A 142801-nucleotide genomic window follows, 5' to 3' on the forward strand; every position below is an offset into this window, starting at 1 on the left:
TCACCATCACGTTAGATCAGATATGACATATACCTTTAAGAAAAAAAAGACCAATAACATTAAATATATACGTATAGACTTCATATTTTATATGTATATGTCATCGATTCTTAACCTCTTTTGCGCATCAATATTACCAGAGATTATTCTTTGATTCCATTCTGATTTACCGTCTCCAAAAAATAAAAGACCAAAAAAATCCTTCACACAAAGCTCAAACTATCTGTTCTGTCAGTCAATTATTTATTCTTTTTGTCACTCCTTTCTTTTCTTTCCTTTATTCTTCTAAAGACCGCAATCAATGCTTCCTTTCTCAGTCACCTAGTCACTGAGAAACTCAATTTTTCCAATTTCATTACCTGAAAGAAACAAATCATCACTTTCCTCAACAACCATGATCTGACGGGGTACCTTGATGGGTCGATTTCAGTACCCTTGGAGTTCATTCCCAAAACAATCTTAGAGCAATATAAAAGCACAAGAAAAGCCTCGAAAGACGGTCAGAAATCCAAATTTTATTTCGTAACATAGGAATGATCAGTTAGCGGTAGCTTTCATCACGACCACTCTTTCATGTGAAGTTCTTCACAGTCCATCTGAAGTTTCAGCAAAAGAGTTATGGAATACTTTGCATAAATGGTATAAAGAAATTTCTACTACCAGGATTTATCAGTTGAAGGCAGAATTCAGAGATCTAAAAAAGAGAGATTCACATATTGTTGAATATCTCAACAAGAGCAAGGTTTTGGTAGATCAGCTTTCAGTTATAGGCTTTCTGTTGTCAGATGAGGATATATGCTCAAAAACTGCCTTGGGCAGGAATATAATATGTTTATCACGGTTTATGTTAGTACAGTTCCTCGCCTACTTTTTTGATCGACTGCACACTATGTTGTTGGAACATGAAACGAAGTTTAACATATCATATGGGTCCCAGAAGGATTAAGTGAGCCATGATGTAATGGTTGCAACACATACTTTCAACAACCCTCGATGAAGGGGACGCGGTCGTAGACGCAATTCTAGTGGTCGTGGGACAGGTATACTGCCAATACCCTCTTCTTCTACTAATCATGCGAATTTGGTATGTCAAATGTGTGAAATGAAGGATCATACGTGTTCAGCTTGTGGGCCGACACCCATTACATGTTTAAAAAGATTGAAATACCCTTGATGGGTTTTTCAGTTTACATAAAAATAAGAACAATGTATGTATGTATATATATATATATATATATATATATATATATATATATATATACATAGTACATTAACACTACACTATGATTTAACAATTTGTAGATCAATATAAAGAATATATGAAGATTTCTCTTCTCTCCAACTTTTCCAGCAATTGGTCTAAAGTTAAACCATGTGTACACACACAACCAACCCTTTGATGTTCGCATTATGTGTGCTTATGTGTATACTACACCCTTTTGGAATAACACTTGTACCAGCAGTAACCATGTACCTATACCCACATCCTTGTAAACTAGTTGGTGAAAAAGATGATAAATAAATGTTGTAGCTTCAATAGACCATGAGTTTTTCAAATTTACACAGCAAGGAGTGAAAAGCCAGCTTAGTCACAGCAATATGAATCAAACGAAAACACAGAATGAATAACATGTTTAGTGACAATAAGAATTAGGCACAAGAACCTTATCAATGCTATATTTCAAGAGAGATCAGTCAGATTGCAGTTTCCATCTATTCTCTTGCTTTTAATCACCACGGCTTGAGCTATGTATCCTTATCACGGTGCCTTGTGTATTCACATATCAGATTAGAAAGTGTGTGGATTAGAGATGCTGGATCAAAAACGATTCCTACTTTAGCATCGAACATAGAATCGACTGTTACCTGCAAAAAATTAGAATGCAGCACTTTCAAACTTGACTTATTTGTTGAATACAAATGTGTCATAAACAATCATAATTACTAAATGCGATATACAATATATTAGCACCAGATTATAATTTTATATTCATGTAATTACAACACTGAAACAGTTTCAATGAGAAGACCACAACTAGAAAACAAGCTTCAAATTTTTTTGCAGCAATGCAGCTCAAGCCAAAAAAATAACACAAGCACTTCTTTGGTTTTAAAGCACCTACAACTATAAAAATAAGGCGGTCAGATTTTTGACAAGCTATAAATTGATATATGGGTTGCTATTTCTTGAACATAAAAAAGAAAAATAGGATATATAATGCTCCATTTATTCAAAAGATCCTGAAGTTCTAAAGCAAAAACTGACATTATTGATGTTTGGCAGACGTGATAAAAATTTTGAAGGAAACTATAGGACCTATTTTTTGTTGCCTTTTTGGTTGAAGATGTAAAGAAAATATGCCCCTGCATAGGTAACATTAAGCCACAAGTCAAAATTACATAAGCTCTTGATCTCAAAACTTTGATCACAAATGATTCAGCAATAAGATGATAGTAGATTTTTTACAGAACTATTTAAAAAAAAAGAATAAAAATTAATAACAGTTCAACATTAAATTGATCACACAGAAGAAAAGGAGAAGCATGCAAAATTAAAAACAAATTACCATAGCACATGATGTCAATCACAAATAAGACTTGCATGACAAAACAGTAGGGTGTTACATTCACTCCATGACATACATGTAGAAGACTTCTACTAGATGTCATAACTTTAAAACATATATATATATATATATATATAATAATAAACATCATGTCATACAAAAACTAAAAAGACAACAATAGTTTTCAGAATTCATATATCCTAAAATTATTGCACTTCCAATTCTTCCCATTAATATCTCTAGCATATCATTCTTGAGTTTCTTTATCTCTTCACCATCAGATCAGGAAATTTCTCGTACATACATAATGTTCAAGAACCTTCTCCAACTTCCGGTGGTGATGGAGGATGACTTCCTCGGAGGTCGTGGTTGATCTCTCTCGACTTTTGTAGTTAGTCTTTATCCTTCTCAACAACTTTTAGTACCAGCAGCCCCCTTTGAGCATGAAAGATGTGGTTCTAAATTTTGCATTCCAACATTAAATATGGATGAAAAAAAAAATCTACTATGTTGCTGAAATCTACTATGTTGCTGAAATCAACTATTTGGATCATCCCTTCCTCTTCTTGTCATCAGTAATTCTGGTAATGGAACTTAAAACAAGAACACATACCCTTGCTTCCCCAAAATCCATGTCTATTTTATGTGAGCATGAATATCAAAAAGAAAAGGGACTATGTTGTATAAATCTGGCTCCCCACTCTATTCGAAAGCTTTTATAATGAGATCAGGACAAAAAGTGCAAGACCCAATTTCGAGACATCAAAACCCTTGGAAAAAATGGGCATATCTTTTTTTGAGAGTTTGAGTATGAAAAAAAAGTCAACAATACCCTATTTAAAGCTCCAACTAACATAGCGAAAAATATATGTTGAAATAAGACAGAAATTGGCAACACTCAAAAAAGTGTGCATTTGTGTGACATAGGACGTAGTATACACTGGCATAACTTACATCCTTTTTCCTGGAAAATTTAATACGATTCTATTGCATATAGCTAAATCATATTAATGCAAATTGAAGAAATTACTCTGGAAACACTTTAAAGGACAAGGGAAAAGAAAATATATGATACGTGGATAATTAAATCATGAAGGTACCATTTGGATGTATCTATAGATAACATTTACATTTGCATTTATTTTAATAGTTAACTTTTTGTTTGGATATTTTGTTCTACTTAATTTAAAAAAAAAAACTGAAATAGAAATGGAAACAGTTACTTTTTCAAAAATATGCTGGGAGTTGTTTTTGTTTCCTATTTATATTAAAAAATTTTAATAGAACTCACCTTTCCCCTTTGTCTCCTGGTCCTCCCCTTCCTTTTCCCTCACCCTCCCATCCCAAATCACAACGCCCATTCCCTCTTAGAATCACTAGTCACTATACAGCCACCTCACCCACCAAAAAACATTTCAAATTTTTATTTTTTTTATGACAAGGAACCCTTGCCGAAGCAAGGGAAAAAAACATTTCAAAAACTACTCACCACCCCTGGCATAAAATATTCTGGTGGACCCAAAAGTCAATGTTTTTTTATCCTCTTCCTCCATTACCGCCCCAATTTCAGCAACCCTCCTCTTCCTCTGCCTCCACAACAGGAAACCAACAGCAAATCCACTGGTTTTCTCAATGGGATCTCCTCCTACTTAAGAACCACCACCATACTAGAGTCTTACAATGTCTTGTTCTTCTCTCCTTTTGTTCTTCCACTTATTAAAAACTATATTAAATAACTTGACAACCAAACAATAACTTCATTTTTTGTTTATAAGTATGTAAAACACTATTTATATTGTTATTTATAAATAACAGGGCCAAGAGTGAACTATACTAGCCAAAGAGACCCAGGTCTGGAGACCACTACAGCCTAGTTTGCCTATCAGAAAATTAAATAAATTAGAGTATTTCGAAACTGAAAAAATGAATTGAATAGCTGACATGATAAAAGAAAATGCATGTCCTGACCTCTGAGCTAATTAAAAAATTATTTGTCATTTGGTGTGGCTATGAGGGCTGAATTATTTTGGAAACTCAATTGAAGTTCCTAGCACAAATTGATGATTTTTTATTATCCAAGTTCAGGAAGGTAGTTCAGGGAATGACATCCAATTTGAATTAAACTATTACAATGCGGAGAACATGAATAAAAACAAGAGCATTTCTTTCATTCCATTACAGCATAAACTGTCATTTCTATCCAAATGTAACAGAACTCACTAGGTAAACACACAAAGGCCAAATATCATTAAGAAAAATGCATTTCCTTCAGAAAAACTGTTTATGGTCATATATGAACTACAATTTTCTTTTTTTATTTGATGAATTTAAATGGTTTTAAACCGAAGAGTTTTTATCCCCTGATCAAATGCATGCTAAAAGGAGTGCCTCTACAATTTTAAATTTTCTGTTGCCATATTAAGATGGAGAAATAGTCACGTAGTGCATCAGTAGTGTCAAGGTATAGTCCAACAGGTTTGCCAATGAATTTACAAAACCAATTAACTAGTTAGGGTAGTGAAGATGGAATTATTTACCACATGGAATATTCCTTGACTGTCCAGGCAGTCAACATCAACAGGAATCTGACCATCCTTTGGCACCAAAAGAGCATTGATATATGTGTCAGGCTGCGATGCAGAAAAATCTCACAATCAGGAAATTTCTTGCAAGTGTAGAATGCTGATGAAAATTCTTCCCAGATTTATTCTTATATCAAATATGGCAAAGAAACAACAGAACCTTAAAAGTTTTTATCCACTTGAAAACAAAATGAACCACCAAATATTACAAATGGAAACATAACCAAACAAAATAAACACAGTGCACCTGACCATTACAGATAATATGCTAGTGTATCATTTAACACACACACACACACACACACACACATATATATATATATATATCATACGTAGATATTAAGCATAATCTCGCATACAAGATTACTTAGCCGGTTAAGAGGATTCCCGTGTTTGTGATTTAAAGCATCAGTGATGGCTGTCACAAATCCAGAAGCAGACAACCCAATGGTTTCTCTATCATGAGAGCCATTCAGCATAAGAACCTGCACGTGATTGGGGTGATGAAATAAACATTTTAAGCACATTGCAACCCTTTGTCTTAAAAAGAATATGAAAGACTATCCTGAAGAATATTTTAATGGTGGCCAAAAAAATCAAGAAAACCAAGATGAAATGAGTGGCAATAGATTAGGAAACACATGAATCTTAAAATTCAGCCCTTAACAAATAGAAAAGAAAAAACAAAAACCACTTAGCTAGTTCAGCTCTTTATGAGAAAGTATCAGTTTTAGGAAGCAGATTTATATTTCCTGAATTGATTGGGAAACACCTTCAGACAGGATCTCGAAGAAATTATCTCGCCAATGCCATGCAACACCTACAAAAAGATTATCTAAAACCCATCAACAAAACGCTGCATGAGTGCATATCTGATTATAATTGAGCATGGCTTCCTCAAGAGATTCAACACAAGAATGAAGTGACACGTCCATAAGTCAAAGTGTATTCAACAAAAGAAGGCTAGTAGAGATGAATTTGTTCTCGTAAACCATGTAAAATATAATCACATAATTAGAAGAGTGCCACACAAGTACACAAAGTAATAAATCTATGTAAAAGACAAATATCCTCCACGTACATAAATTGCACACACAGCCTTGCACAAACCTCACACAGCTTAAGAAGAGAATCATAAATTAATCATGGCAACATACTATGCCGTGGTTGGGAGAAGATGGTTAAGAGGGAATCACTGGGACTTGGAAATCTTTTCTTTTTTGGGTGCACCTGGTATTTCCACCAGGGATTCTGGTCACCAATTATTCAGGATTTTCCATCTTTTTTGAGAGATTAATCAGAAAAATGAGAAATGGAATTGCAGAGAAAAAAATCTAAAAATAACTGGCTTGAGGCTTTCAAGAGAATTAAAATCTTTGGTAGGAGATGGAAATAGCAAATATCTCCCCTTCGTGAAGGAATCTAAAACAAATGAAATAAAGGACTTGGATGTAGCAGATCTCATGTCTATTTTCCATTTCCTCCAATTGCCTTATGCCAAACAATAAATAATGCCTTAAAAATTTCTTGATTTCCAAAAACCACTCAACCTCCCTCTGATTTTTTCATCACATCCACTTCCCAAGCAGGCCCTTAAAAAAATATTGAAGCAATCAAACTGCAAAGAGGAAGAAATACGTGGAAGCAATATGGTATGCTTGAGGTATATTTGTCCAGAATAATAAATTATCACCTTAGTATGCTTATCCACATTAAATCTGGATCCTTGAGAAGATTGTAACAGTTGCAAATCACAACACGCATATTGCATGGTAGCACCTAATGAAACAATAATTTCAGTAGTATTTTGAACCGCAATTTGATATTCTGCTTCTATGGCCAATTGTACAGAAGCATGTACCCTTCACTGAGGTTTGAATCACATCAGGAGATAACCAGTATTAAGAGATAATATCAGTTGGATCTGGATATTGGATCCAGATCTGACATGAAGAGAAGACAATGAGATGTTATGTGTTACTTTCCTGTCTATGTTACTTTCCTATATTCTTTTCTTATTGATTCCTTTTTATTTAATTTCCTTATTGTATATGGAAAGAGACAGTTGTGTACAGAAAGAACTGTATACTATGTTTTATAAATAGATCAACACCTCACACAATCTCCCTATTGGGAATCAGTTCAGCAGCAACCCCGCTTATTCTTTTCTCTTCCCATTTCTCCTTGCGACACTTTTGGTCATCCAGAGATTTTTTGTAATAAGAAAAGAATATAGGAAAGAATATAAAACAGGAAAGTGACACATAACATCTGATTGCCTTCGATTCAACGTCAGATCTGAATACTGGATCTGGGTATGGATCCAACTGACGTTATCTCTTAATAACCAGCTTGCTAATAAAAAATACAAATTAGAATGTAAAAAAATTGATATTGGAATTATAGAACTAAGAAACATAATTGAAGCTCCTAAGAGGATAGAATGAGAAATGGTTAAACTGGAAAATGGATGGGGTTTTAATCATCATGTGGATCAAAAATACAGACGCTAAGCACCATTCCATTCACTCACCACAATTATAGTCTCCACCATTGCCAAAATATAGAGACATGATCACCATATAACAAAAATAATTAGAAAGGGAAAATATCATCATATTTTCAAAATTTTGGCAATTTAATAATAACAACATTATCACGACAATATTATGATATTATCTCTGTATTTTCACAACTTTCTATATTTTTTTGTTTTTACTTCAAATATGACTTTTTATTCTTTACATTTTTATTATTTAAAAAGACCACTACTTGCTTTTACACTATGTCACATGGGTGCGGGTGCGGGTGCGACACGGGTGTGGCGTAATTCCAAAAAATTTGGACACGGGGACTCGGCTATATATATATATATATATATATATATAACAATAAATTAACACATAAAGATTGTAAATTTTAAAGCAAAAATAAAAAAGCAATTCTTAACAACACAAACTTACCAAAATATAACACATAAAGAAGCTTGTGAGTGTGATAAACAACAAAACTTATCATAAATTTGCCTCATCGTTTGAATTAGAGGGAAGAACAGGATCGAGGTAGTCCATGTTGAGAGTATGTAAATTATGTTCTCCCTCCAAGTCAAAATCTTCTGGATTTACATCCCAATTCTTGGATGGTCCACAACTGCATCAAAAAATGACTATATTAGTATCTAACTTAAAACTTTGAATGCAAATATTTAAATATAAACTTTGAATACAAAAAAAAAGTACATATACTCTTCTTTGGTGCGGCGAGAAATTAATCGTAGATTTGAGTGAACAAAAAACAAATCCTCTGCTCTTTTACTAGTGAGTTTGTTTGTTTTAATGTTGTGAATTTGAGCATATGTACTCTAATTTCTTTCACAACAAGATGATGTAGCAGGTTGGGATAACAACTCCATTGCAAGACGTTGCAGATTTGGTGTCAACGAGTCCAGGCCGAATCCTAAAAGGGGTTTATCGACAGGGGGAGGGGCTTACCCTCTTGATTTTGCTTCTCCCCTTCAGCCCCTGCAGCTTTCTCCTACACCCACGCCGACGATCCAGACTCCGGCGACGGTACGCACAGACAACCACCGTCTCCCCCTCCGTCAACAGGTATGTCGATCAACCCTCCCTCTGCTCGCAACCTACCTTGCACCCTCTGCTCGCAGAAGAGGGGCTGAGCCCCTCCCTTTGCCTTCGATTCACAGAAGAGGGGCTCGGCCCCTCGTTTCCCTTCTGTCCGGCGTGGCAAGGCTCGGTTTGTCAGCTGAGCCCCCTCCTTCCCCCACTCCTTACCTCTGCCGAACAAAATGAGTTATTGCAACGTCTTGCAATGAAGTTATTATCCCAACCTCCTACATCATCGTGTTCTGAAAGAAATTGGAGTACATATGCTCAAATTCACAACATTAAAACAAACAAAATTACTAGTAAAAGAGCAGAAGATTTGGTTTATGTTCACTCTAATCTACGATTAATTTCTCGCTGCACCAAAGATGAGTAATAGGTACTTTTTTTCTTTATATTCAAAGTTCCTATTTAAATATTTGTATTCAAAGTTTGAAGTTAGATACTAAGTTAGTCATATTTTGATGCAGTTGTGGACCATCCAAGTATTGGGATGTAAATCCAAAAGATTTTGACTTGGAGGGAGAACATGATTTGCATACTCTCAAGATGGACTACCTCGATCATGTTCTTCCCTCTAATTCAAACGATGAGGCAGATTTATGATAACGTTTGTTGTTATCACACTCACAAGCTTCTTTATGTGTTATATTTTGGTAAGTTTGTATTGTTACTTCAATAGAATTACTTTTTTATTTCTGCTTTAAAATTTACAATCTTATTATTGTTATATATATATATATATATATATTTTAAATATATATATATAGTTGTGTCCCCGTGTCCAATTTTTTTTAATTGCTCTGCACCTATACCCGTACCCGCACCCATGTGACATAGCTCTAGATAGAGGGAACATATGGTCGATAACGATGAGTATCATAGTGTTTAAGATAGAGGGTCATTTTGTCTTATATTGTATAACCAACTATGAAGGATTCATTGGATGCACCATGGTCTTGTAAAGGGTTTTAGTATCATTATACAAGTTTTATACTATGCCTCACTAATAATTGTTGAGAGTAAGAGGTTTCAAGTTTAAGTTTTCTTAGATTAGAGGTTATTTGAAATTTTAAGTTAATGAGGGACTTATATGTAATTTCTCCTTTTTGGCATCTCTCTATTTAACATAGAGATTAGCCCTAATATTAGATTAACGAGTTCTCCTTTTCTAAACAGTCGTCTCTCTCTCTCTCTCTCTCTCTCTCTCTCTCTCTCTCTCTCTCTCTCTCTCTCTCTCTCTCTCTCTCTCTCTCTAGGGTTTGGTGCATCTTATATATTCTTCAACATGGAATCAGAGCACTGATCTCGGGAGCGTGATCGATCGTGATCAATCTGCAATCGATCTACACCAACGAGAAAAATATTGGAACCAGGTGTGTATTATATTTTTTTTTCGTAAGATCTGATAACAGATCTGGTGTCTGACTATGGTCGACATCGTGGGTGTGTGTCTTCAGGTCTGGCAGCCGTAACCCTTGAGTTCCACCATTCTTCCTTGAAACAGCTGCCATGATTTTTGGGTTTAGGAGCAGCGAAAATCTCTTTTCATATGTTGCTATTTGTGATCGAGATTGAGATGTGCTGCTGCCGTGAGTTTTTTATCGTGTCCCCTGAAGAAATGAGATTCCTCTTTTTGGTTGTCGTGCTTTATTTGTCTGGGAGCAGCAGCTGTCGTGATTTACAACACCTGTCAATATGATTTCAGCAGTCGTGATTCCTTGTTGTGTCATGATTTTTTTTATGTTGTGAAAGAAGCATGTTAGTATCAGTTGTGTTCATGTCGTGGAAGCAGCAGGCGTGAGTCTCTGCTGTGTTGAAAAATATCCTGTTTATGTGAAAGTTATTCAGCTGTCGTGGGATTATGTGTTGGGCAGCAGGTGTGATTCCCTGTTGTGTTAGAAAATATCCCTGTTTATGTGAAAGTTTTTCTGTTGTCGTGGGATTCTGTGTTGGGCAGCAGGCGTGATTCCCTGTTGTGTTGGAAAATATCCCTGTTTATGGGTTGTTGTTTATTACTGTCGTGGCATTCTGTGTTGAGTACAGTTGCTGGTTGTCATATTGGCTAACGCGTGATTCTAAAATTTGTTGTTCGAGTGAATTTTTTTTTGCAGCTGAAATAGTATTAAATCTTCAGTATGGCTGAAACTTCGAAATGTGATTCCAAAATTGAACATATTGGGGAGTATAAGGTTTTTGTCAATCCCTTCTCGTACGGCTCTTCTGTAAGGTTGAATGAGACTAACCATGCCAGGTGGTCCAGAACTTTTATGATGTCGATATCTGGACATCGTAGAAAACAAATTTTGTTGGAAGACGAACCACGAAAAAAGTGGGAAAATATGTTACTTAGGATGAAGATAATGACATAGTTATGTCATGGATCATGAACAGTGTCGAACCCCATATTGCAGATGGTTTAATTTACTATAATACAGCCAAACAAATGTGGGACAATCTTCGAGATACGTACTCACAAGAGACTAATGTGAGTCGTATCCTGCAAGTTGAACAGGAGATATATAATTTACAGCAGGGAGATCAGACCTTGGCCCAGTATTATGCCTCCGTCAAGGCTGCGTTTGAAAGACTCAATGCTCACAGGCCTCTTTGTTGCTCGAAGCAAAAGGATCATCAAGAACAGACTATGGCTGCTTGGTTTCTTACAGGTCTATCATCAGAATTCTCTGTTTCAAAAGTCCAAATGTTGGCTGGATCAGATGTACCTACTTTTGCTGATGGATACAATTGTCTGAGTAGACTTGCGATCTCTCTTCCACAATCTCAGCCTGTGACTCAGTCATCTGCTCTAGTTGTCTCCTCTGGTTATGGGCGTGAAAATCTTCAAAATATCAGAGGACGAGGTCGTGGACGAGGTATGGGAGGCAGAGGAAAGCTTCAATATACATTCTGTGGAAAATTTGGACATCTAGAAGATTATTGTTGGGATAAGCATGGTCGGCCAACCACTTCTTCATCAAAACCATATGCTCCTAAAGCAAATGTTACTACACTAGAGGCAACAAATGTACATGATAATATCTCTGCAAGAGACAGTATCACCCTCAGTCGAGTTGAATATGATGAGCTAATAGCTCTTCGCCCCTTGAGCTTCGCCCATCCTGCAGTCGGTGTTGCCTACTCAATAGGGAATCATCTTCCTCCAAATGACAGTAAGTGGATTATTGACTCTGGTGCATCCAGACACTTGTGTGGAAATTCGCTTGTTTTTTCAGATCTAAAGGATATTACTGTTCATTGAGGAGTCTCATTAGCCGATGGGAGTTCTTCACCGGTTGTTGGTCAGGGAAACATTTCTATATCCTCCTCCTTACAGTTGAAAAATGTTCTTCATGCTCCCAACTTTCCTCAAAGTTTACTCTCTGTTAGTTGTCTTACAAAAGAATTAAACTGTAGAGTGATATTTGATCCGATGGGTTGTCATTTTCAGGATTTGCTGACGGGGAAGAAGATTGGTGGAGGCTATGAAGAAAATGGAGTCTACTACCTACATCATCCAGTGGGGACTGTTCATGCGGCAGTGGAACACTCATCCAGTCATGTTCAGTGGCATCGGCGTCTTGGTCATCCTTCATTGTCAAAGCTTCGTTCTGTCTTTCCTCAAATTCCTTCCACTCTATCATTTCAGTGTGAAGCATGTCAGTTGGGCAAGCATCATCGAAGTTCGTTCCCTTCAAGTCAGAGTCAGTCTAGTCATAAAGTCTTTGAACTTTTTCATGCAGATGTATGGGGTCCTAGTAAGATTCCTACTAGGACTCAGTGTCGATATTATCTTCTTATTGTTGATGACTTCTCTAAGTTGTCATGGGTGTTTTTAATAAAAAAACGATCTGAAGTTCCAAGTATTATCAAATCCTTAATTCTTGAAATAAAAACTCAATTTGAATCTATTGTCAAGATTGTTCGCACTAATAATGCTCTTGAGTTTAAATCAAAACTTATGTTACAATTTTACCAAGATCATGGCATTCAACCCCAAACTTCCTGTGCCTATTCATCGCAACAAAATGGGGTGGCTGAGCGAAAACATCGGCACCTGCTTGATGTTGCCAGGACCATTATGATTTAATCCAATGTTCCTGCGTTATATTGGGGTGATGCGATTACCACTGCTTGTTATATGATCAACCGCATGCCTTCATCTTCTGTGGGTGATCAAATTCAATTACATATCCTAAAACCTAATGCCCCACTCTTCTCTTTCTCACCAAAAATATTTGGATGTGTTTGTTTTGATGATGATAACAGACCTATTGTTCTACGCAAGGGGACACGACAATGTACCTTATATCCCATATCTCATTTTGTCTCCGATGTCAGAATTAGAAATCAGATGAAAAAGTTTATTTCAGCCCTATCTGCTGAAACGATTCCTCTAAACTATCACCAGGCAGAGCTAGATAACCGTTGGAAGCTGGCTATGCAAGAAGAAATGGATGCTTTAGTGTCTCAACATACATGGGATTTAGTTGATCCCCCAGTAGATGCTGACATTGTTGGATGCAAATGGGTATATACAATAAAGTACAAATCAGATGGATATATTGAAAGGTACAAGGCCAGATTAGTAGCAAAAGGATATACTCAGACATATGGTATTGATTTCTTTGAAACTTTTTCTCCTGTTGCACGAATGGGCACCATTCGTCTTGTTCTCTCAGTAGTTGTTCATCATGGTTGGAGCTTATGTCAATTAGATGTGAAGAATGTGTTTCTATATGAGGATCTATCTGAGACTGTTTTCATGCAACAACCTCCAGGTTTCGAGGTTGAGGGGGAGTGTCAGAAGGTGTGTAGATTGAAAAAGGCAATTTATGGCTTGAAACAAAGCCCTCATGCATGGTTTCAAAAGTTGTTTGAAGTGATGTCACGCTTTGGCTTCAACAGGTCAGCGGCAGATCATACACTATTTATCAAGAAAACTAACTCAGGCATAGTTGTTATGGTGGTATATGTGGATGACATCATTCTTACAGGAGACGATGTGAAAAATATTGAAGCCACAAAGGCTCATCTTCAAAAACACTTTGTTACAAAAGACCTTAGTTCACTTAGATATTTTCTGGGTATAGAAGTTGTCAGGAACCGTGAAGGGATGATTCTGTCTCAACGGAAGTATGTTCTTGACTTATTAAAGGAAACGGGAATGTTGGGAGCTAAACCAACAAATATTCCCATGGACCATAAAGTTCAGTTGTTTGAAGAAGGGTCAAAACCGGTTGATAGCAAAAGCTATCGCTCACTAGTAGGGAAGCTACTGTATGTAACTGTTACCAGGCCGGATATTGCTTTAGCAGTAAGTAAAGTTAGCCAGTTTATGGACAAACCAACTAAGGTACACTGAAATGCAGCTATAATGATTCTCAGGTATTTAAAATCTTCTCCTGGAAAAGGGTTATTGTTCAAGAAAGGTGAAAATCTGGAGATAGTGGTCTATTTTGATGCTGACTATGCAGGATCTATAGTGGATAGAAAATCTACCACAGGATTCTGTGTGTTTCTGGGAGACAACCTGATTTCATGGATAAGTAAGAAGCAAAAATGTGGTTTCTAGATCGAGTGCAGAATCAGAATATAGGGCTATGGCCCAAACAGCTGCTGAATTGATGTGGGTTTGTACTGTTCTTCATGACCTTCAGGTGAAGGTTTCCTCTCCTATGACCATGATGTGTGATAACAAGGCTGCCACATATATAGCGAACAATCCTGGCTTTCATGAGAGAACAAAGCACATTGAGGTTGATTGTCACTATGTAAGAGATATGGTTCAAGCTGGTTATATCTCTACCAAACATCTAAAGTCGGAGGACCAAGTTGCAGATATGTTTACAAAGCCTCTTGCTAGACCAAATTTCTCAAAATGTTGTGACAAGCTGAGCATGATTGATATCTATGCTCCAGCTTGAGGGGGAGTGTTGAGAGTAAGAGGTTTAAGTTTAAGTTTTCTTAGATTAGAGGTTATTTAAAATTTTAAGTTAATGAGGGACTTATATGTAATTTCTCATTTTTTGCATCTCTCTATTTAACATAGAGATTAGCCCAAATATTAGATTAACGAGTTCTCCTTTTCTAAACAGTCGTTTCTCTCTCTCTCTCTCTCTCTCTCTCTCTCTCTCTCTCTCTCTCTCTCTCTCTCTCTCTCTCTCTCTCTATAGGGTTCAGTGCATCTCATATATTCTTCAACAATAATGATATTAGAGAGGTTATGAATAGCTTCATTTTAAATTGTCAAACCTCTATCCTAAGTCTATTGTTCTTTCTGCCTTCTCTCTAATCTTACCCCCTCAAATCCCTTCTATCCTCTCTAACAACAGTAATCAAGGTAACAAACATAGTATCAAAGACATAACGGCTATATAACATGGTTTACTTTGTTGAACAGTGTGGGCTTCGTAATATGGAAGTGTACCATATGTATGTTTAGTAGTGTGCTTCCCTCTTTCTAATTGTACATAAGATTATTTATGAGGGCATTGTTGTATCTTTATCTGTTGGCTAGAGTCAACAGTTTTTGTCCTTTTGTGCAACCATAAGGGGTCGACCCTTATAAGAGTGTATACTTTTTCTTTTCTTGGCAATAAAATTCTTTGCTTCCCAACTTCTCCTCCTTTGTGTTTTCTTGTGAAACCCTGATATGGCTCAAATTTGAAGATGGTATCAGAGCCATCTTGGATTGAGAAGAAGATTGGAGGAGGCGTGTGAGAGCAAGAGAGGCTTCATTCTGGTCCACGTTGAAACTGTGCAAGGAGGTGTTGACGTCAGCATCACAGCTCGGAATTTCAGCTTTGGGTCATCTGATGCTTTGGGTTGAAAGATCTTGATTTTAGACGACTATAATCGTCACAATCGGGTTTTATTTGGATTTTTGACACTTTTTTTAGCATTTTTTCTGTTTCGCGATTTTCTGGTGGCTGAATCGCTTTTCTACGCATATCGTCTATCTGTAAGGGATTTAATCCATGCTTTTGGTTGTGTTTGGGTCATTTTTAGTGTGAGAATCTATTGGGAGTGGTCTGATGATGATATTTTCAGTTTTGAATGATATTTGAGGTTGTTCATGGAGAGTACTCATGGGCAGTAACTAGTTCTTGTGCTATTAGCCTCATCAACCTTGAGTATTGTGTTTTGATTTTGGCTGTTACCTCTAAGTGTCGATAAATATCATCTCTCTTGCATGCATATTTCAGCTATTTTGGGTGTGTTTTGGTTTTTTTAGCCCACGTAGTAGATGATTTGGGGATTGTTGCTGTTGTGTGATTGATTGACTTGAGTTGACGTGATTCTTGGACTGTGTACCCTCTTTCCTTCTGTATCTTGGGTGTTGTTTGGTGTATTTGTGGGTGTGTGCAGCAAGTTATTTGTAGTTGGGGGCTGAGTGTGTTCAAATGGATAAGGAAAACATACAGACCATTCTCCTGAAGTTCGATGAGACTAACTTTACATATTGGGCCGAATTTATGCGAACAGTCTGCATACATTGGTTTCTTGGATGGAACCAAGTTGAAGCCTAATGCAAAATATGTCAACTATGAGGCAAGTCTTGCCGATTGGGGAAAGGACAATGCCAAGGTGAAATCATGGTTGTTGGGGTCAGTGGAGCATAATATCTCAGTGAATATCATGAAATAATAAAATGCAAAGATGCTTGGGCTTATTTGATGCAAGTGTATGAGCAATTTAATTGGGCAAAGAGGTGCCAATTAGAACAAGAGTTGAAGTCTCTAAGGCAAGGGAGCAAGTCTATTCAGGAATTCTATGCTCGCTTTCAACAAACATATGATACCTTGACGGCTATGTTGGAAATTTTAAAGTGTGACAAATGCAGTGGGTGTGTTGAATGCAAGAATCGAGATATTAAGGCCAGAGACCAAAAGCAAGTGATTGATTTCCTTATTGTGCTTCATCCTGAATTTCATGGTGTTCGCAACAACATACTTCATCGGTCCTTTTTCCCCACAATGGTGCAGACATTGGGTGAGTTACTTGCAAAAGAGACTAAACTCAAGTCTCTTAGTATTCAGGCATCATCGAAAAGTGTGCTTGTTGTGACTCGTCATTTTGGAGATAGAGGTGGAGGTTGTAGAAATATGAGTTTTATCCAGTGTCATTATTGCAAGAGCTATGGGCATATGGATCTCATGCTCAGTGCTTAAGAAAAAAAAGGTGGAGTGGTAGTTGTCTCATCTGAAGACGATGCTTCTAAGGTCAAGGCCGACCTATCTGAGACTAGTAGTGTTGGCTCTCATACCAGTGTGCCTCCTTTATCTAGCCCAGTTGATAGTGTGAGCAACACTCAACAACAATTGTTGGAGTAGGTGAAACAAATGCAACGACAGATTCAGCTTTGCGCACACTTTGCCATTGCCTTCTCTACCTCTGGTCCTTCTCCTTCTTCTGGTACTGCCTATGCAGGTATCCTTGATAGTCCCTGTAATGAAATGGTAGGCTCCACGAATGCACTTGAAGCTACTCAAAAGGAAGTATCTAAAAGATACTTTAGACAAGACCCATAAAAGGGTATAAATGGAAAAGCATAAAAATAAATAACACTTTATTTATGAGCGCAAAATGCTTAAAAAGCATTTAGAGGAATAATTTACACAAGGGGATGCACCCCTATTTATACAAGAGTATTAAGGAGAGCTCATAAGGAGCTCTCCCTTTCTAGCTGTTGGAACTTCCAACAGCTAGAATTCTAGCCGTTGGACTAGTTCCAACAGCTAGAAAGTTGGTCAAGTTCCAACTGAAACTTGACCAAACTAGATGTATCTAGTACTAATAGAACTAGATACCAAAAACAAAAAGAAAAATTACAAAAAAAATTAAAAGTATAAATACAAAAATATATAATAATAATATTATAATATTATTATTATTATATATGTGTTGTTTACATTTTAACAGTCCCCATGGGTGGTTAATAGATTTAAGGGCATCCTGTCATATGACAGCTCATGAGTCTATTAAAACCTATTGTCATCCCTGTAGTGGCATTTTTTGCAAAGCAAATTGATCCTTTATGTCAATTTCTAAAGTTAGTATGATGTCTTCTACCTCTTTTCCTATGAATAAGCTTAATATCTCACAAGTTTATCATGTTCCTTCTTTAACCATGAACTTTATTTCTGTTGATCAAATAACTAAGCTCAATTATAATGTATTAGTGTTACATTTTCTCCTATTGATTGTGGTGTGCAGGATCAGCTATCAGGGAGGAGGATTGTATTTGAGCACTATAAGGAGCTTAGGAAGGTATAAGAAAACCTAAGCCCCTATGAACTCACCATGGTGAGCATTTCTTGGGTCATAGGCTCCAGAGTTGCTAATGACCATAGGGTATGAAGTCCTTACTAAGTAATTACAGTTTTCAACATCACCAGTAAATAGTAATATAAATTGGCTGATATCAACCATCTTTTATTCTTAGAACGAACTCCATCAACACATCACCCTTTCCATCGCTTTCAGATCTTTATGCACCTAACTTTCTTGTATAATTTTCTATATGGGAGTTCTCTCATAATACTTCAATTGCTTTGGTACCTTCTGCCCATCTCATTCTGTGATTCAAGACTTCAAGACAGGAAAAAATTTTGAGTGCATAGTGTGGAAATAAGGAAAGAGCTTGCAAACCTCAAGTATTCATGTTCAAGAGCGCATGATTTTTATTGAGCTTAAATTTTGAAAATAGGTATCTACTTCCACCAAAAAGTGAGTATTTTGCATCCAAACCAAGAATACCAAACGATACAATGTGACACGTGAAAAAGATAAACAATGTACAATCTCTTTTCTAGTGAGCAATTCTAAAAGTTCTATATATACCTCTTAAAACTTATTTTTTTAAGCATGGGATCTAGAATGGATTGTATCCATTGTTTGTTTTAAACACTTTGGATCATTTATCAATGACTTCCTAAGAATGACAATTGTTTGCTTATTAAAACTACAGATGAAGTGGGTCTTTTGTTTCTTATTTATCACAAGATTATTAAAAATCAAATATCATGCCTCCTTGAAAGTTTTCAGAGTTGATAATGGGGGAGAATGTGTAGCAGGAGTCTCTTCAAGAACATGTAGTGAATCTTAAACCTTGTGTCAATATATTTCAGCAAAATGGGTTGTGGAAAGGAAGAATTAACACCTTTTCAGGGTAACTAGAAAAGGAGCCTGAAGTGATATTTGCTCAGAATGTTCTTGGAGGAAAACCTCCTCTTCATATATTGAAGCCAAAGGCAACCCCGTCTTTCATATTACTCCTAGTGTTTTTTGGTGTATCGTCACATAACAAGTATGTACAAGACAAGATAGATCCTGAAGTAAGAGATCTTTAAAACAGATATAGATTATGATCTTGTGTAGAAAAGGAGGTATAGTTTCTATTGATATAGCTACTTTTTGAGGAGGCTATTTGTTACCATTAGTAAGATTGAGGGATAAAATTTGTGGAGATCATTCCTACCCCTGGTCTCCCAAAGTTTCCCTTGGATATTTGTGGAAGACCCATTACACAAGGCAATGATCCCAAGCAGGCTAGGCTGGTAGTTACTAAGACATTCCAAGGGGAACGAAATATTTTCATTCTACCCATTCTCACCTAAAGAACTATTGAATTCAAGGGGACTAAATCATATACCAAAGGACAAACCTCTGAGCATATCAAATAAATCCAATGATCTTAACTTCTCAATGGACAATCAAAATGGTAAAAGATTTTGCATTGCTCATGCTTTGTGTAGCTTTTTCTACGTTTGAATTATTATTCAATGTTTTTAGTAACCAACTGTGACTATCGCTGTTTCCGAGAATATGGAAGAGGCCACGAAAGTTCATGAAGGAGAGATGCTACTCTCAATAAAATACAAGCATTAAGACCACATTTGAATGTGGCCAAAAAATTTCATAGCAAACTTAGCTTTCCCACTAATATTTTCCATATGAAAAGCATGGGATATATAGTTGGAAAGACCACACAAGTGTAAACTAATATCATAGGAAAATATCTCCACATCCTTTCATGAAGAAATATTTCCTATATATGGCTGGGAAAATCATATAAAGTTGTGAAATCATTTGGAATAGCATGATAACATATCTTCTTTTCACATAACATTAAAAAAATTCTCATTTTTTTCCTACTTCTAAGCCTGCCATTATAAAAATATGGGATTAATCTTGCTGTTGCGCAAAAAGGTGGTGGAATGTAAGCGGGTTTATGACTAACAGATTGATTAAAAGATATAAAATCAAATCGGTTGCAAAAGGATACAAACAAACTTATGGAACAGGTTATCAAGAAACACTTGCACTAATTGTCAATTTGATATCTACTTGGGTTTTTTTGCAATTGCTGCAACCAAAGGTTGGCCACTATACCAATTTGATATGCAGAACCTTCCTTCATGGAGATGTTCAAGGGAAAATAGATACGGAACTCTATCTTGGACTTGAGCAAACAAGAAAAAGAAAGTAATATGCGAACTAAAAAGTCTAAATAATGTGATATGCAAACTAAAAAGGCCATTTATGGGTTAAAACAGCCACTTTGAGAGATTCAGTAGAACCATCATAGAATTTAGCTTACAAAGGACTACATTTCATGTGCACTTCTTCTGCAAAAAGGAAAAGGCATTTCCATTCTTGTTGTCTACATTGATGACAGTAATGATGGGGGATAACATGGAAGGAATTGCAAGGCTACTTGACATAAAAGATGCAGTGTTGCTAAAAGTGCTTCTTGGGATTGAGATGTCCAGATCTCTATTATGATATCACAGGAAAAATATGTAATACACCTCTTATAACAGAGAATACAAATGTTAGGATAAACACCAATGATACACCTACCAAGCAAAATTACAACTGTCAAAGAGGTGAACCTCTCAAAGATAAGGGAAGGTAGCAAAGACTAGCTGTGAATCTCATTGATCTCATCATCATGAGACCGAAAATGACCTATGACTTAAGTGTATTGAGCCAATATGCACGCTCCAAACAATCTCTACACATGAGTTGTGTTTACAGTTTTAAATACCTAAAGGCAAATCTGAAAAAGAGTCCTTTTCTTGAATTACAAACCTTGTAATATAAGAGTGTTTATGGGCACAGATTGAGTTATTGGGCACTGGTTGGTAGAAATTAGTATCTTGAAAAGTAAAAAGCATGACATGATCTCTAGGTCTAGCATTGAAGAAGAGTATAAAGCAATGTCACCAGAGACATGTAGGAATGTTCATAAGTCAATAATGAATTATTTGGATGTTGCAGTATCACTGCCAATTATTGTTTATTGTGGCAAAAGGCAGTCATACACATTGCTTTGAATCCAATGTTTCACAAGCACACCAAGCACATCGATAGTGTCATTTAATTTAAAAGAAGTTAAAAAAGGGGATAACTATGATGACTTCTTATTTCTAATCTCAAGGCCCAAACGTCTTTCCTAAAGCTTCTTCTTCTTTGCTTTATGTCCCCTCTTCTCTTCTCATCCTTAGCCCCTCAAACCCCTTCTGTCCCACTCAGACCAAATGACTATGAAATTGCGTCCCTCTAGAAGCACTAACCAAGCTAATAAACATTAAGAATGTCAACTAATCACAGTGATTGGATACAATGATTATGGGATTTTATGTATTCGCCATGTAGATCAATAAATAGAGACATTAGCAACCTTCCATGTGATCCTCAGATTAGTCGGTACACAATTATGATACGCAAGAGTTATTTTTATTGGTCTAAATTATCGGGCTTGGATGTATGTAACTGCTACATTTTTTGCTGACCTGCACTGAATCAACAAGTGATCTAAATCATGATAGACTGATAGAGTTTGACGCACAAAGTGATTGACAACCATAATCAATTTTAGAATTGATAACCAAAACAATTATGAAACTTAAAGAATCTGAGAAAGAGTTGCAGAAACTAGAATTTGTTCATCCATGTAATAAAAATCTGTAATATAATAGAGCTTCAAGAATTACCAATGATGGGCAGATTGAAGTAAAAAGAGAGCCCATAGCATAGATTATACAGTTCGCTTTCCTTAACTGCTCCAGAACTGTAGGATTGGCATGAGGAAAGACCTTTACAACAATGAAAACATGCTTAAGATTAAGTCCACACTGCAACTTGTGGTTATAAGATATGAACTGATAAGAGAAAGAAATTAGAACAGCCAAACTGCATGAGCAGATCTCAAGGATACATCTTGGAAAGAATAAATTTGGTGAAGCAAACATATTTTCTTAAAAACTACAGATATTTATAATCATAATTGAATTGTATAAAAAGTAAGATTATCATCATCCATATGATGGTACAGAAAATGACAGTTCATTTGTCATATGTGACTGCAATGTAAATGGCATTGTGTAGTAATTTGAAAAGCAAGTCACTACTTCCAAATCGAGTATTTTGCAGAGATCATGATAGAATAAAAAATCAAGTCTCCAACATCAGGCATTGTCAATTGTACAAAATCTCAGGGTAAGTCAGGGTTACTTTTGGTATTAACATAAACAAGGGTAAGCAACAGGCTGGGCAGTTGGATAGTCTGAGGCCTGGACTGATCAAAAAGTCAGGATGGATCAGTGGCCAATAAACAGACCAGACAAGCCAGGCTGTCCGTGGCATGCAAGCTATCAGAGACAATTGAATGGTTGCCTGGGTCTTTGGGTGGGCATGACCAGGCTATAGATGGACCACAGACCAGTCAAGCTTTGACCAGCCCGGCGGGCCAAGCCAGCTCAAATCATTGGACCAAGCACGGTCCTATAAAGGAGGAAATTTGGGGGAGAGAACCTCCATAAATTTAGATGCAGCAACAGCCCCTGCCAAGAACTGCATTTTCAAACATAAGCTGCATCAAGAAATCATTATTTTCTTCCAAAATTTTGCTGGCACCAAGTTCGTGGTATTTTAGCCACATACTATATGTGCAAGTTGATGTTTAGTTTCTTCAAAAGAAAAAGGTTTTCCTTGGCTTTTTTTGTCCCAACAATTAGAACAAACCACAGTCCATGGTTCATGCAATTCCCTGTAGTTTCAATGACTAATCCAAGGATGATTCCCAGCAAGCACTTCTAGATCATATGGAATTTAAGTTCAAGAAATGCAAAGGCACAATTTTGATGGGCCATTGTTTAGTGAACCAAAAATAAGGGAATAGTTTTCATGATTTGACTAGCAACTCTGATCTAAAATTTTAAGTCAATTGACGACCAAAAAAGAAAAAATAATAAAGAAAATGAAAAAAAAAATTCTTTGATGTTATGCACAGATAATCTTTTGTTGTCCCATAATAAAGGCAGCCATTGCTGTTACTTTTACAAAACCATCCTGATCTTTTAATTTCTGCATGCCAAAAACAAAGCCTAAATTTCTTTGAACACAAGATGTGGAAGGCTATATGAGTGGCTATGAACCAGTAACTCGAAACTTATCATCAAAGAGTACTTTACCTGCTTAGCCTAAACTTCAAAACATTGTTAAAAGGGTGAATATACTTCCACTTATGAACGTGTCAGGAAAAAAGACAGTTTCCTGGATAGTTGATGGCCTGATCGAGTATAATTAATTGTTTGGTCCTTTTATCAAAGCCACCATTTCTGTTCCTCTTACAAGCAGATACAATATCGGCATTAGTTTCAAAATCAGATGTGGTAGTTATTCTACTAAACATTACGTGAGAATATGTTGGAAAACATCTTATAACATTATTCTGCAACATTTGAACTGGATATCGTATCTATTGGTTTGTGCATGATAAAGTGGTGAAACACATCTCAAACAAAATCATAAGTCTAGAATATAACATTTTTGTCTAAAGTCGAATTGGGGAAGTCTGGATAAAGTAGAGAAGAGATTATAAGTCTTCTTTCTGCCTGTCAGCACAGGTTATAGGCTACAGGCCACAGTGTATGGAGGAGAAGATTGTTCTTTAGTTCGAGAATTGTCATGCCCCAAAATTTCAACTTGCGAACCTTTTCGAAAACAGGCAAGAGACTAGAAGAAAATCTCTTTCTTTTTAGAGTTTACTTATAAAATCAGCGGAAGACTATTCTTTTGTTGAATTTAGAAAGGCAAGCTGACAACTTTGGGCAAGTTAGCTAAAAGAACCAAAAAGTATAAATTCGGATATCCAAAGGAAAATCTATTACAAACCCCCAAAAAAGTCCAGGACGCGAGCTAAGAGCAGAAAGAGGAAATCTTGAAGCCATCTTGCCATCGCGTCATCGCCCGTGGTGTACCTAATCATCACCTGTACCCATAGAATTGTACCCATAGAATGGGTTCGTTTCGCGAAAAACTAGTAAGTGTATAAGAGAGACTACAGAAAACTGAATTAAGTACATTTAATTCAGCATGCTAAGCCGTTTATAGTAGATCAGCAGTTAAACCAGTAAGCAGTACAAAGCAGGTAAGCAGTTCAAAATAAGTAGTGTAACTGTTAAACGCAGCATGACGATTCATTTGATCGTAAGTTGTGAACTACCACGCAACAAGCTTGTTCTCGTTCCTTGAACGGGTCTCTACACCATTATCAGGGCGTCGGTTGTCGCTCTCACAATTTCTAACAAACTCTTTGTCCTGAACAACTTTAACTTATTCTCATCTCTCAAGGCCTTATGCGGCCAACTGTCACCTGTTATGACTCACTTAAGGCGTCATACGTTCTCAGAAAAACCCACCCTTCTATAAAAGGCACAAAACATTATCTAAAATCAATAAAGATTTGATTCTCACATCAGGGTTCAGCATGTAATCATGCTAAAACAGAAGCTCACCATAACTTTTTATGGTAATTAAAATTACAAGTTCCACGTCGGATCGCTAGGTCTGGGAAAATGTACGACCTCATAAGGAATTACCTCCCTAGATGGTATACCTGGTCTTGGACAATATACTTTCTCACAGGAGTTCACCGTCTTTGCGGCTACCCGCTTTTGGACAGTGTACCTCCTCACAGAGATTCTACCACTCTAGCCGGATTGCCAGATCTTGGACATACATACCCTCACAAAGAATCCTTTGAGAACTCAGTCCTCAATAAATGTCATATGCAATGAAAATTATTGTGATACACGGATCAACACAAATGACCGCTCTCGGGGTCGATAGCCACTATTATAATTAACAAGATCCACGTCGGATCACCTGGTCTGGGAAATGTACAATCTCACAAGGAATTACCGCCCTAGATGGTATACCTTGTCTTGGACCATACACTTCCTCAAAGGAGTTCACCGTCTTTGCGACTACCCATTCATGGACAGTTTACATCCTCACAGAGAATCTACCACTCTAGTCGGTTACCTGGTCTTGATCATACACGCCCTCGCAGATAATCCTTTAGAGATCAGGTCCTCAACAGATATCATACTCAGTGATACATGCATCAATACAATTGACCACTCTTGGGGTCAGTAGCCATCAATCTGGGCACAAGCATGTATACCAGCAATATGCATCGAATCACTTCACATGGTAAAACAAAATCACAAGATCATACATTCCTCCAATAAGGTTCTATGAACCATGAACATTTATCGCATACTTTCAACATTTCTTATCACGTGGCATATCAATCACATCACACAGAAGCATATAATACTACGCATCGTATCATTGCCACCAGGAACATTGCATTCCTCAAATAGGATCTCAAAGCATGCATAAACAAAGCATGAGTTTTATACACATAAGAACACGCAGATTACATAATATGAATCGACTAAACATCAACATATGTAACTCCTACGTAGTTCACTAAATTCACAGGATTCAAGTTATATATGCATGTAAGACAATTCAGATCATTGCATCATCATATGCATTCACAATTCTTATCTCAAAGCACATCGCATTCGACCTTTCTAACATGTAACTCACGCCCATCTCTTCAAGACATTTTAATCAAATATTCACGATACTTATCAATCATGCTATACAGGTATGCTATATTCACTTAGGCAATCATAACGCAATTCTCTGCAATATAACTATGTAGGTGTGATGTGTTATTCACCTAAATAGTCTAAACTAATCATTTGTCGGTGTAACATGTCATCCACCTATATGCTAACATAAGCATAATAATCATAAGAATCTCGGGGACACACAAAGTCATACGTAATTTCATCGATAAGCTTTTATTTGACAAAAATACGTATCCAAAACACACGAAAGTCTTATGACTCATCAACCAGTGTAAACAGACTTATGTTTCGATATAACTGGTGTACGGGTACGCACAGGCAAAACGTAGAAACAACTGAGACTAGTTCGGGCGTCAGTTATTCTATGTATTTTCAATAACCCGAATAGCTAGTTGAGTCTGCTCCTAAGAGGACGGCTTTAGCCGAGAGAGGATTCCCCAAAGGCAGGTAAGCAGTGTCATGGATGCATCCAACTTCTGCAGAAGTGTTGAGCTAACTTTTGTAGCCCCTTTCCCCTAGCTCCAATGACTGGGGAGGCCAGATCTTTGCCCGTGGGGTAGTTGTTAAACAACCTGTCCATTGGAGTTTTGTACCGCTATGTCCTCTCCCCTGACAGACAACAAGAAGCGAATGGGTGCGTTAGGTGTTGCTTAACTAACGACCCATTCTATATTGTGGTCTTTCAACCACTCGAGCATCTAGCCTGTGAAGGCGATCAGACACCATTGATGTGATTACAGCATTGTGCATTTAGCACTATTCGAGGTCGCACAATCGTCTGATCCGATCATCGTACTAGCGTGTAGTGCACGACTACAAGTACTCTAGGATGAAAGGGGGTGTAGTTCTTCAATAGAAACCTCAACATAAATGTTTCACAAAGATGTAATGTTTCTCAAACTTACTTTTGACATTCTTTATCTTTTGAAACAACCAACTGCTTGTGCCAACATCTGGCATGTGATTTTCTCGAATCTCATCTGCTATCGGGGTATCTACATGTCTCGCATGACTCGATACCGGCCTCGATAGACGGGATACGGGTTTCTCAACAGAAGCCCCGCTAAGAAGTTCGCTCAAGCCCCAATTCAGGGTTACCTGAGATATGCCGAATAGACGAACAGAACCAGCCAAACACGTTCTTCCAAATACTTCGATTTGAGCAGTCTTTGATGCTTTTGCGCAACTCCCTAAAATCTCAAGTCTACTTTATAGGACTGCGTACTCAAAGAGCCAGGATCCTTGCGAGGTATCCCTCTCCTTAGACGAGGATGTATCGCCAAGCTCTCAACTCAACTCTTCTCGTAAGAGAGAGAGAGTGGTAAATGCTTTTGCATCCTCCACGAGGATGCCTTTATAGCACGTGCAATGAGCGAAAACCTGAGCGTCACCTGCAATAGCAAGGCAGTAACAAAACATTTACAAAAGCAAGAGCATGGGCGCAAAGCGCGACGGCAAGGTAAAGACTTGACAGAAAGTAAAGGACAAGGATCGCAAAACCGCGTCCATGAGTTAAATGTGCACTCGTATAAATATATATTTGTATATATATATATTTAATTGTCTTTTTTAGTTAATTGAACTTAATTCAATTGTCCAAATCCTTCGTGCAATCTTCCCCTACCGTGGGGAGTTGCAAGTTTGTTGGCGTCTGCGAGTGTAAACGATTGACGGCTCGGGCCGCGGAGCGCGAGCGGGATCCGTCGTACGAGCTGCAAAAGTGACGATCTTAGCAAGCTAACACCAAAAATAAAAGGTCAGAGGCGCTTCCGTCGTCCTGACGTGAAGGAAGCATAGGCAAGGGCATTGTTCTAAAAATTACAAAATTTCATAATCAAACAGAGGACATTTATAACATGAAGTTCTCTTTTTACAGATTTGGATTTGGAGCTATATTCAGAGAGAACCAGTTGACTCAAATCGATCCTGAGTCTTAGAGGCTCAAATTGGGCTCTGACATATGTCCCGAGCTCTCGGATTTTTGTCAGGTAGCAAAAAATTTAGAAAAATCGGATAAAATCAGATTAAATACTAAACTCAATTTTGAGTTCAGGGCAATTTTTGGATCAGGAATCAGATCTCCCATGAGGGAGATCTCGATTTTACAAGTTGAGATCCAACATCATCAATGTTTTCCAGGTTTTAAAACTCGACTTGGCATTTTGAATTTTGAACAAAGCAAATGAACTCAAACGATTCCAATTTTTTTGCAGATTATCAGGGACAGCTATTCACACATAATATAATTTTTTTGTCATTTTTAAAAAATATATATATAAAATAACGTGTGGACTCACTGCTAAAAACAAAGAACAACTGAAATGAAACAAAATTGAAATAAACACTAAATGCAACCTAATTAATTTCTAAAATATGCTAAATTAACGAAATAAAATATGAATTAAATCTAATTAATGCATGAATGCTGAAAAATCATCAAGGAAGCTACTTAATATATGTCATTTTACGGGAATGGTTTGATCCATCATCCGGACGAACCCCTTCTTTAAAAGGAAAAATCCATGGGATTCAGTATGTAAATTGAAACAAGAGCATTATTACAATAGAATCAACTCAAATGGGAGCTCACCTTGTGCTCTTTTGCTGTTTTGAAACTTCAGAAATGGGCGGCTATGGATGGCTTCTCTCGTTTTTCGAACCGAGCTTTAAAATGTACGTGAAAATTGACCTTTGCTCCTAGGTCAAGCTTGGAGTGGCGTGATCCTTGATTTTTTTTCATAGGAGGCTAGAGCCTTGATTTTCTCCTCTTCTAATAATGGGACCTCTTTATCTCCCTCTTTCTTAGTAAGGGATAGTTTAGGTTTCGAATCGGAACCATCCACAATCCCCTATAAGCCTTTACCCCCATGTATGGTGCTTCATGATTGAAGCTCATGTTACATAATTTCTGTCGCTTAATTTCATAGGGATGATGTGTCCCGTCAAGCAGGGGCCAAGGCCCCTGTCGTGCGATTATTCCGATAGGCAGGAGCCTCGATCCCTGCCATTTGAGGGTTTTTTATCAGGCATGGGCCTCGGCCCATGCCGTGCGTCTTATTTCGGCAGGCAGGGGCCTCGGCCCCTGTCGTTTGATGTTTCTAGCGAGCAGGGGCCTCGACTCCTGCCATGCACCCCCTTTCGGCACTGGGCTTTGCCCCTGGCACGCGCTCTCTGGCGGATCGACAGGGGCTGAGTCCCTGCCGACTGAGTCCTTTCGGTGGGTCGATAGGGGTTGAACCCTTACTACCTCCTATGACTTCCAACTATTCGCAGGATCTAAGCTCTGCAGTTTTCTGCCTTCTGGCAGGCAACAACCTAGCCCTTGGCCCCTGTCTGCGATGTCAGAAGATGGGTGGAGGGTAGGGCCCCTACCACCTTCTGTCACCGCCAAGTGCCCTAGCGGACCGACATCCCTTGTTTAATGTCGGGTTGGATCAGGATCACAACTGAGTCCACCAAGCCCCTTCTTTTTCTTATTCGAGTTGCTATTTATTTGTTCTTCACAGATTTGCACAATGGAGCACCCTCGCATCCCGCAGCCCGAGATGTACATTACTATGTTCAATGATGCGTGCAACCCTGAAAACCTCAAGGTAGGGGAAAGTTGCGCAAAAGGGCAGTATATGAACTGAATTAAGTTGAAATAATTAAAACAGTCATGCTATATATGCCTAGTCATACTTTATTTCCTTCATGTACTTATTTGTCTTGCGTATTTACTTGTTTGCACGCTTATTGGTTGAGATATGGATTCGTACTGTGTTCCTTATTTGCACATTTACTTGCTTGCTTAGATATGTGACTGATGTATGGTTTCGTACCTCATGCCTTGTTTGCATAATTACTTGCTTGTTTAGATATTCAATCGATGTACAAATTTGTACCTCGTGCGTTTTGCTTATACTTCTTTCGCTCAATGTGCGATTTTGCATGTCGAGTATTGCTTAGTACTTTGCTATCACGCTATAATGTTCTCATGCTCGCAGTTATGGTATACAAGTCGATGCAGCCTTCTATATATCATGTTCTTGCTAATTTTTGAAGGATGCGAGTTGCGCTTGTGCACAACAGTTCCTTTTAAAAGGATTCCTTATGCGAATCCAGTTTTTAGATGCACCGTTTTGCAAAAGCGAAAATTGGAAGTGTTGCAGGTTGCGAAAGTGCAACTAAGTTTTGTTCAAGACAATACTTTCGAATAAAATGTTTTACAACTATAATGTGATATTTTAATATGATTCAGAAACTCTAAAAAGGGTCACAACTTATCAAGGGTGCAACCTTGCAAAGCAAGCTCGAAGGTTTTGGGAGTTTCAATATATATCAAGCAAGTCCCTCAAATTGCCGTGTCTTTGGAGAACGGAAGCTAGACCCGCAACAATCTCCTGCATGCAATGTGTATCGTCACTTCAAAAGAGTGATTCGAGGCAAATCTCATATCGTACAACATGTCATTGTGTTAATATAAATTAAAAGACTTGATCTTATGAAACAGAGTAATTATTGTATCACTTCTCTTATAAAGGATAAATGTTGGGGTTTCTTTTGAGAAACGATTTCCCCCGTTTATCGTAGTTGTACCTTTTAATAGGTATGGCCGTACCTTTGGACAGGTACGTCACGTTGATGTTACGATGATCGGTTGAGAGGTATATGGTAACCTTGAAACGTGTTTTGGCACCTTATTGCAATCATGTAATGTTGATGATCGCCTAACAGGCAAGAGGCTCGTGAGGGTCTAAAGCAAGGTTTTAAAACCCGTGACTCGGAACTCGACTCGTTCTTTATTGACTCGTGACTCGGCGGGTCAACTCGGTGACTCGGACCGGGTTTTGTTAACTTTTGATTTTAAAAGAAAAACAATATATAATTTGTCTGAAACCATGTTTTTGAGTAAACATAGTCACCAAATGTTTGTAAGAATATAAAAACAACTGTAAAGAGCTATAGAGGTTTGCTTGAATAATTGAATTTGATATCTATACAAGCACTTTTACTAATTCATGACTTGAATTAGAGGATTTGGTCACCATGAGTTTAGTCTGCTACTACCTAAGGTTCCTAAAATGGCCAATCATATATGCTAGCTTGTTTTAAAAGTTTTAATTCCCCCTCTAACAAATCCATAAATGTAAAATAGGGATATATGTGCATATTGAAAGTTTACAGAATGCCCAATATCAACATAAATAAGCAATTTTCTCATGTATAAAACTATGCAGGAAATATATTAATGGCACAACTATAAAAAGACTACTAATATTTGAATATGTACAATGCTTGTTCACATAACAAATGGATGATGAAACCTAAATGTGACTTCCCATAGGCACAGTTGACCCTCCATATATAGTGAGAATCATTTCTTTAAAATATTTTGCTAGAATAAGTTGATAACAGAGGGTGAACAGTAGTTTGAACAACATGGCGATTTTATTCTATGGATTTAAATGTTTTTTTATCTTTAAATGATTTTTATTTTCTTTTTTATACAAAATCTGGGGGTAACCCTTGTTAAAATATATGTACTTATATATTTCGAAACTGTAATTTGAAACTCAAAAAACAAATTTCAAACATCCCAAAACTCGCCCGAGTCAGGCAGAGTCAAGCCGAGTCAAGCCGAGTCAGGCCGAGTCAAGCCCGAGTTTTGGCAAACCGAGTTTGCCTTGCCGGGTTGACTCGCTGGAGGGCCGAGCCGAGCCGAGTCAACGAGTTGACTCGGCGAGTTTTAAAACAATGGTCTAAAGGACTAGAGCATGACAAATATGAAATTTAATGATTATACTGTGTACTTTTACAAAGCAGATGTGTTGGGGATTTCATATGAGAAATCCATCCCCCTCTCATCGTGATTGTACTTTTGAACATGTACGTTGTGTATTACGATGAGTAAGATGAGGGGTCTATGTTTACCTCGAACGTGCAATGGCGCGTATAACACACATAATGGTGATGGTTTCGCCTTCACAGGCAAGATGCTCGAGTGGGTCGAAAGACCAAAGCATGTAGAACGGGGCGGCGGTTAAGAAACCCCCGTCGTGCTCGTTCGACATGGTTCGTCAAGAGAGAGGACGGATGGTACAAAACTTTGATGAACAGGTCCTTTAATGGCAGTTACGGGCAAAAGACTCGGATTCCCCAGTCATCGGAGTTAGGGGAAATGGGCTACAAATGGTAGCTTACTGTTGGATGCATCCACAAACCACCTATGCCTTTGGGGATTTACTCTCTTGGTCACTGGCCATCCCCTTAGGAGCGGACTCAGTCAGTCATCCGGGTTATCTAAAACACATAGCATAATAAACCCCTGGACTAGTCTCGACTGTTTCTATGTTTCGTGCCTTGCGCGTACCCGCCTGGCCAGCTAATATCGAAACATAAGATAAACTATTCACATTACTGAAATATGCACGCTGGTTGTAGCGTTACATTAGTTCCTTGTTTGTAATAACCGATTGCTCGTGCTAGTTAAATACTTATGATAATAGCATTATGCTAGTTGCAATATGACACTTGTGACATGCTTTACTACTTGGTCAAACTATTCTGGCTTGTCAATGTGATTGCTTACAACTCGAAATCTACAAACTGGTTGAAATCTTAAGAATAATGCGGCTGCTTGCAACTCATGACCTACGAATTGTTTATAACTAAGACTAATGGAGTTGCCTGTCTTATTAGTTGCTTACAGCTTCTGGTTAGTATAACTATTGTTGTATGACTGCTTACCGAGTGCAACTTATAGACTGTTTGTCGTGTAATTTCTTGCACCTTATGAGTGAGGTAGTTACTTGCCGTAAAATTTTGTAAACCTTTATTTGTTTGCATATTCAAATATTCATGTTAGAAATGCTTACTCATTTGCATAGTCTATTGCACCTGCCAAATATAACTCATAATTTGTTTTAATTGCTTATTTCAGTTCTATATTGATTCTCTTGTGCACCTACCAGTTTTTCGTGAAACTGACCCATTGATGGGCAGGTGGTGTACAGGTGATACAGCTTGCGATGACACGATGGCGTGATGAGATCAAGATGCTCTTTCCCTGACGTCTCGCTCCTGAGGACATGTTGGTAAATTTGGTATAAAGTGTATTTCAAAATTTCTCTTCTTATTAAACCTTGAGTTACTAAAACTGTTTTAGTAAACTTCTTCTTGGTTTCAACAAACAAATTCTCCATCATTGAAATTGCATTTTAAAACCATTCGATTTCAATAGTTGTGCGGAATTCGGTAAAGGAAAGTTTATGCTATAATGCGCTCAAGGTCCATCGACTTATTTAAAAAATATCATTTTCCGCTGAAGTACTATTTAGATTGATAATTGTATGATTTCAAAGCTTTCTAAACTATTCTAAAAGTTACAAGTCTTGGATTTTTGGGGCGTTACATCGATGGCAGTGCTCGGCAATGCAGAGGAAGTGGGTGGGGAGAGAGTGCAGAGAGGGACGAGAGAGAGTCGGTGAGGGAGAGAGAGTCGAGAAAGTAAGAGAGGGTGAGAGAGACGGTGAAAGGGCAGAGGGGAAGGAGGTTTCGAGAAACCTCCCCCCTTTGCCTCGCTCTCTCATAAAGGCACGAGAGGCGGTGCCTCAGGTTGGGTCCGGGTCGGGTCCAGGTCCGGATCCAAAAAAAATCCAGGTTATTACAAGAACTATACTAAACACAGCAGAAATGTTGAATGAACTTATTTATCAAGATGATTTGCTGAATACTGTAAGAGTGGAAGTTGCATTTATCTAGAATGGAATGCGGATGATTTGTAGAGGATGATATTGGAGACTCCAAAACAATAAATAAGGGAACTTCTTGTTCTGGGTCCAATGACAAGTTGCAGAAAACCTAGTTATTTCTCACATTAGATCCTGTTCATGTATCTTGAAAATCTCTGACATAAGTCTGAATAAAATACCTAATTAGTCTTAGAATCCATTACTGGTTTTACAAGATGCAAAAAGATCAGGGAGGAAACAGAATCAACTAAATCCAGGTCATTACTGACAATCTAGGTTCTCATATTGATAAGGCAAAAAAAAATTGAAGCCCTCCAGTTCAAGAAGGTACAGCACATGAAGAAACACTAATGTCTCAAAAATCAAGATAATGTGACAACAGCAAACATAGGAATTGCCACCATATTGTCTTGCACCGAAACTTCAGAAAAAAGGACCAAAGTCAAGCAACTATGTCTATCATATAGAAGGATTCACTTTTTCATGTTCAATGAGGTGAATGATGAAAACCTAACTTTTCCAGTTCCAGACAACTGTTCTCTAAACATAACCACATACGGATAGCCAACACTTTATTTCATTACTTTGTCAGACATGACTCAGTAACCTGGGAAATAACACCTTTAAAGCTTTTATGATACAGAGTGTCATATAAGAGTGGATCTTAAAGTAGAAGCCTTGGTCAAAAATAGCATGTGAATATGATGACATATGTATCCAGGATGAACATATATAAACATAATTTACAATGACATTATGTGAATAACCTTAAGACAGCAAACCAAGATTTTGCATTACATTTTTCAGGTATAGTTTTCTTTGTTTCAATTCCATGAAAAAAGACCATGTCAAAAAAACTAAAGATCTAACCAGTCATAACAATAAGGTTTAAAAATGCTTCATTTTACCTCATGCAATAGATTATTGCCCTCACTTGATAAGTAGAACACACGTTTTATTCTTGATGGAAGTGATGGGATTGATGAGCTACACTGAACAAATCCATCTTAATAATCTTGTCAGTTTCAACTTTAGAAGATAATTCTTGAAAGAACCTAAGAAAGGAACTCAGAACACATTTACCAGCAGTCGCCCAAAATAATAATGTATAACGCATAAGAAAAAGTAAAATTTCATCCTTGGTGATTATAGAAATTTAATAAATTTTTCACGTGAAATAACAATCATCTATGTATAAACATGGAAAACCCATATAACTAGATAATGCACCTCAGATCTATCAAATATTTATTCTGTAAAGGCAAAGGCAAAGAGGAATATCATGCTTAGAACCCTTAACACATCTATGTCCTACTCATAAGATGTTTTCTTTGCTTTCAGGAATGTTCATAAAATCTTATTAACAATTTCTTTAAGAAGCATAAGCAACTCATTATACTTTCTGGTAGAATATCATCAATTAGGCTCAGAAACATTATCAACACAAATTAATCATTCAAGCATACAATCTTCTGTTTATGTGTTTGCATCTTCATTAATCAACAAAAATGCCAGTAGAACTATCTTCTAAACATTAATCTCTCACAATGGAGTTCCGCTAATCCTTAATAAACTTTACATTTACAATTCGCCATTTCACCATGTAGCTGTGTCCAAGCATGGTTCTCCACTTCTCCTTGCTTCTAAAGTTTGTGGTTTTTAGTAGAAAGAGTGAAATCATTGAACTAGTTAGAAAATAAAACTACTAGTTGTAAGTGCTATTTATGTTGTTCTCTATGACATATTAACTGCATTGATACAGTTGTAACGAAGCAAATTCCCGCAACCATGATGTGGAGGATGCGACAGGTTTAGTGTACAGATACAGATAACTCACAACCAATCCATATCAATGGTTAAAGGCATGATGATGGTATAATAATGGCACTAAAACATAGTTGGCTTCCTTTTCACTTTTAAGTATTTGCTTGGTTCTCAAAAGTACACGTGATTTATTGAGTACGACATACTTCATGTCACTCCTGTAATTCTTTAGGGCATGTTTGACTGCACGTCCCGTGTGATGCATGGGACGCCGCAGACAACAGTTTTGTGCATCCACGTGTCCCAAAAGACAAAAATAAAAATGCAGCCCCCCCCAGAACGATGTGGGCAAGGACAGGGGACACACCTTTTAAAAAAAATACCCCGCCCCCCCAACATCTGCCTCCCTCTCCTCTCCAGCACCACCACCACAACACTCTCACCGTTGCCACGCTCGTGACCACCAAACGGCAGTGATGAGAAGAAGCAGCAGCAACTGCAACGATTGCCTCAGAGACACCCCTATGCCTCTCTCTCTTCCGAAAACTCTCACCCAAGAGTAGAAGCCCTCAATTAGATGTGATTAGAGCTTTGGAAGCCCTCAATCAAAGGACCAAATTAAGGTTTAAAAACCTTAATCTAGCAAAAGACGAGGGCTCCAAAAGACCTAACACGATTGATTTCTAATTTTCGATTTCTGATTTCTATTCAAATGCATATTTCTTTTCATGAATCGTGACTTCATGCGCAAGATTCAAAAGAAAGAAATTGCAGAGGCTTTGAAGAAAATGAAATCAAGAAGGGCAGTTGGCCCAGATGGTATACCTATCGAGGCTTGGAAATGCTTGGGAGAGAAAGGTTTAGAATGGTTGACAAATCTTTTTAACAAGATTTGGCGGACAAATAAAATGCCTAATGAGTGGAGGAAGAGTACCTTGGTGCCTCTATATAAGAATAAGGGTGATATACAAGATTGCACAAACTATCGTGGTATAAAACTCATGAGTCATACTATGAAACTTTGGGAGAGGGTGATTGAGTCTAGGTTGAGGAAGGTTGTCATGATATCGGAGAATCAATTTGGTTTTATGCCTGGAAGATCAACTATGGAAGCTATACATCTTCTTAGACAACTTATTGAGAGAAATAGAGAGAGGAACAAAGATTTGCATATGGTTTTTATTGATTTGGAGAAGGCTTACGATAGAGTACCTAGGGACGTTCTCTGGTGGACAAGGATGAAGAAAGGTGTTTCTCTCAAGTACATTAGTATAATTAAAGATATGTATGAAGGAGTAGTAACCAATGTCCGCACTTGTGGAGGGGTGACAACCAATTTTCCTATAACGGTCGGGTTACATCAAGGATCTGCTTTAAGCCCTTTCCTATTTGCTATAGTGATGGATGAGCTTACGAGATCAATTCAAGAAAATGTGCCGTGGTGTATGTTGTTTGCTGATGATATTGTTTTGATTGATGAGTCTAGAGCTGGGATTAATGCTAAGTTAGAATTATGGAGACAAATATTGGAAGCAAGAGGTTTTAAGTTGAGTAAGAGTAAGACAGAATACATGGAATGTCGATTTAGTAAGCAACGAAGTAGTGATGGGAGTGTAGTGAAACTTGGTGAGCATGAAATACCGGTGGATGATTCTTTCAAATATTTGGGATCTATCATTCAAAAGTATGGAGAAATTGATGGAGATGTAAATCATAGGATAAAGGTTGGGTGGATGAAATGGAAGAGTGCAACTGGAGTGTTGTGCGATCGTAGAATGCCATTGCGGTTGAAGGGAAAGTTTTATAGGACGACTATTAGGCCCGCTTTACTATATAGTACGAAATGTTGGGCTGCCAAGAGACATCATATTCAAAAAATGAGTGTAGCTGAGATGCGTATGCTGAGATGGATGTGTGGAAATACAATAAAAGATAAGATTCGGAACGAGGAGATATGTAAGAAGGTAGGCGTTGCACCCATTGAAAATAAGATGAGAGAGAATCGTTTACGGTGGTTTGGACATATTCGACGAAGGCCTAATGATGCTCCAGTTAGAAGGATGGAGAAATGAGAAAATATATTAGTTAAAAGAGGTCGGGGTAGGCCTAGGAAGACATGGATGGAGGTGATAAGAAAGGATATGAATGCTTTGAACCTCACCGAGGACATGGCATTGGATAGAAATGAATGGAGGAGAAGGATTCATGTGGAAGACCCATAATGATTTTCTTTGTTGGTTCATATCGCCGACCCCAATTGTTTTGGGATGAAGGCGTAGTTGTTGTTGTTGTTGTATTCAAATGCATATTTCATCCTACAATAGATGATGAAGACCAATTTCTCATTTGATTGGAAATTTTTTTTGTTTTTAACTTTTTTCTTAATTATTTTGATTTTTTTTTTATTTATATTATAATTTTTAAATTTAACATATTTCATTTATGAATGAATAGATAAATTTAGTTTATTATAAAAAAAATTCTCAATGTATGAATAGATAAATTTATGAATGAATTTCCTATTTTTTTATGTGGTTTTTGCATTTGTATATTCATAAAGTATGAATTTCTTTTTTTTTTGCCAAAACACACAAATTTTGAAAATTGTTTGGTATTTGGATCCAATACCCAAATCTGAGACTAAAATCCATAATTTTTTGACATTTTTTCATAATTGGATCCAATATGACACCTAGGGGTGTCAATGGGTCAGGCTTTACCCGAACCGAACTCCTACCAAAACCTAATAGGGTCAGGGTTTGGTGATTAACAAAGAGGTTCGATTAGAATTTGGGTTAAGCTCAAAGGGTCCGATTAATATATGGAGTCGGGTATGGTTTGTGAAATTTCATACCAGACCCGGGTCCGACCTGAGTTCTGACTAAGATCTGTAATTTTTCAATTTAAAAAAGTAAAAAATATTATTGTACCGAGTATGGTCCGGGTTTGGTTCATGTAATGCTTGTAGGATCTAGGTATGGTTTCTCATATGGTAGACATGATTAGACCTGGGTTTGGACCCGGTACCATCATTTCAAATCAAATCTGGGTTTGGTCCTTCCTGGGTCCGAACCAAACCCGACCCATTGACACACCTAATGATACCCATTAAATCAGTTGTATATGCAAAAAAATATGAATTTCCTTTTTTTATCAAATTACTCAAATTTTAAACATTTTTTAGTATTTGGATCCATTTCGAGATTTATATTCGGGTCTAAAATCCATATTTTTTTTACCTAGTTTCATAGTTGGAACCAATATGATACCCATTAAAATAGTTGTATATCCAAAAATATGAATTCCTATTTTTTCTCAAATTATCCAAAATTTAAACATCTTTTGGTAGTTGGATCCAATTTGAGATCCATATCTAGGGATAAAATTCAATCAAAAGTACAAACTTATTCAAATATATGGGGCAGTTTGGGTCGTACGATCTGAAACGAAGCTATCCAACCCATTTTACATATGTATCCAAATTGTTCGCATTGTTTAAATCAAACACGGGACACAAGGAACACATGTCCTTGTCTAGTCGAAGAAAATGTTGGACAAGTTGTGAAATCCTATATGATTCCAAAAAAAAAAACGGTTTTTGGATCCAGGTGGACATCCCCCCCCCCCACACACCCCGTGGTCCATTTAAACCCCCAATGGGAGGGGGGGTCTTTCTTTAACAAAACTTGACTCCCGACCCGTCTCTCTCCCTTGTCGGAAAACACACCTGAGCCCTCCCGTCTCTCTCTCTCTCACCAGACCCCCCCCCCTCCTGTCACTCTCTCCCGTCTCCCTGCACCTCGTCGGACCCCCGACTCTCTTCCTCCCATCTCCCTACACCTCGCCGGACGCTCGCAAGTAAGTCCCTCTTCTCCTTCTTCCTTTATTTTCTTAGAGGACAGCAGCAGATGTTGGATGTTGTTGTGGCCATTGAGTGGCCGACCAAGTGGGGCGGTTGAAGCCGCCACTCATCTTCCTCTCTTTTCTTCCTTGTTGACTCGCTAGGAGAGAGGGTGTCGCGCACTCTTTCCTTTCTCTCTCTCTTTGGTGATGGCGACACCAACCCGATGTCGCCATCCTTCCTGAGCAATGGCACCACTAGGATGTCGCCCCTCTTTTTCCCCTGTTTTTGCCAACCAACCAGAGACACTAGTGGTGGTGGCTCTGGCTTGCCACCCTCTTTGTTTTATTTCTGGAGGAAAAAGGGTCGGCAGCAGCCAGAGGCTACTGATGCCTTTCTTTTTCTGGCGACTGAAGGGAACCCACTCCCTCCCCTCTGACATCACTTGTGCGGTCAGGAGTCCAGTGCCACCTGGGCGGAGTGATTCTGTTTCACCTTCCCAAGCAGCAACAGCGACAATAGGGATGTTGTTGTGCTCGGTTTTCGCTTGGCTCCTCGAACCCTGTTAGGGACGGGGAGGGCTCGACCCTATCGAGCCCACCCACTCCACTGGCCCAAGGTATCGAGTGGGTTGGGTTGGGCTCGACTGAGTCGAGCCCACCATCCCAACCACGCTTGGGTGCCCCAAGTTAGGTGCACCCTGGGGCTCGGGTTGGGTTCGCTCCGGCTTAGACGAGCAACCTAGCCCCCCAGCTCCCCCCGCCTATTTTCTTTTCTCTTCAGGTTGTCGCCCTCACGCGCAGTAGCAACGATTGTTGCCTTAGGCCCAACTGAGTTTAGCTCGGTCCCTAATCGGTTAGGAATCAAGCCCTCAGTAATCAACCAAGTCCAAACCCGTCTTGGACTCGAACTGGGTTCGGGTTCAACCCCTGCGACACAATCATCGCATATTCTATTAATATAAGATATTAACATTTTTACATCATTTCATGATAAAAATATCTTTTAACGCACCACGTCGGCGCAATGGACGAGACACGCTTACCGAGGCATGAGCCTTTAAGAACCTGCGCTCGGAATCGTCAGAGTAGGGAAAAGTTGCATACGAAAACAACGTTGGAATACTTCTAATTTAAACGTATTATATTTACGTTATATATATATATATATATATATATATATATATATATATATATATATATATATATATATATATATATATATATAACTCAAGAATGCAGTTTTGCATATTCTTGTCTATTATAAATTACATCATTTACTTTGTCATCACGCTTTAATGTGCATAGGCTTCAGCTTGCTGTAATTTATCTAGCTCGATGTGTGGTTTCACACATTGAGCCTTGCTTTATGTCATTTACTTTGTCGTTGTGCTATAATGTGCACAGGCTCTTACGCAATTTATTTAGCCTGATATACGATTTCGTACACCGGACATCGCTTACACAATTTATTTATCTCGATGTGTGATTTCACATATCGGGCCTTGCTTTATGTCATTTACTTTGTCATCGCGTTGTAATGTGCACACGCTTATACTTTACTATATATGTATTCTATATACATATATAATTTTATAAAGTACATAGTTTTGCATACTTCTGCCTACTTTAGATTATGCTTGTATGTATTTAAAGAAGCAGATTTGTGCAGCCTCGCCGAATCTCGATTTTTAAAACATTTCACATGCGAGATTTCAAGCTCGCATTGTCCGTTGTCTCAAAAAGCAAAACAAGTGTTTTGTGTTTGCATATTCGCAACTGAGCTTTCTCCTCGAACCAACATAATAAAAAGGCCTCAACTACGTAGCCTTTGGTGGTACGTATGTCAGGTCCTTTTCTGTATCCAAAATGACTCGGATATTTTCTGGCCTAAAGCACGAGATATTAAAATTTTCAAATGATGTCTGGTTTTTTTTTTTAGAAACCAATATCTTCTCATTGTAGAGGTACTATCAGACATGCACGGCATGTTAGTATTACGATGATTGGACTGGAGGTGTATGGTAACATCGTACTGCGACAATGCACCATGATTAAAAAAAATCACATAAATAGAGATGATCGCTTTCACAGGCAAGATGCTCGATTTGGTTTAAAAGACCAGAGCATGTAAAATGGGTCGTCAATTAAAATAAAACTTGACATACTCATTCGTCTTTTTGGTTCCGTCAAGAGAGAGGATAAGATGATACAAAAACTTCGATGGACAAGTTATTAACAACTACGCTCTTCGAGTAGCAATGACTCAGTATCCCCGATCATCGGAGTTAGGGGACTGGGCTACCAAATATTATCCTAGGTGGTAGATCCCAATGACTTCTGCAGAAGTTCGGATGCATCTTCCTGTAACAAGTAGCCTTTGAAAAATTCTCTCTCGATCATAGGTCGTGCCCTTAAGAGCAGACTCAGCCAGTTGTCTGGGGTATCAAAATACATAGAATAACAAACCCTCGGACAGTCTCAGTTGTTTCTACATTTATCATGTGTGTACCCTTAGGCCAGTTAATTATCGAAAAGAGATTACCATGATCATTTTACTTATTTTGAAACTGCACATCGCGAAATTAACAACGCATATGTTAGTCTTATTCTGATTTTTTATGTTTATGCACTTATCAGGCTTTCATAAGTCTGGCCCATTTTATGGGGTATAGGTAATGATTAAGTTGATGCAGCAAGTGATGGCGCGATGACGTGTGATATCAAGATCCTACTCTTTCTATGTTGTTTCGCTCCTGAGCACATCTTGTAATTTTGTATAATATTTCTTTTGAATTTCTTTTTTTTGTGTAAACTTTAATTATCAAAAAACTTGTTTTGAATCTATGTGATTTCAATGATTGTATAGAGATACAAATCTATCGTATAAAGGAAAGTCCACCTGTAATGCGACCAAGGTCCATTGACTTGTTCTTTCAAACACTATTTTCCGTTGAACTATCATTTTAAACTCTGAAAAAGGATTAATTGCAAAGCTACAAATTTTTCCTAAAAAGTTTACAAGTTCAGGATTTTGGGGCGTTACACAAGTACAGTATATTCTGTCCTAGATAGGATGTGTTTTGTCTATGCTGGACATGTGTTCTGTCCAAACTTGGACAAGCAATCAAACACATCCTTAGTGCTGAAAATAGTTCTTGTGTTTCCAGGATAGACTGAAGTCTGACCAATCTCTCTAATGCTACATTGAAGTTCACCAACTATACATGGTATGCTGTGTATTGATCTACTCCCCTCAAAGTACCCTTTTAATACTTATATCAAGTTGTTTTAGAAGCTGCAGCTATGGCGATTTCTGTAAATCAAACTCCAGTCTGGTGCTATGACCAAATTCATATACAAAAAATGATGAGAGGAAAGTAAAGATTGGGTAATCACGAACTACACTGCCATGTTGTGTGGACCTCGATATCTGTAATTTAGAGGGAATTGTAGGCTTATGTCGAGCTTATGTTGTCCATCCGTTTCAGATATACTTGGTTATACTTTCTTGAAGCATAAATCTGATTTGTCCTCTAATTTTTAACAATTTTCAAGCTTAAGTTAAAAGCCAGTTCGAAAACAATATCTCTGTTTGTTCTAATTCAAAGGGAGAACACATGTTGGCTGACATTCAAACTTATGTCATTACTAGTAAACTGTGCATTGAAGATAGCATCCCAATTTATTTAACGGACTGGAGTAGCGGGAAAAAAAACAGCTATTACTTCACACTCGGGGTCTTCAGTTGTACTCATTAAGTGATGATTCCCAAATCAAACAGCAGCAAATATCCAACCAAAGCTATTCAATATGTGTTTGATGGAAATGCTGATAATCAAAAACATACTTAGTGGTTGATCTATCTCAAGAATGTCTTTTCATGTATAGAATGTCAGTTGACCAATCTATTAATGCATACTCATTCTTTATTGGATTTACCATGAAATGACTTAGACGATGCTTCAAACATCTACAATTGAAATAGAAGAGTCAAACTCTGCCACAATTAATTTAATGTTTTATGGGCTTGGACATATTTCACACAATCCATAATTGAATTAGACTCCTACAGTTTACTGCTCAGGGATGGTAATCCCACTTTACACAGATCCTTAGCATAAGCTACACTGTTTACATGTATAACCCTCATCTACATGTGCCTACATAAACAGATATTGATGAAGACCTCCCAGCCATCCGTTACAGCTCACATTCAAGTTGTCAATTTTTCTTCAATCCTCTTGGATGATCTCTCTAAAACCAGCTAGATGGATGCATGTAACTTTCCATAATCTCTATGAGGCCTCCTTATGTTCTCTAATACTTTTCCCTAACTCGATATCTAAATCTGGATCAATAAGTGGCAGATCCTCTATTATGTGGTTGTACAAATCCTTGTTGAATCCTAAGGCTTGGGCTTCCTTGGTTGACTTCCAAAGATGGTGACGGTTCACACAGCTTTTCAAGAGGGTTCCTGTGAGCTGCCCTGAAGGGAATATTGCTGGTGGCACCATGGATCGGATCAGCCAGTCGGTAGAGCAGCTGCAAATATGTGGTGGTCGTCACAGTCTGGGATGCTGTAGGTTCATGTGACCACGTTGGATTGCTACTTGACAGCCAATGAGGTTGCCGATCTGATGATATATCCAGGTAGATGCACAACGTGTGATCACTGGACAACGCTCCTTGGGTTATGAAGTTTATGATCTCAATGCAACAGGATTGTTCCTCATATCGTCCAATCGAATGAATCAAGGGATAGATCTTGCTCTGATACCAATAGATGTAAATCCAAAACTGAATTTACAGAAAAATCTAACCAGCCATGAATTTATCTAGGGAAAACAGGAAATTACTGGAAATTAATTAAAAAAGCAGAAAATGACTGAAATAACTGAAAATTAAATTCCACCTCGACTTTGCCTAAACTCCTAAATCCCCCATCTACTTATAGACATAAGTTTTTTAATCCTAAAGAAACAAACTTCTAATCCTGATAACTTTCTAAAAAGATCAGACCTATCCTAAAGATACGGATCACGCATAATGATCCAATATCTGAAAAAAACATCCAAATGTCCAAATACAAAAGACCCAAATAACAAAGAATCAAAATCTAAAATGGATCTGAATGGACCCTACTAACCCAGTTCTTCTGCTCCGCTCCTGCATCAAAAGAAAAGTCTACCAAGTTTTTGCTAAAATGTAACATATACATAATATAATAATAATATGATATATTATTATTATTATATTGTATATATATTTTTCTATTTTTATTTTTATTTCCTTTTATTTTTTTGTGTTATTTACATTATCTAGTTCACTTAGAACTAGATAATGGGCTTTGGTCAAGTTCCAATTGGAACTTGACCAAGCAATCTAGTCGTTGGAACTAGTCCAACAGCTAGATTTCTAGCCGTTGGACCAGTCCAACGACTAGAAGGGAGAGCTCCTTATGAGCTCTCCCCATTGCTCTTGTATAAATAGGGGCTCAGCCCCCTCTTGTAAAACCACTTCTTGTAATGCTTTTTAAGCATTTTCTTACATAAATAAAAGTGTGTTATTTATGTGTGTTTTCATTTTTACCCTTTTGTGGGTTTTGCTTAAAGTGTCTTTTAGATACTTCCTTTTGAGTGATCCAAGTGCATTCGTGGAAGATCACCATTTCATTACATGGTATCAGAGCCACGGAATTATTAGAACTTGGAGAAAGGCCGACTCGGTTTTTGTGCCCCTTGTGCAAAAGGTGTGTTATCACCTTATTCTTGCAAAGTGTTTCGTCACTTGGAGAGAAGTGTTTTATCACTTCATTATTGGCTGCAAAACGCATCATTTGAAGGGCTTCAACATCTTTTGTATTGTATCTCTTTCCCTTCTCACATTTTTTTTCATTTCTTTTCTTCTATCTTTTCCTAAATGACAATGATAAAGTCACCATCATCCCTATGAAATTAATTGACACAAATTATGTAACATGGGCTTCAATCATGAAGCATCATATATGGGGGTAAAGGCTTATAGGGGATTGTGGATGGTTCCGATTCGAAACCTAAACTATCCCTTACTAAGAAAGAGGGAGATAAAGAGGTCCCATTATTAGAAGAGGAGAAAATCAAGGCTCTAGCCTCCTATGAAAAAAAGTGAAAAGAGTAGAGAATGGAACATGCGAAAATAATGTCATGACTTATCAATAGTGTTGACATTAAAAAATGTTTCAGTCTTGCCAAGTTTGAACATGCCGATAAGGCATGGGAATATTTGAAAAATATGTATTCCCTTAAAGATATTGCACATGTGTGCAATCTTCAAGAGAAGGTTCCAATGAAGACCCAAAGAGATAAATCACAAACAACAACAACAACAACAACAACAACAACGCCTTCATCCACCCAAAGAGATAAATCAATTCACAAATATTACAATGGGTTGTCCGAACTCTGGGAAGAATTATCTCTTTTGGAACCAAAATGGCACTATGCCGAAGACATCGAGCTTCGCCAAAAAGCAACTCGACACTAAACATTTTTATCAATTTATAACTGGGTTAAGGCCGGAATTTGAGTCCACCAAATCGGCCCTCTTTCATCGGGGGAAAGTTCCTTCTATTGTATAAACTATTGAAGAATTAACAATGGAGAAAAATCGTCTCCGAAAAAGTTCCTCTAAAGCTGATGATAATACTGTCCTAGTTGTATCTAGGCCTGGGAATCATATTCACACTTACAGGCCACCTCATTTTGGGAGGCAGAATGGCGAGTTTGACAAAAGAAAAGTTATTTGTCACCACTGTCATGAACCGGGGCACTATAGGCCTCAATGTCCAAAGTTAAAGAAAAGAGATGAAAAGAAGGTTGCATCAGTTGAAGCCAAGCCAAAAGATCAAGATGCGCTCGTTTCTATGGCTCAACTTATGAAGATTCTTCAGCCTCTTCTCCAAGGGGTATTCTCTTCCGTTGAAGTCTCAACTGGAGCAGCGGACGCATATGTTTTCGGTCCAGGTAACTTTCCTTGGCTTTTAGATTCTGGTGCCTCATTTCATATGACCCCAAATTATAAATGTTTATCTGAATGTCTTCAAAATAACTCAAATATTTCAATAGTCTTTACAACAGATGGAACATCTCTCGAAATCAAAGGAATTGGATGTTTTGAAATAAACAAAACCTTTTATATTCTAGAAGTTAGATATATCCCAAAACTAAATTTAAATTTATTATCTGTTTCTCAAATTTCTGATTATGGATGTAATATATCCTTCTCTTCTGATGGTTGTTGGATACAGGATCGCCAGTCAGGGAAGCTGATTGGGGAAGGTCATAGAGAATGAGGGCTATATTACATGGACTTTTTGGAACTAGCAAAGAATGTTTTTTATTTAAATGTTCAAAAATTGGAAACAGACTTATGACACAAAAGACTTGGTCATCCTCATATGTCTAAAATCCAATTCTTTCCAAGTTTGGAAAATTTTGTAAATCTAAACATTTTGCTTGTAAAGACTGCATTCTTGGTAAAATGAAAAGATTATTGTTTTCTAGTAGAACATTTGTCTCTATAAAACCCCTTGAGTTAATACATTCGGATGTTTGGGGACCTGCACCAGTTATTTGTAAAGGCGGTTTTGCATATTATGTCAGCTTTGTTGATCATTTTTCTAGACATACTTAGATTTATTTTCTTAAACATAAATTGAAATTTTTTCCCACTTTCAAATATTTCATAAAATGGTCACAAACAAATTTCAAAACAATATCTCCATTTTGCGCACAGATTCAGGGGGAGAATTTATGTCTGGAGAATTTATCTTAATTCATACGGCATTATTCATCAACGATCTTGCCCAAATACCCCTCAACATAATGGTCTGGCAGAACGCAAACATCGTCACATTATGGAGACCACTTGGACTTTGCTAATCGCAAGTCAAGTGCCTAAAGGGTTTTGGGTTGAAGCAGCTCTAACTGTCACTTATCTCATAAACAGAATGCCATCTTCTTCTTTAGAAAACATATCCCCGATTGAAAAACTTTATGTTATAGCTCCAGATTACTCCAGAATAAGAGTGTTTGGTTGCAAATGTTTTGTATTTACAGACAAGAACGATAAATTCTCTCCTCGTGCAATCCCATGTGTTTTTTTAAGATATGCTAAAAATCAAAAAGGGTACAGATGCTATGATCTTCAAAATGGTAAATTATGTGTCAAGAAATGTGACTTTTCTTGAAAAAGAAAAAAATTTGAAAGTGAAAAATCCAAGGATATTACTGAATATTCTTTTTAATTAATCTAACTTCAAAATCTAGTGAAGAGGATGTTGAATGTAACTCTGGCAATAATCAAAGTCCTACTATCTATGAAAATAATAGTGAAAACCAAACCAGTAGGGATGTTAGCTTACAGTATTCAGGACGAAGAATCGGAGAGCAACGACCTCCATGTGCGTTAGAAAGATTTTTTGAAGCTCCTTCTCGCAGGACTTCTAGAATCTCTAGACCTCCTGAAAAAATTGTCTCTTATGAATCTTTTTCACCCTCGTATAGGGCATCCCTTGCATTAATTCAATCCTATGTTGAACCTTCCTCATACTTTGAAGCCAAAAATCATGAATAATGGATTGAAGCTATAAAAATAGAGTTAGATGCATTAGAGAAGGCCAAGACCTAGTTTATCCAAGACTTGCCTCTTAGAAAGAAACCTATAGGTTATAGATGGGTCTATAAAGTCAAAACCAAAAGTGATGGGACCCTCGAAAGGTATAAGGCATGACTCGTGGCCAAAGGCTATGCTCAAGAGTATGGCATTGACTACGAAGAAACCTTTGCTCCTGTGGCCCGAATGACCATAGTTCGAACTTTAATTGTTTTAGCCTCTATCAAAAAATGGCATATATTTCAAATGGACGTCAAAAATGCCTTTTTAAATGGGAGTCTTGCTGAAGAAGTGTACATGGAAGCTCCGCCGGGTATCAGTTTTCCTAAGGGTGAAATTCTTCGTCTTAAGAAAGCTCTTTATGGTGTCAAACAGGCACCAAAAGCCTGGTATGACAGATTTAGTCATATTATGACTGATATTGGTTTTCGTTCTTGTTTGACTGACACTGACTTGTTTATTAAGCAATCTAATGCAGGTATCATCATTCTTCTTCTTTATGTAGATGATATGATCATCACTGAAGATGACAAATAGGGAGTTGCCAATATCAAAACTCTTCTTAAAACTCATTTTGAGATGTCTGACCTAAGACTATTACAATATTTCCTGGGAATAGAAGTTGCTTATTCCCCTAGAGGGTATTTGATATCTCAATCTAAATTTGCCTTTAATATTGTTTGCAGGTCTAGCATTACAGATGATAAGAAAGTAGATACACGAGAAGTAGTTAATGTTAAAATGAAAATTGATGATGGAGAACGACTTGAGAATCTTAATCCGTTTAGACAACTTGTTGAAGCACTTTCCTACATTTTCATCACTCGACCGGACATCGCACATGTTGTACACACAGCTAGCCAATTTCAGCATACTCTCACCTCTATTCACATGGGAGCAGTTTTACGTATTATAAGATATTTAAAGAATTTCCTCTCACGATGACTCTTCTTGTCTGCATCGTCATCTTTAGATTTAATTGCTTATATTGATGCTGACTGGGGAGGTGATCCTAATAATAGGCACTCAACCACTGGTTTCTGTGTGTTTTTAGATGAATCTCTCATATCGTGGAGGTGCAAGAAACAGCAGAAGGTTTCTCTTTCCTCCACTGAAATTGAATATAGAGCCATGGCAACCACCACAATGGAAGTTGTTTGGCTCAGACGACTGCTAGCTGATATGGGAACTGAAGCAACACAAGTCTCACGCATGTGTTGTGACAACAAAAGTGCAATCTACATCGCAAGCAACCGAACTTTTCATGAACGCACCAAACACATAGAGATGAATTGTCACTATGTCAGAGAGGAGTACCTGCATGGCACCATTGATCTGCCATATGTGACGTCAGAATACCAATTAGCAGATTTCTTCATCAAACCTCTTGCAGCTCCCAGATTCCACTTCCTTTTAGATAAACTTTCGCTCATTGTACCGTAAGTTTGAGGGGGTGTTAAAATATAACATATACATAATATAATAATAATATGATATATTATTATTATATTGTATATATATTTTTCTATTTTTATTTTTATTTCCTTTTATTTTTTTGTGTTATTTACATTATCTAGTTCACTTAGAACTAGATAATGGGCTTTGGTCAAGTTCCAATTGGAACTTGACCAAGCAATCTAGTCGTTGGAACTAGTCCAACAGCTAGATTTCTAGCCGTTGGACCAGTCCAACGACTAGAAGGGAGAGCTCCTTATGAGCTCTCCCCATTGCTCTTGTATAAATAGGGGCTCAGCCCCCTCTTGTAAAACCACTTCTTGTAATGCTTTTTAAGCATTTTCTTACATAAATAAAAGTGTGTTATTTATGTGTGTTTTCATTTTTACCCTTTTGTGGGTTTTGCTTAAAGTGTCTTTTAGATACTTCCTTTTGAGTGATCCAAGTGCATTCGTGGAAGATCACCATTTCATTATAGTTTTGCCCTTGACCAAATTGGATGATCTCAAGCTTTTGCATCTCTTTCTAAAAGTATAGGCATTTCAAACTGCATGTAGCTGGCTTGTGCTTAAGTTAGGAAAGTATTACAAAGTTTTGTGAAGCAAGCATGGGTGATTTAAAGTGTTAATCAAATTTTTGAAAAATAAGGCTGAAATTTTTCAAATTTGTTGTTTCCCTTTTATACCAAATTGATAAAAAGCAGTAAATATACAGAGATAAAGTAGTTCTCTATCATTTAAGACGTTAAACACATCCTAATTGGAGGAATATTGAGGAACACCTTGTTAAATTATGTAATCAATCTCATGTAACCCAATATATATTTTATATATATAAAGTAATACATATACATATATTATATATATGTATATGTATCTACTTATTATATATATAAAATAAATATTTTTCTATTGTTATCTATAGGGGTAGTTTAGTCTTTTTACACATTCATTTTTCGAATATGTTTGTAATTACTTTTCTTTTATTTCTTTTCTTTTTCTTTTATTTTTCTCTTTTTTCTTTTTTGTAAAAGGTGGTGTACACCTTGGAGGGGCCCACCATGTAGTGGTTGGGCCCCTTCCAACGATCACATTTGTGACCATTGGAGGGGCTCCAACGACTAGAAGTGGAGCCCCTCCAAGGCATCCACTCCTCTATAAAAAGGGGTATTCCCCTCTTTGTTTTTTTATGGCTTTGGTTCAAATCTCAAGTTCCTAATAAAGTTTGATTATTTATTTTTATGCTTTTTGTGCATTTGTGAGAGTTTGTGGATTTTTGCTTTTATGCACAAGTGTTCTAAGTGTTCTTATTATGCATGTGTGTCATTCTTTATCAAGAATATTGAGGTCTTAATCATAGTATCTTGTTGAAGATACTTTCACACACCCTGCATTTAAATTTCATTTATTTTATATCACTTCACTAGGAGTTCTTCTCTCGAGAAGATAATCAATGGGAATAACTCCCTTGGAATGTGCTAGGTCTAATACAATAGTCACAAAAGCTATGAAGAAGATTGAGTGTGGTACTAGAAGCATCTTCATACCTGTTTCTATGCATGTAGTACTACCATCAGAGTTTATAAAAGGGTACCACTGGATACCTTGCATCTTTTTTATTGCATATGCATACATTTATATTTTCTTCTTATCTCATTCTTCAAGCTTAACCAACACTCCTTCATGCATACATTCCATAAACTCTTTTAGTTTAACGTTAAGAAAGTTAAAGTTGGTGGCAATTTTTTAAATGACTTGTATTACATCTACCACATGGGTGCAGGTGCAGATCTGATGGGTGCATATAGCAATTCCAAAAACATGTGTGGGAGGGTATTGCTAAGCCATAAATAAATATATATAGATATATTATGCATGTATAATTGTAAATGCATCATATATATAGATTACATGTATATATATTGCTTGTATATATATAATGTAGACAAAACTAGACTCAGCTAAGATTGATCGCGTCCAATTTTGGACAAAAATGGACCCATGTGCCCTTTTAGGAGTGTCAATGTTACATAGTATTGAATTAGGGGTAGACTAGGTCATTCTTATTTGGTGGAAAAAATAAAAGTTATTAATGGTAAAATGAGACATAACAGTTTTTAAAATTATCAAGGGTATGCAAAATGCTAGTGCTACTCCATTTGGCAAAAAATAACAAATCTTACAGAAATGATATATAATGCACACAAAAATGTCACAGGATGCACTAAATGAATTGAGTCTTTGATAAACATTCCAGTAAAAAAATTTACATCTTCAAGGATCATGGAAAAATCATTAAAAGAGACCTTAATTACAGTATCTGTTTGCCCATTTGTCGGGTGAGAGATCTTGTTCTGGCCTCTTATCATAGTTCCATCCTAAGAAAGAAACCAACATTAAATCAGCTAGTTATTGCTTATTATTTAATTTAAAGCATGAGATAAATTCCATCATGGAAAAAGTGTGTAGCATGTAAATCATGTAATAAAGTAATAGCAAGATAAGGTTCAACCATGGACACATAACTCACGTAATAATAAGATAAGGTTGAATATTGGACACACACATACACACAAAGGGAAGAGAAAGAGTCAATAAACCTAACAATGACTAGATAAGAAAGAAACTTTTTGGGATGGTCCTAAACATAGGAATGCACTATTTCAAAAGGAAAAGAAATGCGGACTACCTGCATCTGAACAAAAAGACCAATGGCAGCTTTACAAAAACCTGGGATTGGCTTTGGGCCTTTCCTGCACAGTGTCAGTGGAAGTCAAAGAAGGCCTCCTTCCAAAGGAGCCCAAGCCATCAGTGAGATACCACTCTAGAAGAGCTAGAATTCTCATCTTGTGCCAGGACCTACAGGCCAAGGGACAGTCTCAAGCAAACAGTTTCTATGGGACATAGGTTTGTTAAAATATGTTGTGTGTGTGTGTGTGTGTGTGTGTGTGTGTATATATATATATATATATATATATATATATATGTGTGTGTGTGTGTGTGTATATATATATATATATGTGTGTGTGTGTGTGTTTTTCTTCTTTGTAATAGGTAATACCCTCTAGGGGTATTTTGATAATTATGTACATGCAATAGGCTCTTCCCATTAAGGGCAGAATGGTAATTCTGTACATGTAATAGGCTCTGCCTTTTAGGGGCAGAACTGATCTTTTTTATTTTATTTTATTCAATTTTTTACACTTTTATAAAGGGCAGTTTTGTCTTTTAGTCAATATAGTTGGGAATCTCCAACAGCTATATTCAGTTTTTTCTTTTAGTCAATATAACTGTTGGGAATCTCCAACAACTGTATTTCTAGCCGTTGGGGCCTTTCACAACAGCTATATAGGCCCTCTTGTTTGTATATAAATAGAGATCTTTTGTCCCATTATATGTCATGCATTTTCCTAAAGCATATTTGATAAATAAAGATTATAATTTTGAAGACTGTGTTCTTGTGTTGGCTTTGTGAGTGCCCCTTTGCGGGTTGTTCTTGTGCTCTTGCCCAAAGTAGGTATTCTATATTTGAATCCTTGAGGATTCATTACATGGTATAAGAGTCATTGGCTCTTGGGACTTTGCTATTAGATTTGTGGTGCTCGTGTGATCATAGATGTCACTCTTGCTCGGGTATCACTCTCTCTTTCAAGTGTTCGTGGTGCTCATGATCAAATGTTCATGGTGCTCGTGTGTTCATGGTACCACCGTTGCTCATGCATTCATCTTCTTTCTTCTTCTCCCTCGTCTCTTTTCTTCTCATCTCTATGGCCAACAAAGAGGTTGTTATCATCTTCCCCATCAAATTTGATGGGAACAACTACAATATATAGGCCACGGCGATGAAGAGGTTCCTTGTTGGAAAAGATCTATGGGAGTTTGTGGATGGTTCAACCCCGGAACCCCAACTTGTACTTCCTAAAATTGTAAATGGAGTGGAGGAAGTATTAAAAGATAGTGAAAAATAAAAGGCTATGTCTGATTATCGAAAAGCCTTGAGAGATTGGGAAATGAGTCATGCTAAAGTCCTTTCATGGTTCATGAATAACATGGACCAAGATCTATGTGACAACATCTTGAACTACAAAAGGGCCGATGAGGCATGGACATTTCTAAAAGAAATGCATTCTTAAAAGGATGCCACCTACTTGTGGGAACATAGGGATAAAATCCTCGAGCAAGCAAGGTGACCAATCCGTGAGAGAATACTAATGGCAAGTTGAAAAGACTATGGGATGAGATAGCTAGACATGATTCCATATGGGATACACCCAATGATGCCAAACCTAGTGCTTTAGAAAGGTATACTCAAATAGAACAAGATGAATTGTTAAACCTTGGGATATTTTAAAGATGTAGACAATTATCAAAATACCCCTAGAGAGTATTACCTATTACAAAGAAGAAAAACATATATACATATGGGTAAATATTGGCTACTAATGAAAGTAAGGAACTAATGAGTAGAAATCACTTTTTTCTTCAAAAAATTTCAATTTTTTGTAGATCAAATGTTATGGATGTGATCTACATGGTTTGTTTAGTAGGAAACTTGTTTGAATCATGTGACTATGACAAGTAATTAGATTTTTAAAAGGGACCAAAAATCAACGGCCTACAATGTCCCAAAATTTCATAACTCAAAAGATCACAATTTTATATCAGAAAAGAACGATCCAAGGCTTGATCCTTAGCGAACAAACAACGTTGAACACATCTACGTGGTTAGATTGAGTCTATAAAACTTGCACCTATGATTTTTAGCTCATTAGTTTCTTACCTTCATTAGTAGCAAATAGTTTTCCTATAATATATGTAGAAGGTAGATGAGATGCGCAGACACCTAGGTAGAGAGAGAAAGAGAGAGAGACGGCTGCAAAAATAAGAGAACATGTTAACTGTTATTAGGGCTAATCTCTATGTTAAATAGAGAGAGGCCAAAAGGAAAAATTACATATAAGTCCCTCATTAAATTAAAATATCAAATAACCTTTAATCTAAGAAAACTTAAACTTAAAACCTCTTAATCTCAACACTCCTCCTCAAGCTGGAGCATAGATATCAATCATGCTCAGCTTGTCACAACATTTTGAGAAATTTGGTCTAGGAAGAGGCTTTGTAAACATATCTGCAACTTGGTCCTCCGACTTTAGATATTTGGTAGAGATATAACCAGCTTGAACCATATCTCTTACATAGTGACAATCAACCTCAATGTGCTTTGTTCTCTCATGAAAGACAGGATTGTTCGCTATATATGTGGCCGCCTTGTTATCACACATCATGGTCATAGGAGAGGAAACCTTCACCTGAAGGTCATGAAGAACAGTACGAACCCACATCAATTCAGCAGTTGTTTGGGCCATAGCCCTATATTCTGATTCTGCACTCGATCTAGAAATCACATTTTGCTTCTTACTTCTCCATGAAATCAGGTTGTCTCCCAGAAACACACAGAATCCTGTGGTAGATTATCTATCCACTATAGATCCTGCATAGTCAGCATCAGAATAGGCCACTATCTCCAGATTTCCACCTTTCTTAAACAATAACCCTTTTTCCAGGAGAAGATTTTAAATACCTGAGAATCATTATAGCTGCATTTCAGTGTACCTTAGTTGGTTTGTCCATAAACTGGCTAACTTTGCTTACTGCTAAAGCAATATCCGGCCTGGTAACAGTTACATACAGTAGCTTCCCTACTAGTGAGCGATAGCTTTTGCTATCAACCGGTTTTGACCCTTCTTCAAACAACTGAACTTTATGGTCCATGGGAATATTTGTTGGTTTAGCTCCCAACATTCCCGTTTCCTTTAATAAGTCAAGAACATACTTCCGTTGAGACAGAATCATCCCTTCACGGTTCCTGGCAACTTCTATACCCAGAAAATATCTAAGTGAACTAAGGTCTTTTGTAACAAAGTGTTTTTGAAGATGAGCCTTTGTGGCTTCAATATTTTTCACATTGTCTCCTGTAAGAATGATGTCATCCACATATACCACCATAACAACTATGCCTGAGTTAGTTTTCTGGATAAATAGTGTATGATCTGCAGCTGACCTGTTGAAGCCAAAGCGTGACATCACTTCAAACAGCTTTTGAAACCATGCACGAGGACTTTGTTTCAAGCCATAAATCGCCTTTTTCAATCTACAAACCTTCGGACACTGCCCCTCAACCTCAAAACCTGGAGGTTGTTGCATGTAAGTTGTCTCAGATAGATCCCATATAGAAATGCATTCTTCACATCTAATTGACATAAGCTCCAACCATGATGAACAACTACTGAGAGAACAAGACGAATGGTGCACATCCGTGCAACAGGAGAAAAGGTTTCAAAGAAATCAATACCATATGTCTGAGTATATCCTTTTGCTACTAATCTTGCCATGTACCTTTCAATAGATATATCTGATTTGTACTTTATTGTATATACCCATTTGCATCCAACAATGTCAGCATTTACTGGGAATCAACTAAATCCCATGTATGCTGAGACACTAAAGCATCCATTTCTTCTTCCATAGCCAGCTTCCAGCGGTTATCTAGCTCTGCCTGGTGATAGTTTAGAGGAATCGTTTCAGCAGATAAACCTGAAATAAAAAATTTCATCTGATTTCCAATTCTGACATCGGAGACAAAATGATATATGGGATATAAGGTACATTGTCGTGTCCCCTTACGTAGAGCAATAGGCTTGTTATCATCATCATGAAGATCACTATTATCAGTAGTACTTACCTCAGGAGAAGAAGAGGATGGAGGCACGGGCAGAGGTGGAGCTCTACGTACATATACCAATGGAGGATTATTAAATCGTGAAGAGGATGAAGTTTGGTTCGGTACCAAGGGCACAGATTCCAAAGGAAAAGGAGGTATAGGTAAGGGAAAAGGGTCAGCTGGACCAACCTGCAGCGGGGAACCGGTACTAGAGAAATATGGAGTGGATTCCAAGAAAGATACATCCGCACTGACATACTCTCGGCGAGAAATAGGATCATAACACCGATATCCCTTTTGATTTTTTGGATAACCTATAAATATGCACTTTGTAGCTTGAGCAGATAATTTATCACGGTCAGGACCAAGTTTGTGTACAAAACAAACACATCCAAATATTTTTGGTGAGAAAGAGAAGAGTGGGGCATTAGGTTTTAGGATATGTAATGAAATTTGATCACCCACAGAAGATGAAGGCATGCGGTTGATCATATAACAAGCAGTGGTAATCGCATCACCCCAATATAACGCACGAACATTGGATTGAATCATAATGGTCCTGGCAACATCAAGCAGGTGCCGATGTTTTCGCTCAGCCACCCCATTTTGTTGAGATGAATAGGCACAGGAAGTTTGGGGTTGAATGTCATGATCTTGGTAAAATTGTAACAGAAGTTTTGATTTAAACCCAAGAGCATTATCAGTGCGAACAATCTTGACAATAGATTCAAACTGAGTTTTTATTTCAAAAATTAAGGATTTGATAATACTTGGAACTTCAGATCGTTCTTTTATTTAAAACACTCATGACAACTTAGAGCAATAACAAGATAATATCGACATTGAGTCCTAATAGGAATCTTACTAGGACCCCATACATCTGCATGAAGAAGTTTAAAGACTTTATGACTAGACTGACTCTGACTTGAAGGGAACGAACTTCGATGATGCTTGCCCAACTGACATGCTTCACACTGAAATGATATAGTGAAAGGAATTTGAGGAAAGACAGAACGAAGCTTTGACAATGAAGGATGACCAAGACGGCGATGCCACTGAACATGACTGGATGAGTGTTCCATTGCCGCATGAACAGTCCCCATTTGATGATGTAGGTAGTAGTCATTTTCTTCATAGCCTCCACCAATCATCTTCCCCGTCAGCAAATCCTGAAAATGACAACCCATCAGATCAAATATCACTCTACAGTTTAATTCTTTTGTAAGACAACTAACAGAGAGTAAACTTTGAGGAAAGTTGGGAGCATGAAGAACATTTTTCAACTGTAAGGAGGAGGATATAGAAATGTTTCCCTGACCAACAACCGGTGAAGAACTCCCATCGGCTAATGAGACTCCTCGATGAACAGTAATATCCTTTAGATCTGAAAAAACAAGCGAATTTCCACACAAGTGTCTGGATGCACCAGAGTCAATAATCCACTTACTGTCATTTGGAGGAAGATGATTCCCTATTGAGTAGGCAACACCGGCTGCAGGAGGGGCGGAACTCAAGGAGCGAAGAGCTATCAGCTCATCATATTCAGCTCGACTGAGGGTGATACTATCACTTGCAGAGCTATTATCATGTACATTTGTTGTCTCTAGTGTAGTAACATTTGCTTTAGGAGCATATGGCTTTGATGAAGAAGCGGTTGGCCGACCATGCTTATCCCAGCAACGATCTTCTAAATGTCCAGATTTTCCACAGAATGTACATTGAAGCTTTCATCTGCCTCTCACACCTCGTCCACGACCTCGTCCTCTGATATTCTGAATATTCCCACGCCCATAACCAGATGAGACAACTAGAGCAGATGACTGAGTCACAGGCTGAGATTGTGGAAGAGAGATCGCAAGTCTACTTAGACGATTGTATCCATCAGCAAGAGTAGGTACATCTGATCCAGTCAACATTTGGACTTTTGAAACAGAGAATTTTGATGATAGACCTGTAAGAAACCAAGCAACCATAGTTTGTTCTTGATGATCCTTTTGCTTCGAGCAACAAAGAGGCATGTGAGCATTGAGTCTTTCAAACGCAGCCTTGACGGAGGCATAATACTGGGCCAAGGTCTGATCTCCCTGCTGTAAATTATATATCTCCTGTTCAACTTGCAGGATACGACTCACATTAGTCTCTTGTGAGTACGTATCTCGAAGATTGTCCCACATCTGTTTGGCTGTATTATAGTAAATTAAACCATCTGCAATATGGGGTTCGACATTGTTCATGATCCATGACATAACTATGTCATTATCTTCATCCTAAGTAATATATTTTCCCACTTTTTCCGTGAGTTCGTCTTCCAACAAAATATGTTTTCTACGATGTCCAGATATCGACATCATAAAAGTTCTGGACCACCTGGCATAGTTAGTTTCATTCAACCTTACAGAAGAGTCGTACGAGAAGGGATTGGCAAAAGCCTTATACTACCCAATATGTTCAATTTTGGAATCACATTTCGAAGTTTCAGCCATACTGAAGATTTAATTCTATTTCAGCTGCAACAAAAAAATCAGATTCACTCAACAACAAGTTTTATAATCACGCATCAGGAAAGTCCATGACTACACAGTTTTCCACACCAGAGATAGAATCTGGACAGACTTCAAGCGACATAGGGAATAGCGTGTATTACCATCACGCATCAGCCAATATGACAACCAGCAACTGTACCCAACACGGAATCCCGCGACAGTAAAGAACAGCAGCCCACAAACAGGGATATTTTCCAACACAGCAGGGAATCACGTCTGTTGTTTCCACGACAGAAAGACAACTGATACTAACATGCTTCTTTCACAGCACGCATGTAAAAAAACCACGACACAGCAAGGAATCACGACTGATGAAATCCATATTCTGAAATAAAAAAACCAACTAAAATCCAGGGAATCACGACCAACGATAATATGCAGACGCAGAAAAGGAATCACGACAGTTGCTACTCCCAGACATATAAAGCTCGATAGCCAACAAGAATATCAGTTCTTCAGGGCACGGTTAAACAAATCAGTCATATCTCGATCACAAGCAACAGCACAGGAAATGAGATGGTCGTTGCTCCCAAACAACAGGAAATCACGACAGAAAAAAAAAATCCAAAACTGAGGAGCTCAAGGGTTACGGCTACCAGACCAAAGACACGCATCCACATCTGCTCCCTTAGATCTGATGACAGATCTGGGTCATGACCTTGGTCAAATCCCAGATCTGTTATCAGATCTTACACAGAAAAAAAAACAGCAAACCTGATTTCAATATTTTTTTTTGTTGGTGTAGATCAATCACTATTGATCACGCTCCCGAGATCAATGGCTCTGATACCATGTAGAAGGTAGATGAGATGCGCAGACACCTAGGTAGAGAGAGAAAGAGAGAGAGACGGCTGCAAAAATAAGAGAACATGTTAACTGTTATTAGGGCTAATCTCTATGTTAAATAGAGAGAGGCCAAAAGGAGAAATTACATATAAGTCCCTCATTAAATTAAAATATCAAATAACCTCTAATCTAAGAAAACTTAAACTTAAAACCTCTTAATCTCAACAATATATATATAACGTGTGTGTACATATATATAGAGAGAGAGAGAGACACAACATACTTTAACACTCCCCCTCAAACTTACGATCAGATCACTGAAAGTTTGTCAAAAAAAAAGTGGAACCTAGAGGAGGGAAGTGTCTTGATGAAGAATTTTGTCAGTTTTTACTCAGATGTAACATAAGGCAATGATATAGACCTCTTCAAATATTCTTAACAAATATAGTGGCAATCCATCTCAATGTGCTTAGTTCTTTCATAGAACGTGTGGTTGTCAGCAATGTAAATTGTGTTCTTGTTGTCGCATCAATGTTTTGAGAGTGTTATAAGATGCACCCCTATATCTTCAAGGGGCCGCCTCAACCAAACAACTCCATATGTAGTAGTGGTCATGACTCGGTACTATGCTTCGGTTGATGAAAGATAAATCTTTTGTTGCTTTTTGCATTTCCAAGATACGAGGGAGTTACCTAAAAATACACAAAAACCAGTAATTGAGCAACGATCATTAGGATCTCCTCTCCAATCAAAGTCAGGGTAAGCTACTAAATCAAGTAAGGAAGACAAAAAAAGGTTTTTTGAAACAATTTTTTGAATTTATCTAACTATTCTCACAACAACACTCATATACACAGTAGTTGGTGAATGTTGAAATTGGCTCGCAATATGAACTACATGAGCAATATCAGGTCTAGTGCTGGATAGGTATGTAACAGCCTCAATCATATAATATAGAGTAGAATCATCTAGAGGTGTTTCATCATCGATCTTCATTTTTGCATTGATTATTTCTGAAGTGTTCACTCTTTTCTCATCAGTAATACCAGACTTGTCAATAAACTTAGTGGCAAGTTTATATTTAGTAGATACCCACAATGCGAATATGCTACCTCAATATCAAAAAAATATATAAGAAATCCAAGATCAATCATTTCAAAATTAGTTTCAAGAACTTTTTTAATACGGTTAACTCCTTGTTTATCTCCGTCAATAATGATCATGTCATCTACATACAACAGTAAAATGACTATACCTGCATCAGATGTCTTAACAAATAAAGCAATATCAGTATAACACGATTTATATTCAGTCTTAATCAAGACATTACTGAACTTATCATACCAAGCTTTGGGAGTCTGTTTTAAGCTATACAAAGCTTTCTTTAAGTAGAGAACGTGTCCACGTGAAACCTCAAGGCCAAGGGATGGATCCATATAGACTTCTTTTAATTTTTCATTCAAAAACGCATTTTTAACATTCATTTGATATACAAGTCAACTTCTAACGGAAGCTAGTGTAAGAAAGTGAGTCCATTCAAAGATGTTCACTAAATCACCAACAATGGGCACTCAAAGAGTTTCACTAAAAATATCTAAATGAACACTAAAAAGAACCACAAAAAGGGTTCACACACAAATACCCACTAAATGGGTTCAAGAACAAAAGAAAAATAATAAATTTATTGATTGTAATCCACACTAAAAGTGATACATTGAGTGGGGGTTATGCCCATATTTATACACAAAAGAAGGGAACATATAGAGAGTTGTTGGGCTCCCAACGACTCTTTGTATTGACTGGTCAATATTTTGATTAGTTCAATACAAACTAAAAAATAAAAAAAGGTAAACCTAGTTACTAAGTTAGTTATTCATAAATATACATATGTTATATATTTATATTTTTAGTACTCCCCCTCAAACTTACGGTTGAATAACCAAAAGTTTGTCTAAGAGAAAGTGAAATCTAGGAGCCGCGAGTGGTTTGGTGAAGAAATCTGCCAATTGATATTCTGACGTAACATAGGGAAAATGAATAGTGCCGTGTAGGAATTCCTCTCGTGCATAGTGACAATTCATCTCAATGTATTTGTGTAATACCTGACAATTTTTCAGAGATTTTTGTTTGAATATAAAATATCTAAGGTAATGAATATTTTTTGCAACCTATTTTATGATTATTGAATACACGGTTGTGACCGCACTGAGATTCTGAAAAGAACGCAAGTGATTTTGTCGAAAATGGCGCTCATAAGCTCGCAAAACATGCCCGACAACCTTAAGGGCAAAATCATAATTTTGAAGGTCGATTTTATGAGTTTTGAACACTGGGTTGCATTCGTATCAAAAATTCAAGAACGGTTTTGATTTCATCAAAATCGAAGTTAAAACGCATTTGAAACATGCTCGGCAAGTTTCAAGGGAAAAATAGTCATTTTATAAATGTCGCTGGAAGGTTATACCCATCCACCCAGCCGTTGACTAAGTCTAGTCAACCCTTATTTAATGTGTATATAAGCAATATATATATGTATATACACATATATGTATATAATATAATTAGGTCTAGTTATATTAACTCAATAAACTTAGTTAATGTAACTAATAGACAACCAGTCAAGTTCAGTTGGCTGGACTGGCAGGGCCTTGGAACCAGGGTTCGATCACAATTGATCCAACCCAAGGCTCATTTAAGCTAGAACATGGGGCACCCACTTTTTTCTCCCATGGTTTTGGCCAACTTTAACAAGTGTTAAATAGATTCAACACTTGTTAAAGAAGGGCCATCCACGTGGATGACTTGGTGTTGCCAAGGCATCCCTTCTCCCTTATAAATAGGGCTCTAGTGCCCCCCCTCCCCTTGAACACATCTTCTATTCCTCCCTACCTCACTCCCTCTCCTCCTCCACCATCCTCACCACCCTCTATTTTTTTCTTCATTTTGGTGGTTGCACCCCTTAGCCCTGCAACTTTCAGCCCTTGCACCAACCCGCTTTTCTCTTCCTATACCCAGTTCAATCCTTAACCTGGTCTTTTGCATTTTCTGGTTCTCTTACTGGTTCCTTCGAGAAAATCAACCCGATTTGGTTGCTATCATTGCCGCCTCAACTTAACTAAGTTCCGCCAAAGTGGTTCACCCCTTTCTCACACATCGAAAGTTCAACTTGGAGGAAAAATTCCCCCGGGACTTTTGGCAATTTTTCCGTCTCTTACCAATTTTATTTACGAGGTAAGCTCTATCCAAATGCGTGTGGATTCTAAATATTTAAATATATTTTGAAAGCATACATGTTCGCTTATATTCAAATTGTTACGCATGACGTATTCTTATGAATATAATATATATATATATATATGTGCATTGGATTTCGAATAAAGTAGTTTTGATATGTCATATTTTGAATAAAACAAATATATTTCAAATAAAATAATAAGTTTTGGTGTGTATCCTACTTGAAATAAAATAATCATACTTCAAATAAAACAATAGTTTTTTTACGTACCATACTTAAAGGAAAATGAGTATATCTCAAATAAAATAATAAAATAGTAGTTTTTAGTACGCATCATACTCTGAATAAAATATTATAAAGATGCATGCATATATTTTGAATAAAATAATACTTTTCGCTTATATTCCGCTATGCGAAGATAAAATATTGAAAGCATGCATAGAACGACATGCATCCCTGCTTAGTTCAAGAATAGAGCTCTGGGTTGAGAGGACCCTACTGACAATAGAATAATCCACTACCAATAAAAAAGAAAAAGTAAATGGTTGCAGCCCAAAAGACAAGGTTCTAGAGACCTTTTCGGTACACAGTAGTGTGTAGGGCATACTTTCGTTTTGAGATTGGCTCGTGTACGAGCTTGAAATAAATTAACTCACAAAGTGCGAAACAAAGCACAATCTGATAAATAAAACATGCCTACACACAAAACTTAAGATATTGATCTGCCATGTTGGCAAAATGCTTGTATATACAGAGCAAGTACTGATTGGGTCGGGTACACATACAAGACTCTAGTTATTACTCAAAAAATGAGTATGTGGATTACTGAACCCCCCATTCTCGCCTACACAGTATAAGGCACTTAAATTAATCTCTATAATAAAGATAACCCTTCTGACCCATTCTGTTCTAATCTCTACCTTTGAGAAGGTAGATGGCACAACCTCGAGTTATTCTGTTCTAATTTTAGAAAGTGAGGCGTCCCAGTGGTCTCTACTCACTCGTAGGTCTACGGAGGTCAGAGCTATCCATGTGTCCCAAATGATAAATCCCCAACTACTGCAGTAGTACAGGATGCATCCTACTTTCTATTATGCCTTACCAGTAATTCTCCCGTTCATGGACCGCCCGCTTTGGGTATACTACAGTCAAGTACTCGAGATTAAAACATCTGAGAATAATACACCCTGAAATGCCTCGACTGTTCGCAATGGTATTCCCCCATGTACCAGGATAGATGGTTAATTATCGAAACAAAGACCCTTTTTAATCAGGGTTTGAAATGAAACTATGCCATAATCACGTAAACAGTTTTGTTCTATATTTTGTCTTACTTTTTAGTAAAAATGATTTATCTGAATTGACTGAATATGTTTAATATTCTGAATTACCGAAATTAGTATAGACTTACCAGACTGTCAGAAGTGTGACCCTTTAATGAGTTTTTGTTCAAGTACATGTCAGTGAATGCAGCAGGGCAGGAGCAGCATCAAGAAACCAGTACTCTCTAGATGATTCAGAGACCAGCTTGGGACTTTTGTTCATAATATTTTGTATTCTTAAGTTTTGAACTATATGTACGTTTTGTCAAAAAATGATGTAAATAATATTTTGGTTTTCACTCTAATAATAGCTTTGTTTTATTTCACCCCTGTGGCTCGCTTGAAATTTTCAAAACCGGACTCAATATTAAATCATTTTCTGCTACCAATATTTAAAAATAAAAAATTTCAAAACTTTTTATAAAATTTCGAGTTTTAAATTTTGAGGCATCACAGTTTGGTTTGTTAGTAGAAGGTCCGGTTGCTGGCAATATAAATGGAACATTTGTTGTCACAGCATAGCCGTGATGCTCTTTTACTCTGAACACCCATGTTACCCAGCAATCTCCTTAACCAGACCACTTCCATAGTGGTTGTAGTCATTGCTCTGTATTCTGCTTCAGTTGATGAGAGAGACTTTTTGTTGCTTCTTGCACCTTTAAGAAATCAAAAATTCACCTCAAAATATAAAAAAACCAGTAGTTGTGTGTTAGTTATTTGGGTCGCCTCCCCAGTCAGCATCAGTATAAGCAATTAAATCTAAGTATGAAGAAGCAGACAAGAAAAGTCCTCAAAAAATAAAAGTTTTAATATATCTAATAATGTGCAAAACAGCTCTCATATGAACAGCGGTAGGAGCATGCTGAAATTGGCTTGTTGTGTGAACTGCATGCGCAATGTCAAGTCTCGTAATTGAGAGATGTGACAGTGCCCCGACAAGTTGTCTGTAAGGTGATGGATTTTCAAGTGGTTCTCCATCATCAATCTTTATTTTGACATTCTTATCATCTGATATATCAGACTTGTCAAACTTAAATTGAGTCAGCAGATAACTTCTAGAAGAATAAGCAACTTTTATACCTAGAAAAAAAATTTAAAAACCCAAATAAATCATTTCAAAATGTGTTTTGAGAAGCCTTTTAATGTTTTCAATTCTCTGTTTATCACTTCGAGTGATAATCATATCGTCCACGTAGAGGAGAAGAATAATAATATCTGCATCAGAAATCTTAATAAACAAAGTTGTGTTGGTCAGACAAGATTGAAATCTAAATTCAAGCATAACTTGACTAAACTTGTCATACCAAGTCTTTGGTGCTTGTTTAAGATCATACAGGATCTTATCTAAACGAAGATCTTTTCCTTTAGGGATAATTATGCCAAGTGGTGGTTCCATATAAACTTTTTCAGCCAAACTTTCATTGATAAATGCATTTTTAACATTCATTTGATATATAGGCAATTTCTTTATGGATGCAAGAGCTACTAAAGTCCTAATTGTGGTCATTCTAGCAACTGGAGCAAAGGTTTCTTTATAGTCTATTTCATATTCTAGAAAATATCTCTTAGCAACTAATCTCGTTTTGTACCTTTCAAGAGTTTCGTCACTCTTAGTTTTAACTTTATACACCCATCGAGAGCCTATAAGCTTCTTTCTTGAGGAAATATCTTGAATAGTCCAAGTATTCGCCTTTTTTAAGGCATCTAATTTCACTCCCATAGCTTCTACCCACTCAGGATGTTCCTTTGCTTCAGCATAGTTGGAAGGTTCTATGTAGGAATGTATTAATGCAATGTAGGCTTGATACTTAGGTGAAAAAGACTCATAGGACACAAATTTTTCAGTGATTTTTGACACTCTAGATTACCTTGTTTGTATTTCTTCATGTTTTTTATTACTGGTATATTTGTTTAGAGCACATGGATTCAGTTTTGAGATTAATAGATCAACTTTAATGTTATCTAGTTATGTTTTATTTTGTCAATGATAATATAAATCTTATATTTTGATAAATTAGAAAAATATACAGTTTTGCTTATCTTTAGATTCCTATTCGCTTCTCTTTCGATTCCTATTGCTTCCCTCTTCGTACCATTGAATCCTTGTTCCCTTCCAGTTCGCTTCCTAAGTCGCTTTCGAGATGAGTTCAGGTTCTCTTCTAAGTCGTTTTCCACTTTCTGCTTCTCGATTCCTTCTCCTTGAAATTTTAAAGTGCCTCGCTTCCCACTTCTGCTTCTCGAATCGCTTCCCACTCCCGCTTCCCCTACTAACAACTCCGGTCAAGCCTAAGTAATGTTGAAGACTAATACTTTGTTCTTGGAAACTCCTTAACGCAAGATGCTTGATCATGCCACATGCTATTTTCATGACTAAACATATTCTTTGCAGTTCTTTTTCAGGCCATAGATAAAATTTCGGCATGAAAGCAGAAGATATCGTTCTTTTACTCATCTTAAATGTTTCCCTTGTTTGATATTAGTTGAAATGCAAATACAGATGTACATTGTGCAATACTGACCCATGCAAACTCAGGTTATGTATACGTTCATATAGGCCACTGATAGTACAAGAGTATTGACAAATCAAGTAACCTATTCGACAGAGATCCTATAATAGTTCAGTCGTATGAACTTGACTCGATCATCTAGCAAGAAGGGGAATGCTGAAGATAGGACACAGCATCCCTCTTTCCATAGAATATAAACTAAAATGTAAAATAAAAATTAGGCATACCCATAATTCACAGCCCAAGGTAAGTCGATCATTGGTAGTTATCACAGGAAGAACAAGGCTTTCCGTGGGAATATGTGAGACGCGTGAAAATAAAAATATTGCAGCATCTAAGGATTGAAAGAATATCCGTGCTCCAGCAAAGAAAAAATTCCCAATGCTACAAAGAAAATTGTTAGGTTAGCAAGCAGCAGATATAGAAGAAAAAACATATGCTATTATAAATAAAGCTAACGAAGGCTCTCTAAAAGCATATAACAACAACCACAACAATTAAGAACGAACAAAATACAGCATTTTCATATGTACTTTAATCAAAATCCAAGGTAAACAAATTTAACTAGCATATCTTGTGCCACTAAATCCAAAATAAGTACAGAACATAACGGTAATGCAAAAATCCAATAGAATGTGAAGTCTCCTCCAAGGAAAAATTAAGCAGCCTCCACATTCCATGATATTATCCGTTGAAGGAGTCCGGTTCAAACCATAGTTACTTGAAGCACTACAATAAGATGGGAATCGCCAATTCCCATGGTTGAGTTTTCATTTTCATTGGAATTCCAATTCCCAAGTTGAGGAATTCAATTCCTCATATATAGGAATTCTAGTTCTTCACCTTTTTTCATGAATTTATACAATGCAGCCACAGGCCTCTCTTTTATCTTGTTCATCTCAAAAGATGCACAGATTTACATAGGACATAGAATAAAAAATGCACATGACTGTTGACTTTAGTCTTATTGTTTCGATTGCAAAAACAGTTCCTTTTTAATTTTTTTGAATTACCATATCTAATTTGATATGTTTTTCTATATGCATGTTGGACTGTTGTAATCTCTTAATTGCAATTGTTTGTTCTCTGTTTCTTAATATATCTAAATCTGTTTAAGACTTCAAAATGCTGAATTCTTGAACAGATGAGAAATAGCTTATCAGCCTAATTTGTATTACTTTTTGCACAGGACCTGAGTAGCTTTTATGTATCTTATACACAACTTTATTATATTACAATTACTATATTCATACCTACATTAATATGAAATCGTTAGAAATATAGAATTAGCTATATGTTAGATGTTTTGTTAATATATATATATATATAATACATTGAGCACTCGTGTAAATTTCTTATTGTTTAAAGGTATCATATGATAGTTTATTATATTATTAGGCTTAGTTGAAGCTTTTTAGAATTGTAATATGGGTGACGAGTTGCACATCAATTGCTGCACAAATTTTTTAGTATTTCAAAGCTTTGTATCCAAACACCCAAATAAACTTGTGAACTTGTAGTTTTAAAGGTTTTGCATTTTTATTGATTGTACGTGCCATTTAATTATTCTATTAAATGATCTTAGGTAGTTTTCTAGTAAGATGATATAATTGTCAATTGTGGATATTATTTCTTATGCATTTTGACATACTTCTTTTTTCTTCAAAGAACTTCATTTTTTAAAAGTTGTCTTCTTACATCCATTAGTTTATCATTATTTCTCATAATTTCTTATACCACTTCCTGAACTATTCTCCCAACTACTGCTTCCTATTTGCTTCCCGCCTCCCCAATCCTCCAAAAAATTGGATTGACTGATCCCCTGATTCTTGTCCCGCTTCGTATTTTCGATTCCCATTCTGGCAACAATGGTTCAAAGTTTTGTAAGTATTGAATCGTTACCTGTATCAGTCGGACCCAAAGTAACACCGTATTGTATCGTAAATTTTTAATAAAAATTTTCAAAATATCTAAAACATCAAAAAAAATTGCAAAAATCCTAAAAAAAAAATCATCACATGAAACAATGATGAATTGCACAAAATACAACCATAAAATCACACATGAAGCATTTGTCTCTATGAGATGCATAAGACATCATCAAACATCAACTAATATAGAATCATAGATAATATTGCATGCATATCTCACAAGAACAATGTAAAATATTAAATATCTTGCAATTAAGAACATGCCACAAGACTCGTACTTTCATATTACATAAACAAAAATATTATGGCAATAGTTGCACTTGATTTTCAATCGGTTTCTACTCATTACTTGAGTGTGTCATTGCTATGTCAGATCATCTTATGCCATCTTTATTGGAAGAGTGTAGAGCCTGATTTCTACCTTGATATAAATCTTTAATTTTCACAGATCCAACTTCTCGGTAAGCTGGCCAACTCCCCGAGGCAAAAAAAAATTGGAGAGTAGCTTTGTAATTTTACTCATAATAAAGATTTTTTACCTTAACCCATTTTATTGAGTGAAAATTTTATGAAAATGCATTTTTTTACCTTAACCCACTTCCTTGGGTGAAAATGCATGGAGAAGTCGACCCTCAAAAGGTATTTAAACTCCAAAATGAAAAAAAAGAAACTTTCTACCTTTTTAAAGTGCACTGAAGGTGTATCGTACGATACACTCTTTATCGTACGATACGGCACGATACAGGGGTGTATTTTATGATACACCCGATATGGGTTCGATACAAACTCGTATCACGATACAAGTGTGTATCATATTGCAAAACCCAAAAGTAACGATACGTACAATACTTATAAAAGTAACAATGTGATACGAATGGAAGTGTCTACGCAGGGCCAAAAGTGCCCTTGGTTGGGGCCAGGAAGGTGCCCCGAGGTTTGAAGTACCCCTTTGATAGGTTGTGAGTGCCTTTGGTTGGACTGGAAGTGCCTATGATAAGCATGAAGACGGTGAATGTGTCGTGCAGGTCAAGATGACCTGCATGAGTTTGGGACTACACTGAGGTTCCACGAGCGAAGAATGCTCGGTTGCTTGAGGAAGCGAAGTACCATTGTCAAAGTGACTTGAGGTGGTATCGAGGTATAGGTTCACAGTTGTGACGATGGCGAGTTGAGACTAGGAAAGGATGTGCCATGAGTTGGAAGTCGAGGTACCTGGGAAAGGCACTGGATTGATCTTTGTGGGGGCGCGAAGCACGCCTTAGGTTCGGCATTACTAAAATGTTGAGGGCAGCGCGAGGTGAAGCTCGATTGTCGCTTGTAGTGTTGAGGGCAGCGCGAGGTGAAGCTTGATTATCGCTCGTGGATGTGGAAGGCAGTGCGAGTGAGGCTCGGTTGTCGCACGTTGAGTTGAGGACAGCGCAAGGTGAAGCGTGGTTGTCGCTCTTGATGAAGAGTGCTTAGGCATAAGGTTCGATTTTCCGGATTGAGATACGAGTTGAGAAGGATAAAGTAAAGAAAAACCAAAGATAAAGTGTGAAGGGAAACTGGCAATTTAAAAGAAAGATTGTTCTTACCTACACCAACATTGACGAGGACGATAATGGCTTGAGTGGGGGAGAATGTCTCAGACCAAGCTTGTTGGAATGCGACAAGCGCGGTGTTGAGCTCTACCGAGTAAAAAATGCATCAAATGTGGTAACCTGCGGTATGCATTGGGCTATCGGTGACGTGCGGTTGTAGCATGGCATGTGATAGACAACGGTATCGTCGTTGATGTGATGGTGTGTGGCAGCACAAACGTGGAGCATTGTTCGATTAAGCAGCAGTGAGTTAAAGGATATTGCCCTTGAAAATTTGGTTAAGGACCTATCTACTTGGATTAGATGTCCCACGTGTAGCATTTGGTCGCTAAGGAGTGTGTGTATGTAAGGGCTAATTCTCTTAGGGATCACATTAGGTGTTCTAAACTGAGTATGGTGACTCGAGGCTAGGCGAGTGAATACCTATGCATCAGTGAGCAATCTGGGTAGTGTTGTTTGCTATGACGTATAAGTTATCAATTGGTCGCAAGACTGAGCGGTCATGGGAATAACCTTCCCCCGTCCCTTGACATATCTGCAAGGCATTTTTGGGTGACGCTTTCAGGAGGATGCGTCGCAACCTTAGAGGTGCAACGTCGATGTTGGATTTTGGTTGTTGTCCAGAAGGGCACAAGCATCTCCCCCTCCTAGAACTTGGACAATGACCCCTTCGTGCATTCATTGATCCATGGTGGTGTTGCGCTTAAAGAAGATGTGCGGAGCGAGTGGCTTGGTCCAGGAAGTTTGCATGGGGAAATGCATGAGTCCATACTTTCACTTAAGCAGTTATGCATGGGGTGATGCATAGTGCCAATGAACAATTTGGCACACGAAAAAGAGTTTGTGTGAGGCCTTTGGCCGTTAGGCTGGCCAGACTGCTGCGGCACGAGCTCGCAAAAAATTTTAGCCCGTGACACTACCTTAGTACTCAAACAAGTGACTGCCCTTTGTTTCTTACTGCAAAATACCAGATTTCTTCCAAATTACACAAAACGCTTAGAAATTGATCATCTTTAATCTATGTCTCCCACTCAATTAACATTTAAGAATGTCATTATAGCTGTCACGGGCCTATTTCCTTCAATGGGCCAGCGTGACGCGACGGTCCTTCCTTATTGCTGCAAGCCTACTTTGTTAGCTCGCTTGTCAGTCGCAAAAGCTAGTAATCAGAGTGCAAGAGAGCAAGAGAGAATAGAGGGAGAAGAATTGCAATCACAAGAAGCAATCACAATGAGGGTGAACAAAAGAAAGTTCAACGCATTTAATTCATTCACAATTTTGCTCGAAGGCAATTACAGTTCAAGCATACGGGTTGCCCCTTCGGGGTATTGATTCACCTAAACCGGGCAGCTTACATCAGACTCAACAAAAGCAAGTCAGACTCTAAGCACAACTTTACAATGTAAGTCGTAAGGGAACATGCTCCCCCTTCAAATCATGCATCGTCCTCGGCGCCATCTGTTTCATGGTAAGCCCTGATTTCAACCAGGTAGCGACTGTTCATTCAGAATGCAGGCTCCCACGTTGGTTCTGTTGTTTCCTCCCACTACACTAGATATTTCTTCGCTTCACCCAGGTAGTTGACCTTGTGACGAAGGATCTTACTGAGGCGCATCTCGGCCCGTTGTGTTGTCGGGGCCCTCTGCATGATCAGATCGCGTTGTGGCACGCCGCATTCTGGATCTCCATCGTCTGGATGGAACTGCTTGAGGTTGCACACGTTGAACATTGGGTGCACCTTGAAGTCTAGGGAAAACTCCACCTTATACGCCAGCTTGCCCCCCTTCTTTGTGATGGTGAAGGGTCTTTCATACTTTCTGAGCAATCTGCGATGCCGTCCGCCGAAGATGCATGTGCGCCCTGGATATAACTTCACCAACACTTAGTCCCCAACTTAGAACCCAGCGGGCCGACGATGCTTGTCCGCCAACTTCTTCATTCTCTTTGCCGCCTTGTGTAAGAATGCATTCGCCAACTCATTATGCTCATGTCAGTCGCGAACAAACTGATAAGCGAAGCATGGCCTTCCTTTTTCTTATGCGGCAAGAGTATGTGGGGTCAGTGGTTGTTGTCCCGTGGCTATCTCAAACGGGTTGTAGCCTGAAGACTCGCTCTTCTGCAGGTTGTAACAAAACTGTGTCACGTCAAGGAGCTTCACCCAAATTTTCTGATTGGCACTAACAAAATGTCTAAGGTATTGTTCAAGTATCTCGTAGATGCGTTGTCTGCCCATTTGTCTGCGGATGGAAGCTTGTTGAAAACAGCAAATCAGAGCCAAGTAGCCGAAATACTTCACGCCAAAACTTGCCCGTGAAGCGAGCATCGCGGTCACTCACAATGTTCTTTGGTATGCCCCAGTGTTTCACTACATGCTTTATGAACAATTTTGCAGTCTTCTCTCCAAGGCACTCCTTAGAAGTTGGGATGAAGGTGGCATACCATGATAAACGATCCACCACAACCAAAATAGAACTGAGGTCATCTACCTTTGGCAGACTAACAATGAAGTCCATGAAGATGTTATCCCAAGGGCGTTCTGGAATTGGTAGAGGCTCAAAGAGACCGGCAGCCTTCTAGTTTGCCCCCTTTATCTTGCTGGCAGATCATGTCTGCACATACCCCTCAACATCGTCCCTCATCTGCGGCCAATAGTAGCTGCGCTCAAGGAGTGAGTCGACCAGAAGATTGAGTTGTCATGCGGTATGGAATCATTGCAGGAGACTTCGCTCCCGGGGTCAACTCAATCTTGTGGTCGACTCACGTCTTGGTGGAAGACGTTTTGGCAATTCCGGACGCATTACCCCCTGAAACTCCTCCAACAGTGGGGCTAGGGTTGGCAGCACTGCTGCTTTTACCTCCTTTTCTTCTGCATATAGCAACTAAGAATGTTTGTTCCCGATGCTTGACACCGTTCTTCAGTTGCATCGCCGATAACACTGAAGACTTGCCTTTCTACGTAAGGCATTGTACCGTGTGGGACAGGTTTGGCCTCATAATCGTCAACGTGTTAAACTTTGGCAGCATCATAATATTTTGGCTCCGCAGAAACTCCATACCCAGAATCATCTTGAAATCGTCAAGAAGCACCACAAAAAAGTTGGTTTTGTCGGCCCAACTCCCCACTTGGATAGTCACATCTCTTGCTTCACCAAGGATGGCCTTGGCCTCAGAGTTTACCGTTTTGATGGTCCTCTACTTTGGCCCGGGCTTCAAGCCAAACCGCTCTGCCTCTTTCCGCGAGACAAAGTTGTGTGTGGCCCCAAAGTCTACCATAGTTGAAGTAGATTTTCTATTCGTAATGATTTCGAGATACATCAGTTCTTTGCTAACATGTATGTTCTCAATTGCGCAACTTCTAGTTACGTTGATCGACCGCATGGCTCCCATCCGCGGTTGCATAGCCTCAGTGTCACTGCATTCAGTATCACTGCATTCTTCCTGTGTTGCGTTGGTTTGCCCGTCGTCCTTCAAGAGGTGCTTGGGGCATTGTCTGGCGATGTGCCTATCGCCACAGAACCAACATGTCACAACTGCACCCTTGTTGTTGTTGTTATACTTTGGGTAGTTTTGTTTCTTGTCGGATTGATGACGTGTCAACGCCTCACCTTTATCATTGTGTCGCTCATCCTTCTTGCCTTCGTGGTCAGGCTTCTTCTCGACTTTGGTTGATGGGGTGAAAGGCTTGCGCTGAGTGTCAACTAAGCGCTCGGCTGGCACATATGCATCTTCCAAAATACGGAGGTTGCCCATGGTTGAAGTCCCACAATGAACCAGTTGAGTTTGTCATCTTTTGGCATGTTAGACACCTTCAGCATGAGCATCTGAAACGTTCTAACATAGTCTTGCAATGAACCAGTATGTTTAAGCTCACGAACTCTCTGATATGCCTGCCTCTGCGCATTCCTTAGCATGAAGTAGTTGCGCAGCTCCATTTTAAAGTCATCAAAGGTGTCTATCACGCATTGACCCCTCTCCATGTCATTGCGCTTCCGCCTCAACCAAGTGATAGCATCCTCATCCAGTAACGTTGTTGCAGTATTGATCCTAAGATCTTCAAGTGTCACATTTTGAATATTCAAGTAGTCTTCTACTTTGAACAAAAAGTTCTCAATGGCCTTGCTGTCTCGAGAACCATTGAACTTTGCAGGTCTTGGCACATCAATCTTTGATGGCCTCTCACCATTTCTGTCATTTAGGGTCACTGACCGCTGCAATGTGTGGTTTTTCAACTGAAGTTCCCCTACTTCAGTCTGCAAGTCGATCGTTGTTGTCGTCAACGAAGTGATCTGCCCCATCTGTAAGTTCACCTGCTCTTGCAGGCTCACCACCATATCATTCAGTCCACCGAATGAATCAGCTGCGCATGAAATCGCTTCCTCGTGCGAAGTCACATCTTCCACCAGCTTGTTGACACTTGCAGCCATCTCTTCTTGGCCCCGAGGTGAACCCATCTCCTTAGCTTCGGCAACTGTCTTGCCTTTGGTGTTGCATAGATTTTGATAAGGCGCCACGATGTCTTGCTCACAAATCGCAGTTTGTCGGCATGTTTGTCGACACTGACTCCGGAGTCCCTTCCCCAGCACGAGAACGCGCTCTGGTACCACTTGTCAAGGGCCTATTTCCTTCAATGGGTCAGCATGGCGCGACGGTCCTTCCTTACCGCCGCAAGCCTACTTTGTTAGCTCGCTTGTCAGTCGCAAAAGCTTGTAATCAGAGTGCAAGAGAGCAAGAGAGAATAAAGGGAGAAGAATTGTAATCACAAGAAGCAATCACAACAAGGGTGAACAAAAGAAAGTTCAACGCATTTAATTCATTCACAATTTTGCCCGAGGGCGATTACAGTTCAAGCATACGGGTTGCCCCTTCGGGGTATTGATTCACCTGAACCGGGCAGCTTACATCAGACTCAACAAAAGCAAAACAGACTCTAAGCACAACTTTACAATGTAAGTCGTAAGGGAACAATAGCAATCATATTGTCAATTGAGGACAATACAACAAATTGTTTTCAAGTAATACCATTTACATGCCTACATATCAGCCTGCAATTGCTTCACTATTGAATCATCTGACGTAGCAATTAACACCACCTAAGTTAATCTAGAGGTGATGTATGCAACTAGTTTTTTATACCTTCACGGCACATAAACTGGAATTTTAACCAATATGAATGAAATCGCAACCACTTTTTAATTGTTCTCTTCATGTAAGATATATTCTACAGGCACTGGAATAAACCATCCACGTGCCTTGTGACATCGTGACACATAATAAGAGTGATATGACAAGAAAATCAGAATCATTCAGCTTTTATGAAACAAGCTGGCGAAGAAATGATGAATCAACTGGCAATTGAGAGGTATGCATTAAGAATAAAGAAACAACAAATCTACTAGCAATTGAGAGACAGCAAACAACAAATATCAAAGAAATTGTAGAAGGAACTTGCCTCCTTTTGTTTCTTTTTACAAACTGAGGCCACTGTTGATTTTACATCAGATCTGCTATATTTGAATATGTCGCTCTAAGAATGGGGTGCATGTGCGCATGCATGTGTGTGTATGTATAATGTATTGGCATCAGATGAAAAGAAATAATGTGTTCCTCCTTGAATGAAAAGAAGGAAAAATATAAAAAGGCATCAGGTATAATATGCAGTCAGATTTGTGAAATAACAATAGCTGGGCTGTCACACTGACACTTTACTTAGCCTAAATTTTACCACGAAGCCTATCAGAATCGGCGTTGGGTAGAAGCCATGAATGAGGAGATTTCAGCATTGCATGAGTGCAATACTTAGAAGGTTGTTCCAAGAACGTCTGGCAAAAAATGTAGTGGGTTGCCCGCCCCACTGGGTACATAAAATTAAGTATAAGGTAAACGGAATCATAGAGCACTATAAAGCAAGTCTGGCAGCAAAAGGCTATACTGAAGAGCATAGCCTTGATTTTGATGAGACTTTCAACATTGTAGTTTGAATGGAAACTATTCGTGTAGTTTTTTCTCTTGCAGCAACATTGAATTGGGAGCTAAGTCAGATGGATGTGAAGAATGTGTTTCTTCATGGGGTGTTTTACGAAGAAGTCTACATGGAGCATCCACCGGGATATTCAAAAGGGAATCATTAAGCTATTGTCCTTCGCCTGAAGAAGGCTCTGTATGGGTTAAAATAGGTGTATTGAGCCTGGTTCTAGACATTTAGCAATACACTTTGCAGCCTTGGATTTATTCGGAGTCAATGTGATTATTCCTTATTTCTCCATCATGATCAGGATCATATTACTTTGGTTCTAGTTTATATTGATGATATTATCACCATGGGCAGCAATTTGGCTTGTATCGTGAGGTTGAAGAGAGTGCTCAGCACCAAATTTCACATGAAAGATTTAGTCAATTTGAGGTACTTTCTTGGGATAGAAGTGGATTGTACATCAAAACATATGACCCTCACACAGAGTAAGTATGCTCTTGAATTATTCAATAGATTTAGTATGGTGGATTGCAAACAAGTTGCAACACTTGTTGCAGTGAACATGAAGGTTTTATATGGTGATCCTCAAGATGAAGTTCTTAAAGAGCCACAGCTGTTCCGAAGATTAGTTGGTGCCTTACAGTATTTGACATTTACCAGCCCAGATTTAGTTTTTGCTATAAATCAGATTTCCCAGCACATGCATGCTCCAATAAAAAGGCGGCCAAAAGAGTTCTCAGATACATCAAGGGAACTATCACGGATGGGTTGGTTTATAAAATAGATACTCATAAACCTTCAGCTGTTTCATTGACCTTATGAGCATATTCAGATGCAGATTGGGCAGGAGATTCTCTAACTCAACGTTCAGATGCAGGATATGGAGAAGCCAAGTACCGTGCTATGGCAGCAGTGACAGCAGAGGTACTATGGATTTGTCATCTGCTTACTATGTTGTCTTCATTTTTCCATGTAGGTCGTTACCATTTTATGACAACAAAAGTGACATTGCAATTGTGACAAAATGAAGCATGTGAAACTAGATCAGCACTTTGTGAGAGAGAAGGTGGAGAGCCAAGAGATTCAATTTCAGCCTCTCTCCATCAAAGGAGATAAGCAAGTTGTCATCTTTTTACCAAACCTCTTTCTCATATAAGACATGGAGATCTTAAAGGCAAATTGTCCATGGTTGTGACCAACCCATGCACTGTTTGAGGGGGCATGTTTGAAGAGTCGATATAGAGAGGCTGAAGTGTATTTGTGTCATTTATCCTATATGGGTATGTAAAGTATTGCTGTATTGTTTCAAGGGCATTTTTGTACATCAGAAAGTATTCTTTATAATTATATTGGGTGTGATCTAAGAGGCATTTGTGACCCAACGTTTCTTCCCCATTCTATTCTCTTGCTTCTATTCTCTCCTCACGTGTGAACAACAGGGCACCAATCCTGAGGCAAGTTCTGACAGTCCCCATATCCTAATTATTGAAACTTGTCAAATCGTACCCAAGTGAATCTGCATCGTGTCCTGTTCCCGCATCTGTATCCATGTGACACAGTAGCTGGGTAGTTAAATGATAACTCTTAGTTAAACAAGGGGAAGATTAAGAGGTAATATAAGAATGAGCGAAGAACATGGAATGGAGAAAGAATGATTAGAAAAAATCAAGGACGAAATGAAGAATATCAAAGATTGGAGAAGATGACATTAGAGAGAAACAAAAACAGGAAACAACAATCTCTTGCATACCTGGTAAACATTTGCATATTCACTATTAAAAGGAATATGGTGTTTCTTGAGAAAGAATAGGAAAGAACCCCTGTTTGGTGCTGGAAGACTGCAGAATATCCAACATGGGGTTTTGCCTTTACTTGTAACTTCATGTTAACAATAATATTCCAGTGATTGCACCAATTAAGTAATACCAAAAATTATAACAATACCACCAATTTCCAATGCACAGAATAAACATTAAAATTATGAAAAATTAGAGCTAGTCCATCCTAAAACCATGGCACCCAAGACCGCTCATGACTCATGATATTAAGATTCAAAGAACACTTATGGATGATAAAAAAAAAGTGTGTAGCATATGTTACAAATTTTTAAGCAAGCATCTATTTTCTTGTATGATAAAGCACCTTCCATTTCTGAAACAAAATGCCTCACTTGACCTTTGGAGAATCTGCACGATAAAACAGAACCATATTATAAGCTTCATATTCTTCCAATATTCCCAAAGTTTGTGGATTTGAATGAAGTTTTACCTTGACATTAAACAGAATTGCAAATTTGCAAGTAAAAATTTTGCATGTGCATTTGCATGTAAAAGATAGGATAATACCCAAATAGCCTGCTTCCTTAAGAGTTTATTATGAATGGGATTTTACTTATATATTATGTCAATATCTCCAAAAATCAAAAGGCTCCAATAGATTCAACACCAAGTTTCTTTTCAATTAACATGATGTCTTAATCACAGTTCTCCATTTTTATACAGTAATTTCTTCGTGTACATATATATTTATGTAAAGTGCGACAACAAGTACACACACACAAAGAAAGACATAGATCAGAAGTCCAGGACACACACAAAAGGATGCAGGCTTACGCACACACATAGGGGTGGACATCAGGTCAGGTACCCGTTGGGTTCTCGGGTGTCCCGCCCACCACGGGTTGGGCTCGGGCAAGTACTTCAAAGCCCAGCCCGATAAAAATCGGGCCAAGCCCGACCTGATATGTTATGGGATCAGGCTCGTGCAGAAGTGTCGGCCCCAGTAGGGCCCTCCTACCCCATTTAATAAAAGTTTAAAAATTATTATATTTACCAGCCCATGCAGCCGAACTGGGCAACTAGTTTGCAGAAGTGAATGATGGGCTGTAAATCCAGCTGGCTGTCCAGCATTGTCATGATGTGACAGCCTGGCATGAAAGAGGTGAGTCTCTATCTCTCTCTCTCTCTCTCTCTCTCTCTCTCTCTCTCTCTCTCTCTCTCTCTCTCTCTCTCTCTCTCTCTCTCTCTCTCTCTCAGCCTGACCCATGTCAGCCAAACCCCCTCCCTCCCCGTCTCTTTCTATCTATCTATCTCTAATCCACCAATTCGAGCTGGCCCACCTGACCAGCCCAATGGGCCTGTATCGGGCGGGTCAGGCTGTTATCAGTAAGATCTCATAACCCGAGACTAACAAAAATCAGGTCGGGCTCTCAGCGGCAACGAGTCTCGTCCAGCTTGTCGAGTCCTAATCGGGTCGGTCCACCCTTACACTGTGACACAGACACACACATACACGTGTATGTATGTGTGCACAGACGTCCTCATGCACGTATGTATGCACCCACAAATACATGCACACACACGCCACATGCACAGACGTGCACACACATACATATGGAAAAACACATGCATGCATGCACACACATATTTATATAATCTCTCTCTCTCTCTCTCTCTCTCTCTCTCTCTCTATATATATATATATATATATATATATATATATATATATATATATATATATATATATAAGAAAAAGTCACAAACAAGCGTAACATAACCACAATATTATCAAAATTTTCATAAGAAATAGTATTTTAAAAAAGTATCATTTATTACACAAAATACAGTATTTTTATTTATAAATTGTTTAAAAATTATTATAATCATTATTTGTATGCTCTAGCAATTTTTTTGTTAAGAATTGATAATGAAATTTTATTTATCTTTTCTAGTTTTCAACTATATTATGCCAAGACTTCTGAAATTTTCCTACAAAATAATATAAAAATGATTCATTTTTGTTCTCTTAAGAAATTGCCAACCGACATACATGAATACATGTATGTAAAATATATTTACATTTATAGTAATATATATGCCCTTTTTCCTTAATACAAAATAAAGTTGTTTCTCCAAATTCATGCAATCATCCAACATCGAGTGCATTGAAGTACAAAGAATTACTTCTGTTTATCAAGCTTTTGCATCTATTTGCATTTTATACTTAACCTCATAATTAATACTGAGCAGCATTAGAATATAAAATTCGCCAAGTTTGTTCTGAGAAAGTATAGAAGAAGGTTATCTGACCTGGTTTTGAAAATAAACAAGAAATGCACGTATTGTTTCTCTGTAAGGTTTTGATACACCTGTCCATAATAAATGGTCACCTTCAACAACTTCATACCTGGCATAATAATTAGAATAAGTGGAAATTCAACATAAACCCATAAAATGTGATTTGTTATCACAAAGATATATAAAGTGTAACACATGGTCCACCTTTTAGCATGATCAAGAGTAACTCCAAGGTGTTCCTTATTGTCAAGGGGAGAAAAGGACAAGCATAAAGGTGTGTCTTCTTAGCAAAAACTAAGACCCATTTCTTAGCAAAAATTAACTCCAAAGTGTTCCTTATTGTAAGAGATACAAGCATTGGTAGCTTCTTTCTGAAAAAAGGAAAAAGTTTGTTGCAATGAACAAAGAATGTGTTCATCTAACACAGCCCTCTTAAGAATTTAAAAAAACATCGAAATGTCACGAATCTGAGCAAAAGAACTGTTCTTGTAAAATCTAAACAGAACCACTTATTAAGGCACACCACCTTATTGTTCTTGCACATATGCGGTCAACTCAAGCAATCATCGGTCCTTTTATAACTTGCAGAGGAATGTTAAGATGTGCCTTAACTCTTCAGATGATAGATCCCCGGAAGTTTAAGAAGCAGTAACAACCATCATCCCCACAGCTGATGATTAACTAAAACGGGCACGGCCATCATAAGAGAAATGAGGGTCACAGATCAACAAAAGAGAGAGTAGGAATAAGGCTGCAAAACTGCCACAGACGAAGGGAATAGGAGAGGAGAAATGGCCAGGTAGCTGCAATGGCATATAGCTGATGACAGCGAGTGCATAAGCAACAGGAAATCAGGGATCCTTTAGAAGGCAGTTAAAGACAAGTTCCTAACAGACTAAACTGGAATTTGAACATAAGACATTATAACCCAACAGAGTGAACTGGATGTCACACTTAAGACATCCCATAAAAACACCAAAAATCTAATAAATGAAAGCTGAATACTTACAAAAAAAGTAATGTTCCAGCAGCAAATCCAACCATAGTAACTGGCTAAATGGATGATAGGCATAAAACAGTCAAGAGAGGTAAAAAGGGCCTCAGATAAAATATTTTCCAAAGATCTGATTACAAACATTAGAAGGGAAAGAAGGAAGACATACTGATGCAAAACAAGGAAAGCTGGTGTAAGCAGTAAAAGGAAACGAAGCAAAATATGAATAAGAACAATATTGCATAAACAGTTTGCAACCCAAACATTCACCTGAATTTGGTTTTCCTTTACTTTAATTTCATGGACCTAAAGCTCAGAAACCTTATATTTTCACTAAAGACAGATCATGCTCTTGTGTCTTGTCAAAGCTACTAAATGGGGATGAGCTGGTACATATCTCCATCAAGAAACCGGATCCAGTCCACCTTCTGCATAGAACACTATTTTCTTCCGAAGAACCAATCACATGGTATGTGCAAAACTTCCACAAAGAAAAAAGCTGCAGTTTGTTGACCACACCATTCACTTTTTCCTACGCAGTCCAACTTGAAACTATGTTAAATGGAACTATAAGATTCATTATCACCTTTATTATAAGAAGAGGGCTTATCTTTTGATCCCAACTCCACCTCTTAAAATAGGCAGGCGCTAATTAATACATCTGATGAAGCTTATAAGATAAATAAAATGTGGCATTATGTAGATTTTTTGATACAGAGGAAGGAAGTGTGAAAATCTCTATAAAAAGAGATTTTGTGTATAAATACAATACTAGAAACACAAAGTGTGCACAAAGGCATAAAAGGAGAACTCTCACAAGTGCACAAAGGCACGGATACAAATGCACAAACGTAAAAAAATATCAACTTCAATATCTTGGGTTCCAAAAGGGGGCTTTACAAAAGTGTAAGTTACAAGGGGGTAACACCCCATATTTATAATACAAGGGGGAGAGGGAATGAGGGAGTGTTGTGCTCCCAACGGCTCTAAATAGAGTTGTTGGGAGTCCAACAGCTCTCTCTAGTTTATGCTTTTTGACTTTGGTCAAAAAAGCATAAAGCCAAATAAGTCCAAAAATAAACTAAAAAAGAAAAAGAAACCTAACCTAGTTAAATAAACTAACCTAATCCTAACTAAACTTAAAAGTAAACTAAAACTATGAGATTACATATTAAATTATGTTACATTATTTAACACCTCCCCCCCTCCCAAAATTAGGGTGTCATAACCGAAAGTTTGCCAAGAAGGAAGTTAAATCTTGGAGAGCACAGTGTTTTGGTGAAGAAGTCTGCTAGTTGGTATTCTGATGTAACATATGGAAGGTCTATGGTTCTTCTTAAGTATTCTTCACGAACATAGTGGCAGTCCATCTCAATGTGATTTGTGCGCTCATGAAATGTGTAATTTTTTGCAATGTAAATTGCACTTTTATTATCACAACATAGTTTTGTGGGCCCTTGAACTTGAATATTCATATCTTCCAGCAAGTTGCGAATCCAAACAATCTCCATGGTAGTAGATGTTATGGCTCTATATTCGGCTTCTGTGGATGAAAGTGAGACCTTATGTTGTTTCTTGCATCTCCAAGAAATTAAAGATTCTCCTAAAAAATACAAAAACCGGTGGTGGAGTGACGGTTATTTGGATCACCTCCCCAATCAGAGTCAGTATAAGCAATTAAATTAAATTCAGAAAAAGAAGATAGAAATAACTCATTGTTTATTGTACCCTTTGTGTATCTGATGATGCGGAGAATGGTGCTCATATGAACTGTAGTAGTTGCATGTTGAAACTGACTAGCAACATCTACTGCATGAGAAATATCAGACCTCATAATGTTGAGATACGTTAAAGATCCAACCAGTTGTCGGTAAGGTGTGGGATCTTTTAGGAGAATCCCATCATCAATCTTCATCTTTGAACCTACTATTTCAGGAGTTTCACAAACCTTGTCATCTGTGATTCCTGATCTGTCAAGAATCTCACAAGCAAGTTTAGTTTGAGACAAAAAATAGCCTTTGTGAGAATAGGCAACCTCAATTCCCAAAAAATATGTCAGAAATCCTAAGTCTGGCATTTCAAATCTTGAAGTCAGGATAGATTTAATGCTCTTGATTCCTTTGACATCATCACATATCATCAACATATAACAGTAATATAACAATTTCTGCATCAGATTTCTTAACAAACAATGTAGTGTCAGTATAGCATGAAGTAAAACTATTTTCAGTCATTACATTGTTAAACCTATCGTGCCAAGCCTTGGGAGCTTGTTTCAAGCCATAAAGAACTTTACGAAGATGAAGAACTTTATTTTTAGGAATTTTTATACCAAGTAGAGCATCCATGTAGACTTCTTCATTAAGATCACCATTTAGAAAGGCATTTTTGACATTCATTTGGTAAATATTTCATTTTCTAATGGAAGCAATGGTGATCAGACATCTGACAGTAACCATACGAGCTACTGGAGCAAATGTCTCTTCATAGTCAATCTTGTATTCTTGACTATATCATTTAGCTACAAGACGAGTTTTATAACTCTCAAGAGATTCATTACTCTTGGTTTTGACTTTGAACACCCATCGGCATCCTATAGTTTTCTTTCCACTAGGAAGCGTTTGAAATTCCCAAGTGTTGGCTTTCCTAGGCGCTTTGAGTTCATTCTCCATGGCTTTTCTCCATTTAATACATCGTTTGGCATCTTCAAAAAAATTTGGTTCAAAATATTAGTGAATGGCACTTAAGGAAGCCCGATATTTAAGAGAGAAAGAATCAAAAGATATGAATCTAGAGGGAGTTCTTCTAGTTATGTCAGTTCTTCTAGGGTTTGAATCATGTGGGAGGATAGATTCGCTAGGTTCACTATATTGCTCAATAGCACTTCTAAAAGTGCGTCTATCTCTATGAGTATAGGTGATAGGGTCTCTAGTTATATTTTCTTCTTGAGAGGTAGTAGGGTTAGAGTTATTGTTTATTTCAACCACTTCATTGTCACTGTTATATGTTGATTCGTCATCAATAGAGATATCATCATATTTAGATAAAAGATCAAAGAGAAAGGAATAGCCGGCATTTTCTAAATGAGATTCATTCTTTTCAAAAGCACTATCATTTTCCAAAAATGTTACATTCCTGGAGACATATAACTTATCATTTTTAGTATCATAACATCAAAACCCTTTTTAGGTTTCGAAGTAGCCAAGAAAAGCACAAGGAATGGCTTTAGGCGAGAGTTTATCATTCTTATCTGCAAGGACAAAGCACTTACAACCAAAAACTCTCAATCTATTATAATCGGGTTCTTTTTCATATAGAGTTTCGAAATGAGAGATTTTATCTAAATTTTTGGATGGAAGACGATTAATAAGATAAACTGAAGCAAGAGCCGCTTCGGCCCAAAAAAAAATTGAAATACTTTGAAAAATAAGAAGGGTTTTAGTGGTTTCAATGATATGCCTATGCTTCTTTTTGGCTAACTCATTTTGTTGTGGGGTCTTAGGACACGATCTTTGATGGACAATACCATAGTCTTCAAGATATGTCTTAAATTCATTGAAAAGATATTCGCCTTCGGAATCGACCCTAAAAATCTTTAAATTACTATTAAATTGATTCTTAATTATCATATGATATGATTTAAAACATGAAAACACTTTGTGCTTATGTTTAAGAAAATATATCCACCAATATCGAGAAAAATCGTCCACAAAAATTACATAATAGGCAAAGTCACTCTTGGATACGACGGGTGTCGGTCCCCAAACATCCGAATGAACAATTTCAAAAGGTTTTGTTGTAAACATAGATCTTTGTTCAAAAGGCATACTTCTCATTTTTCCAAAAATACAATCATTACAAGAGAAAGTACTTTTACAAAGATTTTTAATAAAATGCAAATAGGATAACTTGGTGATGTTGGGATGACCAAGTCTTTTGTGCCAAACATTTATGCCTTTATGTTGGGCCACATTACAAAAAGGGGTTTTAGGGATTTGGAGAGAATCCACATAGTACAAGTCGCTCTTCCTAGAGCCTTTCCCAATCAACTTCCCGGACCGGTGATCCTGTATTAAACACTTATTAGATGAAAATTGAATGTCGCATCCAAGGTCCGAGAGTTGAGAGACGGAAAGTAAGTTCAAATTGAATTTAGGTATAAATCTAATTTGGGGAATAAAGAAATTTTGAGTTTCAAAGTTTTCAATCCCCTTAATTTCAAGAGAAGTGTCATCTGCGGTTAAAACAAAAGATTGTGACAAACTTTTAGAATATTCGGAAAGAGAAGAGATGTTTGGAGACATATGAAAAGATGCACCTAAATCTAAAAGCCAAGAAGTTTTACCTGGAGGAGAAGGAGTGGATACGGCGGCACCAGAAATAGCTCCCTTAAGAAGAGGTTGAAGAGCTTCTATAATTTGATTTAGAGAGAGAGCTTCACTTGTAGATTCATCTTTTTGTGGTTGAGATGTGGTTGCCATTGCAAGTAGTTTCTTCCATTTAGGACAAACCGGTTTGATGTGATCGGGTTCCTTGCAAAAGTGATACACAATTTTGCTATTGTCCCTTCTTCCGCATTGACCACCATTGTATCCTTGATTTTTGGTTTTTAAAGTGAGGAGGTTTATATGTCCTCAAGTTATTGTCGGGGCTAGACACGTTATTAGATCTATCACATTCATCTTGATTTGTGGGCATTGCAAAAACACTTGGATTTTGCTTGCTAATGCTCATACGAGTTTTCTCTCCACTTAACTTGGTAATAACATCTTCAATGGAAGGAGATGTGAAAGAAGATAGAAGAGAGGACAGAATTTGTTCAAATTCGGGTCGAAGACCATTTAGGAAGTTAAAGAAGTGATCTTCCTCTAATTGCTTGTATCTAAGTTCAATAGCCAAGCTCATCCCAAATAAAGGATAATTCGGCAAAGTACTCACGAATAGACATCTCATTTTATTGTAAGGTCAAGGCCCTCTTTTGAAGATAGTACTTGTGAGATAAGTCTCATGAAGTATAGATCTTCTCAAGATAATGCCAAGCTTCGGAGGCTTTCTTGAATTTGATGATGTTGGCATTGATCTTGGTTTCAACGGATGAGAAGATCCAAAATAGGATCTTGAAGTTTCTCATTTCTCATTCCTCATGTTTCTTTGAATATTCTTCAAGAGCCTTTTGTCTTTCTTCTCCTTCAAGAATTTTGATTTCTCCTCTTTCAACCATCGTAATTTTTGGTTCGGGTTCCGTTATGGAACCTTGAACATATCCCCAAAGCATTTTTCCTTTAATATGAGCTTCCATATTTTCGGCTCATACATGATAATTAGAACCATTAAGCTTAAAGCCAAAAGAGAAATGAGAGTCTTTTTCACCCATTAGAGAGATAAGATAAGGAGAAAATATGTACCACAAAGAGATTTTAACTCTTGTTGTAGTAATCTTCTAAAATATTTAATGAAGAGAAGTCTTCACGCCAATCTCGAAAAAATTGAAGGCATGCTTTTCGAGGCACTCGATATTGTGAAGAATCACAAGATTTTTCTTCCCAAGCAACCTTGCTATGATACCATGTGAAAATCTCTATAAAAAGAGATTTTGTGTATAAACACAATACTAGAAACACAAAGTGTGCACAAAGGCATAAAAGGAGAACTCTCACAAGTGCACAAAGGCACGGATACAAATGCACAAACGTAAAAAAATATCAATTTCAATATCTTGGGTCCCAAAAGGCGGCTTTACAAAAGTGTAAGTTACAAGGGAGTAACACCCCATATTTATAATACAAGGGAGAGAGGGAACGAGGGAGTGTTGGGCTCCCAACTGGGAGTCCAACAGCTCTCTCCACTTTATGCTTTTTGACTTTGGTCAAAAAAGCATAAAGCCAAATAAGTCCAAAAATAAACTAAAAAAGAAAAAGAAACCTAACCTAGTTAAATAAACTAACCTAATCCTAACTAAAACTATGAGATTACATATTAAATTATGTTACATTATGTATCAGGAAGAACAAAATAAAATAAATGAAATGTATTACAAATGATGTGCTAGCCTTTTAACGTGTTACCCCTATGCATCCAAGATTAAGAGTCCTAGGAAAATGTTATTAAAAAAACAAAAACAAAAGTCAGTCCCACCATTAACTTTAATATGTATTGATAATCTTCCATAAGGATTAAAAATTTAAAAGCATTGCTTAGGTCCAACCTATCTTGATGATCTTGGTATATATTGTGGATTTACCTATTGCTATGGAATTCAAGAAAGCTGACAAGGAATCCCATGTGCTCACCTTTCCTAGAAAAGTCTTATGCAACTTTGACAAAAATCATCAAGTTGCAAGATCATCTAAAACTTCTGATTATGTCACTCATATGAAAGTGTATTCAGGATCAACTTGCTATGATTGGTCACCTTGCGAATGATCATGATAAACTATATCATGCCTTGCCAGTTCTCCAGGAGAAGCATGGACATTTTAACACTAGTCTATCTTTGAGACATGTCCCCACTTTGGATGAACTTCATCCCCTTCTTTCATACTATTCAATGTTAGTACCAAATATGAAGAAAGCTAATAATAGCCATGGAGTTTGAAATAAAAATGTTAATGTCTTTCATAGTGGAAGAGGTAAAGGCAGCTATAAAGGAAGAGGCCAGCTGGCTGTGGAGTGTTGGTAACTAATCAACACCACAAGATTTGATACTCTTAACCATGTGAATGTCGAGTGGCTTGAGACAGTCAACTTGTGCCTTTTTCAATCAAATATTTTTCAATTGGTATAAATTTATTTTATATTGGTATCCTGATGTATTCATCTTGGTTATCCGGTTCGGACCCATATCAAAAGGTATGAGATACTAACCTGCATGTTACAACAACAACTACGCCTTCATCCCAAAACAATTGGGGTCAGCGATATGAACCAAAAAAAGAAATTCATTTTGGGTCTTCCACATGAATCCTTTTCCTCCAATCATTTCTATCCAATGCCATGTCCTATGTGAGGTTCAAAGCATTCATATCCTTTCCTATCATCTCCATCCAAGTCTTCTTAGGCCTACCCCGACCTCTTTTAACTAATATATTTTCCCATTTCTCCATCCTTCTAACTGGAGCATCATTAGGCCTTCGTCGAATATGTCCAAACCACCGTAAACGATTCTCTCTCATCTTATTTTCAATGGGTGCAACGCCTACCTTCTTACATATCTCCTCGTTCCGAATCTTATCTTTTATTGTATTTCCACACATCCATCTAAGCATCCGCATCTCAGCTACACTCATTTTTTGAATATGATGTCTCTTGGCAGCCCAACATTCCGTACCATATAGTAAAGCGGGCCTAATAGTCGTCCTATAAAACTTTCCCTTCAACCGCAATGGCATTCTACGATCGCACAGCACTCCAGTTGCACTTTTTCATTTCATCCACCCAACCTTTATCCTATGATTTACATCTCCATCAATTTCTCCATACTTTTGAATGATGGATCCCAAATATTTGAAATAATCATTCACCGGTATTTCTTGCTCACCAAGCTTCACTACACTCCCATCACTACTTCGTTGCTTACTAAACCGACATTCCATATATTCAGTCTTACTCTTACTCAACTTAAAACCTTTAGCTTCCAATGTCTGTCTCCATAATTCTAACTTAGCATTAACCTGCATGTTCCAGTAAAATATTTCAACTATGCATTTCTTAACCTTTTGACCAGCATGCCAAATAACAGAAAAGAAAATCTATTTCAATAAAAGAGAAAGAATTCCATATTTAGCTTTCACTTTAAATTTATCCAACAGCAAAGCCAAGTCTCCCCATGGTATCCTAAAGTAACGAATAATACCCAGAGCACTCATTTTTATAAATGTGTGAGATATGCCTACTCAACTAGAGCCAGACCTATTCAACTCTTATTAGAAGGCTGAAAAGGTCATACCTGTGACATATGCTGAACACACTAATTGATCACCACACATAACCACATATTAAAAGATATATGCATGTTTTTAGAAAAATATAGTTCCACTTAACCATTAGATAGTCACATGCATGAAATGATCCAATTTCATTAGTGCAAATACAAGAGGGCATAAAAGGCTACATAATCATTGAATATTGAACCGAATATAATGAGCACACACACTCGTAGCACAGGAAGAATGCTATTAGGGGGAGCAAACAGAATTTGTAATGAACAAAGTATCTTTGCTACCATGAACTAAGCAACATATTCTGTGATGGAAGTCCAAAACAAATAATGAGGTTCTCTCTTTAATTAGGAATTACCATTCCAATTTGGCTTGGAGAGCATCAAGAGGTAACCGGTATCCAAGCAATCTTTTCACAGCAACAGCTTCGGATGTGCTTTCATCTGACAATCTCAAGCACCTAGAACGTATGTCTCCAACAGCTGGACCACCTATCCTATTTTCATCAAGTGATCTCAGAAATGTACCAGAATAAGACAATAATTAATCTAAAGGAGAGGGGAAGAAAAGGAATGAAGAAATATGGGAGGTTGGAGGGGGTGAAATGGACAGGCATAGTATATTGAGGAGTTTCCACTAACCAAGCACACGAACAATCTCAGCAGTACTTCCACCATCATCTGAAACAGGAAGAACATGTGCAACCCTGACTGTGACCTTTTTTAGCTCTTCTACAACGCCATTAAATGCAGTGCCGCCTGAAGTGTGGTTAATTGTAGATTAATGAAGAGTGCAGCTCGGTACCAAAATTTATTGCAACATTTCAAAGTTATCCTTATGTATGATAAGGTTGTTCTTTAATAAATATTCTAAAATCCACAAACGTTTTTAGAGAAAAAGAACCTTCATTGATAAGGCACGATTAGGAGTTACTCTACAAAGCAAAGGAAGTAAAATCCAAATAGCAGCCTAAGGAAATTGAATGCAGATGGCTTTTAAAATCCACATAAATTTCAGACAACGTGTTAGATAAATAAATATAAAGGAAATTTTCAAAATGCACCTAAGTTTTGGCAATAATTGAAAATGCACCTAAATCTTTGGAAATGTCAAAAATATACCTAAGTTTGTTCTATGTTAATTAACGCAAATTTCCATCAAACTAACTTGGGTTTATCTGTAATTCAAGTTGAGTTAATAACTCAAATTTACTAATTTACCATAAATTGTTTTTTTCTCTATCTCGGCCTCTAATCTTTCCCACAATAAACTCACTATTCTTTTCCAACAACCGACCAAGTTCCTATAACCAGATGCGGACTTCTTCATCAAGGATTCCCTCCCCATCATAGCCACAAGACATCAAAATGTATGAGCAGCCTGTAAATCCATCATAAAAAGGTGTTTGATATTAGGATAGGGGAAAAAACACAGCCAATAGCTACAGTGACGATTAAAGAAGGCAGTGATGGTCTAGTGGAGGAATATGATACTGGTGGTCGTGGTGGCAGCAAGAGACAGAATAATAGTTGGTTGGTAGTGGTGATGGTGGTGTTGGTGGCAGTTATCAATAAAAGGAGAGGTGGTGGTGGTGGTGGTGGCAGCAATAGGAGAAAGGAAAAGAGTTACAAGTAGGGGTCGTGGTGATGAGGAAAGGGAGAAATTTTGGATGAGTGAGAGATCGAGGGGGTAAAACAGTATTTATAGTACATATTGAATGGCAAATTCAACCTAAGATAACTCCTGAATTTTTATTACCCATGAGAAAATGTAGGTGCATTTTAAAATTTGTCAAAATTTAGGTGAAACTTTTTATTATTGCCAAAAAGTTAGGCGTGCTTTTGACGACTTCCCTATACATAAATATCTAGATTAAATCCAATGAGCATATTTGGTTGATCATATAAAGTGAAATAGCATTTCAATAATAGGCATAATGACCTCTTTTTAATACAATTCCCTAGAATGGTAAAAATTATTTCCAGAAAATTGCTGAAGAATGATCTTTATTCCCACCCTACACCACTAAGACACTTTTGGTGCTTATACATGATTTTTTGTACTTTTTCTATGTCTATGAGCAAAAAAACTTCTAGTTTTTACCTTGCACATAAGCATGCATGGCTTACATTAATGCTATCATTTCTAGCATGCATCATTCTTACCATTCAAAACTTTTACAAAGAAGATCCTTACACAAGAATATGTGCGGGTGTGGATAGTTGTGTGTGCATGTGCATGTGCATGTGCCTGTGCATGTGTATATGTGTGCTTGTAGCATGATTGTATGCAGTTAGGAGCATGGACCAGTAGCTTCTACTAGATTCTGGACACTGAGAGGATTTAAGCCAATGGTTTAATGCAAACATCATACTTACATAACATGTATATAGCATAAATATGTGGTACTAATGGTAGCATCCTAGGTACATTAATGTGTATGTATGTATGTATGTATGTATGTATGTATGTATGTATGTATGTATGTATGCATGTATGTGTGCATGTATGCATGCATGTGTGTGTGTATGTGTGTATGTATGTGTACACTCAAGTGCATGCACATAATATAGATATGTATGTGTATATGCATGCAGATTTGTAATAAATGTATCTATGTATGTGTGCATACATATGTACACATACCTTTTTCCTGCTTGACACACATAAACTAAAAAATAAGGGGAAAATTTGTTGGCATAAGCCTAGAATTTGATGCCTGATTCTAACCACATATAATGTTCATTTTATCTCTTCTAACATCATAGCTTTTGCCTTATATTTATATATGTACATAATCAAAAAATATACATATATATGAGGAAATATATTAGTGGTTCTGATTCTTCTGAAACATGATATTGTATGGTTGTACCATGGTACACACATGTTCGTTCTTCTGAACCATGATATTGTATGGTTGTACTATGGTACACACACATGTTCGCTTGGATCTACCAACTCAATGTTAAACTTGACCATATAGATTTCTTTAGCATTACTTATTTACCATGTCAGTAGCCTTAATCAATGTTGTCAGTATCGGTATCCATACTGAATCATTTGGCCAACGATTCAGCAGTATTGGCCAATACCGATACTCAAGTGAATCGTTCTGTATCAGCCAAAAAAATAAATAAAAAAACATTAAACCATTAAACTAATATTGAAAATGTTAAAAAAATAATAATTTTTAGTATTTTTTACATTTATTAAAAAATAGCCGATTAAGGGGTGATGTGTATCCATTTTCTGCCAATACGATATGTATCGGCCAATACATGCCGATACGCACACATAGTGACAACATTGATCTTAATTGTCCACAATAATGTGCCAATGGATTCAATTTTCAAGGTAGCGAGAAGAACGACAACTCACAATTCATCAAGATGATGATGTCTTGAAATTGGCCCAAAATCTTTTTTTGAGACAACTTCAACACATGATAAACATAAATAGATCATGCTTTTTTTTTGTCAGGTTGCCATACGTCCAAATGAGTTTTCTTCTTCACTTTTTTTGTTGTTTTTTGACGAAACTAAACTTACATACATGATCTGCATGTTTAGGTTAGTAGGAATCGGGTCTCAGATTGTCCGATTATGATGTGTAGTCATTATTTTATGAGCCTTGAAAAATCAACAGCTTACAATGTAATTTTCTCAGCTAAAAAAATTGAGTTTTTTCATAAAAAGAACACGATCCAACAGCTGATCTCTAGCATTTGGACCATGCGGAATACATCTATGAGTTCTAATTTTAGATCAACATGACTTGAACCTGAGTTTTAGCTCATTCAGACATACATACATATATAGTGATTGGCAACTCCTAACAGTAGGAGGGTGCAGACAGGCTTAATTTTTCTTTTTCTTTTTTTGGAATTTGACTGTACAGATGTGATTGACATGGACTGTTTAATAGGAATAGGCTTTTGGATCATTGGATTATGACATGTGAGCAGATTCTTAATAAGGCCTTAAAAATCAACAACTCAAAATCTTTATAAATTTAAAGACTCATAAAATCATATATTTTTTCATCAAAAAAACATGAACCAACAGTCAATTCCTAGCAAATGGATCATGCTAAACACATCTGTGGGGTCAAATGTGTTAAATAAGGCTTGGAAAAATAAAAAATCAACTGTCCACACCATATGGACAGTTAGGACTTAGGAGGAACCCCCCTCTCTCTCTCTCTCTCTCTCTCTCTCTCTCTCTCTCTCTCTCTCTCTCTCTCTCTCTCTCTCTCTCTCTCTCTCTCTCTCTCTCTCTCTCTCTATATATATATATATATATATATATATATATATATATATGGATTTGTATTAGCTACACTCGATTGTACCTACAATTGAGTCGGAATCTCATTATGCGAGTTATTATGACACAATCTAACCTCATAGATGTGTTCAGCATGCTAGATTTAGTACGAATCGACTCTTGGATCATGTTTTTCATCTTTTTCGATGAAAAAACATGGTTTATAATTTGAGAAAAATCAATGCATTTATAGCCATTGATTTTTGGATCGCTGGAAAAACATGCATACAAGTTGGATTCCGACGATCCAAAAGCCAGTTCCCACTAAATAAAACACATAGATCACATCTATGGTGTTAGATGTGAGGAAAAAAACAAAAAAGAATTCTGCCACTTTGCTAAGTCGATTGTATTTACAATTGACTGTAGTAAATATAATATATATATAGAGAGAGAGAGAGAGAGAACTGTTTTGTATTAATCCTCTCCTGATTAACCCTTCTCAAGTATGATTATTAGTTGTTTTTACATTGCTCCTCATTTTCATGGTTCTTAGAACAATGACGACCTCTTCCTCTTTTATAAACTCTCCATTTCCTAATCAAATAGTAACTGAGAACTAAATTAGACTAATTTTATCATTTAAAAAATAATTTTACCTTTCATTTACAATCGTGATCTGATGGGGCACCTCAGCAAATCTTTGTCTCTACTGAGAAATTTATTCCCAGAGAATAACCAAAAGGAGATGATCTGCTGTTAAAATTCCTAGTTTTATTGCATGGCAGGAAAAGGATCAATTAGTTGTTTGTGTATGAAAGCAACTCTTTTACATGAAGTGATAAAATTTATGGGCTATTTCACATTGTGGCTTTGAGTAAATACCATGCACTTAGTAAACTTAACTATGAAACTTCTAAGATAGTAGGCTTTCTTGAGTTAAAATAGCAACAACCCAACTTGCAGCCATTGGAAATCCCATTAGTGATGATGAAATATGTAGCAGATTGTTTGTGTATGAAAACTAAATAAATACCTTTGTGACCAAGTACATTGGTCATGTCCCTCATCCCATGTTTGCCGTACCTAGATTAATGTTGCTTGAACATAAATCCATGTTTTAAATATCTTCTTACTCCAAAAAAATAAGATAATTAGCCTTATCATGAAGGGTTAATATCAAAAAGTTCTTCAAGCATAGGTTTTCGGATGCAATAATGCTAAATAATTAATACTAATCGAGGGAGGGGTCAGCAAATTTATTTTAGGTGTTAAGCTGGCATACTTTTCCCACCATCACCTCCTAGGCCTTCAAGTGTTACATTTTAGATTTATAAAAAGATATAATAAATTAGTTCCAATTGTTATTGGTAGTATGTGTTTCTACATTGAGGCTTCTTGTCACCACACCAGCATGCTTTCCAGCATCAGGTCCAGTAGTGTAGAAAGCATGCTTTACATTCTATGTAGTCAAAAGCGCTAGACGGCGCCTAGGCGGCATACGTCTAAAAGGCCTAGGCAGGACTAATCGGCCTAGTCGAGCCATAGTCACCTATATCATTCAAGGTGTTATCTCAGCTAGGGTATTTCTCAAAGAAATTTTCAAAAGTTGAAAATTCTTGGGAAAATCTCAAGAGTTTAAAATTTTGAAAAACAATATATAAATAACAACAAAAAACCAAAGAAAATAATAAGTTTTGCATTATTTTCTTTCAAAAATATAAAAAAACATGTTTTAAAGGTTTTAAAATATAAAAAAAAAAAATAGGAAATGCAACCTTTAAATAAATAAAGATTTTTTCCCAACAAATATCATGATAATATCGTGATACTTTGAAAATATCGCAAGATATTCCCTTTAATATCAGGTACCTTAAAATATATTTCTTGTTCCCTTCTATACAATTGTTACCACTTCTATACAATTGTGTATACCACTTCTATACAATTCACCTGTCAAATATTTTCTTGTTCCCAGTATTCAACGGACATATCAACAACCCAATCTCACAGAAACATGCTCAAACAACCCAGGCTCAACAAGAGCATAGACTGACATACCAACAAGAAAAAATCGAGCTCCTAAACTTCCAAATAGCAAGAAGTCAATTCTCCAGCTAATGAAAAATATAGCAAACCCAAGAGGTCCATGGCGATTTGGGCAGATGGGAATAACATGATCAAGCAATCAAAGAACTCCTTGAAATACTACGACCGAACAATACGAAAACCATGTCCAAATCCGATCACAACTGCAATTAAGAGATACTAAATTTCCACCAATTCCTAACCTAAATCATGCCGATGACAATGGAATACATTGTGTATGTGTTATTTAATTCCCCAAAAGTTTAAGCAACCAAGAGCCACTAGAGACCCGAAAAGAAATATGCCCTCCAAATCCAATCAAAACTGCAACGAAACAGATACTAAGTTTACACCAATTCCAAACCTAATTCCTGAGGAACAACAATCAAATATATTGAGTACGTGTTATTCTTCTGTTTTATGACGAGAACCGGGCCACTTAATGGAGCCCCCCCCCCCCCCCCCGCCCGCCCCAAGCAAGGCAAACCCCAGGTGGGGGCGACGACCAACCTGCTTTACGTGGCCCACATTCGAAAGCTACGGACACACCAACCCGTGCACCGGCGAGCTTTGATCCAGCGCCTTCACATCCACCCCGCTGGCCACACGATGGGTGGTGGGTGGATTTAGGCAACCAAGATTCGCTCGAAAAGAATCGAGCAATTCGAAAACCACCCCCAAATCCAATCAAAACCTCAACAAAGATATACTAAATCTGCACCAATTCCTGTTGACGACAATGCAATCATTGGGTATACGTTATTCGATTCCCCAACAATGCAAGCACTCGAGAACCACTAAAGAACCGTAAACTGGGATTAGAGAAACAGCAACTGACCTGAGAAGACGAGGAGGGCCGGCTGGTTGGGGTCCGGAGGTGAGGGTCTGGCGAGGGAGGCCATTGGGATGGGGATGATGGGTTTGGGGGTAGGGACGACGGCAGACTTACATATGAATGGCCCCAACCAACCCGCCATCTCTCCCGCTCCAACAAAAACCGCCGCTCCGTGCTGTTCTCTTTTTGCACGGATTATCAACGACAGTGAAGGGCACTGACAACGCTGCTGCTGCGCAAGATCGCCAGGGGCGAGCGTGTGAACGATTATTTCGCGAGACCTATAAGGGTGTCGATGGGTTGGATCTTCATCAGAACCAGTCGGTTGGGGCCAAATCTATCTTTGAGGTGCTGGTACCCAGTCCACACCCGAGACGACCAGACCTACTATATAAAAGACAATACCCGGGTCCTACAAGAATAGCTTAAACCAAAGCTAATTCATACCGAATAAAATATTCCTTTTTTAAGTTTTTCAACATTGGAAATTATGAGTCTTCAGCAGAACTCAAACCGAAACTTGAGTCTAGTATCAAAATTCATAAACCATACTCAACTTCATATACTAATTTGACCTAAACATTTAACTCAATTTCTTAATTTGACCTCCTTGTTTATTACCCAACCCATATCAGACTCGGGTCAAAATCTCATTGAGAATTGGCACCCAGATCAATAACTGGTTTGCACCTATCGGGCTGGGTGGCATGGACCAAACTCTCTTTTTTTCATGAATGACGGGCAAACCACTCTCAGGAATTGGCTAAATTTGTCGTACTTGTGGTTGCTTTCCTGAGGGTATGTATGATGTGCCATTCCCAATGTGATTCGGACAAAAATCTTGTTGGGAACAACGATTTTCAACAAACGTTGAACGCGGCGAACGGTGTTCCGCGCATCTGCCGCGTCCTTAAACATATGAACTTTTTGTTTTACCTTCCCTCCTATTACAAAATTAATAGGGACGAGGGGAACGAAATATTCTCGACAGACGTGCCTCAACTCTGAAGCGAGGTTGCCGTCAATGCTTCATCCACCCCTGCCTTCCTCGACTTTCTGTCTCACCTCCTGCCGTCTGAGCGAGAACCACCACCACCAGAGGAGGGCATCGCACAATCCTCCCCCACAGTTGTGTTGCCTCTGCAAAGGGCGCTCCTGTGTTGCCCCTAACTCTATGTTGCCATTAAGGCTCCTCTTTCTCACAACCCATCACCACTTGGCTCGTTGCCTTCTCCGTAAGCCCTCTCCTTATATCTCCTGTCTTCACAAATTAGGCTTTCTCCTTTTTGTCATCTCTCTCTCTCTCTCAAATTAGGGTTAGGGTTTCCTTCCTGATCCGTTATTGCAAACAATTTATTTTTCTTTTGTTTTTTTCTTGTTTTGGTTTCCTGGTCCTTTCTCATTTGTTTTGCGACTCTAGTTGATTTCAATCATGGCTCAACCTCCTTTGTTTTTTTTATTCGTTCATTTTTTGGGCCAATTTTTGAAGGTTTCTCATCTTGGGTTTTGCATATCCATTATTCACTGACTTGATATATAATGTAAAACTCTTGAGGGAGTTTTTAGCATTTGATTTGTGGGACAATTCATAAATTTTCTTGGGTTTTGTTTAAGGTGGTGTTTTTTTCGTATGAATCTCTTAGATATTTGTCTTCTAGGTTGATATTGAACTTGATCTTTTGGGGAGGAATCGTGGTTGAGATATTGATCTTTAGTCTTCTAGTTTTGGAGTGGGATCATGTAGGTCGAGTTCAAAAAAAAAAAAAAAACGGTTTTCTTTTTGTTTTGTTGGTCTTTTCCGGATTTTGTCTTTTAGGCTTATTAGGTGAGATCTTTAGTCTTTTAGGTTTGTTAAGTGAGATTGTTAGATGGGCCACGAAGGAGTCGCCCAACTTTAGTTGAGCAAGGGATAAGCAAGGGCTTACCCCTGATTTTTATCTATTGTCCTTGTTAATGCAAGGGTTTTGGCACTTATGAAAATGAAACCTTGACCACCCGTCTAGCAGCCAAGCCCCCTTTCTATTATACCAAACCCCATGAGACTGACATGGATTCAACCCTTTGGTAATATACTTTCAAAAAAATGGCTGTATGAAAAAAAATGTTGTATTTTTCAAAAAAACTATAATTTGTCAAAATTCACTAATGATCAAAATCACAAATGTTGGGCATTAAAATTATCATTTTAATATTCACAAGTGTAGAGATCCTTTGTGACAAACTTTACTATCATTTTTTTACTCATAAATTAAAGGATGAGGAAGTCTATATATTTTATGAAAATTTATCGTATTGTAGGTCAAATTGGCATGTTTTCCCAAATGACCTTCAAAATTACAAATCTACCTGATGGCCAAATTTGTAGGTTCTTGACCTTTTTAGGACCTCTTTACCCTTGGCATGAGCGGATCTCTTAATTTTTGTGCATTAAGTTGCAACACTTTATTGATCTTGCTAAATTTTACTAACAACGAAAACTGCATGATATTTTCACCAAAACTATAAATTTTGCATAATATATGATGCAGAAATGACTATGTTATACCCCAACAAAGTAGATTTGCATAGTGAATGTGTGCATCTTCTCTGCCTCGCAACCCTCATACGAAATTTATCCTCGCTTCTTTCGCAACCCCTATGCGGGACTATGAATTGCGTGACACTTCTTGCGAAAATTCTTTTCTTGTGAATTTCGTCAAAAAATCATATTGGCCTGGTATAAGTGTTTTATAAAATTAGATGGCCAACATATGTTGATGCATGTCTTGGGTGATGATGATGTAAAATTAATGTTATATAATGGTGATGTTTACTTAGTTGCTAACAAATTATAGGTGCTATCAAGGGTAATCAAGAAGTCATTGCTTGTGGAGTTTAATAAGAAGTTATTTTTTGCAAAATTAAACAATAAGTAGTCATAAATGATGTAGAAGCAGCCAAAAGTGATATATAATAAGCAATTGATGAGAATCTTGTAGATAATGTGCATCTATCTCAAACATATTTATGTTTTGATCTCCATCTTTTGGAGAACATCTCTCAGTCTCAAACAATTAATTATGAGAGAATCACTCTAAAGGATGTGAAACCACATGGACAAACCAGCGTTGATGATATTCATCGCAGCAAGTTGGATGACACACGTCATTCTAATGTCGGTGACAAACAATCTAAGTAAATGTTGTTAGACTTTCTAGTATATGTTTGAGTTTGAGTTATTGTTTTTAATGTTAATCTTGAAAGTTGGAAATGCATTGAACGTTACATGTATAAAAAGCAAAATGAGCAATATATATGATAAATTTTGATTTAATTTGTACAATCAATCAATCCTTTTTGTGTAGTAGTGATGATGGCCATAATTAATAATCAAATGATAGCGATGATAATGACTACACCATGTCAATTTAACATACATAAAAAATTATAGGAAAAGACCAAGACAACGATGATATGGATAAATAATGGTGGGTGAGAATGATACACAAATAACATTTGAGAAGTTAAACTCTTGGTTCTCGTTAAATGGTTTCTTATTCAATGAAGAACAATTGGAAATCATTGAAGTAGAAACATTTAAGTTGTATAAGGATTTGAAAAAAAAAAAAAACGATTGTAAACAGTTATAGTGGCTAATAACATACTCAAACGATAACAAATTTGCTTGTGGTAAAAGGTTTAATGATGTTGTGCATTGTCATGAGTATTTGAATGATCGTGTAATAAGAATAACTATTAGATAAATTTCATAAAAAGCTATAGTAACAGAGTCACCGTCGTATGTACGAGAAGGAACCCATAGACTATGGTTGATTGTCCATAGAAGATCAACTGCACAAAGATGCGTAGAACACCATTCTTTATAGTCAAGAAGTATAAAAATGAACATATATGTGGTGGAACAATTAACAACCTAGTAGTGAAAAAGTGCATTCAAAGTGAGTTTTATGTGTTATTTATAAACACTTGCATGATAACCCAAAGATGACTTCAAAATAAGTTATGAATGATATAAGTCATAAGAAAAGTATAGAGTTTACTCACAAACAAGCACGACGTATACAAGAATTGACTAAAGAGGCAATATATGTTTCATTTGAAGAGTCCTCGAGGATGTTTTTCGTCTATTGTGATCATTTGATGACAGTTAATTGAGGATCAATATGTGTTATTAAGATCGATAAAAAATATTTATTTAAGTACATGTTCTTATCATTTCGTCATTGCATTAATGAGCTTTTAAAATGATGCCTTCTAGTTCTTATGGTAAACAACATATTTCTAAAAAAAAACACATGAGTATATTGATGTCAGCTCATGATATTAATTTTATAAGTGAGATATTATTTACCCTTGCAGATAAAGAGTTAAATGAGTTATGAGCCTAGTTTTCTAGGCATTTGAAGGCAGAATTTGGATTAAAATCCAAGTTGGACCCAAAGGTTTTGATTAATATCGTCCTTTGCACCCGTGCATGAATGATTATCCAGATAAAATTTAAAATGTTTTAGTAAATCAGTCGATGACCATTCATCACCACAACCTCATGTGTGCCACCCCCCCCTAGTGCACATGGATCAAACTTTTTCTTAGTTTTTTTTTTCATTACAAATAGGGCACATGTTCGAATCGTCAAAACCTCATGTGTGTCACTGTTTATAAATAAGGCACATGGATCAAGTTTTTTTCTAGTGTTTTTTATAAATAGGGCACATATTCGTCTCATCGTCACCACTGCTCCAATTTACTAAACTCTTGCTGTTATATGGAACTGAGTATGGTTGGTGAAATTTCATACCAGACCTGAGATCGACCTGAGTTTCAATTAAGATCCGTGATTCTTTCAATACAAAAAGATAAAAAGTTTATTTTACAGGGTATGAACCAAGTCTGGTTAATGTAATTCTTATAGGATCTGGATATGATTTTTTATATGGTAAACCCGATAGAGCCTGGTTTCAGATCCGATATCTGCACCTTTAGGTCGGATCTAGGTTTGAACCCACCTGGGTCTAAACCAGATCCGCCCCTCAACACCTCATGCAAAGTTGCAAACCTCGCGGTCCATGTGGGCAACTACCGCTGAGGTAACGATGGACCAAGTTAAATTTATAAACGTGTGCTTTTAATGGATAGAGCATAAATTTAGGTGCGTTTTTTTTTAACAAAATAATAAACTTGAGTGTGGTTTTATTATTGCAGAACTTTAGATGTGTGTTTTGAAAATTGTATTTTAAAAAATAAAAGAAAAAGTAGACAAATCTGAAAAAAAAACACGTGTCCAATAGTCAAAAGCTTTCATTTTTTCCTAAAGTTGGCATTGTGGAAAAGTTGCAGGGTAGTTTTGTAACAAAAGGATTTTTAGCTTTAACGTGGCGGAGTGAAAACGACTTGTTTTACCCCCAACAATTTTACATTATTTTGCAAGCATAAGTGTCATCGGGCCAACCCGAATAGGGTCTGATAGGCCCTACTCGAACCCAGATGTGACATGAGATCGAATCGTGTGCTCTTGGGTTCGTGCTGGAATCAGGCTACCGAGCTCATGCAGGGCCGGACTCATTTATTTTTTGAATGGACTGAACCCGGTTAAAGGACCCATTAGTAATCGGGCTAGGCCGGTCCGGGTCCAATTACTGTCGAGCGCGAAGTGCAGCCTGGACAGAACTCATATCGGGCCCGGTACTGGTTGCCCATCGGGTGCCCGGCCCGATGGCGACCTCTATTATGTAGAGAACCGTCCATCTTTAAACGGACGGACAAGATCGGAGAGTGTAAGAAAAGAACAGCTGACCCGCTTTGTCCGTCTATCTCGAGATGGACGGTTCATATAGACCCTCCATTTCGGTAGAGGCTCTTTCCTGTCCCAACAAACTGAGCTTCCAACCTTCTCCCTCCCTCTCTCCTCACGCACATTTTGGCGGGAAAACACAGACATTTCCCGCCATCTCTCTCTCTCTCTCTCTCTGCGCAGAATCTCGACAATGTCCTCCAACTCATCCCCTCTCCCCAATCGAAACCGAAATGGTAAGCAATCTCTTTTTTTTTTTGGTGTGTGTAGAATGAAGAGGATGAAGAAAACCCCATTTATTCCCCTAATCCCCTTTTCTGATCTTTTGCAGGGTCATCCTCTCCACCGGATTCATCAAGAAGGACCCCCTCTGCCTCTTCACCCACCACCGGTGCCCCGCCCTCCTCCACCCCTCGACAGCGGAACCGACGCGGCCGGAGGAACTCGTCCGCCAGCAACTCCTCCGCCGGCTACAACACCCCTTCTTCCATTCCCGCGACGCCATTGACTCCTTCCTCCTTGCCGCCGACGTACCTCCCTGCCTCTTGCTGTTTCCCCCTTTATTTATACCCTGTAAATGAATCGGATTCGTTGCGATTTGTTTCAGAGGTTCGAATTTTCGCGATGGCGGGTTTCGAACGCCACCCAGTAGAAGCAGGAGAGCGAGAAGCAGCACTCCCACCACTTTCTCGGCGGACGATAACGTCCCCTTTTCATCAGAGGGTGGAGAAGCTGCGGAGGGCAACCAGCCAACGCTCGTCTGGGGTACCAACATCAGCGTCGAAGAGGTTAACGCCGCCATTCGCAGATTTCTGAGGTCCCATGATGGTGGGAAGTATGAGAAATACATCCAACAGGTCCTCGATCCCACTCCATTGTAAATTTTTCCTTCTCATACGATCCTTTGGTTGCATTTTTTCTCATGTCTGAACTAGTATTGTGATTTGATGAGTAGGTGATGGAACTAGAAGGGCATTCCTTGAATGTCGATGCTCAAGACATCTACACCTATGACCCAGATCTGTACAACAAAATGGTGAAGTACTCACTCGAAGTTCTGGCTATTTTCGACATTGTAGTGATGGATATTGTGATTAAACTCGATCCCATGTTTGAGAAGCACATCCAAGCAAGAATATATAACCTGCGATCGGCTACGAACATGAGAGACCTCAATCCATCTGGTATGAATTTTTAAATTCACGTTTTTGTTTATAAATATATTTTTTAAATGGTTAATGCAACTGCTAACATGCCCTTGATCTTAGGATGTTATCTGTTTCTTTTCTCGAGTTTTAATCTATTCTAACAACCTTGTGAATAGATATTAAAAAATTGGTGATGGTGAGAGGCATGATCATACGTTGTAGCTCCATAATTCCTGAGATCAAAGAGGCCCATTTTAGATGCCTTGTTTGCGGCCACTTTTTCGGAACCTATCCTTGTGGCTAGAGGTGATTTAAAAGTTGATTGCTGATCCTAAAAATAGAATGATGAGCAAGTTGTGGTTACTTAAGACTATTTGTTGTGGATGATAGGTTGGATCAACGAGCCCACTCTATGTACTCGACAAGAATGTCTTGCAATGAATGCAATGACACTTGTTCATAACCGATGGAGGTAATCTACATTGTTATGTAGACTGATTGTGTAACGCCCCAAAATTTCAAACTTCGAACCTTTCAGAAAACAGACAAGAGACTAGGAAAAATCTTTTTCCTTCAGAGTTTATTTATGAAATCAGCGGAAGACTATTCTTCCTTAATTCAGAAGGCAAGCTGACAACTTTGGGCACGTTAACTAAAAGAACCAAAACTCACAAAATTCGGGTATCCTAAGAAAAATCCATTACAAACTCAAAGCGTTCAGGACGCGAGCTAAGAGCAGGAAGAAGTCTTGAAGCTATCTTGCAATCGCGCCATTGCCCATAATATACCTAATCATCACCTGTACCCATAAAATGGGTTAGTTTCGCGAAAAACTAGTAGGTGCACAAGAGAGACTACAAGAAACTGAATTAAGTATATTTAATTCAGTATGCTGAGCAGTTTAAAACAGATATGCAGTACAACAAGGTAAGCAGTACAACAAGGTAAGCAATGCAAGCGAGAAAGCAGTGCAAACGTGTAAGTAGTGCAAGCAAGAAAGCAGTGCAAACGCGTAAGTAGTGCAAACGAGTAAGTAGTGCAAGCGAGTAAGTGGTTCAAAGTAAGTAAGCAACGCAACTGTCAAAACACAACATACGATTCAATTGATCGTAGGCTGTGAACCACCACGCAACAAGCTTGTTCTCGTTCCTAGAACGAGGTCTCCGCATCTAATCATCATCAAGTCATCGTTTGTCGCTCTTACTACTTCTAACAAACGCTTGTCTTGAACAACCTTTATCTATTCCTATCTCTCCAGGCTTTACACGGCCAACCGTCACCTGTTATGACTCACCTAAGGCGTCATACTTCTCAGAAAAGCCCACCCTTCCGTAGAAGGTCCAAAACATGATCATGATCTAAAATCGCTAAAGATCTGATTCTCACATCAGGGATTAGCATGTAATTATGATAAAACAGAAAGCCAAAACTATAGATTCCTAAGTGGCTATCCTAAACAATCTCAGAAGATCATCACAGCTCACCATAAGTTTTTATGGTAAGCAAAAACACAAGATCCACGTCTGATCGCTCAGTCCGGGAGATATATGACCTGACAGGGAATTACCGCCCTAGAGGGTATACCTCGTCTTGGACCATACACTTCCTCACAAAAGTTCACCGTCTTTGCGGCTACCCGTTCGTGGACAGTGTACATCCTCACAGAGATTCTACCGCTCTAGCCGGATTACCCGATCTGGGAAATGTACAACCTCACAAGGAATTACTGTCCTAGATGGTATACTTGGTCTTGGACCATACACTTCCTCACAGGAGTTCACCGTCTTTGCGGTTACCCATTCGTGGACAATGTACATCCTCACAGAGAATCTACCACTCTAGCCAAGTCACCTGGTCTTGATCATACATACCATCACAGCGAAACCTTTGGGAAGCCGATCCCCAACAAATGCCATATCCAATGAAAATCATTGCGATACACGCATCAACAAAAATGACCGCTCTCATGGTCGATAGCCACTATTACAATCAACAAGATCAATGTCAAATCACCTGGTATGGGAAATGTATAACCTCACAAGGAATTCCGCCTTAGAGGGTATACCTGGTCTTGGACCATACACTTCCTCACAGAAGTTCACCGTCTTTGCGGCTACCCGTTCGTGGGCAGTGTACATCCTCACAGAGAATCTACCACTCTAGCTGATTACTTGATCTTGATCATACACGCCCTCGCAAATAATCCTTTGAAGATCCGGTCCTCAACAGACACCCTACTTGGTGATACATGCATCAATACAGTCGATTGCTCCAAACAATTGACCGCTCTTGGGTCAGTAGCTACCAATATGAGCACAAACATAAATATCGGCAATATGTAGCGTATCACTGCACATGGTAAAACAAAACACACGAGAACATGCAGATATGGCGATCCAACTGATTCTATAGGCGAAGAGTAACTAACTCTATCTGACAGCCAAACAAAACAACTGAATAAGACAAACACTCATAACAATGCTCGTAATACATACAATTACCATCAAATGGCTCAGTCCATCAGCAAGTAATTAAATTAATCGTAAGACATAAACCATTGCATCACAAGCCATTCATAAGCAATCATACGACAACAGTTATATCACAATATGTAAGCAACTTATAAGACAAACAGCCACATCAATCCTAGTTGCCACCAGTTCGTAGATTACGAGCTGTATGCAATCACATCAATCATAAGAGATGCAAGCCAACAAGTGCTACGCTACAATAAGCACCAAACAATTCGACCAAGGGGTAAAGCAAGTCACATGCTAATATGCTGCAACTGACATAATGCTATTATTATAAGCGTTTAACTAATATGAGAAGCTAGATGTTACTTAGCAAAGAACTGCGTAAGCAGTTTAACAAACTAGAGTAACGTCTCGACAGGAGGGTACAACTCAACGAGTAGCATACTGAACTACCGAGCAAGCAAGCAATCGACCAATGTGATCAGACTTTATGTTTCGATATTACTGGCCTGCGGGTACGCGCAGGCAAAACGTAGAAACAACTGAGACTAGTTCGGGCGTCTGTTATTCTATGTATTTTCAATAACCCAAATAGCTAGTTGAGTCCGCTCCAAAGGGGACGACTTTAGCTTAGAGATGATTCCCCAGAGGCTGATAATCAGTGCCACGAATGCATCCAACTTCTGCTAGGGTGGTTATTAACAACCTGTCAATTGGAGTTTTGTATCGCTCTATCTTCTCCCTTGTCAGACAACAAGAAGCGAATGGGTGCGTTAGGGGTTGCTTAACTAACGACCCATTCTATGCTGTGGTCTTTAACCCACTCGTGCATCTTGCCTGTGAAGGCAAATATGAGGCCATTTTTATGTGATTACAACATTGTGCATTTAGCACTATTCGAGGTCGCACGACCGTCTCATCCGATTATCGCAGTACTAGACGTGTCATGCACGACTACAAGTACTTTATGATGAAGGGGGTATAGCTCCTCAATAGAAGCCTCAACAAGAGTGTTTTACAAAGATGTAATGCTTCTCAAACTATACTTTATCTTTTGAAACAACCAGCAACTTGTGCCAACCATTGACATATGATTATCTCGAATCTCATCCGCTATCGGGGTATCTACATGTCTCGCATGACTCGATACCGGCCTCGATAGATGGGATACAGGTTTCTCAACAGAACCTTTGCTATGAAGTTTGCTTGAATCCCAATTTGTCTGCAGGACTGCGTACTCGAAGAACCTGGATCCCTGTTAGGGATCTCTCTCTTTCGACAACAGTGAATCGCTAAGCTCCTGACTCAACTCTTGTCGCAAAAGGGAGAGTGGTAGATGTCTCTTGCATCCTCCACGAGGATGCCTCAAACGTGTATGCAATGAGTAAAAACCTGAGCGTCATCTGTAATAGCAAAGCAGTAACAACACACATGCAAAAGCCAGAGCCTGAGCGTAAAGCGCGACGACAAAGTAAAGACTGTAGGAAGGAGTGCAACACAGAACATTTACGCGATGCGCGGCGGCAAAGTGAAGGTTGTAAGCAGGAGTGCAACACAGAACCTTTGCGCGATGCGCGACGACAAAATAAAGGCTAAGCAGGAGTGCAACGCAAAACTCTTGCGCAATGCACGAAGGCAAAGTAAAGGCTGTAAGCAGGAGTGTAACGCAAAACCCTTGCGCAATGCGCGAAGGCAAGGTAAAGACTAAGCAGGAGTGTAACACAAAACTCTTGCGCAATGCGCGAAGGCAAGGTAAAGACTAAACAGGGGTGCAACGCAAAACTCTTGCGCAATGCACGAAGGCAAGGTAAAGACTGTTAGAAAGTAAAGGACAGATCGCGGAACCGCGTCCTTAAGTTAAATGCATACTCGTATAAATAAATAAATAAATAAATAAATATATATATATATATATATATATATAATGGTCATTTTTTAGTTAATTGAACTCAATTCAATTGTCCAAGTCTTCTGTGTAATCTTCCCCTACCTTTGAGAGTTGCAAGCTTGTTGGCGTCTTCGAGTGTAAGCAATGGACGACTCAGGTCGCGGAGCGCGAGCGGGATCCGTCCTACGAGCTGCAAAAGTGACGATCTTAGCAAGCTAACACCAAAAATAGGAGGTCAGGGGCACTGTCGCCGTTCTGATGTAAGGGAAGAAGAGGCAGGAGAATCGTGCCCTTGCACACCTGCCATAAGCGCAAGAAGCAGGGGCAGGGACTGCGAGCTCCTGCTGTCAGCGAGAAACAGGGAGGCAGGGGGCTGCACCCCTGCCTGAAGAAGACAACGAGGGAGGCTTCGCCCTGCCTGCCAAGAGAGCAAGGAGGCTAGGCCCTTCCTTGCAAGCCACTAAGGGGGAGGCAGGGGGCCTTGCCTGCCGAATATGCAAAGAGGGCTAGGGGACTCGGTCCTCTGCCATCTCTGCAAAAAGGGTAGCGACGACGACCCTGTTCCGTCCTGCAAAAAGAAACAAGGACAAGGGATGAGCCCTTGTTTGCCAAGCAGAAACAGAACACAGGGAGGGCTCGACCCTCCCCTGAACAATAGAGGGAGGAAGGGGGGTCTCGTCCCCTTCCCAGCGAAACACAGAAACAGGGAGGGGGTTGACCCCTTCCATGCGCAATAAACAAGCAGGGAGGGGCTCGACCCCTCCCCTAACATCAAGGGACCGAGGAGGGGGCTCGACCCCTCCTCCTGCATATTACGAAAGCAGAGGTGCATATTACGAAAGCAAAGGGGGGTTGAACCCTCCCCTGCATAGCACGTAGGCAGGGAGGGCTCGAGCCCTTCCCCGCAACAACAGAGGCAGGGAGGGTTGAACTCCCCCCCTGTGCGACAAAAAGGGGACAGGGAGGGCTCGACCCTCCCTGTGAAAAAGAAGGGATAGGGAGGGGTCTCGACCCTCCCTGTGAAAACAAAAGGGACAGGGAAGGGTCTCGACCCTCCTTGTGAAAACAAAAGGGCAGGCAGGGGCCCAAAACCCCCTGCCAACGTGCTATGCAGGGGAGGGTTCAACCCCCCTCTGCCCTTTTTGTAGGCGGCAGGGGTTGTACCCCTGCCGACCTGTCGGCTAAGTGGCAGGGGCTCGGCCCCTGCCGACTTACCTGAACAAGAGGCAGGTAGGGGGACGGGGCTTGCCACCCTGCCGTCCAAGGCACGAACAGCCCCTCCCCTGAAGCCCTACGCCCAAGAGAAGAGGCGATGCAGGCGGCAGCCCTGCCGCCTGCTGAAAAGAAGAGGGGGGGGGGAATGAGGGAAGGTGCTCAACACCTCCCTCCCTGGCAGACCCAGAGCCACCACGGTTGGTGGCTCTGGTCCACTGACCCTTGAAGAGGTGGGTCGAGGGAGACAAAGAGGAGAGAAGGAGACAAAAAGAAAAAAAAAAGAGAAGAAGAAAAAGAAGCGTACTTGGGGGTTGTCGGCGACAGCGTCGACGGAGGGAACGAAGGCAGTCGACGATGGCAGCAACGAAGGGGGTCTCCGACGAGCCGAGGGAGCTCCGACGTCGGGGGCTCCTCTGCGAAACCGAAGAGGCACGAGGGTATGGGGGTCGGGTACGAAGGCGTCGCCGGCGAGAGAGAGAGTCGGGGAGAGAGAACGAGAGAGCAGGAGAGGGGAAGGTGGTGGCCGGCGGCTTCGGTCGTCTGTGACTGTGGCCGTCGACGGCTGCGGAGGACGAGAGGAGAGCGAGAGGGTGACAGAGGGGAGAGTCGGTCGGGGGAGAGAGACCGAGAGACGAGAGGGGGAAGGAGGTTTCGAGAACCTCCCCCCTTTGTCGCTGCGTGCTTTTAAAAGCACACAACCGACTTATTACCCGGGTCGGATCCGGCCCGGATCCAAACAAAAGTTTTTCCGGGTTATTACAGATTGGTTTGTGAAATTGAAGCTGAATGGAATACAATTTTGCTTACCGGCTTTTGACACGTGGAGTCTGTTATGTTCCAGTGAAAATGAATGACTGTTCCTGAATAACAACTGGAGTGCCCTCCTCTTATTTTTATGGAACATTGCTTTATTTATTTATTTGTTTATTTCTTGTAATCTTTTGAAATAATTCTGGTTTCATGGAATGAGCTTCCAATTTTACAAACCAAATTGGCTAGTAGTATTCCATGCTGTCTAATTTGTAACTTTCCTAGTTTATGTGCATTTGATTTCTCTAGCAGACAATTCGTATGGCTATTGGCTGGTTATCATAAGAAACTGACAGAACACCACCGACAACTGGTGGTCTGGAAATTCTTTTTCCTTAAAAAGAATGTTTCTTGGTTTAACGGTACTTTTCATCAGATATTTTTTGTCAAATTTCACCGCTGTCAACCAGCATCATTCCTCTATAAGATAGAACTATTTCCAGAACTTTCTCTGATTTGTTTTTATCTTTTTTCTATTTGATTTAATTAATTTTTTATCTTGGTTCTTCTCTTGGGACAAATAAACTAAAAAATCTGTTTTTTCATAGTTTAGATTAATTAGTCATTGGATTCTCATTAAACTAGTTATTTAATGTGAGTCAATGCCTGTAGAAGTTTATGCGCACTGAGCCAGAGGCTCCCTCTCTTGCTCATTGGATTTATCATGAGTTTACCATGATCAGAATGCATTGGTTGTAGATATCATAATGCTGCTGATTTATGATTCGGATACCATTATAACGATGTTGCTTTTGCTATTGTTTTGCTCATAGGTTTGCAGACAAGCAGATTGTGAGACTACAGGAAACACCAGATGCTATTCCACAAGGAGAAACACCCCAGACTGTCAGCTTGTTGATGCATGACAAACTCGTAGATGCAGCAAAACCGGGTGATAGAGTTGAAGTGAGAAGCAAATATGGTTTATACCTTCCAAAATGTCAAACTTATGAATTGTTTATTAACTGAATATATCCGTTTCCATTTTGGGAACTCTAAAAAACAAAAAAAAATGGATGGCCATATTTGATGCCAATTGCTTTTTATAAACTTCTATTTTTCTCTTTGTAGATAACCGGTGTATACAGAGCACTATGTATTGACTAAGAATATTCTTGGTGCACTTTATTGCAAGTTTGAAGATCAGTTGGTTATTGTGCTAAAATTGAACCCTGTGAAAACTCTAGTTGTTGGAGGAGATGAGGAAACAGAGCTCAGCTGAGATCCACCTCAATGATGTAAGCACTATGTATTGACTAAGAATATATTTCAATCTCAATATCAATAATTTGATGTTCCAACTAACTAGCTTCTGATTGTTTGCTTGATCTCAGCTCCGAGGCGCCCTTTCAACTCTCATGACAGAAGGTGTTGTCACTGTTCTTGGAGACAACATAAAGAGACTATGAGTGCATATTATCACCTATCTACTGGTTACGGAGGATGCTCTAAGTATTCCATTTTAGCTCATTTTTCCTTTCAAAAGTTTGGCATTTGGGTTTTATCAGTAGCTTCTGCACTTGTAAGTAACGCGCTGTGCACATCAGTAAATAAGAGAAGTTTGCTGGAAAAATTCAGGAGCATCTTGGAAAAAGTTATTGGTTGAGAGAACCATTCCCATGGAAAGAAGAAGCAAAAGATGGAATTCCAACATTCGGAGTATGTCTGTACCTGGTAGGGATGCAAATGAATTGGATTTAGTCAGATATCCGATCCAAAGTTATCAGTTTTTTTTTAATATGGATCTTAAAATAAGTTCCAAATGTCAATCTGGGAATGGTTCAGACTTACATAATCTAGTTTTCTCAAATTTGGGACAATATGTTAGGTTTGTAAAACACTTATGTTTAAGATTTTATTTTCTTAACTATCATATGAGTATTTGGTTTCGGTTTTAACTTTTAATGCATCAGATCTAATTTGAATTGACTTGGGAGCTGGACTTGCTATCTAATATTTGGAGTGGATTTGGATACACCATGATCTGGCTTGTATCTTGTATCCAACCTGGCTTCAAGTGAATCTTGTCTACGGCCAGTTCATATGATTGGAATCTGAATCTGAATTATGTGCAATAGATCAAGATGTGAATCAGGATTTGGACAGGATACTATGAAGCAAAAAAAAGCTTGCATTTATCTGAAATATATATGTTAATACTTGATCCACAAAGTAGTACCTAAGACAAGCTATTCACATGTAACAAATTTGATCCGATCTGAATTATTTATTGCCCTGACATTCTCTGTCAATCTGAGCCCAATTCAAATAAAATAATACTCAAAGCAAAATCTAAATCCAATCTAGATATATATGGTTTTTTGAATGAAATCTAAATGTATATTAGGATCTTATTTAATTAACCGTATACAGAGCTAAAGTGTAGGGTTTGGATTGGATGTTGGAGCAAGCTCTATTCGCTCACGCTCCTAAGCTAGCCCCTTCAAAATCCTCCCTCTCTCTCCAAGCTTTCGCAGTCAACCCCCATCCCCTTGGCCTCTCATCAAGGCCAAGTACCTTGACTCTGAATCCATTTGACAGTCTAACCTTCTGATTTGATCCTTGGAGCTTCAGAGGTTCCATGCTACTCCTTGTCCCCTGTAACACCCAAAATGTCATGTACCATTACAAATGTCATTGACGTCTCCCTTGGTCCCGAATGTCGTCTCACCGTCCCTGATCTTGTCATCCACTCCACCAATTTCTGCTGTTGGGACCCGGGCAAGGAGGACATCCTCAAATGGATTCCCTCCAATTCGTTTTTCTCCAAATCAGTCTGGGAATCCATTAAGAGACATGGCTCCAAAAGTCGGATATTTAACTTGGTTTGGTTCAAGAAGTCATTTCCTAGAGCTGCTATTACTCTCCGTTGAGTTCTAGGATGCATTCTACCCAAGATAGACTCCAGAAACTGGGTTTTCACCTCCCAAACTGATGTGAGATGTGCCAGATTGATTCAGAGAATCTGCTGCACCTGTTCCTCAAATGTCCTGTATGCCTTCCTGTGGCATTTTACTTCTACACTGTTTGGGCATCACTGGAAGTCCTCTGGCCTCCTCTTCAATGATATTTGCAGCTGGTTCAACATCCATTTTCCTGACAAACAAGTTCAATGGGGATGATAAACAACTTTCCAAACTATCATATTGGCAACTTGGAATCTCAAAAACCAACAGATTTTTTATAACAACAATAGGTTTGTTCCAAACTATCATATGTGCGAGCTCATGAAGTTCATGCGATATATCACTCAGATCATTGGGTATCCCAACTCCTACTTAAAAGGAGTTCCACACGTTTTCTTTTTGCGGACCTCATGAAGTGCGCAAAAAATTATGTTATTTATTCGGCCTTTTCTGGTAATTGTAAAATCACAAATACCTTAATAAAATCACATATTTTATATCAAAGTCGTGAAAAAAACAGTGAGAACCTTTTTTCTCCTTTCTTTAGCCCTCACCTAAATGCATGTTTGCACATATTTTTTTTGGGTCTTCATGAAGCGTACAAAAACAGGCTTTCCAAACTTTCTTATGATAGTAACATTGCAAATACCTTAGAAAAATTGCATATATATGGTACCAAAGTCTTCAATAAATTTGCAAATCTTTCATGCATTATTTATGAAGTTTCGACATATTTTAGTTATAGGAAGTTCGCCAATACATTTGTAAGAACTTTGTTCTATATATGCGAATTTTGTAAATATGTGTGAAACTCGCGAAGTTCGCATGATATATCGCTCCACTTGTCGAGTATCACAAACTCTCACTTAAAAAGAGTTTCACATATTTTTTTGTGGACCTAATGAAGCCCAAAAAATATTATGTTATTTATGTGATCTTCTCTGTTAAACATAAAATCACAAATATCTTAGTAAAATCACATATTTCATACTAAAGTTGCCGGAAACCATGCAAACCTCCTTTCTTTTTTCTTTAACCTTCACTTCAATGTATGTTCACACATATTTTTTACAGTCTTCACGAAGTGAAGAATTTTTTTTTTGTGAACCTCCTTATGATAGTAACTTCACAAATACCTTAAAAAAATTGCATATATCTGGTACCTAAGTTGTTGGAAATCGTGTGAACTGACATAGAATAATTGTGACTCTTCGAGGGTATATCAAGCGATTCTATGCACCCCAAGGCTGTTTTTTCATATTCTAGGGTTTCTTTGTCATCCCCAACTTGTGGTCCCCTTCTTGGTATTTTGTAAAAAAATCCGTGAACTATTTTTTCTGCGATTCATCAATGATACTTTATTGTTGAGTTTTCATATTCATCGATGGTGAGTTTTTTGATAAGCACATTCTTAACGATGAGTTTTTTCATTAAGCAAAATATTTTTGATGAGTTTTCTGGTAACCCTTTTACATAAGTTGTTGTATCTTCTCTCTTGTACCTTTCTTTATGAGTTCTCAGGTAAACTATAGCAGTAACATAAGCATTGCAATTTTTTCCCCCTTCTCTCTTATGCTTCTTAATGTTGTGTATACTTTAATGTTGAGTTTTCAAAGTTTGACACAATATGACGACTGGAAAGTTTGTGTCTGAGGGGCCCACATGCACATCGTCTGCTAGTGTTGGAGCACAATAAGAAAACTATGTATTGGGTCATCATATTTATTATGATGTACGTAATAAGCTTGAAACATGGATACAGAGGGAGCCTACCCCATGGCCAAAATATTGGTTGTATGACATTTGCTACAAAAAATGCATACTCAGTTATGAGTCACCCCAAAGGAGGAGCACAAAACACCTGAAGTATTAGTCAAATTGCAGTTAACAACTTCTTGTGTCACAAAACTGAAGCTGAATGTGCAAAAAAGGATGAAGAGTTTGCAAACACAATCAGTTCTCTCATCTCGAAAGCATCTAAAGAGGTAGAGAGGGACTCAACGAACAAGAAGTTTGACCAATGTGTTTCCTCTGAGGTTGTTGCTAACCTCAATGATCAGATAGATGAAATTGGAGAGGCCACCATAAAGAATGTGAATGACAGAGGGGCGGAAGAGTCACCTCATCAAGGATAATGGGAGGAGAAACCTCAATAAGAGGAGAAGGCACAACAACAAGGGGAGAAGAAACTCTGCAAAAAAGGGGAGGATGCAAAGAAGAAAGTACACGCTGAGAGAAAGACATCAAAGTAGGGAAGCATGTTCATTTCGAATGAACGATGAAATGAATGAGCAACTTCAATTCGAATGAATGAATGTATGAATTGATTCATTTTTAAATAAATGAATGAATGAAATGAATGAGAATGTTCATTTTTTAATGAATGAATGAATGAATGAATGGATGTAATAGTAGAATGAATAAATGTATGTAAGTGCAGAATAAATGAATGAAATAAATGAACAAAATTATGATTTTTGAAAAAACTATAATAAATTATTGAGAACAATGTTGAATATATGCAATATAAAAGAAATTCAGGACATTCTTGACAAAAAAATAAGTGTTTTTTCTCATTTGAGACTTTCGAAAAAGGTCCTGCTAACTCAAAGTGCAAATTTTAAGAAATCCATAATAAATTACTGCCAACAATGATGAATATATGTGATTTAAAAGAATTTGGGACATTTGCAACAAAAAATAAATATTTTTCCATATTTACAACTTTTAAAAATAGTTTTGTGAACTTATATAATTGCAAAATTTTGGAAAATCTGCAATAAATTATTGCTAATAATGATAAATATATGCGATGTAAAAGAAATTTGTGATATTCACAACAAAAAATATGTATTTTTTATTATTCACAAATTTTAAAAATAGTTTTGCGAACTTTTAAAAATACGATTTCTGAGAAATCCATAATAAATTATTATGAACAATGTTGAATATATGCAATATAAAAGAAATTAAGGACATTCACAAGAAAAAATAAGTGTTGTCCTCATTCACAACTTTAAAAAACAATCTTATAAACTTATGGAATTGGGATTTTTGAAAAATCCACAATAAATTATTGCGAACAATGATAAATATATGCAATGTAAAAGAAATTTGAGATATTCACAACAAAAAATAAGTGATTTTTTATCATTCATGACTTTAAAAAAGGTTTTGTGAACTTATAAAAGTATGAGTTTTGGGAAATTCATAATAAATTATTGCAAACAATGACATATATGCAGTACAAAAGAAATTTGGGACATTTGCAACAAAAAATATACATTTTTCTTTATTCATGACTTTCAAAAATAGTTTTGCAAACTTATAGAATTGCAATTTTTGGAAATCCATAATAAATTATTGAGAACAATGATGAATATATGTGATCTAAAAGAAAATTGAGATATTCATAACAAAAAATAAGCATTTTTCCACATTTGTAACTTTCAAAAATAGTTTTGTGAACTTATGGAATTGCAAATTTTGGAAAATCCATAATAAATTATTATGAAAAATGAGAAATACATGACATAAAAGAAATTTGGGACATTTACAACAAAACATAAACTTTTTTCCATATTGCGACTTTCAAAAAAGTTTTGAGAACAAGGAGTTGTGATTTTCGAAAAATTTACAACAAATTATTGTGAATAATGATGAATATATGCAAAATATTCAAAGAACAAAATTTGCTCCAGTTAAACATGATATATTTAAAAAGAAAATTTAAACTCATAATTTACATCTTTAAAGTTTAACAATTCATAAATTATAATATTGATAATTTATACATTACAATAATGTCTACAGTCCCATCTCCGCAGCCTCCATCTCTGCAACCTCTGTTGTTTTCTTTTACAGCTTTTTTTGTTCTTTGCCTTATGATTCTTCCTCAATTTTTTCTAGAATGAGATTATATCATTCATACAGTTTGTGACATAATTCTAAAAAAAAGATTAGAAAACAACTAATATTGCTTACCTCCCATAAACATCACAAACAAGGACATTATTACTTGGGTGAAAGTTAATTCTTCATTTATGCCCAAGTATCGCATGTACAAAAGGACAAATATATCACAATTATAGTTGTAACATAAACATTCCAAGTCAATAAAATGTATAAAACATTAATTAAATTAACAAATATACAAGAAAAGTAATTACATATTTTTTTGCTGAGGAATACCATCCATAAGTGAGACCATTTACTTGTTGTAACTGTTGTAGCTCGTCTACGATGTAAAAAAAGTTAGCCTGTAGCAAAACATGAAACCTATCGAGTACAAGAAAGCAATAAAATCATGTTTTAACAAGTAAGCCTAACTTACTATGCTGCAGATGTTCTCATGCGCGCAAGTTGTACTACAAATTAAACTATACAACTTGAACCCGTTCGCTTTCATGTTTATTTCTCAAAGAACCCAATAGTTGTTGTTCCAGTTGATAGGACATAAGACTTGCAACATAAATTAAGTTTAAGGTCACTTTAGGCACCTAAATTTATGTTTGTTACTTAGGTAACATTGTTTAACAGATACCTTGTTAGCTTCAAACCAAACATAGGGCATGTTGTCAGCATCATTCAAGCATGCAACAACCCCATCTTCTTGCTCTTTAGTTGTAAGCACTTGTTGTAACTAGATAATGTTTACAATTTAATTTTTGTTAGTCGGTTGTAAAACAACGGAAACATCAATTTTCAGGCTCACAAAAAATAAGGTAAGGTAAACGATTTTTGGCATATCATCTTCTTTTTTCATGTCTCGGTTATGATTTTTTTTAGTCTTTCTAGGAATCTTGCTAAATGCTACATATGTAGTAAATTCATATTGGATTCATTAGAATATACATATAAACATAACAAAAGAACAAACAAACGAATGTGCAAACCTAACACTTATGTCACTTGCCATCCAAGCATCTTAATAAAATTCTTACTCTTTCGACATATTTGTTTGAATAACTTTTTGTTGCGGCATTTTTGTATAGTTTATAAGTATCTATTGCGAACTACCTAAGATATATGTTGAGATGTGCCTTGAATTCTATGTTACAACCCCAACACATGTCACTTAAAGAAAACCATATTGAGATTTTTTTTGAAAGTATGTGGTGGTAGCAGAGGGACCATGCCATTAGGCCTAGGACCGTAGCACACCAATAACTTTGTGGGGGATGCGGGGGATTCACCACCATGGTATAGACTTGATCCATTTGTAACAAGGTCCTATAAGTGATTTTTTAAGGTTTTCTTACTTAGGTAACTTTTGTGAGTTTGAGTGTTCTATGCAGTTTTAGGTTTTTTGTGACAGAGAGTCGTCACCTACTTTTACAGTTCTTATTTTTACATAGTGAATATCTTTGCTCCTCCGCCACTTGTGGACGTAGGCCATTGGCCGAACCACGTAAATCGCGTGTCATTGTGTGTGCTTGTTTTCTTCTCTCTTATTTTGTTGTGCATCTTTCTAACAAAATACATAGAAGACATAAGACGTCATTAAATAAAAAAACACTGAACTACCCTAGTTCCATTACACCAACACAGAAACACTGAAAATTAAGCAAAGGACAAACAAACACAAAAATAATCTACAATACAAACATATTAAACTCTAAACCATAAATCATGTTGAAAATATTAAATAAAACATAGGACGAGCAAACAACCACACACAAATATGCATGGGCTTAGATGATGCTCATTTTCACACACAAAAAAAGTTCAAAATAAAAATAAAATAATATGTATATATATTGTTTGCATGAAACTCACCTTTCAACCTAATCGGGGCCACAACCTCATCAGAATACAATGATGAATTGCCACCAATAATCACTATTTATACTACAAAAAAACCCTAGAAAATGTGAAAACAACCCTCAGTGAAGATAGTCACTTTTCATACCACGAAAAACTATAAATATAAAAATTAGATTCTATAGGTATATGTAATTTTGTTAAGTTATTTGCGATTTTACTGTCATAATAAGGTTCGTAAAACTTGTTTTTGTGCGCTTCATAGAGACCGCAAAAAAATATGTGCGAACATACATTTAAGTGAGGGTTAAAGAAATAAAGTTCACAAGGTTTCCCATGACTTTGATATAAAATATGTGATTGTCTACACCTTGCAAGATAAGGAATGGGCAGGCTAGACTCAAATTTTGTCTACAATCAAAATTGGCCATAACTTTGTCATTGAAAGTCGTCGGCTTGACCTTCTATCTAAGGTCAATAACGCCCTCGAGGAAAGGGGCTCATCTTATGACATTTCCTAAGATTTACTTTACCTTTTGTATAGCTATGAGAGGTGTACAGTTCAAAAACCAAGTTGTAGTTCAAATTTCCTCTCCAAATACCTAACTCTTTTAGCAAAATGGGGCTATGTAAATCATGGAAAGATCACCCCAGACTGGATTTCTTCAAGAGATAATACCCACACTCTGTAATTTTTTTACTCTAGTGAATTATGGTAGGGGTCTGCCTAACTCATACTATCTCACTTACGCAATGGGAAGCTAGCTTCTTATTGAGTTTAATCTTTATTGCTCGTGAGCAAAAGAACTAGAAAAATTGCTCCAATTTATTGTTTTTTTTTTCTATTATGTGTTAATGAATATTTTCTCCATTTAGTGTAATATTGCATATTTTCATACTTAGCCATTTTATGAGATTTTCAAAAATTTGGCTAAGTCTAGAGAAAAATCATTTGAGGCTCATTTTTTAGATTGATATCTTTGAGTTTGAGCTTGACTGTGGTTCCATCGACAAGGTCATAACGAGCCAATCGAAGCAAGATAAAGAGTTTTATTTTTTACCTTTAAATTCAAGCAAAATTTGAGTGAAATTCAAGTTATTTTAGAGCAAAATTCAGAATTTGATATTAGTATAATATGTCGTTGGATGCGTTTCAAAATTCTGAGCGCAATGATATTTTATTTTTCTTTATTCGGGCTACGATTGGCTCGAAATTTGTATTTTTTTAAAAATTGAGCAGTTTATCGAATTGGATCCAAATTTGGATCGGATTGGATCCAATAGATTTGATCCAATTTAATATGGATCTGGACTCTAACCAAGCCCCATATTAATCTGTATTTGTTCCAGTCTAAAATCTATTTGGGTTTTTGGAGTTCGATTTGGATCTTGGATCTGAATCCAAATCTAAATCAAAGCCCAACGTTTTTCTAATTTTGAATACAATATAAACCTTTAATTTGGGATTTCATAAGGTTAGGGAGCCTTTTGGGTTAATTTGGCTATTTTTGGAAGCTTTTAGATAATTTTGATTAATTAATATTAATTAATTATATTATATTAATTTCGAAAATTCAAGTTTGGACTGAGTAGAACTTCTTAAAAGAGTCTTCCTACTTACCTAAGAAGGTTTAAGAAGATTTGAGAAAGTGTTTTAAAAGAATTGGAAAGTTTTAGAAAAAAAAGTCAACAAAGAATTTTTTTTTTAAAACAAGTTTGGCAACTTAGGAGAGAGTTCTCATATTGGGAACTCTCGAGCCCTTTTTGTAAGGGCTGGAGAAGAGGAGAACTTCACCCCTCTCTCCCTCACTTTATAAAAAAAAAAGAGAGAGAGAGAAGGGAAAGAGAAAGAGAGAAGGAGAAGAAGAAAGAGAGGAAGAGGGAAAAAGGAGAGGAAAAAAGAGAAAGAAAAATAAGAAAAGAGTCTTCTTCTTCAACCGTTTGTCGATTCCACCGTTTACCTTGCCTTTTTTCTAGATTGTTGCAAAGATACGGGTCTCCTCTTTTGGATTAAAGTGAGAAATCGAATGTCGATTCAATTTCCATGCAATATTTGGTGTAAATCCATGGTAAAAGGGTGAATCTACATGTCCACTCTTGGATACTTTGATGAGTACCCATGACATCCTCTTTCCTATGTGTGTTTTTTATTCTTTTCACACTCTCAAGAAAAAAAAAGATGTATATGTATTTTTCATGGTAAAACATAATTTTATTCATGGTAATATTAGATTGTTAAGTGCTTGTCCATAGTAGAAGTCAGTTTCCATGAATAGCCTAAAGTGTGGATGATTCAGCATATGTAGGCATGCACAAAAAAAAAAGTTTGTTTGATTATGGTTCACGGTTTTTATTTGTTGATTAAATATGCATATTACTGGTATTGGAAGTTTGTGCTCATGTGTATGCATAGATGCCTACATACGTATGTATGGCTGGGAATTCTGTATATACATTTTTTCCTCTTGGTAATTAAATATGGCAGGTTCATGCGTGATAAAAAAAAAACACAGGAAGATACAACCCAACCGACTGTTAGTCGGTTGGGCATCCTTTTAGCTAAGGGTCCCAACCGATGGGCAGTCAACTGGGCATTTCCTTGCTTCAGCCCCATCCAACTGCGGGTTGGCTGGACTTTTGGTTTGGTCTCGGTGTGGCCCCACCTGGGAAGCAGTCTGTAAAAAAAAGGGGGTTTTGATATGTTTTGGGAGGTCAGTCCGGCTAGGACAACATGCACACAGGCCCAGCTGGGCATGTGTATTGGCTGTCAGGCCCAACTGATGGGCTCAACTGGGCTGGCTTGGTTAGGCAGCAGGAAAAAAATAATAATATTTGTTTTGTCTGCTGGCAGCGCAGGCTGGGTGCTACCGACCCAGCTGAACCGGGTTCAGCTGGGTAGGCGATGGGCCTATCCAGCTCGGTCGACGAGTCAGTTGAGTCACTTGTGTTCTCACAAAAAAAGACACCCTATGCATATATATGTTGATTCAGAATTTGCACAGGTTGTGCTGATTTCATTTATATATAAATATTTATGTGTATGTATATAATGGATTCAGATATGATGATTTTTTTAATGTTTATGCCTCCTATCATGCCTATCTACAATGTGATCAACAATAATATGATATAAGAAGATGTTAGGCATGCATCTATGATTGCAATGTGACTGAAATGGTAATGGGTGTTGCCATGCTTTAGCTAAACATGTAATTATTTTCGATTGCATTCATACAAGCAGTTTCCAATGCTCAAGTTGAACATCCTATGATGGGCTAAAAGTGGTAATCACATGGTTGTTTTTTTAGCATGAGTATACATGGAATCAATATGGGTGTACATTTAAGTGATTACATGAGGTGTTCACAAGTGTGTTTAGAATGATTTGTGAGTGAGAGCTTGCATTTACATGAATACAAGTATTAAATGGAATCATGCATTAGACATGGACATTTATATTGAATGAAGGCATGCAATGAATATGAAACTGTAAGCTCATGCACATGGATGCGAACTTTACTAATTCATGCATATCTTTATTTTTTTATACATGTAAGTACATGGTAAAACATTCAAAAGTAATGCATTGGGGTATGTTATCCATGGTTGTTGGCATATGGATGCAGTGATGATCGAAATGAATCATCACAGGTCTGAAGAGCCTCGAGCCTTGGTTTGCTTACTCTTTATTTATTTTAAATGCATCACAAAAATCATATTAATATATTGCATTATATTGCACTGTTCTATGTGTTTTCATGGGCGGGAGTTCTGTGATGGCTCTCGCATAAGAATATGCGAGTTGTTGCCTTTGTTTGCATGCTAAATTGCAAATTAAAGAAATGAGATAATAATAATCTAATAAAAAAATAATAGTATAATATACTTTTTAAGATGTCTCGACAAGAGTACGAGACTCTTGGAGTTGCGGTTTTGGAGAACCACGAGGATACAAAAACTTTGTGTGCGCTATTGTTACCCTTGAACCCGATATTGAGGTTCTTTCTCTTGGCCACGATTTTAAGGATAGTCTGTCACTTTGCCTTGGGTGGTGTGTAGATACAATTGTTGTTTTGATATACTATAAGAAGTGATATTTGTGGATAGAAGGTCCCTAGTGTCCCCGATATTAGATAAGTGATCTAATGTTTCAAATATTATTTTGGTTGAGGGCTAAGTTTGGAACCCAGTAATAAAATACAAATTGTGTGCTAAGCTACCCTGAGAACCTAACTTGACCTTAGAGATTTTACCCGTTTGGTGTATCCATGGACAACGAAAAATAAAAAATAAAAAACTTAAATTGTGTGCATTTAATAGGGACATGCATATGAAAATAAAGTTCTAATAAAAGGTAATAATTTACTCATGTATTGCACTGAAGCCATGCATACTCCTACTATGCATTAGATCATGCATTTTACTTGTTTACTTAAGTGCTAAATATTGGTGAATGTTTAATGTTGTTCTTTAATGCATGTTAAATGATTGTATTGATTAAATTGTGATCTCTGTTATTTATTAAATGTTTCTCTCATGCTTAATAATTGTCTATAATGCATAAATACTTAATTAAATTACGAATTTGTCAAAATTGCATACCTCAAAATTATTGCATAAATTCTTATATGTATTCTTTACGCCCATTTGATTCATTAGGGGATTCGTATGCAGAATTCATCAGATTTCTGACACCCTATTTTTTTGTGATTTTTTGCAACCGCAGAGGATCAGTGAAGTGACACGCTTCTGAGAAAGCTACGAGTGATACATGTTTGCTAGAACGCTTTACAGATGGACAACATGACTCCCATTTTCTTTACTTTTCTTTTACATTCAATTGTTTATACATTCTGAATTTTCTTATGCAATTGTCTCGAGACCTATCATTAATTATTCAATAAAAGTTTGGTTTTGTTTGGTAAGGATGATAAATGTAAGATCTCTTGTGGTTGGTTGGGTTATCCAATGGTGAGTGGAACTGTAAAGGATCTGGGTCTTTGGGAATGTTTCCACAATGATTAAAAAAAATGTGCATTTTCAAGGTGTACGAGTTGGGGTCATTACATTTAGGGTGCGTTGCTAGCATCCACAAAGACTTCTATCATCTGATAAGAGCAACTTGTGAGTGTCACCAAGTTGATGGAATGTCATGAGTTTGGGAAACTTAAGGGTTTTATCAAATAGAGACTTACCAATGTGCAGTCAGGTGATTTTTAGGGAGAGGGGTGAGAGAGGTGTCTCTTGGCCAAGACAAAAAAAAAAGAATGATCATACTATACGAAAAAAATAATACATTTTTCAAGTTGCTCCATAATTTTCATTATTCTCTTAGTGTCCAAAAACAACAAATATTCGATTTTTAAAAGTCCTTTTTACCCTTTTCACATGTAGACTTCTTAAATATATGCAAATTTCTTGTCAAATATGTGTCTATTTTCTACAAAACAATCTCTATTCTCAAATTTGTACCTCTTCAATCTGATATCAAAAACATGTATTTTTGTAGTCATTGGAAAGCTGAGACACATGTTTATAACTTTCCTGTCTTGAGTAAAATCCAAAAACCTTTTTAGGGTTTCTGTTTATGAGTTTTAAAAATAAAATAAAAGCGTGCTTTATAAACTGGAACAACCAAACAATCTATCTTTCAGAGGATATTTTGACCAAAAAAATAAAGAATTTTAAAAAAATAAAGAAAAGAACAAAGAAACTAGACATAAATACCTTTCTAACTACATATAAATCGCTAAAAAATGATAAACGAGTGTTGAGATACATTCTCAACAATGTTCTAAAAAAAAGATGAATAATCGTGATTTTGCCTAGCCCAGTTATTTCATGTTATTTTTGGCCACCTGCATCAAAAATCCAAAAACACAATAAAAAGGGCAGACAAATCGACGCTTTAGCATTCCAACACCACCAAGATTACCTTGACATGATTAGCGGTTTTAGGAAAGTGACCTCTAGAAGAGAGACTTTTCGACTATATTGCACCCTTTGATCAGAAGGTTGATTTACATGATTTTTTTTTGTAGACCTCACAAAGTCTGCATAAAATATAAGAAAAAAATAATCAATATTTGGGAGGATGAGGAAATCCACATAAACATAGGAATGGATGATGAAGTTTGCATATATTTTATGTGAGGATGAGGAAGTTCACATATATTTTATGCGAACATGAGAGCATCCACATATATTTTATGTGAGGATGAGGAAGTTCACATATATTTTATGCGAATACGAGAAAATCCTTATTTATTTTATATGGACTTCGTATGGTCTTTCTCATAAAATATATGCATACTTCCTCATCCTTGCTTAAAATATATGCAGATTTTCTTACATTCGCATAAACTATATACGAACTTCCTCATTCTCGCATAAAATATATGTGAACTTTATCATCCACATATAAAATATATGCGGACCTCCTCATCCATGCATAAAATATATGCAGACTTCCTCATCCTCACATAAAAAATATGCAAACTTACTCATCCACACAAAAATATATGTGAACCTCCCCATCTATGCATAAATTATATGGACTTCCTCATCCATGCATAAAATATATGCAGACCTCCTCATCCATGCATAAGATATATGCACACTTTCTCATCCTCGTATAAAATATATGCAAACTTTCTCATGCTCATATAAAATATATGCAAACTTCCTCATCCTCACATAAATATATGTGAACTTCCTGATCCACACAAATATTGGTTATTTTTTGCTTATATTTTATTTGAACTTAATGAGGTTCATACAAAAAATTATGTAAATACCTTTTAGTCAAAAAGTGTGGTTATAATAATTATGATTTTTGATAATTAATAAATTATTAAAATATAGATTTTATACTTTAATTTGGTGGAATTGAAAATTTATATAATGCCAACTTGAATTCAAAACCACGTATTGAGTTGAGTCATAATCTAAATAGGGTTTAACATTGAATTTAAATATGGCGTTAAATTGGATTTAAATCATATATAGAATTTAATTTAATTTAAAAAAAATTAAGGTGAATTTGGATTTTTATTTGGATATGGGTTTTATTAGTTGAGTCTGGATATGGATGTGGTATGGTTTGCCTAAGTTAGATCAGACCTGAATTGGATTTAAAATCCAAGAAATAAATCCATAAAAAGTTCAAATAGACAAATTTATGGAATAAAAACTTTATAATAAATTAATTATAATGTGTGTTTGGAGTCGCATGGGCTGGCGCCTCCTATGTGGGCCCAGCTTATGGATATTATACATGAAAAAGAAAAGAAAAATATATATAATTTAGTCTACTAAATCCAAGTCAAAAGAAATATGGACTTTTTCTAAATTAAAATGAAAGGTTTAATTAAGAAGGGAGCAAATAAAACTTTTGTAAAAAGAGAAAATCTATATTTTAGTTAAGTAAGAGACACCTTAGGAGGGGACGCTTCATCCTAGTGGGCCCTCTTCTATGGCTGGACATTAGTTAAAAAAGTAAAAATAAAGAAACAAATGAGCAAAGAAACCAAAAGTCAAACTTTCTGAATAGATAAAGCAAAAAGGAAGATTTAAAAGATTAGAATTTTGTAAGATTTTTTGTAAGTTTCAAACACAAGGGGACGCCCCCCTTGGTGAGCCCTCTTATGTGTTGGTTGGATCTCATCTAAGGGTGAAAGCCATATATAAAATATATATACATTGTTATATGAGATATTACGATGAATTTTATACTTAATAAACTTTACTACATTGGAAATAGTGTAAACTTAATAGTTTGAAAATTAGAGAAAAATTTGGGATTTTGGAATTTCGTTTATGAAAACTAAAAGTTGGAGTGTGGGAGAGGAAAAGAAACGAAGAAAACACTTGCAAACCCTTAAAGAGGGAGGCTCACACGTACCCCCTTATTTGACCTCTTTGAGATTTCTTCCAAATCTATCTTCTTCTCTTCCCTCCTCACTTCTCTTCCTTTTTCCTTCTCTACCTTGAAAGTGGTGCAGACCTCCATTAGAGACCTAAAACCACCTTAGAGAAGGTCCTAACTAACTTGAAATGAGGTGCTTGTGGAGAAAAAAAGGTGAAGATCTTGCTAAGGAGGAAACGTTTCGAGGTAGGAGATTTTTTACTTATATTATGTTCGATTTCAGGATGTATTAGCATACCCTCTATTGATCCATGCTATGAATCAATATGTGATATAGGTAGTGAAGATCTTGCTAAGCAGAAAACGTTTCGAGGTAGGAGATTTTTTACTTATATTATGTTCGATTTCAGGATGTATTAGCATACCCTCTACTGATCCATGCTATGAATCAATATGTGATATAGGTTATAAACATCTATGGCTATAGTCTTACATGAAAATATTTTTTCGAAAACCCAAAATGGTGTTTTGGTAGACCGGTTTTGAGAAAAACGATTTTGGAAAAAAGCTAGCTTTGAACCTTATTGCAAAAATCAATTTGTATGTTTAAGATTTGTATTTTTATGTTAGATCTTGATTTGTTCAACATATGTAATGTATGTAAGATGAACTGGTTTAGTGTGAGCATGAATTTTAATTCGTAACCTTGTTTTTACCTAGATCTATGCTAAAAATATGTAAAAATCATTTTGTAGAAGAGACTAGGCAAAATCGATTTTGGAGTTGATATTTCATATTGGAATTTGATTAATATGAGCATGTTAGTGGTTTTATTTCATGTTACTAAAGAGAATAAAAATGATCTCATATATGCAAATCTAAGTTTTCATGGTTTAATTGATTTTCTATGTGATTGATGTTAGAGATAAGTTAGTAGTTAGATCTATGATGTATTTATGCTCTACAAATGAAATATGTGAATATTCTATGGTGGGTCAGCATGAAAAGGGCTAAATACTTACTGTAAAATATTGTACTTATGGTTATAATATCAATACCTATGATAAATCATGCTTTAATGTCATATTTAGCTTTGGATTTATGGATGCATTGTGATTTTGACATCTCTGTGATGTTTTTCTTGTTTGTGACCCCACCAGTCTTCAAAAAATTTTTGTATCTCCTAGAATACGGATTAGAAAATAGATAAATAAAAATACTGAGATGTTCTACGCATCTAAAACTTGACTTTAACATCTTATTTTGTTTTAATTGAGTATTTGTTGAGGGATAAACACCCACTGTAACAGAGCTCAGCTTTTAGGCTCTCGTTACAGAGCTGTTCTGACCTATTATTTTGAAAGTCATGGAAACCTATTTAAAACAACTCAATTAAATTTATGAAAAATTTGATGAGTCAAAATATAGTAGAAGGTGTTGTAAAAAGGATTTTATAAAAAAGAGTTAACATTAAGTCCTAGAAAATTCCCCAAGTTGGGAAAATTTTTGCATATTAGAGCAATTGGTCTATACTTTTCAATAATAGTGTGCAGTTGCAGAATTTTTATAATTTCTGTATAAATGATTTTTTAGATCTCTTTCTTGGGTTGTCTTCCTGACATGTTGAGGCATACTTAGTAAAAAATGAAGGTTAAATCTAGTTTATGCGGTTTTTTATGGATTTTACAAAATCAAGTAAACATAAGTCCAAATTGTCCTTACTTGTTCATCCAAATGCCTAAGCCTCTTTTAGTTGGTAATTCATGTTGAGTGTTGCATGAAACTTAAATTATGATATTTGATGCAGACTAACTGAATATGCACCATACATAATGAAGCATGATTTTGGTAATAGTTGGATGCATATATGCAATGTATAATTGCATGCTTAAGTAAAATATTCAATTGATGCATGTATTATATGAATGAATGTATGTGCCTAATTGTACATGATATGCTTGTGTGATAGCATGATATAAAAGATTATACAATTGATCACTATTTATCTTAGTGGCACCCTTTTGGTGTGCAATGTAACTGCACCTGATTCACCTTCTCCAATGATAGAATGTTGGAGAGAGGCGAGAGAGATGAAGTAACCAAGAGATAGAAGGGCCCAATTTTGGTGGATTAGTAGTTTTTTTTAATAAGAAATTTTGAAGTATAGTTTCTTGCATAAAAGTTTTTCACACTTTTTTGTCGAAGTTCATTTGAGCCAAAATGGTGTCTTTTTTAAAAAAGTTTGGCTTGCAAGTTCGCGTTTGAGATAGGTCACTTGATCTTGTGAAGCAGTGACATTCTTAAGATCTAAGTTTAGTTGTATCCTAGGGACTCAGTCGTGCACAAACCCAGTTTGCAACTTTAAAAATCCTGAAGTGGGGCGATTGATATTCTAAAGATGGTGATATAAAGAACGTGACTATAGTCTTAACTTCTTAGTTTTTCAAAATCCTATTTTTTTTATAATGCATCAACAATTTAAGAACTTCAATATGGCCTCCGGTTCAACCTCCAACTCCAAATCCATCAATTTGTTGATCCATGACCTTGATAAGCTTGGTCGCTATAATAGGTCGAACTTCAAACGATGGCAATTGAAGATCTCCTTTTTGTTGTCTGAGTTGCATATTGACTATGTCCTCAACAAGCCATGTCCCACTATTGTTGCTAGAGAAGTCAAGACAGAAGAATAAAAGAGAGGGAGAGAAGTGACATACAAACAACTACCAATGAAAAGGGCACATTTTGAACACTTTAGTTGATTCACTGTATGACCTGTATTTTCCTTTGAAGTCGGCTAATGACTTGCAGAATTCTTTGAAGATCAAGTACAATACAAAAACTGATGGTAATAAGAGATTTCTCGTATATCAATATGTAAATTTCCTTAATGCTGATTATAAACTTGTACTTGGTCAAATTCATAAGATGCAAATATTGACTTATAAGATCAAGGGAGAAGGTATGTATCATGATGAAAATTTTTAAGTTACAACTGTCATTGGGAAACTACCTATTCCTGAAAAAACATGAGAATCACCTTAAAAATAAGAATAAAAAAATAACTTTAGATGGCCTTCTTAAGGACATCTGAATTGAGGAGGAAAATCATCTTCATGGCAAAAAAATTTGGATACCTAAAGAGGTATTGCATAAAATGAATATGATTAGTAACAAAAGTGGCAAAATAATTAAATCCCGAAGAAACAAAAATAATTTCATGACAAAAAAGCAAACTGATAAAAAGAAAATCACTTGCTATGCATGTGGCAAGTTTGTCCACTATACAAGATAATGTCGAGTTCAGAAGATGACTGGTCCCAAGCCAAATGAGCAAGAAGTTTGTGGTTGTGATTTTTGAAACCTTCATAGTGACTGTTGATAGAGATTGGTACCTAGACACTGGAAGCACTATGCATGTGGCAGACAACATGAACTTGTTTAAGTCGTATGAGGTAGTAGAGAGAAATGCAATCTCTTTATGGGAAACTCTTCATCAACTATAGTGTTGGGCAAATGAAGTGTAAAAATTAAGTTCACTGCCACAATGATTTCAAATTTGTGATTCAGTATAAGATTGTAATTGTAACCAAAGAAAAAAATTCTTTGTAGGCAAAGGAATCACTTTGGGATCTTGTATCTATGCATATAGATCATATTGTATCGAAGAAGATCAGATCAAATATGTAAAAACATTTAAAAAATAAAAAACCTAAATAAAAAGTTGTATATAAGCATATATGAAGTGACATACCAAGCAATGCTATACTTGAAATGTGCATGTATAAGTATGAATGATTAGCCTACTCTATATGTGATAATGCATATTGATTGCAGCTATTCATAAAATTCAATGGTAAGGACTAATCAAACTTATGCATGCTACTCCCATATATATTGTTGCATATGAACAAAGTATGTGGTTTGCATTGGCACACTTTACAAGAGAATTAATCAAGAAATTAAAATGATAATTAATTCGCTAGTAACTTAATAAGAGAGAGTAAGCATGATACAACGGGTGACTTTGTGGGGATGTTACTCAAGCACAAAAGGTTGCTTTGTTCCTCACCCACGAAGTTAAAATAAATTACCATGACTTGTCCGCAGTGTTGTAGGTAAGACTCATGAGAAAATACAGTTATATGAGGTTGCAAAGTTTGGGAACTCTCTCAAATTTAATGTCCCTTCTCCAAAAGTTTGACCAGTATTGAAGTATAATGCAGGTTAATAAATCACAATTGTATAAATGCATAAACCTGAGTTGTACTTTCAAATTGGGTAACTCTGTGTTGTACCCTAAGCGAAACAAGTATGAATTTATAAACCTAAGCGAAACAAAGATGTGAAATACATGTAGTTAGATTATTACATGCATTATTTAAGCAAGAAAATGATGAGTGAGGATAAGAAATTACTTATGCATGAAGGACCCGCACCACTAAAATGATAAGTTCATGCATCCTGTAAATGTTCATGCATATATATGATTTTGATGCACTATTGCAAATCATAGCATAAAATGAGGGTGCATGAAGTTGTCTTGTTGTTCTGTTACTTTTACTTTATAGCTTGTTGCATGCTTATCGACTACTAAAAATTTTGGATGATTACTGAGATATGTTATATGATTTTTGATTGAGGTTGTCTTAATGTAGGCTAATATCATTCATAAATGTAAGCATGATTATTTCCTACTTTGACTCGGGTTGTCTGACCCCGTTAATTTAATAATTTATAGGTTTTGAAAAAGTTGAGTAATTTTTTATCTGCATATCTGTTTCGTTGGACTTTGCTTAGTACTTGTCGAGGTGGTGGTTTTGTTTCCTCATATAAGGAATTCTTGGATTTGGCTTGAACATGATGTTTAGTGAGGGTTCTAGATCTGAACCATTGTGAATGACTTAATTTTGATTAAATTAAATTAAATTAATGATGTAATTTTCTTATTGTAATTTAGTTAGTGAAGGGTTTGGTACAACTGTGATAATCTCGAATTGCATGTTTTCACCGAGTTTTATAATTTTTCTTAAAAAAAAATTTAAGTTATGAATCAGGGTCGTTACAGTGATAAAGTCAAAAAGTCTATCTTTCAGAGAATCTCCTAAACTGCTTATTAGATCAAGGCAATCTTGGTGGTGTTGGACAGCTAAAGTATCGATATGTCTGCTTTTTTTATTGTTTTTCTAGATTTTTGGCGCAGGTGGCCGAAAAATAAATATAACAAGTGGATTTTGTTCAATCGTGTCTGTTCAACTTTATTTTTTTTTTAAACATTGTCAAGTATAGGTCTCAACACTCGTTCGTCGTTTTTCAGCGATTCAAATATCGTTAGAAAAATATTTCTGTTTAGTTTTTTTGTTCTTTTATGTGTTTCTTGAAATCCTTCAAATTTTTGGTAAAAAAACAATAGTAAAGTTTGTCACAGGGAAAATTCGCATATCCTAGTGGGGTTCACACATGCTAAGGTTAAAATACTCATTTTGAGGCTCAATATTTGCTATTTTGGTTATAGGGCAAATAGTGAGTTTTTTTTGAGAAACGTCATTTTTCATAAAAAATATTTTTTTTATCGTGCCAAACTAAAGTTTTTAAAGGCAAGAGGTTTAAGGCTCTTTAAAAAAAATATATATAAGCAACGCATACGCAATTTTGAGGCAAAAAATTTAAAAGTACTGAAAATTATCTAAAACATTGCAACTTTTTTTTACCTATAAAGCATAAATACACCTCTAGATGCCTATGACGCAGGTCGGTTTGATCTAATCCGACTTCATCGATGAATTCAGCATGTTTAAAATAGTAGAAAGTGACTCTTGGGTCTCGCAGACGATTCGATTCGATTCGGTTTCTCGTTGCCGAGTCGGTATGCTGCGTCATTGATGAATATCCTTCGTCATCATTACTCATCCGATCGATCGTTCAGCATGGCGGATCCCTCATCCTCTTCTCCGGCGAGCAGATCGAATCCGAACCTGCAGTTCGCGCCGTTCCAGAGCTCGGTGGACGAAGGGTTCTGGCGACGCCTCTCCTCCCTCAAGCTCGACACCTTGGGCCTCGTCCAGACCCCCATCAACATCACAGGCAACTCCCCTCACCCTCTTTATCCTCAAGAAACAAGCGAGAAACCCCAATTCTTTTCTTTCCTTTTCGAATTCTTCGATTCGGCGATCAATTTATTGCTATGCTCGATTGCGATTCTTGTATTGAAGTTCACCATTTTGGTTTGTGAAATTCTGCACGATTTCCTCTTCAGATGCAACTTTTAGTTCATTTATCTCTCTATCTAAATGTTGGGAGGAGAAATCTTCCTATATATCTGGAAGAATTTCTTGATTTTTTTTTCTATGCTATATGTGTTTCTTTTCCTTCTTCAATTCACACAGATTAGGACGCCTATTTTCCTTGTTGCATTTTCTCTTTTATCCTTCTTTTGTATTGTCTGTAAATGATATCTTTAAGTTGCTAAAAGGTCTCCATTGCTCTTCAGGAGCGCCAGTTCAAACTTGGGTTTGATCTAAAGCCTACCAGGAACACCGTCGGGACTAATGCTTGTTTGAATGCTTTCCTCTGTTCCTTCTCTGATATAGTCAATCTTCATACTGTAACCCACAGGGTTGGTCTACTCGCTATCAAGTAGTCGGAGGAAAGCAAGTAGGAATTAGTTTTGCTGTTTGGTTAGATTATGTTGCTGGGTAATAACTTCTATGGAGATTGTCTATTCATATTTTTAGCTAGCATGTTTCATTCGAAGGTGTTATTGACGATAGCTTTTGTTGCCATATTATTGTGGGAAACACAATTGTCTACAATCCTAAAGGTGGACTTCAATTTATGAGAAATGCACTTGTTTCTGCATGAACCTCCACCTGAAGAATTTGTGCCCACCATGATATTGGATTCTCTACCTTAGGTCATGAGTCATGACCCATGACCTTTGGGATAGACACACAAGCACCTCTAGTGAGAGTAATGTCACTTTACATTTGCATACTTTTTCATGAGAGTAATGTCATAAGGATACAAGATATGCTTGTTCAACAATGCCATAAGTTTTGATATTTAGGGTCTATATATAAATGATGGATTTGAGGAAAATATCACTAATAAGATTACTGGTGGTTGGGTAAGTGGAGACAAACTAGTGACATGTTATGTGATAAAAGAGTATCTCTACAATTGAAAGGACATTTTTACAAGAGTGTTATAAGATCAGTAATATTATATGGAGCCGAATGCTGGGAGATTAAGAAGCAATAAGAAGACATAGTGCATGTTGCAGAGTTGTAGATGCTAAGAAGGATGTTTGGGGTTACAAGAAAAGATAAAATTGGAAATGAATATATTATAACACACCTAGGAGTTAGACCAATAAAAGACACAGTGAATGCCATTTAAGATGGTTTGGACATGTTGCACGAAGACCTCTCATGACTCTTGTGAGGAAGGTTGACATGGTACAAGTAAAAGGAACTAGGAAAAGAGGAAGACCACTTAAGACTTAGAAGGAGGCAATTAGAGGTGACATGAAAGATCATAAAGTAACCAAAGTTGTAGCTCTAGATAGACAAGAATAGTGAAATAGGATTTGCAAAGTCAACACCATGTAGTTGGGATAAGGCTTGATGATGATGATGATGATCATAAATATTTTTGTAGATACATTTAAACATTTACTTGACTAAAAATATGCTCGTTTTGCTTCATCATGCTTTTCACAAAATTGTTTTGTATCCTCCGCCTGTATTGCATCCATGCCCTTGTTCTTGTCCATGTGACATAGCCCTGCAATCATCATTTCTAATCTTTGCGATGTCAGTTCCCTGCTGGTTTTGTCCTGACTGAAAAATGCATTTAATGGTCTTCTGTAGACACTTAAATCTTGTTATTATTGATAAGTTATTGCCATGGTAGGACACCTGCCTTATATTGTAAAAATATCTTCATGTTTGTTATCCCTCTTGGCTAGTTTTTGCTTGTGTATGCTAACCATAGTCACAAATATCACCATATTTTGAAAATATTGCGATCTTTATGGTAGTTATAGGCCAACAATTATTAAAAAAAACCTTACCTTATATACTTAAAAAATATATATTTTCATGAACTTTTATTTATTGTTTTAATTTTTTTTTCTAGTTTTTTTTTATGTTTTTATAAAAAAACTATTGCTGAAACATATTTTTCTTTCCCCTTTTGTTTTTCCTTTACATTTTTGATTTTTTTAAAGCATTCAAGATTTTTTGAGCTTTCCCAAGAAAACTACTTTTTGAGAAAATTCCCGAGAACATTGCCGAGTAAATACCTTTAATGACATTGGGAGAGAACAGTTTGTACTAGATGGTAATCATATAGCTTTGTACTCTGTTTTAGATGACATAACTTGGGTCTGTGTGCTATTTTTTTTGGGGATTGAAGTTGTTTTTTCCAAAGGGGCTTTCCTAGTTGAAGTTAGCCTCATACTTAGTTGTTAGATTTGGCATATGTGATGGAGCGATTTTAAGCTGAATGCTCAGGTGAGACCGTGAGAGCCTAAAATGTGGTTTTTCTTAATGATCCTACTTGCAGTCAGCTTGTAGGAGCCATTTTCATCTCACCATTGGCATACTTTATATGTTTCATTTAGTTCATGTAGCAAGTCAGTGTCAGCATGATTCATGCCAATGTGCCTATAACCAATTTTCTTGAAGGTAAGACATTGATTATATGCGTGGCGACCTATGTCACATGAGTGCGGGTGCGGGGGTGCGGCACTTTCAAAAAACTTGGGTGCGGGGGTGCGGCAAAATTTTTTTTATATATATTATATATATATATATAATTTTTAAGTTTTAGCAGTTAACAACATTAACACTAATAAAATAAAAAGCAATTATCACAATATCATCAAATCAATTCATCATCATGCATGCAATAAATCAAATTTACAATCTACAATTCTATTCTACATCATAAAAACCAACACCACAATTATAAAAACAATCAAACAAGTTCATCATCATGCCCGCTCTTTGTGTGCAGGGGAGGGGCCGATCCCCCTCCCTGTCCTCCCTCTTTGTGCAGGGGAGGGGTCGATCTCCCTCCCTGCACTCTTTGTTGGCAGGGGAGGGGCCGAGCCCCCTCCCTACGCCCTCTTTGTGTAGGGGAGGGGTCGAGCCCCCTCCCTGCACCCTCTTTGTGCAGTGGAGGGGTCGGGCCCCCTTCCTGCACTCCCTATTGGCAGGGGAGGGGCTGAGCCCCTCCCTGCGCTCTCTATGTGCAGGGGAGGGGCCGAGCCCCCTCCCTGTCCTCCCTCTTTATGCAGGGGAGGGCCCGAGCCCCCTCCCTGCACTCTCTGTTGGCAGGGGAGGGGCCAAGCTCCCCTCCCTGTGCCCTCTTTGTGCGGGGGAGGGGTCAAAAAGGAGAGCAGAGAGAGTCGGAGAGGAGAGAGCGTACCTGAGGAAGAGAGGTCTGGCAGAGCGGTCGACGACAACGCCGGGGTCTGACAGAGGTCGATCAATGTTGGCTTTAGGAGGAGAGGAAGGGAGGATTAGGGCAATTTTTTTTGCCCTAATCCTCCCCTCCGCAACATATTTCATCGGGTGTTTTTTTTTAAATCTAAAAATTAGACACAAATGACCTTGGGTGCGTTGACCGTACCCAGGGTTGGGTTGACTGCACCGGGTGCCGCACCCGCACGTGCACCGGCATCGCGTCGCGTCGACGTGGGTGCAACACCCAGTTTGTCGAGTCCCTGTGACATAGGTGGTGACTCCCTTGGTGCAAGTGGTAAGCCCACGTAGTTTTACACTGCCAGGAAAACGACCGTGTACGGGAGGCAAAGCTAGGTCTCTGATCTTGGGGGTGGTTTCTCCATGTAAATATCAACAAAAAAAGAGGCTGATTATATGTTTTGAAAAAGTAGTAGCAAGAAGTAAAAGTTGGGGCAAAATGAGGTGTGAGCATCACCACTTTTTGTGACATATTGGCCACAAATATAAAATGAAAAACAAAGCAACATAGTTTTATTATGTTCCATTTATTTCTTCCTTTTTTTTCCTATTTAACACTATTTGTGGGTTTTCTTCAAAGTGTTCTGGACAATTGCATATATCTTTTTAGTAAAAAAATATCAGTCTTTACTTTATTTTTTTACATTAATTATTAGCCATGAAAGTGTCTATTGAAGAAACACTTTGGCCTTTTATTAGAGGATTACTTTTGTTTAATCTCAAATAAATGATGCGTATTTTTATTTTTGCTTCCTACTTTTATCCCCTATCCAACGTGATTGAGCCTAGTTAAGCCAAAACTTGGATGGAATTCAACTCCTTATGTATTCAAATAGTTTTTCAGATTTAAAATTTTTAATGGAATTCTTGAACTAGTTGAATTCAATCTGGTAATCATTGGTTGCACGTAGCTTGTTCTATCTAATCAGGCCAAAAAGCTAAACCAAACCTGACCCATCCATCAAGTTTACTTTGGTAGCTTTCTGCTCTGCCTGGACTTCATATGCACTGGTAATTCAACTTCGTATATGTTGTTCAAATAATTTTTCAGATTTAATAATTTTAATGGAATTCTTGAACTAGTTGAATTCAACCTGGTAATCATTGGTTGCACATAGCTTGTTGTTCTATCAAATCAGGCCAAAAAGCTAAACCAAACCTGACCCATCCATCAAGCTTACTTGGTAGCTTTCTGCTCTGCCTGGGCTTCATATGCACTGCTATTTGAGAGAGAGCCACAACAATTTAAATTTCTTTTGTGATTAACTTATTTTAATTAAATTCATCTTGAAAACATCTAACAAATTATTTTTCCCTAAATGGCATTCTCAATAGGTAAGAGGCCGAAGCCTCAAAGTTCAGGCTTACACACCTCCAGTCTAGTGTGCCCTTATGAACAAACAAAACACAAAGGTGTATGCTTTTGAGGCCTCAGGTCTCACCTTTTAAAACAGAGTTATATAACTTGGTATGCTGAACGCACTTAGTCAGATGGCTTATGCCTATCAACCTTGTTATTCACTTGCTGATTCTGATTTGGCTACTGATTTGTCTAATTACCACTTTTAGCTGATTTCTTTATATCAAGGTGATTTCGAAAGGAGTAGCTGCGAAAAGAGTGCTGAGTTATAGCTGCAGCTACTTAGATCAACTAGCTAAAATTCCTTCTTTGCAGACATGTTCATCCAACTATCCTTTTTTTTCTTTTACCTATTTGTTCTGTTTTAATTTTATTGAGAATGAGTACCATGTATGTAGCTTCTACGTTTGATGAGTGGATTAATATATTAATATGAATTATCACTATTGGAGCAAGTAGAAATTACTTTTTGGTGATCTTTGCTTGCCTGTCTTTTTAGATTTGTTCTTCGCTGATGTCTTCATGTCCCTTTTTATTTTCTTTCTGAAGAATTTTTGGTGACTTCTTGTGAGATCAAGCGGCCATTTTAAGTTATGAGTTCAACATAAACATTACATTGTCATTATTTGAATTCGTTTTACTAAGGTAAAATTCTCCTCATAGGTTGGCCTATTGTTTACATCCTTCTGTGCAGTCTTGTCCTTTTTTGACTCTTTTTTTATGTTCTTGTGTACATTAGTTACTAATTTACTTGTTCACCTTCGCACTTTATTTTCGAACTTTTAGTCGTCATTAGTATGATTTATGAAGGATCAATAAAGAGACAAACTTGTGAGTATTGGTCTAATCGGGAAGAGTACTTTTGTGCAACATCATGAGGCTAGGAGCATTGCATGGTGCAGTGAATTGCATAACAAAGGAGAATTAGAATATTGCATGGTACAGAGTGTTGAACTATGAACAACATATAATTGCGATGCATATGTTCAGGTGGACATATAGAATTTCCTCTCAAATAAGAAAAAAGGTGGACACAGAGAATAACAAGAAGCGATAGCACATGGAAAAGGTATATCAGAGATTGCTTAGGGGTACCATTGATAAAAGAGAAACATAAGGCAATGTATTTTGTGATAGTTTGGATGCTGTATAAAGAGATGTGAAACCATATTAGTATGAAAGAGAAATGAGATGCATCTTGAAAGGTAATGTTTTAATTGAATGAGGCAGTTGCGTGAGACAACTATGATCTTTGTGATATTATATGGTGTAGTACTAGTGTGTTGAGCAACAAAGTAACGACTAGAAGAAATATGCTTGTGGTTGGAATGTGCATATATGGGTGAACGTATTGATCTTGGAATGGGTACATAGAGGATGCGTAAGGGTAGAATATTTTTTGTTTGTGTAATTTATTTCTCTTCCCTTTGGCTTAGGCAGTTGCGTGAGACAAGTGCTCATAATGATCGTATTCACCGTGCATTGGTGTAACATACATGAGAGAGAAAAAGATCATCCAAGTTAGATTTTTCCTAATAGTTAAGACCAGTGGGATTCTCTCTCTCTTATGTGTTCTCCTTTTTATTTATAGGTTGAAAACATCTTTTAGTAAAGCAAAAACATTATCTTAGAAGATCAACTTTGATTTCTGTCCAACGTGAACTTTCTAGACTCTATCGAATTGTAAATTTTAATGTTTCCTTATTTTATAATTTATATTAGCTCACAAATCACTTTCTTGATTTCTATGATATTTCCAAGATGAAACCAATTTAAAAGCATAATCACCTACCTATTTTGGTTTGGGCCCCCACAGTAGGTGGGGAATTTTGCTAGTCAAAACTTGAACGCTCATTAGTATTAAAGATTGATGAAGTAGATCTTGAAGGAGGTAAGAGCCTAAGAGAGGATGGATACCTGTAAGAAGATGGTGAGAATGGACATGAGCGAAAAAAAGAGAGTATTGGGGGCTTATTGTGTTTATATATAAACTGGATAAATAAAGTTTTGCAAAGCCAGTCCTAGCTAAATGGGACAGGCATTCTGATGATTTTTATGGCTTTTGCACATTGGAGTTTTTTTCTAGTTACCTTGATTTTTTTTGCATATCCAATATTTCTCTGAAGTTTACAAAATCTTTTCTTTTGACTGCTTTGCTGTCACTGGATGTTGGTGTAATGAAATGTGAGATCACAAGAGATATCTCTAAACACACAACAATAAGGCCACTAATGGGCAAGATACATCGAATCACAAAGTGTTCAAGCACAAGAGCACAAAGAACATTAAAAATAAACAATATTTCTTATTGAGAAAATGCTCTAAGGCATAGAGAATAGAGAGGGGGAAGTCCCCTATTTATACATAAAGTGGGTACCAAAGGGGAGCTACCATAGAGCTGTTGGGAGCTCCCCAACTGACCGTTGGGGAGAATCCCAACAGCTATATGGGAGGACCAAAAAGTCCTATGATGAATAGAGACAAAAAACAAATAAAAAGAAGGAAAATAAAAAGTAGAAAAAAGTCCCTAGTAGACTGTGCTAATTACATATGACAAAAATACCCTCGAGGTTTATATTAATTTACACCTATATATATATATATATATATATATATATATATATATATATATATATATATATATATATATATATATATATATATATATATAGTCACATACATTTTAAAACCCCCAATCAAACTTATGGTGAGATCACCGAAAGTTTGTTAAGTAGAAAAATAAAATGAGGGGTAGGAAGGGCTTTGGTGAAGAAATCAATACATTTGTACTCCGATGTGACATACGACAACTCAATAGTTCCTTTTAAATATTCATCACGAACATAGTGACAATCCATTTCAATGTGTTTGGTCCTTTGAAAGGTGTGATTGCTTGTTATGTAGATTGCATTTTTGTTGTCACAACATATCTTTGAGGATTTGGAGATAAAACTCCCATGTCTTCGAGAAGAGTCCTGAGCCAAACAAGCTCTATTGTTGTGGTTGCCATTGCTCGATATTCTGCCTCAGTTGAAGATAACAAGACATGTTCTTTCTTACACCTCAAAGAAATCAAAGAATCTCCTAAAAAAATAAAAAAGCCAGTAGTTGAGATTATATTATTTGGGTCACCACCCCAGGCAGTGTCAGTATAAGTAGTCAAATCTAAAGATGCAGAAGAAGATAAGAAAAGTTCTTTTGAGATTGTGTTTTTAATGTATCATACAATATTCATAACTGCAACCATGTGCACTGTGGTAGGAGCATGCTGAAATTGACTTGCTGCATGAATAACATGAACGATATCAGGTCGAGTGATAGAGAGGTAGGTGAAAGATCCAATCAACTGGCGATATGGAGTAAGATCTTCAAACAATACACCATCTTCAAGTCTTAACTTTGCATTTATGACTTCTGGGAACTCCACCTTCTTTTCATTTGAAACTTCTTACTAGCACATATGTTAGCAACCAATTTCATCTAGGAGAGAATATATCCTCTCAGAGAGTAAGCAACCTTAATTTTTAAAAAATATCTCAAAAACCCCATTTCAGACTTATAAAATTTTTTCTTTAAAACATATTTAATTTCAATAATTCCTTCTTTGTTATTTCCTTTGATGATCATATCATCAACATATAGAAGAAGAATCACAATTGTAGCACCTGTTTTCTTGATAAAGAGAGCACTATCAGTATAGCAAGAGATAAATCCCAAATTAATCAAAACATTACTAAATTTATCGTATCAAGCCTTAGGGTCTTGTTTAAGGCCATAGAAGGCCTTTTTAAGTTTTAAAAATTTTCATTCAAATTAACCCCTAGAGGGATTCATGTAAACTTCCTCACCAAGTTTTTTATTTTAAAAAGCATTTTTAACATCTAATTGAAAAATGTGCCATTTTTTAATAGAGGTAATGACAATCAGAGTTTGAACACTAGTCATTCTTGCAATGGGGTCAAAGATTTCCTCATAATCTATTCCATATTCTTGGGCATATCCTTTTGCAACCAATCTTGCTTTATACCTTTCTAATGATTCGTCACTTTTGGTTTTGACTTTAAACACCTATCTACATCCTATAAGTTGCTTACCTAAAGGAGGATCAACTATTTCTCATTGACTTTTCTAAGAGCATTAAGTTCTATTTCCATTGCTTCATTCCAATGAGAATATTGTTTGACATCATTATAATGAGATGACTCATAATAAGAGTGAAGAGTTATTAAACATTCTCTAAATTTTAGAGAAAATGAGTCATATGATACAAATCTATTTGGAGCACTAGAGATTCAATTTGATCTCCTAAGTTGGGATTCCTCTAAGGATATGTTTTGAGAGAACTTGTCAAAGGCACATGGGTGATTGTCTTCCCCCCATCAAGTATACAAATGCATATCATTGGATGTATTTTCATTTGAATTTTCGTGTTGATGACTAACTTTATAAAAAACTGGATGATCAATACTAGAGTTATTGTCCAATTAAGAATCAAATACCTCTATAGAGTTAGACTCATCATATATTGGTAATATCCTTTAGGTTCTTTGCTATCAAACCCATTTTCATTTTCAAGAAAGGTGACATCTCTAGAAACATAAAGCTTGTTGTTTATTGTGTCAAAACATCGATACCCTTTTTTATTTTCACCATAGCCCAAGAAAGCATATTCAATGACTTTTGGAGATAGTTTATCATTTTTATGAGTAAGCACATAACACTTACAACCAAAGATTCTTAGTCTTTTAAAATCGAGAGTTATTTTAAAAAGGTTTTCAAATGCGATGATATTTTGAAATGAAAACGAAGGAGTTTTATTTATTAAATAAGTTGAGGTTAAAACGGTTTTGACCCAATTTTTTTTTGGAATGTCCTTTGAAATTAGAAGAGTTCTAGTGGTTTATATGATATGTCTATGCTTTCTTTCCACTAATTCATTTTGTTGCGGAGTTCTAGGACAATATCTTTGATGGCAAATTTCATTTTTTTTCAAGTAACTTTGAAAATCATTTGACGTGTACTCCTCTTTTGAATCTGATCTAAGTATGCATATGTTGCTAAGAAATTGATTTTTAACCATTATTGATAATACATCAGATTTAAGATTTAGAAAATAAATCCATGTGTATCTAGTGAAGTTCAACGAAAATAACATAATAGGATTACATTCCTTTTGATATGACCGGTGAAGGACCCCATACATCCGAATGCACTAATTCAAAAGGTCGAGTAGAAATAAAAGTTCTTTGAGAAAAGGGAATAACTTTTTTTTTTTTCCGAAAATGCAATTTTTGCAAGACATCTTTTTCATTATAAATATTTTCCAAAAAAGGAAAGAGATACATCTTCGAAAAACTAGGATGCCCAAGTCTCTTATGCCAAGTATCAATACTTTTGTCTTGTACATAATTACAAAATGACTTGGGCAAGAGAGATAAAAAAATCATAAAGTAAAGATCACCTCTCCTATGACCTTGCCTTATCAGCTTCCATGACTGGAGATCCTGCACGATGAAATTTTTAGATGAGAGAGAAATTTTGCAACCATGATCGGAGATTTGAAAGACGAAAAAAAGATTCAAATTTAATTTTGGAACAACCCTTATTTTTGGAACAAGAATTTTTGAGGATTTTTTGAGTCAAGAGTTCCAATACTATTTATTTTCAAAGAGGTTCTATCGGCCGTTGAAATGTAAGAAGTAAAATTAGTGCAAACTTTGGAGAGAACATTCTTATGAGGGGTCATATGAAAGGAAGCACCCAAGTCAAGAATCCACATACTTGGAGGAGATGAAGAAGATGCATTGGCGACACCCGAAGTAGAAGATGATTTGAAAAGTTGTTGAAGTGCCTTCGATAGTTGACTAAGAGTGTCTTTAATGTCTCCTTCACTTTCGCTTGATTCTTCTTTTTTGGGTGTGATTTTTCCAATGAAAACGATTTTGCCTTTAAGCTTTGGACATGCTGGTCTAATATGTCCTGGTTTATTACAATAGTGACAAATAACACCCTTCCTATATTCACTATTATAGTTGGATCTACTATTATAGTTATTTTGTTTTACAAAGTGGAGGTGGGAGGCTTATAGGCCTTTACATTAAAACACGACCTA

At 37.2% G+C, this 142801-nt stretch overlaps 1 protein-coding gene across 1 annotated transcript; it reads right to left on the bottom strand.

Annotated features, from left to right (window-relative positions):
- Positions 1-1515: 1515 nt before the first annotated feature.
- MEE18 (maternal effect embryo arrest 18) lies at positions 1516-96169 on the bottom strand. Its single transcript, XM_089983032.1, has 13 exons — positions 95977-96169; positions 89424-89540; positions 89141-89273; positions 79864-79960; positions 77918-77961; positions 66521-66677; positions 51486-51557; positions 34375-34458; positions 21777-21878; positions 5922-5969; positions 5509-5634; positions 5105-5197; positions 1516-1866 (listed from the first exon to the last, which is right to left on the bottom strand). Exons 1-13 carry the CDS (start codon positions 96113-96115, stop codon positions 1747-1749), a joined length of 1332 nt encoding a protein of 443 aa, XP_089839158.1. The 5' UTR covers positions 96116-96169; the 3' UTR covers positions 1516-1746.
- Between the last annotated feature and the right edge of the window lie 46632 nt (positions 96170-142801).

Source organism: Nuphar pumila, chromosome 12 (genome assembly GCF_984573655.1).
Source record: "Nuphar pumila chromosome 12, dmNupPumi1.hap1.1, whole genome shotgun sequence".
NCBI classification, from domain to species: domain Eukaryota; kingdom Viridiplantae; phylum Streptophyta; class Magnoliopsida; order Nymphaeales; family Nymphaeaceae; genus Nuphar; species Nuphar pumila.

Excerpts from the sequence above, each read along its gene's own strand:
- MEE18 (XM_089983032.1), bottom strand. The coding sequence starts at position 96,115 with ATGGCGGGTTGGTTGGGGCCATTCATATGTAAGTCTGCCGTCGTCCCT. Across the intron at positions 77,962-79,863 it reads TTGTTTATTTTCAAAACCAG|ATTCTCCAAAGGTCAAGTGA; the intron begins GTCAGATAACCT and ends TTTATCGTGCAG. Across the intron at positions 5,635-5,921 it reads CTTCGAGATCCTGTCTGAAG|GTTCTTATGCTGAATGGCTC; the intron begins GTGTTTCCCAAT and ends AATCACGTGCAG.